General features: G+C 45.8%; 2 protein-coding genes and 1 long non-coding RNA gene across 3 annotated transcripts; all 3 read left to right on the forward strand.

The window, feature by feature from the left end:
* Positions 1-29317: 29317 nt before the first annotated feature.
* Positions 29318-34783, forward strand: LOC144097922 (uncharacterized). The gene is made up of 3 exons (XM_077630522.1): positions 29318-29444; positions 29929-29996; positions 34570-34783. The coding sequence occupies exons 1-3, from the start codon at positions 29364-29366 to the stop codon at positions 34781-34783; spliced, it is 363 nt and encodes a 120-aa protein (XP_077486648.1). The 5' UTR covers positions 29318-29363.
* A 919-nt stretch (positions 34784-35702) lies between these two features.
* On the forward strand, positions 35703-110878 carry LOC144097923 (multidrug resistance protein mrp-7-like). The gene is made up of 18 exons (XM_077630523.1): positions 35703-35845; positions 39017-39179; positions 40338-40595; positions 57407-57610; positions 60645-60791; positions 62918-63011; positions 66241-66446; positions 68156-68332; positions 73167-73334; positions 76290-76471; positions 80702-80777; positions 95118-95450; positions 96881-96985; positions 99129-99323; positions 101136-101294; positions 105932-106098; positions 108755-108949; positions 110694-110878. Exons 1-18 carry the CDS (start codon positions 35703-35705, stop codon positions 110857-110859), a joined length of 3138 nt encoding a protein of 1045 aa, XP_077486649.1. The 3' UTR covers positions 110860-110878.
* Positions 89586-94222, forward strand: LOC144097320 (uncharacterized). The gene is made up of 2 exons (XR_013306979.1): positions 89586-89783; positions 93917-94222. It is a non-coding gene; the product is annotated as an uncharacterized LOC144097320 (long non-coding RNA).
* Positions 110879-138543: the final 27665 nt, after the last annotated feature.

Raw genomic sequence — 138543 nt, forward strand, 5'->3', positions numbered from 1 at the left:
TCGAAAAAGGGAAATTTCTTCGAGCCACAACGCCAAAGGCAATCGCGTTTTCGACATTCCAAAAACTGATATGGCTGTTACTTACAACCGGCTACGAATTATTAATTGCAATTAAGTGCCTAACTATATTAGTTAAAAATTTAAGAATTAAAAATTTGTTAACCAGTTTAGTACTTAATACGATTCACCAGCTCACAGGTGTCCGCCAAAACTGGCAATACTACGCGGAAAATGCCACACTTTTCGCTCAAAACTATATTTGAGAATAACAAACTATTTCCTTAAACACCTGGTCTAGTAATGTCTTACGCATCACTGCAACGAAGAAAATATGCCACCAAAATGAGGTATCTATACTCCTCTAATGGTTACTTCAAATTTTTCCGACCGCCCTTATTTACTAGGATTTATGCGGGAATTTTATGTTTTGAGGCATTTTTTGACAGTCCGGTTTCCTACTTAGTACTTATATTCTGTTTCACGAATTCTCATGCGCAGAGAACTGATAACGATGCTCTTTTCGTTTTCACTGTATGGCTCTATTTGCTTTGTCATGAAGGGTTATGTTTAACCATGAAAGTGTAAAATACTGATCTCTTCTTGCACTTTAACATTTTTCTATAAATTACTCGGCGAAGCTCTTCCTGTTGAAACGGGGAAGTACTGTCGGCAGCAAAAGTTTATGGGACGCCAGCACGCGAGATAAAATTTGTTTTGGGGTGCTTACGTAATCTAGTTGTGTGAACTATGTCAACGTATTACAGGATGCTCATGCTCTATCCGCTGATAACAATACTTATTTTCCTCCCAAAGCACGCGTCCCGTAACCTTTTGCTGCTAATAGTTCGCGCCCATGGCCGGTATCCCAATTCTGTTCGTTTTCTAAGCTGTTGTTTTCGGCGCCACACGACTGAAAAACTCCGGAAGCGGCCGCGCTGCGACGTGGTGTAAAGCGATGCCACGCAGCTGGCGATTCTACCTCTGCATGGCTCTACGTAGCGGCCGCCGACGCTGTGTCGAAGCACCCCTTCTGATCCACGCGGTAACTTCGTGGAGGCAGTCGGCGCCCTACCGTGACGCGCTCCGCCTTAATTAAGGGTATGACGCGATAAGTAATGGGTTATTGATGCCCCCCCCCCCCTATATGCAGATATGGTGTTTCTCTACTCCACATTCGTATATCCCTGGGAGTCCTCATATCACTCCTGGCGCAGAGGAGCAGCGGTAAAGCGGTGCGCCAGTGCCCTGGGACGGCAGGCGCCACAACCGGTGGGCTTTGTGCGATCCTTGCTGCTATTCCCGGGCAACCTCGCGACCAATCATTTATTTAAGCGCCACCTCCCACGTACCGTGTCATCATCATCATCTTCTTCTTCAGCCTGACTACACCCACTGCAGGGCAAAGGCCTCTCCCGTGTCTCCCCAATTAACCCTGTCATTTGCCAGCTGCGCCCACCCTATGCCTGCAAACTTCCTAATCTCATCCGCCCACCAAACTTTATGCCGCCCCCTGCTACGCTTTCTTTCCCTTGAAATCCACTCCGTTACCCTTAAGAACCAACAGTTATCTTCCTTTCGCATTACGTGCCCTGCCCAAACCTATTTCTTCCTCTTGATTTCGACTATGGGTATCATTAACTCGTGTTTGTTCCCTCAACCACTGTGCCCGCTTCCGGTCTCTTAACATTACATCTATCATTTTTCGTTCCATAGCTCGCTGCGTTGTCCTTAACTTAAGCGGAACCCTTTTCTTTAGCCTCTACGTTTCTGCCCCGTAGGTAAGATACAGCTGTTCTATACTTTTCACTAGAGCGATATTGGTATCCTGCCATTCATAATCACAGAGAACCTGCCATATGCGCTCCATACAATTCTTATTCTTCTAGTTATTTCCCTCTCGCGATCCGAATCACTGGTCACTACCTAACCTAAGCAGACGTATTGCTTTACCACTTCCTGCACCTCGCTACCAACTGTGAACAGCTGTTCCCTTTCTAGGCTGTTGAACATTACTTTGGTTTTCTGCATGTTAATTTTTAGACCCACCGTTCTGTTCTGCCTGTCTAACACATTGATCATTCTTTTCAGTTCGTCTCCTGAGTGACTAAGCAAGGCAGTGTCAACAGCGAATCGCAGATTATTTAGGTATTCTCCGCTAACTCTTATCCCCCACTGTTCCCAGTTCAGGCCTCGGAATACCTCCTGTAAACCGGCGGTGAATAGCATTGGCGAGAATGTGTCTCCCTGTCTCAAACCCTTCCTCATTTGGAATTTATTGCTGTCTTTTTGGAGGACTATGGTAGCCGTGCAGTCGTTACAGATATCTGAGTATTTCAGATAAGACTCTTCTACTCCCTGATTCCGCAAATGCCTGCATGATTTCTGAGATTTCCACTCGGTCAAATGCTTTCTCGTAATCAATGAAGGCTATATATAGGGGTTGGTTATAATCCGCGCATTTCTCTCCCGCCTAGTTGATAGTGTGAATATGATCTATAGTGGAATATCCTTTAAAAAAGCCTGCGTGATCATTTGGTTGATTGAAGTCTATGGTTTCCCTGACTCTATTGGTGTTTACCTTAGTAAATGCCTTGTAGGCAACGGAAAGTAAGCTGATCGGTCTGTAATTTTTCAAGTCCTTGGCGTCTCTTCTTGTGAATTAAGTTAATGTTAGCTTTCTTCCAAGCTTCTGGTACTCTCGATTTCATAAGGCATTGCGTATACAGGGTGGTTAGTTTATCTAGCACATTCTTCCCTACGTCCTTCAAAGACCTGCTGCCACCTGACGTTCACCAACTTCTTTTCCCTTTTGCATTGCTCCTAAGGCTTTCTTTACATGCTCTTTCGTTTTTGGCTGGATCACACATTGCGGTTCGCTACTGTCTCTCTCATTAACGTTCTGTATACATTTCCTGCTGTATAGCTTTGTGTCTTCGTCTTCGTCTCGTGTCTCCTGCTTCTCTCTTATCCCATACATCTGGTTTTTACCTATACCTAGTTTCCGCTTCACCGCTTTTAGGCTACCTCCGTTCTTTAGAGCATGCTCGATTCTCTCCATATCAAAGTTCCTTATGTCGGACATGTTTTCCTTATTTATTAACTTCGATAGCTCTGCTAGATATATTCTTCTATTCTCTCTGTAGGGTTTGACGCCCTCATTGTTTGGCGTTTTTTAATCAGATCTTTCGTCTCCTGAGATAGCTTGCCGGTATTCTGTCGAACCATCCTAACACACACACACACACACACACACACACACACACACACACACACACACACACACACACACACACACACACACACACACACACACACACACACACACACACACACACACACACACACACACACACACACACACACACACACACACACACACACACACACACACACACACACACACACACACACACACACACACACACACACACACACACACACACACACACACACACACACACACACACACACACACACACACACACACACACACACACACACACACACACACACACACACACACACACACACACACACACACACACACACACACACACACACACACACACACACACACACACACACACACACACACACACACACACACACACACACACACACACACACACACACACACACACACACACACACACACACACACACACACACACACACACACACACACACACACACACACACACACACACACACACACACACACACACACACACACACACACACACACACACACACACACACGCACGCACGCACGCACGCACGCACGCACACACACACACACACACACACACACACACACACGCACGCACGCACGCACGCACACACACACACACACACACGCACGCACACACACACACACACACACACACACACACACACACACACACACACACACACACACACACACACACACACACACACACACACACACACACACACGCACGCACGCACGCACGCACGCACGCACACGCACACGCACACGCACACGCACACACACACACACACACACGGAAAACGTACACAAGTGCGCACGGCTTTGCTACTGAGTAACAAATGGCGGGCGGCCGCTGCAGCCGCCGATCAGCGATAGTAAATGACAGGCAGCTAGACTGTGGACTTAGCTTAGGTGAGGAGAGGAAGATTTATGGCGTAGTCTAACTCGCCACACAATACACGCTCGCTGCCGCGATGTACGAGTGAGTCCCCAGGAACCTGTCGTATGCTACATGGCTAAAGTGCAGTGGCTATGGCTAAAAATAATTTCTGCTGATGTCGGACCTCTGCGGCGAAGGTCATTACCTTCTGCATTGCTTTCAAACAGGCACTGCAAGAACTGCAAACTACCGCAGTTAGGCTTTCTATTTTTCCGGTTAAATACTATATAAAGGGAGGTGTCTGTAAAACTTGCCGTGTTTTGCTTCATGTATGTATTGAGAGAATTCGCGGAGGAAGTTTTCAGAGTTCCACTATGGTGGAAAGCGTACGCATACCCACTGACGCCGGTATTAAAATGCGCACAAGGTTCACCGCGCCACCTCACCTATAGGTGCGTAAACTGCGTTTTTTTTTGGTGATGGGAACCGTTTAGTTTTAGCGAGCCGGCGTTTCTGCTGCCGAGCGTGAGACACTCCTAGGCACCCAGATAAAATTGAATGTTCTATTGTACACTGTCTCTCGCAACGTGTATCCCGATGGCTCCCGAACTTAGGGCGATCAGCGTCACAATCACTCCTGAAGTTTTTCTAAGGAACTGGCCTTATGAAACAGTAGTAGAGACGCGATCATTTAAATTAGTCACTAGGGCACATCAATTGCCGATAGGCTACTGTGAGGCTAATGCTATTTGTACATCCACATCATCAGCAGAACCGAACTATACCAGAACTAGCGCACCGCAACAAGGGAGAACCGTAAGTTACACCTCAAAACCTCCTCGATCAAGGAAAACACGCCACTGGCGGTCGACTCATCCCCATGAGTGTGTTCATTCTGCAGTCAATGCACGCGATCATGATGCAGGATGCTCTGATAGCTAACAGAACGCTTATAATAAAGAATGTTTGCGTACAGTCAACAAAAGCATTTTACTGGAAATTGCGCTATCTGACACGTAGTTCAACGCTCGCAAACGCAACATGTAGTGATAGTGGCGCCACTTGTTTTTCTCTAGTGGCGCCATCTGACCATTTTTTGCGACAAACGATTGTTTCTTTTTAAGCCTACGGGTTGCCGAATCCAGGACCGAATCGCTTAACGAAATAAATGATAGAGAAAATGTATTGCCCACTCAATTTTTAATACGCAAGATAAAACGAAGCCAATGCCCTGCACCCAATTTACAGCCAGCTGAGGTGCTTAAAAATGCAGTAACAATGACTTGGCTGCTTCGAAACGAGAGGCTCTGTATCAGAGCGCACCGCGAGGTTGATGTTGGGTGTTTATCGCATGAAAGTGCTTGAACATCTGCTATGGAAGCGTACGCAACGTGTGCCACGTCAACTTCCGGTTTCTTCTGTTCTTTTCCATGCATCCGAGCCGCCGCAGCCGCTTCCGTCGTATCGGCGGATTGTGTATCGACGAAAACGACCGTTTCGAAACCGACCAAAGTTAGGGAACGGATGCAGTTATATTTCTTATATCTACCGCAATCTACGAACATAGGAAGAATGTGGAAGGGGTACTGGACTGCAATGCAGACTGACGCGCTGGGCGCTGCCATATGACGCGACAGAGGTAACACTTAAAATGACAGGACGATGAGAAAACAGCCCCTTTGCGCAGCTTCAATCCTCTGCAAGTTCTGCGGAGATTGGGCTAATGCGCAATGTGCCGTTGGAAAGAACGAAATGTCACACGCTCTGGTACTTTTCTGTTGGCTTTTCTACGATTGCAGCTTTAATTATCCATAAAAGTAAACATTTCAATGCTAGTCAGACGGGTCGTGTCTTCCATTCATCGTTTCGTCCTCTTCTTTTGCGCTACCTTCGATATCAATAAAATTCAACTCGCCCAGCTTTCCGCCTTAATGAAATAGAAGTGAAAGAGGCTTATAAAACCCGATCACTTTCCGAAAATATTTATAGTGGACTCTTTAAATAACGTTTTCTCAATTCTCAAAAGAAGTACTTCCAAGAGGCAAATCTTGTTATTTCTATTTGTATTAATGCAAAAGTTTTCACTTGAGCGAAGAATAATTATGTAATATTTTGCGTTTTTCCATGTTTGAAAGGGCGATATAATCTTTGAGCGGCACATTGTAATTATTCCAGATCACCTATAGCTCTGAGTTCGAGCTCTAAGCAATCGTTTCCCCCCCCCTCTCTCTCTGTCACACACACACACAATGTTTATACTGGCCTAAATTTATATGCATCGAGGGCATTGCAATCAAATAACCCAGGTGCTGACAATTGGATTCTCGGTCACTAAGCCCTATCGGCGCTACGGAATGTGCTTACTCATCTTGACGTTCTGACGCTTTACTGGATATCCCACTTCAGAATTCAAGCGCGGCATGTACCACAAGGGACGAAAAAGTGCTTACTACCTGCTTTCTTTAAACCATGACCTTTTGGAAAGCTTCACTTTTTTTTTTATTTGCGATGAATAATGCGACACTCATTTGCACGTGTGCGAATTCGAGTACGGGTTTCCAGAACTAGTTCAACAGAGGCCGTGCGCAGCAACGTCTATGACAGAAGGGCACGCCACAGCACCGGAAACAGATGTTCGCGGTGACAATTACATTGCAGGAGGAGGCGCATCTTCGCCAGCATGTTGGCCGCCCTGCTTACCTCAAACGTATGTGGCACACCTGGACGATGCTCGGCTGTTGTGCCTGTATTGCATAGCATTGGAGTGGAAGCCATGCATAGTCTCTAGAAAAGCAGAATCCTGCTCTGCCCAATGTGCACTTGATATACTAGGGGTGCGCCAAGCCGCTCAAGTTCCTCATCGTGGTGAGTTCATTCGTTTGTGTCATCGTCTATATCTGTATGCCGCAATAATCAACGCATTTTCACCCCGACTCTCTTGTTGATCGTTACCACCAGCATTAGGCCAGTTACGTCTGCTACGCGATAAAGACGCCTCCCACTTACTGACCTCCAGTTAACCTTATCGTGCACGAGCTGCGAACATCTTATCATTGCAAACTTGCTAAACTTATCCGCCTACCTCAATCTCTGCCGTACCCTGTTAGATTGGCCTTGCCTTTGAAACCACTTTATATGAAGGAAGCTAGCAGTCACCGAAAAAAAACGAAAGCATAAGAAAATTTTCATGTCTGTTGTTGTAGTTTCTGTGCTGATCAATGGAAAATTAGTAGTGTAATTATTTTATGGTAGAAAGATAACTGATAAAAGTTGAAAAAAATTCAATCGGATACCTTGCCTATGAAATGCATGGCCTGGCATTGCCCATTTCCTCTTTTTGATCACAACAAGAGCATCACTCACTCGTGTTTGTTTTATAAGCCACTCTGCTCTCTTTCTGCGCCCAAACAGAACCGCCATCGTTTTCTTTGTCATAGCTCGTAGCGCTGTTGTTTGAGCTGGTAACATGCGCCCGACCATCTGAATTAAACTACATGAAACAATAAGCTTCGAAGGAAGTTAGGTATAAAGGTCACACAAGCAAAAGCCAACCTGTAAGCATACTTGTAGAGGACATTTGCAACTCACAGAAAGACTTCGAAAAGTCTTGGACCAGGTTCAGTGTTCCTAGCACTTAATTCTGAGATTTACGTCTTGGAGTGGCGATAGAATGAGGCAGAGACTTAGAGAAACTTGCCCTACTTAAGTAGCTTGACTTTCTCCTTAGCATTATTGGGCTAATGTTTCGCAGTTAACTAGTGCCAGATAATTTCAGAATGTTTCATCACCGTCAATGTAAAGGTCGTTTACCTAGGCGTATTTGTGACTGTAAATTAGGCTTGTGCAGATGGTCATGGGTCCGAATAATTGCACCCATGGACACAATGACGGCGCTCTCAGATCGTATTGCAACAACCAATCATTACACTGATGATGCGAAAGTGGCGTTGTGGTACTTGAAGTGCTGATACAAGAAAAGGCTTGCGCTACGGCGCCATTTGGCACACGAGTTATGGCATCTATTGGCGTTCGGCACGTTATTTATACTCCGCGAACTAAAGAAGTTTTGCCTCTTTTACACGAGAAGTAAAAAAACTGAAGTAAACGGCTGCATATTATTTCATCCCTGTGCATAGCTATGCTTCCTCTCATCATGCTTTGACTACAGAACATTCCTTTAACGAAACCACGGCGAAATTGCTGCAGTATACTAATCAATTTTTGTCCGTTAAAGCAGACTGCCGATTTTAGCAGTGCTTGGAGCGAGGTACGAGTGGTAGTTGGTGTTTCAGGATTGCTGTCGCGCCTGAACAAGCAATATACGAGAACGAACGAGCTTCAAGTAGTACAATGTTTACATACCGTTTTTTCAGGATGGCAGAACGAGAAAAAGTAGCGCTGTTCTATATAAATGAAGGAACAATTTCCCAGTTATGCATATTATTCGTAGATAAGTCACATGACGTATCCGCGGGTTAGTGCATAGACCGCACCTGGACCGAAAAGTACCTAGTCAGGGTTCTTTCCCGTAATGATCCTATGCGCGCCTGCTGGAAGTGGCGTTCGGGCCCCTGGCAACAGCCGGCGGCGCATGTCGCATATACTTGTGGGTCGAATTGACGAGGAGATGAGTCTGGAGTCTTCGTTGTGGCTGTGCTATGAATTTAAAAGACGATGGCTGTAATTGGAAAGCAGGATGTAAACAAGGGTCTTTTGTGGGCGGCGTAAAGGCCCTGTTCATATCGAAGATCGGGTAATCAGTCATTGATACATAATATGTAGGCTAAGGTTAGCAAAAAGTGGCTTTTCTGCACTAAAGACTGTTTATGCTGCTCGTTGGTAAATGATTCGGCTGTTCTTTCAATTCTAATTGCCCTATGGATGCGTTGATAAATAGATTCTAACGACAATATCCTTGAAAAACAGTTGTAGAACGTGCCACCAGTACCGGCCTCTTCTTCCTCTCGGTATCATTATCATAAACGTCAACAATAAGAACTATAACTATGAAATTCACCCTTCTTCGAAGACAGGCTCCAGTCAGCATTAGGCCGTATCAAATTTTAATCCCAAACTGTCTTGCTCTCTATAGCTCGGAAGGGCCCTGTACTTCCCATGTATTTTGAAGCATATTCGGGGCCCGTCTTCAAGCGAACGCTACACACAGTTTCTTCTGTTTTATTCAATTTTATTTCGCACGTTGTGTATCTGTAACTATACTAGAATTGTCATCTTGCTCAGTGCATAACATTCCGCTAAGAAGAAAACGATTTCCTCTGAGTCTCGTTTAGTTTGTAGAAATTATTGAGTGTTTTATAGTTTTTCCTCGAGGCCATAACACTTTCGCTTCTTTATTAGAATAAAGCACTTCAAGAGAAACCTGTTTGGTAGATATGACTATTCTGGTGAAGTATCTGAACCTCGTTGTAGGCAGAGCTGCGAAAAATTCATCTCTTTTCCTTCATGTATTTATAATCGTGGTGTGTATGTTACCGTTTTGAGATATTTTAGGTAAATGAAGAAAGCGCACTTTTTTTTGGCCCTAAGAACAACATTAACTGAAAGATCCGTTTTGTAGCTATCAAAATTGTTGTCGGCGCCGAAGTTACCGCATGTCGCTGTAAGCAGGAGACTGTATGCTTTTTAACTATACCTTTTGTAAGCTCTGGTTTTTTTCTATAGTTCCGGCAATCAAATGGTCAGAAGGTATGGTCAAAGTGTTTTCTCATAATACGGTTTTAAGTCTTTTGTTTAGGTATTGTCCGTATGGATGTAAAGTAGGAACTCGGCAAGATGTATGTGATACACAGTGGCGTTTGCGAAAGCAGAAAAATTTATCATTTTAAATGCACATTCACTCTTCCCATTTTTGTATGAATTTCTCATTCTCACAGTCGCAAAAAGTTAGTTGGGTGCGGATAATGCGTCTGTTGTAAAATATACTGCCATCTTTTTCACCCCATGACAAGTGTCTGACATTTATAAAATTACAAAAACTTTCCTTGTCTATTCATCGCGCTTGTCAGATTTAGCACCACTCTGAAGTTGTTTCAAGCGCAGAGGGTTAAAACACAGCAGAGGTTTGTCACCCATTTGCTCATATGCCCGCTAGACGCAGCTTTGAAATATAGCGCTTATGGTACATAATAACTAGGACCAGGGTGTAGGCCCGCATATGCATCATACAGGGGTCGTCGAGACAAACTGGATCACCAGGATTGCAGGCACAATCATTTATTAGTTTCTTGTCAGATGACGTTTAGCGGCAGTTGAGGCAATATTTTGAATATATGAAGTACAAATACAGCTCTCGAAAAGTTCTCGAGCCGAGGCGGCTCAGTGGTTATGCCGCTCGGCTGCTGACTCGAAAGACGCGGGCTCGATCCCAGCCGCGACGGTCGAATTTCGATGGAGGCGAAGTTGCGGTGGCTCAGGGGTTAGGTTGCTCGGCTACTGATCCGGAGTTCTCTGGTTCGAACCCGACCGCGGCGGCCGCGTTTCGATGGAGGCGAATCACAAAGGCGCCCGTGTGCTGTGCGATGTCAGCGCACGTTAAAGATCCCCAGGTGGTCGAAATAATTCCAGAGCCCTCCACCGCGGCACCTCTTTTTTTCTTTCTTTCACTCCGTCCTTTATCCCTTCCCTTACGGCGCGGTTCAGGTGTCCGCCGATATGTGAGACAGATACTGCGTCATTCCCTTTACCCCAAAATCATTTTTTTTAATTGCAGAGGCCCGTGTACTGTGCGATGTGAGTGCACCTTAAAGAACCCCAGGTGGTGAAAATTTCCGGAGACCTTCACTACTGCGTACCTCATAGCCTGAGTCGCTTTGTTAAAGCTCCTTGAACCGAACCTCACTCTTACAAAAAAGTGGCCATCGCCTCATGCGATGTGTATGGAGGAAAGCGAAAGGCCGCGCGGGAGGTTTAAGGTTTCGAAGCATTCGTGCGCGTCACGTTTATGCGCCACCTGTTATTACCTGTGTATTGAAACATTCTCATCTTGACGCACTGCACTATATTCGGGGAAAATGCTTGCACCAGTGGGTACACTCCCTTTTCCGCGAGGTACCGAGAGCTTTTGTAAGTGACCGTTCCGCTTTGAAAATCATTCAGGCTAAAGAATGACAGTATAAAGAGGCCCAAGCCAACACTTCCTGTTGTCCTTTACGTAATGGTCTGAGAAATTCAGAATCGTACATTTCAAAAGAGCTTCTCCAGATGTATACCGCCCGAGATATTGGAAACACAATGCATGCAGATTCGTCCCACAGCATTGCAATCATAGCACCATCAAGAGTTTAACATTTATTTATTAAGCGAAGTTTATTGGCTTAGGCCTTAAAAAGATATGTAATGAAGGATGACGATGATGCTTAAATAAATGGAACAAGGTTCGCTGATCTAATGAAGTCGAGGAGTGAATGATGGTGTGGTCTCTGCGTCAAAGCGGCGTTAATTCTGGTAATTGTGCAAGCTGATATGCCTTCATTTCCAAATAGCGCAGTGACCAGGGCTGACCCAGAGCCAGTAACTATGGCGTCTTTCGTTGATCGCGCGCAGTTTGAGGACTATGAAGCCCACACAGTATACAATAGCAGGCAGGCCATGACACACCACTCAATACGAAACAACACAATACCAAACCACACCAGACCATATCACACAGAAATTACTTGGTGTCCCTTTCTTGTGTCACAAAGTTCGTGCTCAGACAACCCTACAGCGTGCGGGGTTAGTTTTTCTGGGTAATTATTCGATCTGTTCTCGATTTTACGTGAGAAGCTCCTCCGGAACAGCGCTACTAAGTGGCAAAGAAGGGGTGGCACTTTGGTGCCCAGCATTGGCTGGTCGCTGGAAAAAGTGAGTCGGAGTCAGTGGTTCGTAAAAGGGCAAATGATTACATTGGAGACAATGCAGGGCAATTACAGCCAACCGATAAGAGCGCACGCACACGAATTAAAAAGTAATGCGCAGAAATTTAGGAGAACAGAACAGTAATTTAAGACTGAAAGGCAAACAAAGATTATTCACAGGGTACAGCGACAGTTCGTCGACCCAATGACCCTGAAGTAGCCGTCCCAAAGAGGTTGACTTCAAGTGCGCAGCGCGTACGTCCGCTGCTCCGACTCTCTGAGCGTCCATGATGGCGAAAAGCGTGGTAGGGTTTCCTTCAAGACATCGAATAGGCGCTTCTACAACATGGACTGATTGCCAGCGATAAGCGCTCTTCTTTTTGTGTAACGCTGCGTCTGTTTGTTACCTAGCTTTAGCGCGGGGTGCCAGAAACACAATCATTCGCCAGTAAACACTCTCTCATCCTTCCTACGGCGCGTTCTTCTGGGTTGGTCAGGAGGTAGGGCTCTGTTGCTGCGGCCCGGAAGCGATGTGCAGAGGTCATCGCACTAACACAGACAAAGCTACGCACTCATCAGCGAATTCTCGAGGAAACCCGAGGAATCCTGGCGGTCACTGCAGCTCTTTCGACGTCTCGCGTGGACGCACTTCAGTTCGCGGCACGCCGACTGCGTTAATATGCGCTGATGTTTGTGACACCTTGGATTTCCCATTATTCACGTGAAGTCTCTAGTGGACCACTGAAGTTACCTTCGTGGATAAGCTTGGAAGGACTGAAAGATGTGTTTTCTTGAGAAGCCGAGCTTAATTAACGCAAACAATACCATGGAAATTCCCAGGCATACAAGCTTTTGTCCCAGAAAAACAAAAGAGCTTCTTAACACGTGTTTCAAAGCGGAGTGCATCCCCTGTATTCGACTGCGGGTGGAGAACGACGCTTCAGGATGTGCGCTAGTTTGCCAAAATGCTTAACGTCGCTTTGCGACTCGGCGACAACTGCTGCTTTGTCAATTTGTTTGAGATACTGCAAGCTCCTAGCGTCAGAGAATTTTTTGAGCTTACACTGCTTTTTTTTCCCATCTGTACATTCCCACTATTACCTCGCTTTCAAAATCGGGAACGCTAAGATGTACGTGGAAAAAGTTTTAACTGATCCCGGTTCGTTCACTGTCATGAAGTGGGACCCCAGCAGAAATACATGACAAGATAAGATAAAAAACAGCATTTTTTTTCCTGTTGCGTTCTGTTTCATATTTCAGCGGCTGCTTCCACCTAATGTCCCAAACAGTTCCCGGTTTCGCTGCTGTACATACAAATAGAGCAGGCTGCTCTGTCATTAGCATGTTCTGGCGTTGGCATCCTCTCCAAAATGTCAAAGATATACATTCATGTCACTCCAAATGTTCTGTCTTTTGTCGTTCAAAACCTGTTGGGACCTGTCTGAAATCAGAGAGAGGAGGTGCTCAGGACGGCTACCAGAAACTATGTCTAAGGTCAGGACTCGAGGTTAGACTACCTGGCAAGCAGATCTTTTGCTCTTCAAGCACTGGCAAGGGGCAGGCGCACTATAGAGGTAAATTCTTCTAGAGAGCTCCGGCATGGACTCGCTTCATGCTATATCAGTGTGGACGCAGAATCACTCAGCATCTTCCTCACATTCTTTTCAGTACAAGTTGACGTTGTACGGATATAAACTAGCCGGTTGTCACCAGACTTGAAAACTGTGCAAAATGCCGTCTTTTTTCTCATGCACCTGCTTGTCAAGCGGCCATGATTCTCGCAGTAAAAGAATACAAGTGGCTTCCGCGCTTGAAATGCATGAGTGCTATCAGCAGCTGTCTAAATTTTTCGCTGACTTAAATGCCCCGTCTCGTAAATATACGAGCAGAAAATCTCGCCTCTACAAATTTACCACAGTGAAATTCTACCCTGTACCTTTTCTGGCTACTAAAAGGCTAACTGCCAGATAGAGTTTCCGCTTTTATCGCCTCTTCAACCTCGATCAAACAGTCCTGCAGGCAGGGCCACTCTTTGAAGATGGCTTTGTTTGATGGAGTTTAAGGTCAATAAGCGACTCAGGCCATGACAGAGGCAGTAGTGAGGGCTCCGGATAATTTAGACCGCCTGTGGTTTTTTAACGTGCACTGACATGGTGGAGAGCTCCGAAAGAACTTCAGTCAGGTTGATTGGTGGTTGGAGTATCCACTGGTGTGTCTCTTTAGAAACTGGAACACGTTCTTGTCCTTTTCACTTCGTCACACAGGCCAAGTTATGACATGTGTTTTCTTGTATGAATTTTCTTTAAGGTAAAATCAAATGATACGATAATAATTTTCCATTGATGGACGCCACAAACTTAAATTAAGATCTAGAAACATTCCACTAGGCTTTCCCCAGCTTGCGTGACTGTTAGGTGTCTTCATACGGGCGTCAAAGTGAGCCCCTTTATTCCTATCCTTGTGTGCTAAACGCACTTAGCTCGCATAGACGACAATGATGAATAATGTCACAATGCTGGGGACTGCTTGCAACAATGCACGCAGGTAATCTGTAAAGGTTTGTGCTTTGCCCAATTCCGGATATGTAGAAGTGCAAGTTGGGGAGAGGGGGGAAGAAGAAAATTTATTTATTCCGATACCCTTAAGACGCTCTGGGAGAGGGTATTTCAAAGGAGGTGAGGGGGAGCACACCTAATACAATAATGACAATTCCTATGAAAAAATGCACCAAACTGAAAAACACCCCAAAATATAGCAATGCCAAAAAGATTGCGGAGATACGGGGAATCCAACACATGTGTTTCATATTCCGAGGCGACCACGCGCAGAACACGCTACGAGAGAGAGAGAAAAAAACTTTATTTGGTCCATTAAGTGTTTAGCGTTCGGTCTTCGTCTGCATTGCTGCAGACTCTTGATTTTCAGAGCAGGGTTGGGCCCCTAGTCCAGGGCTCCACTGAGTCGCGCTGCTTCGCTTGCGTGCTGCACCATTGCCCTTTGGGCGGCGAGCTCGCAGCTGGTCGGCCGGCCCTCCCACTGCTCCGCACCAGGGGTTTTGTGTTGGTGGAACGTGTAGTTTCGCTTACACTCCCAGGTTATATGGTAAATCATGGGGGTTGCCCCGCACCACGGGCATGTGTTCCTATACTGTGTAGGATACATCCTGCTAAGTATGTGTAGGTTAAAGAATGTTCCCGTTTGCAGCCTCCGCCAACTAGCTGCTTCTTGTTGTGTGAGGCCCTCAAGTGGCGGGGAGTATCTAATTCTCCTGCCTCTTTGATAGTTTAGGTATTCTGAAAATCCAATCGAAAATCCAATCTCCACGGTGAAGTGCTGCCCCAGGGCGTATGGCCGCTCGGCTTGGTACGTGATCTCTCGAGCCAAGCTGTCTGCCCTTTCGTTTCCTTCTATCCCAGTGTGTGCCGGAATCCAGATTAATTTGTGGGTTGCTGTTGCTGTTTTTCTGAGGTGTACTGCTTCATGGAGGATAGCTAAGGCAGCCCTGCAGATTCTACCTTTCGTATAGTTTCTGCATGTTTCTTTTGAGTCCGTTAGTATGACCAATGATTCGTCTTTTCGATAGCCCTCAGCCGCTGCCAGCGCAGCAGCGACCTCCTCCGCTTCCGCTATCCTGACGCTACGTGTAGTTGCGCAGGTGATTAGATTGCCTGCGTTATCAACTACCACCGAAGCTGTCTTGTAGTAGCTTTCGCGTCTATTCCATGGATACATGGTTGCATCCGTGAAGACTGTGTTTTCTAATTTGGCTAAGTACCTCTCCACATAATCTGCCCGCGCCTGTCTCCTGGCCGCGTGGAGATTTGGGTCCATGTTTTTCGGAATGGGATTGACCTGCAGTGTTTTACGGATCTCGTCAGGTATATCGGCGGATCGATCGAGATACCCCTTTGGGTCGCGACCCACCACGCTACGAAGACGTTTTGTTTTCCGCATGTATTTACTATACGAGGTTATGTATGTACAGGAAGGAGATATATATAGATTATTTACAAAGCACGCAGCTAGTGACAGCACTGTACTGGCTAGACAAAGAAGACCACAACTAAAAGGGGGGCAAAGATAGACACCGCACCAACAGCCGAAACCAGACAGGTAGAAAGTCCCGCTCATAATAAATATCCCAGAGTTGGAGCATCATTCGACTGTGGCTTCTGGCTGAACAACAGGTACAGCGTTGCAGTCCAACATGCGCGTTTTCCACAGGCTATGAATTAAAATGAGGAAAACATGTCATATGGTTCCTAATCAGGTTGAGTAGCCGCAAAGTAACGAACAATGTAGGAATTTAAAACAAAGTCTTTCTTGGTCGTCTTCTCCAAGGCATCCCAAAACAAAATCCCATACTTGCAGTTAATAAAACAGTGTTCAATGGTTTCAGGTACACTGCACAGACGGCAGTTAACAGAAGGCACAAAAATATTTTTCCTATGGAGCCACGTGTTAACCGGTAGAGCTCAGTTGTGTAATTCGTAGAAGAATGTTTTGGTGCAAGGTGCGATTGGCATATTGCACACTGGCGTTAACATATCATGACCCTTGACGCCAAAGTACACAGAACGATACAATGGCGGCGGAAAGAGCATCGTTACCAAATCCCTGCACAGACTCCTACACGAAACAGAAAATTACTACTCGTTAGAAAGTCGTACTCTCAGGAGCCCCACAGAAGGAAAAACTTCCTGAATAAAGCCCAGTAAAGAGGGGCGCTCAGCATGATTTGAAGAAACCACTAAGTTTGGAAACAGGGTCATGAAATTAGTCTGCAAGAATGATCTAATGATCGGATGTGAACAGTCACGGAAAAAGAAGAAATGGGAAACCAACTGCCTCACATACAGGTGAACTAAGCCCAATCCTCCTGCACAAACAGGCCTTAAAAGATTATCACGTCTGATCGGCTCGAAAGTGGATGCCCAAATAAATGCCGCAAATATTCGATGAAAACGCTGGATGCAATGTCTAGCGCAGTGCAAGACCTGGGGTACGTAATAAATTTTTGTTGTCAGAAAGGTGTTGCAGGCCTAAGCATGACCGAAAATTGAAAGTCGATGTGGGACAAAACACTGAGCACAACGCTCGATGACCGGAACCCTCTCCTTCCAGTAATGTGCACTAGACTTATATGCACGAAGTGGAACGCCAAGATATTTAGGCGGAGCCAGATCGCCCATCTATTCCGGCATAACGGAGCGGTGTTGAGCTCCACGAACCGAACCACAGGCCAGAACTTTTGGAGCGAATCATCTGAGCGCCAGAGACGGTGCCAAATTGATATATTGTGGATACAACTTTGTCAATGCTGTCCTTATAAATGCAAAAAAGCAAGATTACCCAACATAGGTAAGCCATGAATAATACTTTTACAAAGAACACTCAAACAAAACGGCTCTAGATAAAGGTCAAAAAGCAGAGGGAACATCGGACAGCCTTGTCTCGCAGAAGAACGGATTGGCACAGGGTTTGACAAGCGACCACTCACAATCAGGAGAGTCGAATAATTGTTGTACCAAATTTTCACCCCTTTAAGTGCAGTACACCCAACACTTGCTCGCTCTAAAAAGGAAAACAGGAATGAATGGGAAACACGGACAAACGCCTTCGCAAGATCGATCTGAAGCAAGGCAAGGTGATCATGAGAGCAGGACCAAGTTTCGAGAATTGTACGCACAATGTGCACATTACTGTGAACTGAGCGGCCTCTCAAACCGCATTTTTGGTGAGGGCCAATGAGCACCGACATTTTGAACTGTAGGCGATTTGACAAAATTTTAGCAAACATTTTGTAATCCGCATTTGCCAACGTAATGGGCCTATAGCCCTGCACTGAGCGCAGTTTTTCTCCATGAATACTTTTGTAATTAAGACTGTGTGACTTCTTGTAAAAGAGAGTGGACGAGCTGCTACCTCAAAACACATCGTGAATACCTGCAGAAAGATAGGCTTTAGGATGGATTTAAATGCCTTATAAAATTGCTCGAAATCCCGTCAGGACCAGGCGCTTTTGAGAGAGCTAAGTGATCGACTGGTAGTTATGCCTTATGATGTGTGAAGGAGCCGCTAATAACGGAATAGTCCTCTTCTGATAAAGGTGTCGCAAAAGATGTGAAACTCGAAATGATGTCAGAAGCTTGTGTTACACGAGCACCACTAAACAATGCCGTGTATTAATCCACGAATACGGACATTACTTCACTCGTACCTGTAACTAGAGTCCAATCGGACATCATTTCTGGAACCTACGCTACGAAGGCCGGGGATGGAAATGAGCGGTACTACCATTTCGCTCGATCAGAAGCGGAAAGAGCTACGAGAGGTGCATGCTCTTCTGCTTACATAAAAATGGCTGTTGCACAGGAGCCCCTTTGGCCTTTGGTTTTCGGTATTGTCGCAGAATGTGGGCGTGGATGAAAGTCCACAGGCCTGAACTAAGAGAGGCGACTAGAAGCTTGTTGAGTTGTTTTTGTTCCGAACTACACGATTAATCAGATAGATAACAAGAGTATAAAGGGTTCACGTCAAGTGCACTTGTCTACCCTTCACGTCCGTGTGTTGTGTTGGCACCATTACCTATGTGATAATGAGCGACCAACTGGCCCTACAGCGTGCTCTGTTAAGAATACGTATCATCCTTGGCGAAGGAGCATTTGGAGCCCCGGGAGCAGGCCATGGCGCTATTAGTCTGTAAGTCCACTCTCAAATCGCTGGGAAAGTGAACTTCGGCAGAGTCCTAATTCTGGTCGTCGGACAGAGTGAGCTCAAGGAAGCAGTTCGAAGGCACTCTCCAGTCTCCAGCGTTCGCCGTTGACGCCCCTCACTTTTCTGAGATCGCGTATTCAGCGATCAAACGTCGACTGGTAAAGCTGGAAATCGGTTAATAAGGGAGCGAAAGGAGCTTTTGATGTCCGCTACGTGGTAAGCTACGCTTGGGTAACTGTTCCGTTGAAATCGCTGCTAGAGCACAATTTCCCTGTCATATACTGCGGCCAGAAAATCGCATATATTTATTGGCGACTACCAAATGCTCGTTACCTCTGACTGCCGTAGTCTAAATATTCCTGCTTTTGTTTTCTGGACTGATAATGGTTCGATACAGTTGTGCGCTCCTTTATCATATGCAACCGCTTTCCTGCTAGAATGTTCTGACCGCCTCGCAACACCGCTATAGTGTACAGATTGTTCTTTAAAAAATATGCATGCACAACAAGGTTAAGCAAGCCATATAATGATCAACCTGTAGCGAACGATGTATTTCAGCGCGCGCATGGGTCTTCATTCAGTAGTCTAAAATATCTTTTTATTATGGTACCGAGTTTACTCGGAGGAAATGAGACATCTGTTCAGATTAATGCTATTTCTTTTGTACTTCCATCACGCTGTACTTTGTCTTTTCATCCCTGCGTCGTCCTTTCCTTTCGTTCAGTTTCATATCATAACGTTCACATTCTGCAATACATGCTACGTAACTATTTCATAATTCTCTATGCACTTTTCATGCACCAATTCTATTTTATGTGCGCAAAATTTATCTCCACAATAATGATTATTTTCTTCGTTCAAAATTCATAGTTTTTTCTCGCTGAGGAGTGAACCCTATATCTGCTACTAAATCGCGCTTATTATTCCTCCAAAGGCCCCCTTTTTTCCACCCATATGCGCTTCTTCTGCAATATGTGTACAGGTCGTTTGACGTAACTTGAACAAAGGATTAAAATAAGTGGTGCACCGTGGCTGAGTGAGAGAAACGACGTATTGTTTCCCGTCGTGTGGCGCTACTCAGAGTATCTTTTTAAATTCCTCTCAATTAGTCAATTAGCTAATATCAGTTGTGCAAAATGTTTATCATTGGCTGTAGTGTCACGAGCGTTTCATTAAGCTGTAGAGCGGGTTAAAAGACAACCGGTCCAGCTTTTCGTATAGGAATGTCTCTTCTACTTGGTCCAATTTTCCAGCGTTGAAACAAAGCCCGCGAAATATGAAACACAAAAGCTGTGTGATTGCGCAATTGCGCTGTACGGTATGATGAAGCGAGTACTGAATGAGCGAAGAGTGCGTCCTCATCGTTTCGAAGTGAGCGGCTGACGACGATCTCAGGATAGTCACATACATTAAAGCGACACTGGAGGATAGTCTGGAAAGTCCATCAGCAAATTCTTCCAGAACATGGAAAGCGTGCGACATGATCTGCGATGAGTGATAGGTAGGCCACCGACAGCCATTTCAGACGGGGATGTTATTGAGACATCGCGCAGACGAAACAAAAATAGAAGGGAAAGCAGGGAATTCGCGTATTTAGAGGATGGCTTTGGTATTTTTCATTTTTATCATTTTGCATCCCGTCGAACTGAGCGGCGGCCGCTCATGTGAGCATGGTCAACGCGCACGTTTCGTTCGTTCAAAACACGGTTGAGGGCGTTGGAATATGGTCGGACATGGGCACAGTCGCAAGTTTTTTTTCTTAATTTGCGGAATTTCTTTAAATGCGGGAAAAAAGGACCACGTAGGAGGTGCGTGGCTGCAAAAAACTGGTTCTTAACCCCCTCTGCAGCTTAACAAAATGCATGTGACCGTAATGTGAATATATGAAAATTTGCGTCATTTTCGTCTAACCGATTTATTGACCAATCTGATTTTAAAAAATACTCTGCGCGTAAAACAACAGGAAACAATATCTCTTTGTTTTTACCCAGATCCTGCGCGCCACTTTTTTAAAATCCTTGGCTCAAATTACGTGAATCACCGTGTATATATTATGACGCAATTCCGGGGCGGTGGATTAGTCAGGGACGTTCTAGTCTCCTTTTCCCACGCCTTGCAGGCATATTGTACCATGTATGTATGCCCGAATGAATGAATGAACGAACGAACGCTCTTTCAGAGGTTTGTCCCCGATACTCGCTTGACCGCGCACGCCTGAGCGGTCCTAAAAATAAACTGACGTAGCCATGGAATCGAGATGAATGGGGAACAGAGAAAATAAGGTAAATGACCTTGAGATTGTGGAAGACCCTTGCATTTCTAAAATTACCGCACTCGCGGCTTGTGAAGGATATCAGAGTGTCCAAATTTCGTGCGATTCGTTTCACTGAGTTCTTTTTTTTTTGTTCAGGCCAACCACAGAAAGAATGGAATTCTGGGACGTGGTGATGACCTTGAAGTTTGCAGCAGTCGGCTGCACACTGTTTGCAGGATTTGAGCTCTCGAACTGGCAGTCTTCTTCGAAGGGGAGAGGGGCGTACACGCTCATAGACGTCCTCTATCTGGTAAGAGGTTGTGTCATTGCGGCGAATAGTAGTATGCCTCCGCAATGCACGACGCGCTGCTTTAGACGCATTTGGCAAATACCTATCGTGCCATTGCGCCCATACTCTTGAACTCGCTTCCACTAATTCAAAATACAAACTACATCCTGCATCTCCGTATGTAGGCATTTCCTGCTTTAAATTCTAGTAATTCACTACTGACTGCTCCTTGAACATTACTAACAAAATTTTTCCCCTTGCACGGTTTTAGTCCATTTATCTGAGGAACGTTGCCTGTTATGATCAGTGGGCATCCATTTTGGGCGGTTGCTGCCTATCTTTAGCGACGGAATAGTGTGACAGAAAAGAATACGACGAATTGTGCGGTGGTGAAGGCAGGAGTGCACGCACCAGGCCGTCCGCCATTAAATCATCCTGTAACGCTCTAACATCTCATCTCGTTAATCGGCTTGCCGTCTCGTAACAATATTGAAGGTTGGAAAAAAAATTCGTGCAAGGAATTTATATTTGCAGAGTACATGAGCACACACAATTTGCACTTGCAGACTTTGTGCCACTGCAGCAAAACGCTCTCACCACTAACCGTGAAAGTAACTACACTCAGGACGCAAGCTTCCTTCAGCCATTTAAATGTAGTGATCTGTTTATGTTGTGATCCAAGTGATAATTTACCTTTGTGTAACAATTAGAAGCGTCATTACCTCCTGAATGTTTCTTTTAAGTTATTAAGTAATATTACACAAGCTAAAGAGTGTCAGCATCAACTTATGGTTTTAGTCTTTCATTCGGGGGATTGCGTTGATGAACAGCTCATGTTAAGCAAACTTTTGATGAACGATGACTGTGCATAACTTTACGTAATCCGGAGGGAAGTTGCATTAAAATTTATGTTCGGCAGCTCGCGCGGAATTACTGAAATTCTCTCAGCAACTTTGTTCATGGAAGAGTACTTCGGGAAGCAAAATAAAATTGTACTACCGAAATGCTTAGTTAAACACACAAAAGACATGTAAAGTATTGGGTCCCACATAGATTGCTTATCTGCTGCTAACATCACGCTGCAACGTACACTAACTGAGGAGAATCTAATCGCTATTTGTCCTTGGACACGTCACTGAAATACCTTAGGAAGCAAAAGGCGCTGCTTAGGTACAGCTGAGACCTGCCATAGATTGACTGCCCCTGCATTGCTAGTTTCTCTGAAAATCGATGAAATGATCAAATTAAAAGTTGATGACGTTCAACAGCAAAGCGCGTGTATAAATATTCATAGCAAATTTTACTAGCATGCTTTTGAACTCACTAAAAATATGTTTAGACATCAAGCACCGTCATGAAGGCATTCATTCTATATTTTAAACCCTGCAATCTATTTCTTTCCATTATATCATGTGACGCTTATCCCTCTGAAATCACTACACGAGCAGCCAGAGCTGCGGAAGTGTACTAGAGTCACTAATAAAAATATTTTAGTGGTAGCAGTACGAGACCTTAGAAGCCACCCGTGTGACAGACATTTTTTGTGCCATTTTCATGCCCCATCCCTAAAATGCTCACAAACTGACGAGTGCGGCATAACAGTATCTTGTCTGGTGCTGGCTTTTTTCTGCCCTTTTTTGTTGAAAAACTCAAGTACCATCATAATTCAAGCAGTAATAATTTCTCATTTGTTAATCTCAGACTGTACCTTTAGTAGTGTCTGCATCCCTAAACATACCTCTTAACACACTGCAGGTATCGTGTGCGGTGACCTGTGGTGCGTTCTTTGCGCAAAGTTACGAACTCTTTCGACTCCAGCTCTTCTATACCTCTCATCAGCTCTCCTGGGAAATCTTCTTTGTTGCGGCATTTTTCATTGCTACGGTGAGTGATTTTGCGAGCACGAATTTTCGCAGCGACAGCTGCAATGCGGGCACTCCCTTGGGTGAATGACTCCGCCTTGAGATTTGCCGTTGCAGTACTATTATTTTAGAAGTTGGGGGTTCGGCCTTTCCGTAAACGAGAATTTAATCCAGGTTATTAGAGAGTCGGCCCCCGCAGGTCTACCCCTCACCCACATCTAACAAGTAGTGTTCAATTTTGCCTTATAAAACATTTCATTAAATAAATTACTTAGCATAATAAAGTTAAGTAATTAATTAGTAATTACTTTAAATTTAAGTTCTATTCAGTTGGCTATATATAAGCGGGTGATAATCAATTGCCATGGTATTGAGTTTTTTTGTAGAGATACCATAACGAATTGGCCACCGGAAGCAGTAGAACTTGGCATGAACATGCCACAGCAGTACGTTAAACCCTAAAATCTCCGTGCTCATGCTTATACACTAACTATTAAGGGTGGTGAGTTGTGGTGAGGTGTTAGTAGCCGCAGGATTCTAATTTTCAGCGCTATTAGCGCAATTTGTGGGCAGTGCATCTCAAAAGACTGATCTGAAAGTTGTTCTTTCAAGTGAGTCCTTAGTGAACGAACAGCGAAAAACAAGTAGTATTCAGTTCTTGAAACTAATGTCTGACATAAATTTTTACTTGTCTGCAACATTTTTTCCCCTTCGCAGCAATATTTTGTTGCTTCGAGCCAATATTTCACAAATTCTTCAGAAACGTTCTACTTCTAACATTCTTGATCAGCATTTTATTCAGTGTTCCATGAAAAGTTGATCTATAGGCCAATTATTGCGAAATGAAATTAACTGAGATTCAATTGAGCGGAGGGAAATTGTGTTCCTGTTGACGCACATTCCAATGAGACTGAGTTTACCAGTGCAGAGTTGGCTTCCTGTTGACTCGTATCAATAGAGAAACGTTTGGTTTGGTTTGGTTTGGTGTATGGGGGTTTAACGTCCCAAAAGGACTCGGGCAATGATGTGCGCCGTAGTGAAGGGCTCTGAAAATTTCGGCCGCCTGGTCTTCTTTAACGTGCACTGATATTACACATTACAAGGGCCTCTAGAAATTCGCTTACATTGAAATTCGACCGCAGCGGCCGGGATTAAACCCGCGTCTTTCGGGTCAGCAGCCTAGCGCCATGACCATTGAGCCATCATGGCGGCTTCCAATAGAGAACGGTTCGAGAACTTAACGAGGAAGTTCAATATATTTGAGGTTTTATTGAAATGCTGTAGACCCTAGAAGAACCCAAAATATGGTTAATTGGAACTCGGTGTGGATTTTTTAAGGGCAGAATAAAATAATGCATGCTAGAACTTATTTCGTACAGAGAGAAAGACATTCCCATCAACAAGCGTAATTTAATATTAACCAATATATCTTAAATAACGTAGGTATTTTAACTATATGTAAGTAAGAATATGCCGCTGGGTTCCTAGCTCAGGTACAATGTACTAACGTGGTTCGAACGTAAGCCGCAGTAAGCGGTCTCTATGATTTATATGCTACATTGAGAATAGTTGGTTCGAAGTTTCCGCGTAAGTTGTTTTATTTCTAACTCTGCATTGCCTTTATCTCCAAAGTTTCACAATGCTAATATTTTCAATTTTCCTTGAAAGTGGAAGTTTTGTAGCTAAATGATCACACGTATGGGCAATACTAGACTTTCCAGAACCGTCCTTGATAACAGACGTTTCTTTTGCAAAGTTCTTCAAAAATGCAGTGCAAGAAAGTGACCCAACCATCTGGGCAAGTTGTCCTAACTAAGGCACTCTCTCCGGAGATCCATCTGCGCGTATTTACTAATCAAGCGGAGCTGTGATCATCTGAAAAAGATAGGAAGGTTACTCAGGGCTTTTATTAACAAATGCACCCGCTTCCATTTTAGGTGTTTACGTGCATTCTGCTTTTCGAGCGGAGGCAGAGAGGGGCCTTTGCTCCAGGAATAAGCTGCACTGTTCATGCGATCATGTGTACCGCTCTGGTCAGCGACGTGCTTCGTGCAGTTGAAGTGGTGAACTGCGACCAGGTATGGCGTTGTGTTTTTTTTTTACTTCCAAGTAGCTTGCCTTGCTTGTATGTTGATGTTCTTAAGAGCTGTGATGAACTGACGTTAAATAAGAACCATAAGAGCTTGAAAGCGGACATGTGAATTCATTTTTAACAAGGTTGTTTGGAATTAAAATTAATAAACGAAAGTGTGTAGCACAGCATCTGAGCATGATACGTTATTGTGCCCCACAGACTTGCTGGCGCTGAAGGAGCACAGAAGATGGTATCGTTAAATTATGAATCCAATTTTTAGGCCTCCTGGCAAGCAAGAAAATTTGAAGACTGGGTCGGGACAGTGACCTAAGAAACTTTTATAACCCAGTCTTTAATAGCCTAAGGACCCGCTGATTAGCTAGTTTTCTTGTGGGCGAACCATCAAAGAGCCAAAACTTATTATCGCCCCATCAGAATGGCTTTTGATGTGGTTTATCAACCGTTACACAACTAACAGAGAACGTGCACGACCTCGCTCTTGGTATTAAGGCCTCCAGTCATACAGACATCATGCTACTCGTTTTCTCTAAAGCTTTCGATAGTGTCAGCCTTACAAGAAACTAACATCAAAGCTACGCTGCGTAATCGGAGATGGCGCAGTGCTACTTTGGATCACGGATTTTATAACCAGCCCATCACAATTTGCAACTTTCGAACACATTCAGGCAATGACAGTTCCCAGTACGTCAGGAGTCCCCCATAGATCTGTTCTAGGACTACTATTGTTTTAGTCTTCATCAGTGGTATTACAAACAATACTGACTGTAACATAAAGCTTTTCGCCGATGATTGCTTTTTGTACAGCACAATACAGAACCCTAAAAACCACCTTATGCTGAGGTACGCTCTTAACAAACTGGGTAAATGGTGCGCCGCAAGGCAGATGACATTTGATTTCATTTACTCTCAGGGCCGATCGGCGTTAAAGAGAGGAGTGGGTAACTAACAAAAATACATGTGTAATAGGCAGAATAATTAACATTATTATACACAGCAGACTTGAAGGCGTCGGGTGTAGTCATGGACACGACGGAGGCTGGAAGGTGGTTCCCATCTGTGCTAGTGGTAGGAACAAATGAACCGGAATAAAGATTAGTCCTGCAGCTTGGAGCGCCAACTTTGAAACGGTGGTGCACGGTGAACGAAAGGTACGCGGGGATAATGCGGTGTAAGGAAAGATCAGGAAGATGCCGTGTGTACTTCATAAGCGTTACACTGGCTGAACGCGAGTAATTAGAAAGTATAAAACGAGCAGAATGATTTTGGACGGATTCGATGGCTTGTGTGAGTTATATGGCGTGGGGATCCAAGATAGAACAGGCATACTCTAGTTTCGGGCAAACAAGAAACTTATACAACACAGGAGCGAGGAAAAAATTACGGCGAATAAAACCAAGTGTTCGGTTAACATTATTAGTAATATGGTCAGTGTGCGTTTTCCATGATTGGCGGGTGAAAATATGTACGCCAGGATACTTATCATCAGAGACAGAAGTTAAAAGAGAGTTATTAGGAAAGACGTGTATGATGATGATACATTTTTATGGCGCAAGGACATCTCGGGCCAAAGAGCGCCATGGAACAAGGTTTATTCTTTTACTCAAGGTGGGGTCAAATGCCCATTTCCCGAGCATTTCCCTCTAAAGAAGAGCCGCGCACCAGGCAGGGGAAAGCTTGTACCCACTGAATCACCGGTGGGTACCCGGTGGCACAGGGGATCGAACCCAGCACCTCCCGCATGTGAAGGGGGTGCCCATATGACTAGGCCACCGGTGAGGTGTGGAAATACGTTTATGAAGATTGGTTAAGCGTACACGTGCATGAAGGTCACCAGGAAAAATGGCCTGGCTTAGCTAAGGTTAAGCCTAGGATGCGAAGCATAATAGATTTGTGAAAGGGATTCGGTATCGCCTGCCCGAAAGTCAGGCTAGTCTCTTCGTTGTTTAGCAATCTCCTGGAGGAGCGGGAGTTAGCCTTGGTGGTCGCGGCCGCGCGGCGACCGCGCGAGTTGAGCCCCGTCTCTCCTCAGCTGGCGTGACGTCAGACCACGTGCTCGGCTGCAGCGGCCCTAACGGGAGGAGCGGAGCCGCGCCTCCAGGAGCCATCGCAACGAGTGTATATCGGAGGCAAGCGCAGCCTCCCTTATATACCGTCGCCGTAGCGTCACGTGGTACCACGTGGTCACCCGGCGCGCAACCGTCACGACGGCGCAAGATGCGGCTCTGCCTCTCCTCGGTCGTGACGTCATGGTGTCACGTGGTCGCCCGGCGCGCAACCGTCGCGATGGCGCAAGATGCGGCCTGCCTCTCCTCGGTCGTGACGTCATGGTGTCACGTGGTCGCCCGGCGCGCAACCGTCGCGACGGCACAAGATGCGGCCTGCCTCTCCTCGGTCGTGACGTCATGGTGTCACGTGGTATAGCTCAAGGTCGAAGCCGGCGTGTAACCGTCGCGAGCGCCGAAGTGAAACGCTCATAATATGCTTCGCATAAAACAGCCCTATAACTTTACCTTATAAACGGATCACCGACTTCGAGGGTTTGTGAACATAAATACTTCGGATTAACTCTAACATCTGACCCTAGATGGGTCGTACTCATAGCCAATGTCACTTGCGTCGCCATGCTAAAGATTTTATTCCTTACAAGATGCTTGCGTCTAGGCCCAAAAGTGGCAAGCCTTTTGCCTACACTGCCTCTGTAAGACCCGTTTTAGAATATGCAAGCAATGTTTGGTTCCAGAAATCAATCACTTACACCTCTCAGCTTGAGAGAGTGCAGCAAAAAGCAGCAAGGTTAAGTCATAACAAATACAAACCTGCTTATTCCCTTACCCATCTTAAAGCAACACCTGGCCTGCCGTCACTATCATCTGGGGCGAAGGAATCTCGCTTTAAGTTTCGTACCGATTACTACTCAAATTTCATATAAAGGTACTAAAAAACCAGTCTAAGTCACGGCAATCGCGTGGTATAAGCATGCGCATACGCTGACTGGATACGCAATGTCGAACCGACACCCTCAAGCACTCATTTTTCCTTTATCTATTAGAAAACGGAAGCAACTCGATCCATCAATAACCAGATGGATTAATTACCTTCAGTCACCTTGAGGTTAGAATCTAAAAAAAATCAGGAATTTACTCACAGTCCGACATTCTTCCAGATTATTATGCTATCTTCATTTGTTATAATTTCCTGATAACTTTTTTTGGACGGAAGAATGCAGTAACATTCTTTTGTCTCTTACCGTCTTGCTGACTTGCTCCTAGTTTCTTTTTTGTGTTATCTTAAAATACTACGACTACTACCATGTTTGCTATAATGAACTTCTACTATGCTTGCTTGTTGATTTCTTTCCTCGAAGTTTTGAATCATGAAGTTATTCTGTCTAATCCGTCTACTAGTAGTTATGAAATATTTATTGTCGTGTTCTCTTTGTGTTGATCTTTTTATAATTTGCCTTTTATTATTTTGTACTTTCTGTTGTAGTGATTGCCAACCTGCTGCGGTCACATATTGAGACATGCCGTATTGTAGATAAATGAATATTGCCATCAGGTCTACTTTTCAGCAAATAAGTTGTTTTGTTTTACACTTGCCGCTTTAACTCTGACGAAACCTTCATATGCGCTCATAGTGAACTACACCATGAAAGAAAAGTTGACTCAGGTTCCGACGGCAGGGGAATACCTAAAGTGTAGCTCCATGAATTTATTATTCAGCCCACCCCTTCGTTTCAGTTAAGGAATCCTCGCTCCCCACACTGTTCCTTACTTCTATCACTGCCCTCTTTAAAAACAAACTTTTTATCGCAGATTTGGATGGTGCAATCAATGAACTATTCTTTGCAATCATCCGCAGTTAGCTGACAAATAATAGATACTTCACCTTGAAGCTGTTCGCCATCACTTCACTTTGTCAATAGGCTAGTTTAGTTAAGCATCGCGCGTGTTTTTTATTGTCACTCGATTTTAAGGTATCATCTATATTTAGCAACACGTCACACTTCCATCGGTAACACACAAACCTCAGCTCTGTCTCCGTTCTTTATTTCACTTAATGTCGCTTCTAGCGCACGTCATGTAAAGTTTGTCAGCAAGATATTTACATATTTCTATGCCTTACAGGAATGTGACCCTCCTTGGCGATACCATTCGCTGAAAAAAGTGCAGGTGTTGATGGTTTGTGCAATTCTTGCCTTTGGAAATTTTGTTATATCTGGCCTAGCCTACCGGCCAAGTGAAACGCCAGGAAAGAAGGTATGTATTGAACTTTCTTCTCACATTTTATTCGGGAAAGGTTCTCGTTTCTTTGCTCTGCCATAAGCGCTTGTGTTCAGAAAAAAAACGAGGTGTTCAGGCTAGTCACCAAGGGAAAGCGGAAATTGGTGAACCGGAAACGCGGTTGCCTTGAGTCTCGCTCATTCCTATGCTTGAGAATATCTAGAGATAATTTTTCTCGGTTTGTTCACAAGCCGCCTTGAACATCCACGCCTTTTTTCTGTTGACAAACCATACATTTTAGAATCACACAAAAAAGGTCCATTCCGATGCAAGTTAAAAATTTCTTAGTGAGTATTGTTGAGTGAGTATTCCAGCCCACAAGTTTGTATGATTTCGCTCGCATAAATAGAAAAGAACACTGCTGCCTGACAGTGTAACACTGCAACCGTGCTAAAACAGTGATTAATAGCTGTGAAAGTTCTTACCGCATTGTTTCTAATGGTTGTTTTCAAAATTGCAGCCCGGAAAGTGCCTTGAAACAGATGATTGCTCCTTTTTTGGAAGAGTTTCGGGGACAGTTCTCATCAGGTAAGCAATCTAAGAAAATTAATTATAGAGCACAATTTTTTCTGTTCTTGCCACAGTATAACGCCCAAAAGATATCCGTTACGTTATCTGTACTTCGGTGAAAATATTCTGATGCCTATGAACGTTTTGTGCCGTATACACTCCTCTAAAGAGCACGCTTGTTTTCCCAGATTTAGATAGGACGTAGCCCTAAGTGGAATTTTTTTACGAATGTTTTCCACCGTAGAGAGAGAGAGAGAGAGAAACAACTTTATTGATTCGAGCTCGACGTCTGCTTAGACGCCGTCGATGGGAGTGGTAAAAACTCAAAGCGCACCACGCTCGTGTCCCAGTTCGTGTTTTAAGAAGAGTTGCCACTGGCATGATCGACCCTTTGTAGCGAAAATGCTGTGAAAGTGGATGCTATGACGACCAACGGGAACCATTCGCAATAGAAAAAGAAAAGCGATTGGCTATATTATTGGTAGACGTTACGTCACCGTAAGTTATTCATAAAAATAACTACACCGAGGGCATGCGATATGCGACGTGTTTAGAAATTCGACCATAACGGTTGTTTGGCCAAAGTATTGAAGCGTAGTTTCGCGCGTGGGAACCACGGTGCCCAGCTAACACCGGGACGACATGGCTCTCGCCTGTCTTACTGTTCCTGTCGCTTAGCTGCCAAAGGGATTACGGAAATCAACCGAACCTTCATTCTAATGCGACGTATTTGTAATATTGGGAAACTGGTAACATAGTATGGTCATTTCTGATTACTGGTGGCTAGCTTCAACGCACCTTCTGCTGTGTGTTCGATGCGACGGACTATAGGCTGAGCGACACCGCGCTAGTGGCGTGCTTCCAGTCGTTCGTCGCCCGGCGCGCTTGCTGGTGGCGCGCGGCTTCATGTAAGCGTGTCGCTTGCGAATGAACGCCTGATTTCAGCCTTTGTGCAAAGCAAACCCATGCGCCTATGAGGCTAAACACATGCTTTCGCCCGTATACTCGGTTTAAGTTCGTTTAAACCTTACAATTGTTTTTCATATTACCGTCTGCCAACGTGGATGAAGCGGCCTTTGCACGAACCCGCTCCTTCCGCCAGTGAATACGGTATGTTCTGTTAACGCGGAAGTCTCCTCCATTAATAACTGCAAGTGGAATGATATTTTGCTAGTCTGAAGAATAAGATGGGCATTGGCCTACCCGCACTGCCATCGCTCAAAGCGAGAGCCTGCTCAGCCTGAACAATCACGGATTGCGTTTCGCCACTGCTACCATTGACCTAAGTGCTGACTTAACCCCTACTACATTTGGTGGGGGTCAGCTTCGACATCCTCGTACCGCCCTGGAACCCCGCAGCTGTACGCTACCGACCCCCAGTAAGCCCGAAGGCTCATCCACCGAGCCGTGCAAGTGGGCCCGGCAGTCCTGCGTACCGATTTCCTCTGCCAGCGGGACTGACGACCATGATAATGAAGACTGGCTCACATCGTACGAGCGGTTGAGCACCTGTAACAAGTGGGACGGTGCTATGAAGTTCAAAAACGTCGTCTCCCATTTGCCAACCTCTGGCACCGGAACAATGATAGGGACACCTCTCCACGTGGGCCACTTTCAAGGCGAACCTCTCCGAAGTGTTCGGGAATCCTGCTGTGCGAAAGCTACGCGTCAAACACTTCTTGAGCGAAGGTTCGCAGTTCGGAGCAGTTGGGTGACACTTTCGCGAGTTCCACTGAAGATGTGGTCAACGTGTGCTCACTCGTCAACGCCCAAATGTCCAATGCTGACAAGACCAAGCATATTTTGAAAGGAATTGAGGATAACGCATTTCATATGCTGCTGCCACGAGATCTGCGCACCGTTTCCGAATTTGTCAGTCTCTGCCAGAGCTACGACGAGCTGCGCAAAGCAGAGGATTCTCACTCGCCAGCACGCCGCCCCTGTAGAGTCGCTTGCCGGCCTGTCGACCGCATCCGACCACTCCATACTGTTGGCACAGATTGAAGACTTCGCGCGTGAGGAAGGTGCTTGCCAACTTTCGCTTCTGTCATTCCATTCCTTCAGCGGTTCCCGTCTGCGGTTCTCGCCTGCGGTTCCAGAATCCCGCGCCTTTCACGGTGAAGCTTTACATTTTGCAGTTCGCGATAATCTCCTTTATCGACGTAACTATAAATGATAGAAGGAGATGGCTTCACGTCATTCCTGAACGTTTGCGGTCCTAAATCTTCACCTGTTTCCACGCTGATCTGCAATGCGATCTAAGGCACTACTGGCGTGACACGTTCAGCTTCATCTTGAAATACGCTCGCTCGTTCCTGGCCTGCCAACGCCTTCAGAAACTGCATCATCGTACCGCTGGCAAGTTGCGGCCAGTACCTTGTCCGCCTCACCCCTTCGACCCCGTTGAAATCCATCTATAAGAGTTTCTTTCGTACACCCACTGATGGCAATCGCTGGATCATTGTCACCGATAATCACTTGACGAGGTACGCTTAAACAGCTGCGCTCCCGGCTGGTACGGCTCGCGATGTGGCGTCCTTCATTTTGCAGCGCTTCATTCTTCAACACGGTGCTCCTGGTGAATACCTCAGTTACAGAGGACGCGTCTGCTTGTCTGACATCATTAAAGCTTTGCCCGCCGAACTCTGTTTATAATTCATGAGACTTCTAACGCACACCATTGGGAAAAATTAGACCCAGCGATTTAACCGCATCCTGAGTATGCTGGCCTTGTACATTGCTGCCAAGCACACGAACTGGGACCTCATTCTACCCTCTATTACGCACGCCTAGATCACTGCTACCCAATCCACCACAGGTTTCCCCCCGTTTTTTTTCTGCTTTACGGCCGGCATACATCCGTCCCCATCGGCACAGTTCTCTCCTACCGCCCTGCCCTGCCTCATCTCAGAGTACAACTGTTTCTGAAGCTGCCCAGCGTGCCATTGTAGCACATTATTGAGCCACTCAGGCCTTCTGCCGATCTCCGCTGACGAGGACGCGAGACTGCGTGTTAAACACCTCAAGCCGTATTACGATCCGGTTGTGTTGTCGGCAACTTGAGTCGCTAGGATGGTTCCTTATCTCCCCGGGCTCATTGTGAAGACGCAGATGGGAATTCCACTATCCGTACTCCCATCGCTCAGAGCGGGAGTCTGCTCAGCCTCACCGACAACGGGCTGTGTCTTGCCGCCGCTACCATTGACCTAAGCGCGGACCTAAACCCCTGATATAGTAGCAGTTACTGCAAAACACGCCCGTTTTTGCATCTAACGTCTTGTCCAAGGGCCGATCAAAAAACAGAACGCTTTAGGTGGACATTTTGCTGCATTCATTCACCGAATACAGCAGGTATATCAAGAACGTCACTAAATTTTTAAAATATGTTTTTGAAATTTGTAATGCCTGAATTATTTGAAGGCTTCTAAACGCAGTTGAATATTGATTAGCTTTGCATATTTATTTATCTCCTAATGAGCAAGCACTAACACTCCCAGTTTCAGATTTCGCTGATATCTGTCCCAAGCCTCTGGCAGGTGGCCCACGTGCCACGGTCGCCAGGCGGCGGTGTTGCTCGCCGGGTTGTGCACAACGTGCCAGCAGGCTTTATCACCAACTGTGCAAATACCGTAATGGCAAATTGCTGTTTGAAACAACGGCTTGCTCTGGAAAGACATCTGCGTTGCGTTTAGTTATCGACATGTTTAACCGGCACTTTAACAGCAGTCAAGTCTCGTACGGAACAGATCGTTTTGTGAATGCTTACATTGCGTATGCCTTGCCATAATCAACAAAACAATGGCTAAAACATACTAACGCACCTCATTAGCGTTTAGCGTAGCCATGGTAAATCTTCTACGGTTTTATATTTATTTATTTTAGCTCGAAGGTCTCTATCTAGGACAATAAATGAGGGTTTGGCATAACACGGCTAAGGTTTTGCTAGATAAGAATGCTTGGATGATTGGCTTCGATTTCAGATTCAATAATGGCAATATATTCGGCAGGTAATTTCAGTCACGGGCAGGGCAGGCAAAAAGTGAATTTTGATATTTTACTCAGCGTGCTGGTGCGGGTTACACAGTGTTGAGGTGTTTCGGGAATAGCGGTAGTGCAGTCTGATATTCGCGTTACATTGATGGTGTAGCATGCCGGGCCGATAACCAGGCAGGCCTTTCCCGTTTCATTAAAGTTCTTCTCCTCCTCCTCATTATACTGTGCAATGAAGAATGAAATTAACAAAAGAGCGAGTTGGGATATTTTACCACAGGATGCGAGGGGGTTGACCAAGCTGTGTTGTTAATGCTACAGTACTGTTACTATAACAGTAATGAGGTAGAATAAACCTAGTAACATGGTTGTGATTAGATTGGGAGGTTGTGGTCTAAGTTAGCATAACCAGGTCAAAAATAGCGCTGCAATATTGTAGTTTCCAGCGGGTTAAAGTCCTGCAGGGAACAAATTTAACGGAATGTGGTGCAAGCGCCAGGTTGCGACGCAGATAGCTCAGTAACCGGTTAGCCGAATTGGTGATGCTGTTTACATAACGTGTCCTGTGATAACTGATAGCAATGGCATGTTTCTGCGACAGGTATTTCAGGAACTCAATTTGCAAATCCAAGTTTCTTGTGGAGGACTTACCGCGACTGATTCCCCGCCTTCGTTGCTGCTTGCGGTCTGAAACCGATTCCGAAAACTTCATTAAAAGGACGCAAGTATTCTTCCATGATCACAATACTTATGACTCGTCTATAAACTCCAGTGCGCATGCAGGCTGCAAGTCGAGCGCTTCTGTAATCTTATGAGACAGAACAGAAACCTCTGCTACTCTCAGGAATCCGTTATGCTCAATGCAGAACATATGAGTGCCCGATGGAATTCTGTTTTGCACTTGTGACCTGAGATTCTTTCTCTGCGCCTTCCAAAATTGTTCCTAAAAATGAGGTTTCATAGTAATCCTTTCTTTAGGTTAACTCCTTAAAATATTCGAGTTCTACAACGTCACTTTTACGCTTTATTAGAGGAGAGGCTTCTGAACACGACACGAATGCCCTGGCAATAAACAACAAGCTTCGGATTCTCATTACCTTGTGCTCTGACATCTGCGAATGGCGTAATGAGTCGCTGAAACTTTGTCGTCGTCCAGTAAGGCTCGGAGCCGGCAAGTTAACATATGGCCTGCTCTGCTGCGCTACAAGTGCGTCGAAAATTTCTTAACCAAAGTTCAAAAAAGAAAAGTGCTTTGTTTGCAAGGTGTTTGACAAACGCAAAATAACCAACGACCTTAAAAAAAAATAACCGGCAAGAATTTTACATCGGCAGTAGGATTGTTCGCGGCTGTTAAGAAAGACAACACACACGAGAGATATAGGATAAGATTAAGTACACTAAAATACAGTCATGCTCACTCATCGATGGCAATCGCCAATTGATTCAAATGTCAATGCGAGAGGAATGGAAGTGCAGGCGACACACGGGTAAAAATCCCCTCTCGATACTGAACTCCCGTTCTGCGTATATAGATGAGCATCACTGTTTATTTAAATTTCCGATGAAGCCCCAGATCAATTTGCGCTGCTGTGCGTTGGCGCACATATCGCAGCACTGAACACAGGAATTTAAGCTTAACCTTTGAAAGCAATAACATCTGTCTTCCACTATGTTTAAGAGCGATTTGACCCATGAAAAACATGGAGTTTACGTTTCTACTAAGTTGTGAAAGCCATGTTTTTCTTCAGCGCAAACTATCGCAGTGGGGGCCGATTTTACATCTCCTTGATACGCGACGCCTGGTGGGAGCAGTTCTGGTCGGGCACCGTGACGTTGTTCTACAACTGCACGCTGCTACTTCGCATCCCGCTTTTCGGGTGAGCTTATGCCGTCAGGTTTGGCGGATGCATTTTTCTTCCGAAACTATTCTTATTTACAAGTGCCCACATGGTGTATCACACAATCAACCGCACTGTACAGTCTTTTTCAAAAGTATACAGCCAAAGGAGTCTCCTTCTGAGCCCAAGAGCGCGGCTCCTGTTGCATATTCAGGGACCCTAATCTCACCAAGACGGGAGGAACTTAAATCCTCCACCCTCCCACGCTTAGGAGTGTCAGGCGTGCTCAAGCGCACCGCTACACGGCTTAGAAGCAAATCTCTTGGGCTGTATATTTTTTACAAAAACTGTACTTATTCTGGGCCAGGCTGAAAGTTGCACATTACAGAAAACAATGTACTATTGAGCTAGACACCCAAACAGCTTTCACCATCATTAGCCTAATGGCGCTATACAGCATCGCTGGCGCAGATGTTTATCTCACAGCACATCCGATATCGAGTTGTGAACATAGGTCGGCTATTACCTGAGCGGTGTTGCCACTAGGGCTTTTAGGAAGGGATTAATTGTTGTCAAGAACCGCTCTTTTCGTTAGGTTGAGAGGGACGGAGCATGGAAACCTCTGAGCTTTGTAGTTATTGCGCTCACCGAGCATTCGCCGAAGCCATAATCAGCGAATCCAAGCGACATGCCCGCAAACCGGGTGAAGCGCTTACGAACGTAGAAAAAGGTAGCGTTGCCCTTTTTCTCAGTGCTCCTCTATTTTGTCGTGATGGCTGCCGAACTTGGTGGAGGACGGTCAACGCACGGTGTAGCCTGAAGCGCTGTGAACAGTAGTGCGAGCCTTGTCCCGTCAAGCAGCTGCACCTGCAGGGGCCAAGGCAAGCAGTGCTCCCCTAGACGCAGGTGGAACGAAAACGGAGGGTTTAACCTGAACTGAGAAATAAAATGTTGCAGGAGCCACAACGCTGGTCTTGTACGAAGTGAGATAGCAAAAGTCATGATACTCACGAATCACTCCGTAGAAATAACACAACGCAATTAGTTTATTTTGAGTAAACTTAATCCATGAATACTGCCGACGTTCTTAGTTTTGTCTTGTTGTTTGAATCCTAGTATTGAAAAAAACCGTGTGTGTAAACTAAAGTAGGGTACGTATTTGGAAGCCTTTAAGTCGACTCCCTTAGTGAAAACGTGGTCAATGACGCTTCTCTCAGGATTTCCTCGAACTAAGTCGGTTGTGTTTAGTGGCACATGAAAGGCGTGCTTCGTGTGTTTTGGGAGCCACTGCTTTGCTGCATTTGAAATGTCCACATTCAATTTCTTCGTTCTGATGTCTGGCGTCTTTGTCCTTTCACCACCAATAGTGGACGTAATGAAGTTGATGGAGAGGAATACTTGTGTCTGCTTCTGTGTTGCACCACCACTTATGTTCAGTGTCATGAGAACCACATCGATGCCATCACACTCGATCTCTGCGGCTTCCCGCATCATTTGTAGGCGCTGCCAGTTCGCATCATCGGTTTCCCAGGCGCGCAGCTGTCGAGCGGCTTCCCGCTAAGTTGTAGGCTCCGCCGGTGGCATATACGCGGCTCTTCGATTAGTCCATCGCAGCGGCCAGCGACGGCCGTTGCGATGGGAAATGGATATAATACGTCGAGAACTTTTGGTGAGGTAGCTAAAAAATTCTTCGCACTAAAATGGTGAAAACTGCTTAATGCTTTCAGTTATAATACAGATCGTTGAGAATTCACCTAAACACTGCATAAAATCTTCTTTTTATTGTGCGCAGTTCAGAGCCAGTCACCTAGTGCAATATAGCAATGACTCGCCCTATCTTAACACTAAACGCATTGAAATGACACTCTTAAGTGGCACCTACAGATAAATTAATACCTTCAAAATTACAGCTGCTGCTGTGTAGCTCAGGTTCTGAGAGCGTATGATTTTGTTGCACGGAGAAAAGCCAACGCACCGTATTTCAAAGAGTTTTGAACATACATACGGCCCTCCTATATCACCCCCTTCGTATAGTTTCCTGCTGTGTGATGTATCTCCGATAGCGTTTAGGCGTCCCTCACGAAGTGATAAAGAAATCGTGAGACTGAAGCAAATAATATTACTCGAGCATCGAGCCGGCAAAGAGAAGTAAGACGAGCAAGCGAGGGTAGTGAGCTGCATAGCAGGCAAAAGATTCTGACTTCGGGAAAGGGAAGCGTTTCGGGCGAGGAGGAAAATAATGCAGAGTTCCACGCATTGCTGTCGGGGGAAGCGCGCGCACGGTGCCAAGGCGTGGCAGGTGTGAACTACTTTCCGTGCATTCTTATGATCCACTCTGCATTTTTTTTTGTAGGCGCATTTACCAGAGACACAACAAACTCACGCTTAAAATAGCTTCGGGCGATAGTGAACACAAGCCCCCTTTTACTGTTCACTTCAAGTTTTTTTAGGTCACCTCAGATTCAAAGCCGGTACAGCTATTGGACAAGCAACTGAGTGACCTTCGAGCTCTTGGGGGATGAATGACAGCGTTTTAAAAAAATTATCTCTTATGTTCAGTATAAACAGTGGCGCACTGTTTCCACATCCTTAGCCTGCACAAAATTACTAGCTATCAGGTCTACAGATTGCGTCGAATTTTTCAGGCTAAAACACTGCTTTTCAACAAAATATTCTTGCACTCATGATCTCTCTGAGGCTAGTAATGCTATGAAAAGTGAGAATAATATTTCTTCTACCCTCTATAAATATTTTCAGGTTCAGGAGTGTAGCAAAATGCCCCACTACACTGTTAAAAAGCAACCCTCTCGCCTAAGAACTTCTGACGCACCCTATCGTCGCCGCTTCACTGCATGATGTGCTCGCTGCAAACGGTTTTCAGTAGTGTACATGGCATGTGAAATATTGCGGTCCGTACCAAGTGACCACGCAAAAACTAAAGGAAACAACTGAGTTCATTCAACCAAATTAGAACAAAGCACGAAGTAAAAATGTGTGAAAAGGATAAACGATAAGAGGCTATTTTTCGTACAAAAGACGCTCTGAAGATTCGTGCTGCCGGTGCTATTTTGAAAAAGACAATAACCGAAGTAGGACCAACAAATACATCTGCACACGCCAAAACGTATAAGAGCAAAAAAAAATTCTAAACTATCGGAGGCGTGCATGATCAGTGTCCGCGTTTGGCTGTAAAGAATCTTTCCTACGCAGTGGTCTACTGGCCGGAAGCAGCACCTCGTCCTTCATTCAGTCAGTTCTGCTTCTCTCTGCGTCCTGCCTGGCAGAGTGGCTTGTGTCCTCAGTCCAGTCCTACTTTTTGATCCGCACGCAGTTGAGGGCGCAGCTCATTCTTCAGACTGCGGTGTTCAAGAAGGTACGCAACGTATGTTTGCCATTGTCCTTCGGGCTACTTCCTCCAATCACGCTTTCGCTGCTTTGGGGCTTATATAATTGAGATTAAGTTTGTTTAGCCGGCATGACGACGCCTGTGTCCGCATTCATGCTTTCAGTAATATGAATGTGCACATCTCTAGCTAGCACTAAAGTGTAATATAATGTTCCTCATAAATAATTCGCGTTCAAACTTGAATTTGCACCAAGCTCTCACGCTGCAGTTTAAGTAGTTTCAACTTAGTTATTAGTTGCCTGCTGTAAATTTCAATCTTAAATCTTTAGCGCTCGTACGTCGTATTTTCGCCCTACTTCACAGAGGTAACTATTCGAGGGGCTTCTGCCAATAAGTTCGGACTACATTAACAAAGGCAAGAGAATACTGGAAGGAAAAAAGGGCTTATCTTCATGTATATAAATGCAGCTCAGTGGTTCACGACATTTGAAACTAAAAATGAAGGTGGCTTGAAGAGCTAGACATGTGGAGCTTCCGTTTCAAAATACCTCATTTTTATTTATGCTTCACACACTCTGATCGAGCGTAGGATTTAGACTTACTGCCCCCATGAAGACGTTTCAAATGTTTGACTTCACTATAATAAAATGTGTATTAGTGCAGTTACTGTCCGCACTATTAGACACAACGACAGTTTTTTTTTATTTCGTACTTGCTGCGATAGTTTCTCTCAGGCAGAAAGATCATCTGCAAGTAGATTAATTCAGTGAAATGCAGGCTGCGTAGGTAATACTGAGGGCCAAGGTTAATGCCAGATGTTGAGAATAACGCCTATTCTGGCAGTAAATGCTTATTGACGAGCAACGGCTACAAATGAGCGTGACCGAAAACTTGATAGGCTTGATCTAAATTTTTGAAAGACGACGATTACATAATTGAAAAAGCGCGTGGTACCTAATGAAGACATTCAAAATTATTTACGCACGTCGACAGCGGCCATACCTCATCTACTATCATAGGAAAGGCACTGATATTTTTATGCAAACTGCCCTCACACTCTACAGGCAGGCTTACTGACTGGACCGAGTTAAGTCTAGCACTGATCAATGCCTTGGCTTCAAATTCATTAGTAGGTTGGCCCTTATAATGGAATTGAAGCAGCTAACACTGCACTGACGCTCCCAGGTGACCCGCCTTTCTTCAGCTGCGATCGCCGAAAACCCCAGCGGCCACGTCTGCACCCTGCTCGCCGCAGACGCCTGGCTTGTGGGCCTGTCCACGTGCTACTTGGGTACCTCATTCGTGGGGATCGCATGCATACCCATCATTCTGGCTGTGCTGGCTCGCAAGATGGGGCACGCATCTGCGTGGGCTTGTCTAGTGTGGCTGGCTTTCGCCGCAGCTGCCTCGTATGCCATCCTTTTGCTGCTTGAGAAGTGCTACGTAAGTATGTTGTGCTACATTTTATCCCAACTCAATGTTCATACTGCTAATATGACGAATTTAGGCCGAGCAAAATGTCCAATGCTTTACTGGTACTACTGGCATAGTGACGTCTATTAGAGCAGAGACATTTTTAGGATACAAATGGGCAGCAAGGTTATGGAAAAAACACCGACTGTCTGTAGCTTATAGACCGCCGAACATGTGTCATAAAAAGTTTTCGACTAAATATACCGGCAGGGTCGATGCATGCCCTAAATAGACAATTCTTGAATATATTAATACGTGCCACTATAGAAGAAGCAGAAGCGCCTGCATTCGTAGAGAAAGAAGATGCTTGTCTCTCGCTCACGCGCTCGGACCACTTAGGGACCGTCGCAGTTTTGCGTCTCTTCTCCGGAGGTTCTCCTTGCTCGTAACATTTGGTGGAGGTGTTGGGTGCGCTTCCCGACCACCGCACTCCGCGCAGCATCACCCAGCCACCGTATCCGCGGAGAGTCGCCTGAATTTGGACGCCTTCTCCCGCCCACAAGAACGACGCATCCTCGGCCACCGAGTCTAACTGACATGGCCGCTGACACCAGGTCCCCGGCGCCGACCCAGCCTAGCCCGTTGAGTCCAAATGCAATGGCCACTGACACCCGGCCCCTGGCGCGACTCTTAGCCACCCACCGCGAACACCGCCATCTTTTCATTGACGTGTTCGAAGACGCTGAGGATTGGCTGGAGACCTTCGAGCGGGTCGCCCGCTACAACGGCTGGAGCAACGAGTGCAAGCTCCACAATGTATATTTTGCTGCGGAAAAGTCTGTCCGGACGTGGTTTGAAAACCACGAGACTACCCTTCCCACCTGGGACACGTTTTGCCGGAATCTCCTGGCTACATTTCCCAACACCGGCCACCGGGAGAAAACTAAAGCTGCGCTGCACTCCCGAAATCAGCGCACGAATTAAAGTGTGCGAATGTACATCGAGGACATGGCCCGTCTATTCAAGCGTGCCGACCCCAACATGACGGAGGAGAAGAACCTTCGCCATCTCAAGCGAGGTGTTAAGCAGGAGCTCTTCGCAGGCCTCGTACGCAGCCCACCCCGCACTGTAGCGGAATTTCTCACCGAGGCGACCACCATGAAGGCGACGCTCCAACAACGGGCCCGCCAGTTCAATCGGGACATCAACAACATTGTGCCCGAAACCTTTTCGTCGTGCCTCGGTGGCAGTGCAGACACCTTGCGCGAACTGATTCGGTCAGTTGTCCGGGAGGAACTCCAACGGTTCCGTCTGCTCCAGGTTGCGCCTGTGCCGTTGCAGCGCTGACAGAAGTCGTCAGGGACGAAGCGCGGCAGGTTGCGCAGACACCTCCTGTTCCCGAAGCGCCGCTTCAGTTCGATGCCAGACTCACCTACGCATCCGTTGCACGCCGCACGGCTGGCTACGGTCCCGCTACTCCGAGGCCTGCCATGAGCAGCATCGGCACATGTCACGCAACCGCACCTGCCTACGGTATCACCTCTACGTCCCCCGTCAGTAGCACCGACCCATATTATGCAACTGCACCTGCTGCAGCTGAACCACGTCCTCGGAAGTCGGATTTGTGGCGTGCACCGGACCCTAGGCCTCTGTGCTACAACTGTGGGGAGCCCGGGCATCTCTACCGAGCCTATCCGTACCGTCAAGTGGGTCTTCGCGGTTTTCGTCCCGACGCACCTTGTGCTCAGAACGGTGAACGACCGCATGAGATTGCGGAGTATCTCTGGGCGCGCCAGAGCCGTGTTTACTCTGGAAGGCGCGAGTCCCGTTCGCCTTCGCTTCTCCGCTATCGTGCTTCCAGCCCCGGCCGCCAGAGCAGCTCTTCTGGCCGTCGCTCGCCCAGTCCGCGTCGGGAAAACTAACACCAGCGATCTCTGCAGGCAAGGACGCTGACGTCGAGACGTGTCAAGATCCTGCATCGCGAATCTATCGAGCCGACGATACCTGGACAGAGAGCGGCAGCGACAGTACCCAATACGCTGCATCCGATTTGTGGGTCATCAGTTATACCAGCCGAACACTTACGCGCTCCGAGTCCAATTATTCTACGACAGAGAAAGAGTGCCTTGCAGTGATATGGGCCATCAGCAAGTTCCGACCGTACTTCTACGAGTGACCCTTCCGTGTGGTAAGTGAACACCGCTCGTTATGCTGGCTGGCGAGTCTCACAGACCCCTCAGGACGCTTGGCTAGATAGAGCTTACGCTTGCAAGAATACGACTTAACAGTCGTCTACAAGTCGGACCGTAAATATCAGGAGGCGGACTGTTTGTAGCGCGCGCCTATCACAATCGGTCCCGAAGAACCCGCTGATGATTTTCCTTTCCTGTGCGATGTTAGTATTACCCAAATGGGGCAGCTTTTGCGGGCGGACTTGGAGTTCGCACCGCTCATCGATTACCGCAAAGGCGTCGACGCTCGCATCCCGCGTGTTTTTCGTCGTGGGCTCCACACCTTCACAGTACTATCTGTAGTTCTCCTACAGGCGCAACTTAGCCAGCAACAAAGAAGCGTTCCTGCTTGTCGTACCATCGCAGTTGCGACCAAAGATTTTAAGTGCCTGTCATGATGCACCCTCCGCCGGCCATCTCGGAGTAAGTCGTACACTCGCGCGCATTAAGCAGAAGTATTATTGGCCCAGGTTACTCCCATCAGTGCGGGCCTACGTAAAACATGCCGTGACTGCCAACGTCGGAAGTCTTCTCCGTTGAAAGCAGCCGGATTTCTTCCCCCCGTCGACCCACCGAAGACCCATTTTCACCAAGTGGCATGGACCTCCTTGGCCCTTTTCCAAAGTCTTCATCTGGAAAGCGTTGGATAGTCGTTGCCACCGACTACCAACACGGTATGCTGAGACCACGTCCCTTGTCAAAGGCACTGCTGCTGAAGTGGTGCAGTTCTTCGTCCACAACATTGTCCTGCGTCATGGAGCCCCCGCCGTTATTGTTACTGACCGGGGAAATGCTTTCACCGCCCGCTTAACCGAGTCCGTGATGACTCTGACGCACACCAGCCATCGACGTGCCATGCCCTATCACCCACAGACGAATGGGTTGGTAGAACGACTCAAGCGCACACTAGCCAACATGATTTCTATGTATATTGACGGCGAGCATCGAACTTGGGACACCATTCTGCCGTACGTAACGTTTACTTACAACACCGCCCTGCAGGAGACAACCCGACTGACCCCCTTTCAGCTTGTCTTCGGCCGGCAAGGGACCACTCCGTTGGATGCTATGCTGCCCGTTGAACCCTGCTGCGACTCTGACGCTGACCTCGACGCTGACACCTTAGTTCAGCGTGCTGAGGAAGCGCGGCAATTGGCACGCCTGCGAATTAACCGCCATCAGGAGACTGACGCCGCTAGGTACAATCTCGGACTCCGCTTCGTTAGTTACGCGCCTTGCGACTTGGTGTGGGTGTGGACACCTGTTCGTCGCCGCGGCCTTTCTGAAAAGTTGCTGCGCAGATACTTCGGCCCTTACGAAGTAGTGCGCCGCATCAGTGATGCGACGTATGCAGTTGCTCCAGCCCAAGCAGCTTGCTCATCGCACCGGTCGCACCGTACAGAAGTCGTGCACATTGTTCTCATGAAGCCTTACCACGACAGACTCCCTGACTGAACAGCGGTTCACTGCAGCTGTGTTTTCGCTGACATTTCCCTCCTAGCCGCATCGTGGCGATGCTGCAGAAGAGGGGGCAGTGATACGTGCCACTGTGGAAGAAGAAGAAAAAGCGCCTGCATCCGTGGAGAAAGAAGATGTTGCTGTCCCGCTCGCGCGCTCGGACCACTTAGAGAACGCCGCAGTTTTACGCCTCTTCTCCGGAGGTTCTCCTTCAAATTGCTCGTAACAATATCAGAGAATTGCCGATTTCCTAAGAAGGAAGTGCTCAGTGTGACGTCTGCATAATTTTCATTTCTTTACGCGGTGGGTATGAACAATGAGGCAGAGGAGAGATGCGTCAACACAAATCGCGTCGGCGGTAAACAAAATCAAATCCACTAATCTAAGAACTCTGCTTTCTTGTGCATATAAGGCTTGGAGGAGTGGCACTGCTGCGCGCATATTTAGCGTTGAAGCATTGGAGCACTGCTGCAATATGACAGCTAAATGCCCTAAGATGGTGTTACATATCAAACTAATAGAATAACCAGCATTTTATTTAGCTCTCACATCATATCTACACGTGAAAATGCGCCTATTTATCGAAAGTTTACTTTAACAGAAGCATCTCTAAACACGCATCGGAAAAGCAAGATTCTACATTGCGCCTTAAAACAAAAATCATGCTCTCTTAACTTCCGATCGTTTAGAAATATTTTTCACGGGGTGATCAAGAGTAAACAAGAGAAGGGACGATGACAAGACCTCTTGTCGAAACGTTGGCATGCACCCTGAGGCTTTCTCTGATTGTCAATAACCCTCTGCCTATCGTCTCGTTAACATTGCCTCGGGGTGGTCTGCATGTTTATCTTCACAGGACGTGAGCCAAAAGAAAAAAAAAACATTTTCAGGCTAGATTAAGCAGAGATACTTTCAATATAACTAATGTAAATGCACGATTAGGCAGACTCGTGTATATTGTTGAGATCAATGTGCTGACAATAATCACAAGGCTAAAAAGCACATATACTTGCAGTTTATAACAAGTGATGGTATTAAAGGTACGGATTCAAAAACGCAACTTTTTCTTCTCTCTGCCTAAAGAACTCTACACTCCCTGCCGTCAGTCATTCTACCATCAGACAAAACATATATGCATTGCCTAAAAATTCGCAGGTATCATCCCGCTCTCATGTAGCTACCCAGTTCTGGTATCAAAAGCAGCGGATTCTGTGCAAGTCGCTTTTTTTTTTCGCAAATTCGTCCTAGAGCATACATTCTCCCCAACTTGCCAAATAAAGATTCTTTGAACTTCAATTTTTCCGTGCTGCACAGTTTTCTTTCAGCAGCTAATCTTTCGAGGAGATTTAACTCTAGTTAGTCATTTTTTTCTTCAACCGTATGTTTTGTACCTTCTCGTGGGGGACACGAAAGAACAGCACACGTCAAAACAACATGTGTCAAAACAGCGTGCAAAAAACAGCACAGCACAAAACAACAAAGGCAAAAAACGACACAGCGACAAACCGGCGCAGGGAAAAAACAGCATAGCGACAAAACAACGCAGGGAAAAGACAGCACGCGTCAGAACAGCACACCAGACAAAACGGCGCAGAGACAAAACAGCAAACCGAAAAACTGCATGACGACAGATGAGCGCGAGGAAAAACAGCACGACGACCAAACAGCGCATCGGAGTGCGGTGCAGCTGCTGGAGGGGTGAACTATCACAGCTATAACCGCGAACGGTAAATAACAAAACATGCGGCAGCAACCTTTGGAATTAGCGAGTATTCGTTTCGCTGGTTCTTAAAGAAACAGGGCAATCCTGCTTTATTTAAAAATAAGCATTGCGTGCTGAATAATTTGAATGTACGAAGGCCCTGTAGCCCGCTCCAAGCACAATTGCAGGATTCAATTGACGACAGTAAAAGTTTTGAAGAATGAGTACTTCTGGTACACCCAGAGCCCTGCTTCGGGCGTATTTTCCATAATTCAGCACCAAGATGGTGAACCCACAGAATCGATGCTTCCAGAACTTCTTCAGCGTTATTCATTCCATTACACGCCATAAAAAAGCTAATATTTGAGATCGCGATTATTACCCTACCGTGTTCATTATCGATTCTGTGAAACGAGCACTCGCTAACTTCGGAGGCCGCTGCTGCATGTGTTCTTATTCACCGTTTGCGGTTACGACTATGACAGTTCACCTCTCCAGCAGATATGCACCGTACTCCGACGTGCTGTTTTGTCGTCGTACTGTTTTTTTCTCGTGCACTTCTGCTGTTGTGCTGTTTTTTCGCTGCCCTGTTTTGTCGCTTTGCCGTTTTGTCCGGTGTGCTATTTTGACGCGTGCTGTTTTTTCGCTGTGCTGTTATGTCGCCATGCTGTTATTTCCCTGTGCCGCTCTGTCGCTATGCCGTTTTTCCCCTGTGCCGTTTTGTCGCTGTGCTGTTTTGTGTGCGCTGTTTTGACGCATGCTCTTTTATCGCGTGCTATTCTTTCATGGCGCCCTTCTCACGATCTTCCGAATTCGCCTCCTTCATGCTATGTCGATACGATTGTGGAGTAAATGCACGAAAACACCAGCCACTCGTCGCTTCTTCCGCATCAAAAGGTGCCTTATCACTAATTTCTTTTTACCTCCTGTGCATTAAATGCTCACGACGCTACAACATCACAATGTGCTTCATTAGTAATGCTATGATATTCCCGTAATGCAAGCCTGTTGGCAGTGATTCGTTCCATTTCATGCAACGAGCAACTGCTTGGCCGCGAGTATAAAAAGTGTGTTCAAAACAAGAATGACTTCCCAAACCATAAGGTTAACGGAGTATAAATAACATGAACAAAAACAGCATGACACCGGATCGTATTCACTGGCATTTCTTATATCTCAAGAAGTAGTCATTGATAACTTGATAACTTAGGCTCCCTGAGGATCCCCAAAGAGTGCCCTAGGGCACTTCATGCTGTACGAAGAAGAGCTCTTCATGCTGTATGCGCTGCTCTGGTGTAAATATTTGAAAGTTGCTGTCGTATATTTTTTATTTTCTGCTATGTGAGGGGGAAGAGCCGTGGGGGAGGGGAGGTTGGCGGCACTTAACCTGGTCAGAAGAAAACGTCATGGAGGGTATTTTCGAGAACCGCGAAACAAAATGGCAGCGCTTCCTTCCGTTCTTGACCGGAAGTCGGAAGGCTATGTGAGGAGTAAGAGCCGTGGGGGAGGGGAGGTTGGCGGTGCTTAACCTGGCCTGAAGAAAATGTCATGGAGGGGTTTTACGAGAACCGAGAAACAAAATGGCAGCGCTTCCTCCCGTTCTAGAGCGGAAGTCGGAAGGCTGTGTGAGGAGGAAGAACCGTGGGGGAGGGGAGTTTGGCGGTACTTAACCTGGTCGGAAGGAAACGTCATGGAGGGGCTTTACGAGAACCGACAAACAAAATGGCAGCGCTTCATTCCGTTCTAGAGCGGAAGTCGGAAGGCTATGTGAGGAGGAAGAGCCGTAGGGGAGGGGAGGTTGCCGGTACTTAACCTGGTCGAAAGAAAATGTCATGAAGGGGCTTTGCGAGAACCGAGAAACAAAATAGCAGCGCTTCCTTCCGTTCTTGACCAGAAGTCGGAAGGCTATGGGAGGAGTAAGAGCCGTGGGGGAGGGGGAGGTTGGCGGTATTTGAGCTGGTCAGAAGAAAACGTCATGGATTGGCTTTAAGAGAACCGTGAAACAAAATGGCAGCGCTTCCTTCCGTTCTTGACCGGAAGTCGGAAGGCTATGTGAGGAGTAAGAGCCGTGGGGGAGGGGAGGTTGGCGGTATTTGAGCTGGTCAGAAGAAAACGTCATGGATTGGCTTTAAGAGAACCGTGAAACAAAACGGCAGCGCTTCCTTCCGTTCTTGACCGGAAGTCGGAAGGCTATGTGAGGAGTAAGAGCCGTGGGGGAGGGGAGGTTGGCGGTGCTTAACCTGGCCTGAAGAAAATGTCATGGAGGGGTTTTACGAGAACCGAGAAACAAAATGGCAGCGCTTCCTCCCGTTCTAGAGCGGAAGTCGGAAGGCTGTGTGAGGAGGAAGAGCCGTGGGGGAGGGGAGTTTGGCGGTACTTAACCTGGTCGGAAGGAAACGTCATGGAGGGGCTTTACGAGAACCGACAAACAAAATGGCAGCGCTTCATTCCGTTCTAGAGCGGAAGTCGGAAGGCTATGTGAGGAGGAAGAGCCGTAGGGGAGGGGAGGTTGGCGGTACTTAACCTGGTCGAAAGAAAATGCCATGAAGGGGCTTTGCGAGAACCGAGAAACAAAATAGCAGCGCTTCCTTCCGTTCTTGACCAGAAGTCGGAAGGCTATGGGAGGAGTAAGAGCCGTGGGGGAGGGGGAGGTTGGCGGTATTTGAGCTGGTCAGAAGAAAACGTCATGGATTGGCTTTAAGAGAACCGTGAAACAAAATGGCAGCGCTGCCTTCCGTTCTTGACCGGAAGTCGGAAGGCTATGTGAGGAGTAAGAGCCGTGGGGGAGGGGAGGTTGGCGGTGCTTAACCTGGCCTGAAGAAAATGTCATGGAGGGGTTTTACGAGAACCGAGAAACAAAATGGCAGCGCTTCCTCCCGTTCTAGAGCGGAAGTCGGAAGGCTGTGTGAGGAGGAAGAGCCGTGGGGGAGGGGAGTTTGGCGGTACTTAACCTGGTCGGAAGGAAACGTCATGGAGGGGCTTTACGACAACCGACAAACAAAATGGCAGCGCTTCATTCCGTTCTAGAGCGGAAGTCGGAAGGCTATGTGAGGAGGAAGAGCCGTAGGGGAGGGGAGGTTGGCGGTACTTAACCTGGTCGAAAGAAAATGTCATGAAGGGGCTTTGCGAGAACCGAGAAACAAAATAGGAGCGCTTCCTTCCGTTCTTGACCAGAAGTCGGAAGGCTATGGGAGGAGTAAGAGCCGTGGGGGAGGGGGAGGTTGGCGGTATTTAAGCTGGTCAGAAGAAAACGTCATGGATTGGCTTTACGAGAACCGTGAAACAAAATGGCAGCGCTTCCTTCCGTTGTTGACCGGAAGTCGGAAGGCTATGTGAGGAGTAAGAGCCGTTGGGGTGGGGAGGTTGGCGGTGCTTAACCTGGCCTGAAGAAAATGTCATGGAGGGGTTTTACGAGAACCGAGAAACAAAATGGCAGCGCTTCCTCCCGTTCTAGAGCGGAAGTCGGAAGGCTGTGTGAGGAGGAAGAGCCGTGGGGGAGGGGAGTTTGGCGGTACTTAACCTGGTCGGAAGGAAACGTCATGGAGGGGCTTTACGAGAACCGACAAACAAAATGGCAGCGCTTCATTCCGTTCTAGAGCGGAAGTCGGAAGGCTATGTGAGGAGGAAGAGCCGTAGGGGAGGGGAGGTTGGCGGTACTTAACCTGGTCGAAAGAAAATGTCATGAAGGGGCTTTGCGAGAACCGAGAAACAAAATAGCAGCGCTTCCTTCCGTTCTAGAGCGGAAGGCGGAAGGCTATGTGAGGAGGAAGAGCCGTGGGGAAGGAGAGGCTGGCGGTGCTTAACCTGGTCGAAGAAAATGTCATGGATTGGCTTTACGAGAACCGAGAAACAAAGTGGCAGCGCTTCCTTCCATTCTAGAGCGGAAGTCGGAAGGATATGTGAGGAGGAAGAGCCGTGGGGGAGGGGCGGTTGGCGGTACTTAACCTGGTCGTAAGGAAATGTCATGGAGGGGCTTTACGAGAACCGAGAAACATAATGGCAGCACTTCCTTCCGATCTAGATCGGAAGTCGGAAGGCTATGTGTGGAGGAAGAGCCGTAGGGGAGGGGAGGTTGGCGGTACTTAACCTGGTCGGAAGAAAACGTCATGGAGGGGCTTTACGAGAACCGAGAAACAAAATGGCAGCGCTACCTTCCATTCTAGAGCGGAAGTCGGAAGGCTATGTGAGGAGGAAAAGCCGTGTGGAGGGGAGGTTGGCGGTACTTAACCTGGTGGGAAGAAAACGTCATGGAGGGGCTTTACGAAAACCGAGAAACAAAATGGCAGCGCTTCCTTCCGTTCTAGAGCCGAAGTCGGAAGGCTATGTGAGGAGGAAGAGCCGTAGGGGAGGGGAGGTTGGCGGTGCTTAACCTGGTCGGAAGAAAACGTCATGGAGGGGCTTTACGAAAACCGAGAAACAAAATGGCAGCGCTTCCTTCCGTTCTAGAGCCGAAGTCGGAAGGCTATGTGAGGAGGAAGAGCCGTAGGGGAGGGGAGGTTGGCGGTACTTAACCTGGTCGGAAGAAAACGTCATGGAGGGGCTTTACGAAAACCGAGAAACAAAATGGCAGCGCTTCCTTCCGTTCTAGAGCCGAAGTCGGAAGGCTATGTGAGGAGGAAGAGCCGTGTGGAGGGGAGGTTGGCGGTACTTAACCTGGTCGGAAGAAAATGTCATGGAGGGGCTTTACGAAAACCGAGAAGCAAAATGGCAGCGCTTCCTTCCGTTCTAGAGCCGAAGTCGGAAGGCTATGTGAGGAGGAAGAGCCGTGTGGAGGGGAGGTTGGCGGTACTTAACCTGGTCGGAAGAAAACGTCATGGAGGGGCTTTAGGAGAACCTAGAAACAAAATGACAGCGCTTCCTTCTCTTCTAGAGCGGAAGTCGGAAGGCTATTTGAGGAGGAAGAGCCGTAGGGGAGGGGAGGTTGGCGGTACTTAACCTGGTCGAAAGAAAATGTCATGAAGGGGCTTTGCGAGAACCGAGAAACAAAATAGCAGCGCTTCCTTCCGTTCAAGAGCGGAAGTCGGAAGGCTATGTGAGGAGGAAGAGCCGTGGGGAAGGAGAGGTTGGCGGTGCTTAACCTGGTCGAAGAAAATGTCATGGATTGGCTTTACGAGAACCGAGAAACAAAATGGCAGCGCTTCCTTCCATTCTAGAGCGGAAGTCGGAAGGATATGTGAGGAGGAAGAGCCGTGGGAGAGGGGCGGTTGGCGGTACTTAACCTGGTCGTAAGGAAATGTCATGGAGGGGCTTTACGAGAACCGAGAAACATAATGGCAGCGCTTCCTTCCGATCTAGATCGGAAGTCGGAAGGCTATGTGTGGAGGAAGAGCCGTGGGGGAGGGGGAGGTTGGCGGTATTTAAGCTGGTCAGAAGAAAACGTCATGGATTGGCTTTACGAGAACCGTGAAACAAAATGGCAGCGCTTCCTTCCGTTCTTGACCGGAAGTCGGAAGGCTATGTGAGGAGTAAGAGCCGTGGGGGAGGGGAGGTTGGCGGTGCTTAACCTGGCCTGAAGAAAATGTCATGGAGGGGTTTTACGAGAACCGAGAAACAAAATGGCAGCGCTTCCTCCCGTTCTAGAGCGGAAGTCGGAAGGCTGTGTGAGGAGGAAGAGACGTGGGGGAGGGGAGTTTGGCGGTACTTAACCTGGTCGGAAGGAAACGTCATGGAGGGGCTTTACGAGAACCGACAAACAAAATGGCAGCGCTTCATTCGGTTCTAGAGCGGAAGTCGGAAGGCTATGTGAGGAGGAAGAGCCGTAGGGGAGGGGAGGTTGGCGGTACTTAACCTGGTCGAAAGAAAATGTCATGAAGGGGCTTTGCGAGAACCGAGAAACAAAATAGCAGCGCTTCCTTCCGTTCTAGAGCGGAAGGCGGAAGGCTATGTGAGGAGGAAGAGCCGTGGGGAAGGAGAGGTTGGCGGTGCTTAACCTGGTCGAAGAAAATGTCATGGATTGGCTTTACGAGAACCGAGAAACAAAGTGGCAGCGCTTCCTTTCATTCTAGAGCGGAAGTCGGAAGGATATGTGAGGAGGAAGAGCCGTGGGGGAGGGGCGGTTGGCGGTACTTAACCTGGTCGTAAGGAAATGTCATGGAGGGGCTTTACGAGAACCGAGAAACATAATGGCAGCACTTCCTTCCGATCTAGATCGGAAGTCGGAAGGCTATGTGTGGAGGAAGAGCCGTAGGGGAGGGGAGGTTGGCGGTACTTAACCTGGCCGGAAGAAAACGCCATGGAGGGGCTTTACGAGAACCGAGAAACAAAATGGCAGCGCTACCTTCCATTCTAGAGCGGAAGTCGGAAGGCTATGTGAGGAGGAAAAGCCGTGTGGAGGGGAGGTTGGCGGTACTTAACCTGGTCGGAAGAAACCGTCATGGAGGGGCTTTAGGAGAACCTAGAAACAAAATGACAGCGCTTCCTTCTCTTCTAGAGCGGAAGTCGGAAGGCTATTTGAGGAGGAAGAGCCGTAGGGGAGGGGAGGTTGGCGGTACTTAACCTTGTCGGAAGAAAACGTCATGGAGGGGCTTTCCGAAAACCGAGAAACAAAATGGCAGCACTTCCTTCCGTTCTAGAGCGGAAGTCGGAAGGCTATGTGAGGAGGAAGAGCCGTAGGGGAGGGGAGGTTGGCGGTACTTAACCTGGTCGGAAGAAAACGTCATGGAGGGGCTTTACGAAAACCGAAAAACAAAATGGCAGCGCTTCCTTCCGTTCTAGAGCCGAAGTCGGAAGGCTATGTGAGGAGGAAGAGCCGTAGGGGAGGGGAGGTTGGCGGTACTTAACCTTGTCGGAAGAAAACGTCATGGAGGGGCTTTACGAAAACCGAGAAACAAAATGGCAGCGCTTCCTTCCGTTCTAGAGCCGAAGTCGGAAGGCTATGTGTGGAGGAAGAGCCGTAGGGGAGGGGAGGTTGGCGGTGCTTAACCTGGTCGGAAGAAAACGTCATGGAGGGGCTTTACGAAAACCGAGAAACAAAATGGCAGCGCTTCCTTCCGTTCTAGAGCCGAAGTCGGAAGGCTATGTGAGGAGGAAGAGCCGTAGGGGAGGGGAGGTTGGCGGTACTTAACCTGGTCGGAAGAAAACGTCATGGAGGGGCTTTACGAAAACCGAGAAGCAAAATGGCAGCGCTTCCTTCCGTTCTAGAGCCGAAGTCGGAAGGCTATGTGAGGAGGAAGAGCCGTGTGGAGGGGAGGTTGGCGGTACTTAACCTGGTCGGAAGAAAACGTCATGGAGGGGCTTTAGGAGAACCTAGAAACAAAATGACAGCGCTTCCTTCTCTTCTAGAGCGGAAGTCGGAAGGCTATTTGAGGAGGAAGAGCCGTAGGGGAGGGGAGGTTGGCGGTACTTAACCTTGTCGGAAGAAAACGTCATGGAGGGGCTTTATGAAAACCGAGAAACAAAATGGCAGCGCTTCCTTCTGTTCTAGAGCGGAAGTCGGAAGGCTATGTGAGGAGGAAGAGCCGTAGGGGAGGGGAGGTTGGCGGTACTTAACCTGGTCGGAAGAAAACGTCATGGAGGGGTTTTACGAAAACCGAGAAACAAAATGGCAGCGCTTCCTTCCGTTCTAGAGCCGAAGTCGGAAGGCTATGTGAGGAGGAAGAGCCGTAGGGGAGGGGAGGTTGGCGGTACTTAACCTTGTCGGAAGAAAACGTCATGGAGGGGCTTTACGAAAACCGAGAAACAAAATGGCAGCGCTTCCTTCCGTTCTAGAGCCGAAGTCGGAAGGCTATGTGAGGAGGAAGAGCCGTAGGGGAGGGGAGGTTGGCGGCACTTAACCTGGTCGGAAGAAAACGTCATGGAGGGGCTTTACGAAAACCGAGAAACAAAATGGCAGCGCTTCCTTCCGTTCTAGAGCCGAAGTCGGAAGGCTATGTGAGGAGGAAGAGCCGTACGAGAGGAGATGTTGGCGGTACTTAACCTGGTCGGAAGAAAACGTCATGGAGGGGCTTTAGCCGGCCCCATCGTGCTTCCGGTGAGCGCTCCGACCACGCGGCAGGGAGGAGGAAGTCATATCCAGCGAGGTATTACCTATCGCTCATTTTAAATCCTCCCGTTGTTAAGCAAAGCAGTTCAAATTCCCATAAATAAACTGCGAAAGGACTACTAGTAGAAATAACGTGCTTTCGAGACGTCATTCTGGTTTCCGATCAGAGGGTTTGCCTCAACGGGCGGCAATAAATTGAATGAAAAAGTAACTCAAACCTCTGATTAAGGATTTTTTGCTTGCGGTTAGATTTGCCACCATTCGGCATCTTTACCAATCGTATTTTCTCGTACATTTCAAGGATATTTTAGCGATTCCTGAATATCAATGATTCAGGTGACGAATTTATTACAAATAGCTTCAAATATATGACGGGATACTGAGTAACAAAGCGCAGCCCCATCTGCTCAGAATGCAAGTTTTCTTTTCACATACTGTAACATTTAGGTTTATTTAAAGATGGTCCAGTACATCAGCAGCATAGGTGGTCACCGTGCATCATGACAGGCTCAACGCAGCCATTTTTTATTGAAAGACTGTGGCTATCGTTTAATAAACGCCAAAGGTCTACACGGTGTGAAGAAAAAATATTCCCCATCGGTCCACTAAATTAAGTTCGCAATAAGAAATTTCATCTTATCGTTAAAGTAAAGGATAGATTATACCGCAGACTTCCAAGTAAAGATGCTATTGCGTAAAGATACTACGAAAAAATTTGTAGCAAAAGTACGAAGCACTTAGCTGCGACGTAGAAATATCGTGCGGTGAAGCTTGCTTAGCGTTGTCCGCGAGGAAGAAAAAATTGCTTTCAATACATTTCTGAATGAAACAATTTGCCTGAATGATATGTGGATTTCCGATGGCTCGAAACGCGGAGGAGACAATTTTTAATACAAAATATTCAAGGCATACTATTCGATTCGTATTCAATTATTCGCATTGTCCTTTTATTATAAAAACCGCAGCAAATTCTTTAGTTTATCCAGAGCAACTTAACTACCACATACAGATAAAAAACACCCCTCGTCAGCAAGCCTTGTTGGCAACTGAATACTCCTATTTTTATTTTGTTATTGTTTTTCTATATTTCCAATTACCCAATAGGCCTATTTTTGTGCTATCTATGGTGATACACCACAATTATGATCTCTATGACAGGTCTTGCACTTTAACCAACTTTTAACACACTGGCGTTAAAATAGCAGGAAGTGTTTTCAATATGAATATTAGTTTAAGTAGTATCCATATCAGGTTTTAGACTCTCGACCACTCGTTACCCTCAGCGCTGTGGCACAACAAATTTTGGCTATTTCGACAAGTTTAGAGCACTAGAGGGTTTGCTTTCCCTGCAAGCTTCACAAAACACGTGTTTTGGCGTTACGTAGCTAAAATTTGTAAGGCTACAGTGCCGAGAGTTTATTTTCGAAATTCTAAAAAAGTTATATGAATATTACTTGCAGTAGGCTACACGCCACTCACTAAATATGGAGACTAACCGACATAGTTAAAAATTTACCTCCTCGATATCAGTTAATCAGCCAACTGGTTAGTACGTCGTAACTCTATTCTGATACGCTACACAACTGACACTTTTATGCCAAAAATACGCGCTCTTCTATCTCAAAAAGCTTATCCTTAAAAATTGCAGAACATTTTAAGTGAAAAAGTCGTTATTTTTCGCCCTGTTGTTTGCCGTTACACTTTCTTTGCAGGCGTACGCATATAGAAACGTTCTTGCTGGTCGACGTTTCGCTACTTTTAAATTAATGTGTTTGTCAGCAAGTTCTTTTTTGTTGCTATAGCTGCATTACTGTAGCATTTCGAGCCTTCAGCGTGGCGGCGCGCCACCCTGTGGGTGCGCCTCCACGCTGTCACGTGGTTGATCACGTGGATCGTGACGTGGTAGGTCACATGACCAAGTTCCACTCAGCCAGCTGTTGCTATCGCGTCACTCCAGATTTAACAAGAGCTATACCACTGCCAATTTTTTCCTTAAAGAAAAAAATTCCAAAAATTCCAAAATTTGGCGAAATATATTCCAGAGTCATCTACAGCCAATTATAAGAGTAGCGCTTACTTCCACCAGTAAAATGCCCAAGCAGTTTCAGGGCAAATAAAATTCTGCGAAATAAAAAACGCCACCTCAGTAGCGCCATCTAGTTAAGGCAGCACTAAGTACGAACCACTCGAGCTAGAAAGTTTTCAGTCATATGAAGTCAAGTCATGTCAAGTTTTTATTTTCCTTTTATGGAAGGTGGGGGGGACAAAAAGCAGTATCTGAGGAACTTGACAAGGGTCCCTTCAGCCTATAGGTTGGCTACACAGCAGTTTCAGTACCGAAATTATTACATGAAAGAAAGAAATGTCTTATAAACATAACTAATTTACAAGTAGAGTAGGATTGTGTGCAAACAGATGAATGTAATTACAGTATACAAATACCCTGGCATGCACGCTTATACATAATTACAAGATGACCGACGAGAAGTTCTATTACTAAAAAAACGGTGTTGATCTTAATACCAACGTAGCAACATCGACATGCCAGCAATAATGGGAGATGAGCATAATGACGAATAGGTGGAAAAGTAAAACATATACACTTAATATAGTTAGGCGTGCAATGCTCAAAAAAATTTTGTAAATTTAATATACATTCCCGTGTTAAATTACTTAAATACCTCGAAACCTATTTCTGTTGCATTCTGGGCGGTTCTGTTCCGTCCCGAGCAGTTGCAGACGGCTGCAGCGCAGCTTGAGGCCCCCTTGTGCCCAGAAGCATCATAATCAAAAGTGTACGTATCACAGAACGGGCTGAATTACTGTTTACACTTTGTTGTCGAAGCGAATTGAGTCATAGCGAAAGGCAACGACGATAGACGTAAGTGGCAATCCTGCCGAGCAGAACAGAAACGACTGCTTATTTCCTTTGAGCGAACGGCTCTCGCTTGAATAGAGGCCTGCATGATTTGACGCCAAGTGCGCAAAATCTGCAATGCTGAAAACTGCGTGCTTACGATAATGCTATTTTTTTCCGTTAGCTTCTGTGCATGCGCATTCGGGACACGTTATTCCGCTAAGCGCGCAATAACGCATCAACTTTATGTTAATGCTTGTCTCTCGGGGCACGTAGAGCTTTTATTAGGGAGTAGGAGGCGGTTCTCATGAAAGGCTAAATTTCATCTAAACATTACCACTGTTTGGTTGGAGCTTGCGGAAGACTTTCTGCTGGGGTGCAAGATCTTGTCCAGTGTATGGCTACCTTGCAGCCATGCCTGTGCTGTGACGCGAAAGTCCTGCCGTAAGTTCATACTTGAATGAATCTTACTTCCTTATTATTGCGAGGAATTAAGAATTACTCGAGTTCAATTTTTCTCCTAGAGCCTCTGCTAAAACTCAAAGTAGCTCCAAGGAATGTTCATTGTGAGGATTTGTCGTGTTTACATAATCTTTGCCTGCCGCTTTTCAGGCTATATTTTATAAACATCGAGAGTCGAGGATCAGGAAATTCACCGACTTCCTCGTTTCGGTACGTTTTATCAAGATGTCAGCCCTGGAAGACATTTTTGAAAAGAGCCTTCTGCGACTGAGGATGAAAGAAGTCACAGCGGCTTTCCACATAAATATTTTGGAAAGTGTTCTCGACACTATTTGGAGTGCATCCAGCTCCATGGTAACTATCAGACGCCATCACTTTGCGAGCGTTATTTTTTGTGCGTGACATTTTCCAACATGCCACAGACATGCCCAGCCGCCAAAATTTTGTCATATTTTCTTAACCAAAAGACAAATTATGGACATTTATTGAACCTTGCAGTACAAAAGAAAACAATAGGCGCAACTCTAAGAGACAAGACGTGAACAGAACTGTCATCATTATCATCATCGTGACTGTGCCAACTGCAGGATAAACGTCTCTCCCATAAGAGAGGCCTAGCTGAAATCGAAGACTGAAAATTTACATTGCCAGCGCAGGTAATGCAGGTAAAAAATAGCCGATAATCTTTTCGCGCAACGGAACAGGGTCAAAGAGAAAGTAAACGCAGCAGGGGTCGCAGAAATTGAAGTGTCTAGATGAGATTAGGATGTTTGCAGGGATAGGGTTGCCGGAGTTGGCCTTGCACACGGTTCAAGTGAGGTCAGTGGGAGAGGCTTTTCTTATGCAGTGAACGTAAGTGAAATAACAATGCTGATACTGTTCCTGCTGATGATAATCATAGAACACAGGCTCTCTGGCTAAGCATGGAGAGTTGGGCTAGTTGGTCGTTTGTAACACTATGACTCGTCTTTCGAGTGCACATAAAAAAAAAACGGACAGTGGAAGAGCATACACCACGGACGCTCTGACCTCTGTGAGACATTGTTTTACCTAGGGCGGAAAGCCATAATGTTACGAAAGTCATAATAATGAGACGAGATGACTGATGGCAATGAGATCATTTAATGGCCACTTGTCTAGCGTGAGCGCTAGGCCAGTGGCCATAGAATCATCTCATTGTCATAAGTCATCTCATCCTTCGGCTGGCCGCCACGTAACAATATGTATAGTTTTCTTGAGGTATTAGACTGGGGATTACGACCAATTAATACCAGTATAAGGAAACATCGTAAATGAAGATAGTCGTGATAACTAGTAATCTATAACGGAAATTTTTTAACTTTATCTTTTAACTGCTGCAGTTATGCACCTGGTTGTAATTAGAGATTTGTAGCTGGCCGCCGCTAATATCCGTATAAGGTTTTCGAATTTCGAAATCCCAATATAGTCGCTGTAGGGGCGTAACAATTTCTGGCTGCCCTGGAGCTTGATTACCGAATTGGCGCTGCTGTATAATGGTAGCAGGAATGCCCGTCAGCAGAAGTTACTCGGTGGCCACGTGTCCAGTCGTCGACAATAGGGGTGGTCTTCGTTTGGGGCACTGGGATGATACTTGTCAGGGATTATATGTTCCTACCGCTGCAAGGGAACTGAAACCATGGAAGGGGGAGGGTGGGGGGTGGGAGGCAGGATTGAAAGTACTGAACAGCTCCAAATTCTTTCTGGACTGCTCGAAAAAAAGTTTATTTATCGCATTTTTCTTTCTTTGCTTCCTTCGGCTGCTGGGCTCTCTCCCCTTCACTTCAAGTTACCCGTCATTTTGCCCTAAGTAGACGTATTCCATAAAACACTTCCACCGCCATGCTTCTTGTTGTAAACTGCTGCTCTTTTCAGAGACTGTTGAACATTACTTTGGTTTTCTCTATACTAATTTTCTCAAAAAAAAACCCAAAGTATCCAGGTAATTTCTGCCTTCTTTAAAAATTGTAATAAGTGACATGGTACTAATATATCTGAGATCTATTACTCTGCTTCTAAACCACGCCCCTGAACAAGTTATTAAAATTATCAAAGTTCTCTGAAGTCTGCATTGCAGGCATAAAGACAAGCCGTGTTGACTGGTGTCTTTAGTGTGCCTGTACTCGCAGTACATTGCATTTATAATCTCTGAGACTTAGGGACAGTTCACATGCGCATCCTCCTCATCAATCCTCTACTGGACCTACCTTGCATTGACGGTTCAGTTGGTCGACCTGTTATATTTTGTGTCCAGCATTTTGTTTTACCTCGGGTCATGTGGAGCTGACAGCTGTGGTTATTAAATGGGGCAAGTGAAATTTATGATATATGAAATAGTCCTCAGCGTCACCAGGAAAAAAAGGAGCATATATAAAACTTTTGCATAGCAACCCATAGCTCACACTTTCTAAGCCAAGAAAAATTAACTTCGCATGAAACCTAAGAGCTTCGGCAGTTTCTTCGTTAGTGAATCTTAAATTGCAGAAATGTAAATAACTATATAACTTTATAACTACATTCGCTACATAGAGTATTATAAAATTAGGACAATTTCTGGACGTCGGAGGACGCTGAAACTGCGTTCACATTCTATGGCAGCATGCCCAGCATTCTTGGACAATTATTTTGGATATTGGAATATGTAAAGCACTGTTATGAAAGTTTTGACGGTAATTGTCTTCTTCTGGTGCATAGCAAAATCTTTCTTTTAAAATTTTTCCGTCGCTCGCACTGAGCAGTTAAGTCTGCCATAGCAAATCAATAAGAAACATTTTTGACAATAGCACAAATGTTAGTAGCCAAAAAATGCAACCTGCCGACGAGAGATCTGCTGATATATCTATTGTTATAGTGAAATCTTACAATATACGAAAAAATTGCTTTAATAAATGGTTTGCCGTTGAAAAATGCTTTTGTCCAGAATTGCTCGGTATGACTAAAATCCGCAGCAAATTTTAAAAAATATCCATGATGTACGAATCCTATTGTGCGCCCCTTAAAATTTTAGGTCGAGTTTTCGTGAGGGTTAGCTTTTGTAGCGAGTGACCTTCAAGAAAGCTTTCTATCCTCCTGCAGCGCATAGTTTGGCCTTGTTTTTGTAAAGAAATGAGAAAAAAAGGTGCCCATGGCATACAGGGACGAATCGATGTAGTTTTGCATGCAGAAAAAACTTTTGACAATTTTGCAGCCTCTTTATCAGGTTATCAGCTGGGCGCTGGAACTCAGCTGACAAACATGCTGTAGTAATTGCTAAGTGATTCGCCTTGAGTAGCGCTGCGAAAGCTAAATTTCATGCGCGCTCAGAGTGCGTGCAAGCCTGCCGCCAGTGATGCAAGTTCTGCTGATAACCTGTCTTCAACTTGTTCTACAGATGATATTGGGAGCCTTTTGGGCTATCTCGTTTACGCATACCGACGCAGTCTTCACCCCTGGTACCATGTACTCTTGTGTATACGCCATCACACTTGTGGACGTGTTCATGAACTTCACGCCGCAAATGATCCGGCTGCTGAGACCTGTGAGTATCGTGAGTTGAAAACGCCCAGGCGATGACAATGCACTCTTTGTAAAACACCCTTTAGATGGGCAGAATATAAATGCCATTCCTCTTTAGAAGAGGGCTTTGTGTAAAAACAAAAAAAAAATACATTTGGAAATGACGATAGAATTGTTAATAAATCAGCAGTACTGAGTGCATGAACGATTTAAATTAATGACAAATAGAAATAAATACTAATCTTAGTGAGCACGGTGCAATTAATCCTTTTTGTAAAATAACAAAAAATGTTTAATTAATCGACTGCTCACGCATGTTAAAGAAAAAAACCCACTGTGAAACAGGACTAAGCTTGTAAAACCAGGATTTTTTGTAAAGGCAAGGCAAGCGCAAGACAGCAAACATGAAAATAGTTTCCCGGAAACAGAAACCAGCTCCTTGTTTGTTTGTCGTCTCGTGCTGGCCTTGTCGTTTGAAAGAACGGATAAACTAGTCCAGAATAACGCATTTCGAATCTCCTTTGCTGCTCTTCTGCTTAGCCTTGAAAGTTCCGCATGACACTGCGGGAAAGTTTTGTTCGCTGCCTTGTTTGACTAAGCCGCGGCGCCGTGGCTATTGGAGGGTGTAGCATTCTCAAATAAAGGGATCGGAACGATTGTAAAAATCGTGTGGCACATGGCCTTGGGCTTCAGTCGGCCGCTTTCTAAAAAGGTCGCTGTAGGCTGCTGTTCGAATGCTGAATGAACTAGTTCTCTGCACTGCACACACGTCACCACCACGCACTGACTCTTCTCCCTCTTGCTTTCTCTCCTTTCCTGTTGATTCTTGTTTCTATTTACTTGATTTAGTCGTCGAAATGCCGATTCAAGGTTCGGCTGGAGGGGCAGCTGTTCACCGGGTTATTTTCATATACTGTGTGCGGCGCCATTGCTACGTTTATACAAGAAGCGGTAAAGTTTAAAAGAATGGTGTGATATGGTTTATCGGGTTTAACGTCCAAACGCGATTCAGGCTATGAGGGACGCCGTAGTAGAGGGCTCTGGATAATCTCGACCACCTGAGGTTCTTCAGTGTGCACTGACATCGAACAGCCAACGGGCCTCTAGCATTTCACCTCCATCAAAATGCGACTTCCGCGGTCGGGATCGAACCTACGCCTCCGAGTCAGCAGCCGAGCGCCGTAACCACTGAGCCACCTAAGTAGCTAGTTCAAAACTATGATAGCCAATGCTATGAGGGACTATGAGGGCCAAGGCTATGAGGGACGATGAAGGACTATGAAGGCTATGAGAGACTATGAGGGACTATGAAGGCTCTGAGGGCCAAGAAAGAGCTGAAAACAGACACCTAGCTCGGTTTAAATTTAGGCTAGGAAGTAGGAAGCCGCCGCGGTGGCGTAGTGGTTATGGCGCTCGGCTGCTGGCCCGAAAGACGCGGGTGCGATCCCGGCCGCGGCGGTCGAATTTCGATGGAGGCGAAATTCTAGAGGCCCGTGTGCTGTGCGATGTCAGTGCACGTTAAAGAACCCCGGGTGGTCGAAATTTCCGGAACCCTTCACTACGGCGTCCCTCATAGCCTGAGTCGCTTTGGGACGTTAAACACCCATAAATCAAATCAAATTTAGGCTAGCAGGTATCACGCACTTGTCAACAGTATATATTAAGCTGCTACGTGCCCCTTAAAATGTATTTTGGAGTTGTGTGTGGTGTTTTACATCCGCAAACTACACGTTAGCTTTGAGGGAAGCCGTAATGAAAGGCACCGAGTTTCTTTAGGCCACCTGGGGTTCTTTAACCTACGCTGGCATCACACAGCGCAGCAGAATTTCTTTCTTTTTTCATTCCAGCTTTACAGAAATGCGACCACTCTGGGTGAGATTTGATTCGACGGCTTTGGGATCAGCAGCAGAACGACTTTGCCAGTAAGCCGCAACGGCAGAGAGTAACAAAATGGAGCCAACAAATTTTCGTTACCTTCTAACAAAAGCTGTGAAATTAATTATGCGGTAGGCATGTGGAAGCATACACAACATATAGCCAACGGGCAAGTAGCTGCTCGCTATCAGAACCTTGGTCTTGTTCAGCAAATAAGGGGTTCCGACTTCTCAGTATTAAAGGTGTGTCGCTTTTTGTTTTGTATCGTTAAAGGCGCTTCGCAGCTGCAGAAGGCTGATGGCGTTCTTTGCTTCTGAAGAGTTCTCTTCAAACGTGGATGACACTAGGCTGAGCCGACAGCAAGCCGGTATGCCCATCGTAGTTTCTTACCTTTTTTTCATGCTCCGTATTTTCGATACGTTTTGTTAAACCCTTTGTTTGGTCTGTACCGCCCGGAATTAAAATGAAATTTCATATCGAAATTTCATTTTAATTCTGGCGTAGTATTTCGCCGAAATTGTGTCGTTCATGTGCCACATTTCAAATCCAGCCTGTAGTCAAGCCGACCTATGGCTTAATTGGTGGGTACCATATAACTGCAGACAAATCCCTGCAACTTCGACTACTGGCTTCGGTGGTTACATCATAAAGATTACTGCACAATATTTCACTTGGTGCACCCTAATACTCCCGATACTGCTATAACTAAGCCAACAGCGGCATCCTGCATCCATGCAGCGACCAAAATTCATGTCATTTTATTATTAAGCAATAGGTAAAGCGAATTTCTGAAGGGCTTGGGAACTGTTCAATTGGCAATAAGAAGCAAAATTCCCCGATCTCTTGGATTCCGCTGGTATGAAGGAGCAGCAGTGATAGCAGAGCCCTTCGGTGCCATTTTTCTGCTCATGAATATTCCCCGCAAATTTGGTACGGGGACAGCAGCTGCCGCTAGGGGCACCCCCGACCGACTAAGGGAATCAAGGTTACGCCGTGGCTGGCACTCAACGACTCACGTCGCAGCTGATAAATTTCCTTATATATAACTGCGACTGATGGCAGTGTCTTTCAAGTGAGGTTACGTGCAAGACAGTGGTGTGGAACAGATAATTTAATACTAATTGGCGGCGAAATCAAAACTTGAAGAGAAAAGGGTGGCGACAGCAAACGGATGCATTTTATTCTGTGCTTTACAGACACTTTAAAAGGACGCTCCTTCCGGGCTTCACTACTGCACATTGTTAGGATTTCGCCAGGTCACTCTCATACAAACGAATTCAACTCGAAGCGGAAGCGGCCGCGCTGAAATACTCCGTCCGACAGCTGAATCGATGCTCTTCCCCAAAGCGCCCTTTGTAGAACGAGAAAGGGAAACGTTATGAGAAAATACTGTTGGAGTGAAGCTGCTATCCGAAAGCCGCGGGTGAAAATTTCACTCAATCCTTACTATATACGGAAAGAGTTCGGACGGAGCGAGTATGCAAACTTATGGATAACTCTATGCGGCGCGGAAGTTCAGCGCCGGCCACTGGTTTAACTCGCGTGCAGTGTTCCGTTTCAAAACGGAGGCATTTTTAAAGGCATATGTTGCGCATTACATGAGGGACTGGTGCCCGATCCGCCTCGCGTAACGGAAGCCTTTGTGACACTTAATGCTCTATTGCCCACATGGTCAATAATGCTTGCATGCGCCAATTAGCGGGCGCTTAAAAAACAGCGCTTGCTTCTAAGCTCAGTCGTTTGATATTTTATGCAACGACTTGCTGTGTTTTTTATGGGGATAATGGTATGACCATAATTATGCACTTCGAGCAAATAATTTTCGTCGCATATACATGTTTTTCGCGGCATATATGCTAGCTGTAATACGAAGTACCATGCCTGTCAAATCCCAAGAAGTTAGCTTTATTTTCAGCGTACCAGGATAAGTAGACGTATGAAAGTTACAAAGCCAACAGTTAGGGCCTACCTTTTCTGCCTTTCGCCTAGGGCACGATGTGACAATAAGTGTACTGCACCATCCTGGCACACTTCATGCAGTACGTTTCTGGGACTCCCGCTTTTGTTCCATGCTTCCAAATTGTCAGCTTCGCTGACTTCATACTTTGTGGCGGTGGCAGCTGGATGGTGAGCAGTTTTTATGGGTCACGTGTAAAGTAAGAGTTAATCATTTTTATGAAGGAAAGACGTACACCCTGTCAAAGAATTTGCACCTGTCCATGATTTCTCTCCATGCGAAGGAATGTGCTAAGCCGTGCCATTCGCCTGCCATAAGCCATAAAACCAGAAAAAAAGGGCATGTGGCCTCCGGCCTTGAAAAGGGCACCACTGTTCGGAGGCCATTGCTGAGGGAATCTGCTTCTTCGTCGGCGGTCGCCTTTTAGTCAAGCCCGCGGGGATCCGGTATCCACTGAAACACAATACGACGGCCTTTTTCTTCGCCACTTCAGCGATGTCCAGTACCAAAAATAGGTACCAGTTTTGTTGATAAGAAGCATTAGAAAATTTGGAACGCAGGCTTAGAGTCAGAAAACGCACACGTGGCTTGAGGTGACTCTTCAAAGATGTGTCGAATCGCTTAATGCACTAAAGAAAAATCTTCGCAACGGTTTATATCGTATTGATATTGAAAATGCATGAACCAATCGTCTGCTTAAAGGGTGCATGATGCAGGATGTCTCCCTGTCTTCAATTAATGTTTTCGGTAGAGGTGTTTGGCACCGATCCCAGTACCTCTCTCATGTGCTTTGATCGTAAGGGACTGTGGTCAGTTGACTGAAATCGAGAAAATTACAAGATGAACGCTAGACATGAACTCCATTTTCACAAAGAAACGCACACGTATAGGAGCTAAAAACACGTGGCTATGTGCTAAAAATGCATCCACATCAGCTCCGCTTCAAAATTATCACGATTCCTTCCAAGAAAGAGATAGTGAGGGAGGGCTCACAGCAAGTTATCTCTTGGGAGTCAGCAAGGAACACTTCCAGAGTTTCGCGCTCATTCCGAATATCAGTCAACGGGACGACATGTGTTTGCTCGAAGACTATAGCAAGCTTATCCCCACATCTTTATGTGCTGTGAAGTGCTCTGCACCTGGTAGTGCTTCGACAGCCACACTGTGCTCCTTTACTTGATTACGCGACACGAGAAATGCAGGACTAATGTGATAAACTGACCAATGAAGCATTTGACACATGTCAGTGGAGTTCTGTTAAACACATTGGAGCTGGATTTTACATCTGGCGCAACATACCTTCCTATGCGAACAAGCCCAGCTTTCTGCTTCGACTACGACTTATATTCTCTCTGAAGTCCAGAGCAGGAAATGGGAATAGGCAGGGCATGGGATCCAGAGTGTAGACTACTGAAGGATCCTTGGATAACTCAGTGGGCGAGGACTGGCAAACGTCGCGAAGCGCGACAGAAAACCAGCTGCGTAGGTGAGATTAGGAAGTTTGACAGGACAGGGTAACCACACCTGGCCCGGGACAGGGTTCCTCAAAGATCAACGAGAGAGGCATTTCTCATGCAGTGTACACTGTTAAGATGATGATGACGATTGAATCAACCTGCAACGCTCTTCTATTATGCAGGTGGGGAAATTATATTGAAAGACTGTTCATTTGCTTGGGCAAAGAAAGACAGTGACATGCGCACCCCTACTCTCACTGGCATCAACCTGCGCCTCAAGGGTGGTTCCGTGACCGGCGTAGTCGGCGCAATAGGCAGCGGGAAGTCTTCACTTCTGTCTGCAGTTGCTGGTGACATGAGGTGTTTGAAAGGTGACATCGCGTTGAACGTGAGTACTAGGAAAAAAGTGTGTTATGCACGAGCAATACTCCTGCCGGATTTGAGAAATCTGAGCCAGTATCAAAGCTTAGCGCGCCTGCGACATTGAAAAAGAGCTATTGTGTGAGAATTCTATGGCTTGCTATTTCACTAACAAAAAGTGAAAGCAACAGTGTCTTTAAACTAAGCAGCTCGGCTTATCAATCTAGGCATTTTTAGGCAGGGTAACCGGCAGGCCACAAAGCCCTAGTTCGTGTCAAATACTTCTCCTTTGGGATACACAGATATATAAGCATGTGCGAGGATCAAGGACCGAGGGTGAACGTTCTGCAAGCAGAAAGGTGAGTTCTGTGGAAGTTTACTGAAAAAAAAAATAAATAAAAATTGATCAAAATATGAAACGGAGTTGTACAACACAAAGCAATAACACACTGTATTTTTATATTTAAAAAAATTAATCCATATTGACCATAAAATGTAAAGGTATCGTACAAATAAAAAAACAAATATCGTGCATTATTAGAAGGAGAAGATTAAAAAAGGAAGGCATCTAAAAAGGTTGCGTTTAATACTGGCAGTGCTTTCTGAAATAGTGGGGGTAAAAAATAAGCTCAAAAATTTTCAGGTTTGGCGTGACACTTTAGCAGACTCATTTTTTAACGCAATGAACAGATACAGCTGGCTATTGTAATTAGTGTCGGCGGCAACTTATCTCCAAGAAATCTGTACACAAGAATAAATATATAATGAACGACAATTTTTGAATCGCTCACCATGGAATAAGACGCTGTGGTTATGTAACGGCTTTCGTGCACTGGGGAAAAATGACGGAAAGCTGTAATTTGAAGGGTGACGTTTGTACGCTTTGCGGATACAGTGAGTGAGTCAGGCTCGGAAAGAGCACGTCACAGGCGCGCTAATGTGTGACGCGCATTCGAAGGCGTGGCTAATACTCTTTATGCTCGCGCGGTTACGGTTTCGGTTGTCTGCGGCCCCAAAATTGCTTGTGCTGATCCGACGAAGAGAATAACATTTCGGAAAATCTAAAACTTGATGTGGATAGCATTTACGACAAGCTACATGCCTGTACATAGATAAACAGTTAAACATAAGGCAGTTCGAGGAACATAAATGATTGAGAAAAAGAAAGAACGTTCGGTAACAGTTATGAGTAAACCATTATTTCATTCATTTTTAGTTAACCACTAATTATTAGTTAACCAGCCTGCTAGCAAGCATATCAGCTGTTTTATAATGCACAGCACCGCTAACTATTCTATGCGCACAAAAAAGGCGCTCTTCTAATTTAAAATGCCTATATTTTAAAGATTCCTGACAGTCTTATTTAAAACACCTGTATATCAGCTATTAAAATAAAGTTAAACGATCAAAACAGATTTTGGAGGCTCCAACTGCTCCTTAGTAAGCAGCCTGCGCAGGGGTACCTTTCTAAAGGTGATATCCCAGGGCCTGCTTCAAAGCTCAGTGATGCATTGCCGAAAATGTAGTACTTGGACGGGTCACAACATCAACAGCAGTGATAACTGTTTACGTATTTTTCTCTTCACTTCTGCCGGTTCGCTTGCAAGCCGCCAGTGATCAACAGCAATAAATATTACCTTGCCATCTACTGCAGGTTGGCACCATGTCAGCGAATATCCATTGCACATAGTTATCCCTCTCTGGCGACATCATACTAGCAGAGTTCGCTTTTCCCAGGGCTCGACTGCTGTTCTGCCTCAGCTGCCTCGAGTGTTAAACATGACCATCAGAGACAACATAACCTTCGGAAGGAAGTTTGACAGCGCGTGGTACAGAACTGTCGTGGAAGCTTGCCAGCTCGTCCCAGACATTGAAAGTTTGCCAGGAGGCGATCTGACGCAAGCTGGTGATCAGGTAATTATCCCCGTTTAACGATTCACTGCGAATAATCGAGTCTTTTGCAAAGGAAAACAACAGAGCGTCTTGTAAAGCAACTTTTACCATCATTTAGACATTGGTACTGCTGAAGCACTTTATTTCAAACTGTTACGCAGACTAAAACAAAGCGTAGTGTCCAGAGCAACAAGCTGCCATTTGTACAGACACTGTATCAACAGGACAAGGACAGAATTTTAGTGAAAGAAGTGCGAATTCAATGTGCATATTTTTTGTGAAACCAAGTGATACTAGCAACAATGGCAATAATCTGTGAAAAAGGAAACAGTAAAGCTGAAAGTGTGCACCGATGGTACGGACGGACTGGCAGGGTCAATCGTTATGTGCGCGTGTATGCCAGGTGCAGAAAGCGTGTGAAGTGGAATCAAAAACATGGAGGGTGCCGGACAAGGACTGCCTTAGAACCGAAACTACTACACACGGCCGGTTTGATCGATTTCAGAAGTCTGACTACCAGTCTTGAGGTGTGCCGGGCTGGTCCATTCGGTAACGTGGCATTAGTGGCCTGCGCGGTCGGCTCTCCATTTTGTTCTCTTGCAGGCAACCAGCACACAGCAGACTGTTCTGTGCTAACTTGCGCTGCGCTAGCTGAATGGCTGCATCCCGCCTAGTAACATTTGTCGCGGAAGCTTCATTCGTAATATCGCGTCCCTAAAGCAGCTCGTCGGCAACAAGCGTCTCAAAGAGGAGCACATGACCGTGATTCAGAGCTTTGAAGATGCCGTGCTAAGGTCTGCAAGCAGACGTGCATAACAAACTTACGCCGTTTTTGTCTGTAATTTTTTAGGCTGCAGTATGTGAAGTCCACATACGACGAGCTTGGGATAGAAGAGGGCAGTATGCGCGCCCATCAGGCTCTTTATAAGTGGGCTCTTAATAGGACTGAATATTGATGATTTGAAATTTTCGCCCAGCCGTGGTGGCTCAGTTGTTGCAGTGTTTGGCTGCGGAATACTAGCGGCACGGGGATCCCGGCCACGACGGCTGCATTTCTGTGAATGCAAATTGCGAGAGATGTCCCTGTGCTGTGCGATGCCAGCGCACGTTGAAGAACTCTATGTGACGATATCAATCCGGAGCCCTCTAATATTCCTTCCTTCCTTCCTTCCTTCCTTCCTTCCTTCCTTCCTTCCTTCCTTCCTTCCTTCCTTCCTTCCTTCCTTCCTTCCTTCCTTCCTTCCTTCCTTCCTTCCTTCCTTCCTTCCTTTCTTCTTTCTTTCCTTCTTACTTCCTTTACTCCCTTCCTTCCTTCCTTCCTTCCTTCCTTATTTCCTAGCTGTCTTCTTTCGTTCTTACCTTCATTCTTTCTTCCCTTTTTCTTTCCTTTCCTTTTATCTTCCTTTGATCCTTTCTTTCATTCTTTCCTGCTTCATTCCTTTTTTTCTTTCCTTCTTTCTTCTTTCCTTTCCTTCCTGCCTTCATACTTTCCTTCTTTTTAGAATCTTTTCCCCCGCCGCGGTGGCTCAGCGGTTAGGGCGCTCGACTACTGATCCGGAGTTCCCGGTTTCGAACCCGACCGCGGCGGCTGCGTTTTTATGGAGGAAAAACGCTAAGGCGCCCGTGTGCTGTGCGATGTCAGTGCATGTTAAAGATCCCCAGGTGGTCGAAATTATTCCGGAGCCCTCCACTACGGCACCTCTCTCTTCCTTTCTTCTCTCACTCCCTCCTTTATCCTTTCCCTTATGGCGCGGTTCAGGTGTCCAAAGAAATATGAGACAGATACTGCGCCATTTCCTTTCCCCCAAAACCAATTATTATTATTATTCCGGAGCCCTCCACTACGGCACCTCTCTCTTCCTTTCTTCTTTCACTCCCTCCTTTATCCCTTCCCTTACGGCGCGGTTCAGGTGTCCAAAGATATATGAGGCAGATACTGCGCCATTTCTTTTCCCCAAAAACCAATTAATTCTTCTCCTTCTCGTCATTCCCTCCTTTCATTCCCTCCTTTTAATTTCCTCCTTCATCCCTTCCCTCAAGCCACGGTTGAGGTTCCAGCCTTAATGAGGCAGGTACGGCGCCTTTCCTTGACCAGTTATTGTTAATATTAATAAATTTATTACTATTTGTAATTGGTGCAGGGGGTACTTCCGCCTTGTTTCTTTCAATTCGTGGTGTTGGAATCTATTAGGCTTGGTGTGAACCATAAAAAATAAATATAAGCCAGTTGAACATGCTCTCACGGTTTCACTACTTTTTAAGTAATGGTCTGAACTAAACTGGCGTCTTTTGTAACCTCTCTGGTTTTTTTCAGTAAACGAATTATACGACTGGAAAGTTTATCACTATATCTTCATCAAGATATTCTGAATAAAAACGTAACTGATTTTAAGACCCATCCCCCAAAAAAAGGTTGTCAATAATTTACAACAAAAGAGACAAGGGTACAGAAAAGACAGGTTTTTGCTCATTGTCGGAACATTAGTATACTTGCTTTGACGAAGAGAAGACCGGAGACTGTTCACGATGGAGACTGAAGACTTTTATACTCGTATTTACAAGGTGTATAAACAGGTATCGATACAACTTCCACAATGTGCGGATAGCCTAGCCGACCACCTAAAGTTGATTGCCGGCAGCCACCCTGCAGCTGCAGCTACCTCAACGTATTAATTGATTGATTGAGAGTCCTTCATTTTGAGACGAAGACACAAGGGCACTGTGGGGGGAAATGGGAAAAGAACGTTAGTGACACTCGAACTCTGAGTCACTGTATCGTCCATTTTGCTATTGCTGGACCTGCTCAGAAGAGATTTGGCCGGCACACTTACACCGCCCTGATCAGGCCACTTTGGCTCCCATATTCAGCAAATAAGAGCTGTGTGTCGGTATACGCTAGCAGCCCAGTACGATAATCTATGTGGTGAAGTGACTGCGCGGCCGTTCTCCTGGTTTCAAATGCAGTGCATTGCGAGGGTAAATAGGTAAGGTCCGTGTGGCAGTGGAGCCCGCACTGAGAGCACGTTACGCGGTGATGTCGGGCAGTCACCATTTTGCCAGAGTATATGCGGTATATGCGGAGTCAGCATAAGCCTTATTGACGAAGACCTCCGAGCAACGTGTAAGGTCGGTCTTGCATGAAAAGAGGAGCGGCGTAGTAAGTTCTCTGATGCGGGAACGACTTGAAGTACGGAGAGACGCACGGACAAAGTGCATGGTAGCTAATGAAGAGATCGCGTTGCTTAGGAGATTGTACGGCTTTCCCCTGAGGGGTGGGGGTAACGAAAAATTGATCGTCCCAACTGCGGTAGCAGCAGCTGCATGTGCCGCCATATGGCCCCTGGGCACACCAGCATGCCCCGGTATTCAAATTATTTCAATCTGATTACCAACCTGTGCATGCCTGAAGAGAATGTGTTGGACGGCCGTGGCCATGGCATCCTCCGAGGCAGAGTGGATGACTTCTGAGTAAGCAGCTTGTGAATCAGTTAAGACTGACTGGTTTGATCCCAGCGTTTGAGAAGGATGCAATGGCTCCTTAGATTGCGAGCAGCTCAGCGTGCATGGGGCTACTGGAAGGAAGGTGGCACATGTAAGCCCCAGAGTACACGGAGGTATGCGTACAAAACCATGCCATTCGAGCTACGTCGCCAGAGAGAGTTACATCAGTGTAGATGTCGAGGGTACCTGAGGGCGCATCCGCGAGCTGACGCGTTGCAAGTAGCTTAAGGAGGGGTACATTGTCGAGAGCTATGGGTTGACGAAATCCCCAAGAGCGATCGGTGTATTCCATAGGGGTAGAGACTGAGTGGGGAGGCATCGTGATGTCGCTGGAATTCGCAAGCCAGACGGGGCCGGCCTTGTAGGCTATTTTCCAGGCGAATGTGATGTCGGATGTTGCCCTCGCGGATGGTATCCTGCACTGGTGGCAAGGCAGCGCGTTCAATTGCAGGTACCTTGGTGTGATTAGGGAGCCAAGTGGTGATTTGTTGTTTAGACCTGTGAAGGCTTTCGAGATTTTTGATGTCGGTGAGAGAGAAGGAATATATCGGGGGGGGGGGGATTATAAGATATTTCCCACGGCAACAGCCATATCTAGGGTGCAACAAGCATGTTGTCTTGCTCCTCCCATCTTGCTAGACAGGCGACCTACTGTGTGCAGCATGGCCGGCCATGTCTCTTGTAATTTGGGCACCCACTTTTGGGGGCTTGCACAGCTCGCGATAGGCAAACCGAGTACCCTGTATGTACTGTTTTTTTTAATTTTGCAATACAAAGATTGAGGTCCCAGTACTGGAATATCACAAAAATGCAAAAGGCCCCTTTGGAATAGGGTTTCATTTCGAAAGAACTATACTAACAAAACAACACTACCTTTTTCTTCGCGTGCTACAAGAAATTCCTAACGTTATGTCTGACACAGTGATATGCACTGAAGGACTTAAGTACTGTGGACCCCGACAATATAGATATTCTGGCCTTGCCTAAACCTTACACATTTGCGGTTTTGCTGCAGCGATTTCTCATGGCCGTTGCAATTACGCGAGATGTATCTATACCTGATACCACTAAAAAATGCAGCGGCAGATGCAATTGCGTATCCTAGGAGGCGCTGCGTTCACTAGCGCCGGCCTCTTGTCATTACTTCACGGTTAACCACCATGTACCTGCTCGTGTGCAATCGTCTAAGTGGTTGACGAGTGCAAGGCAGTTAACCACGATGTCACGGCAATAGGTCGACGCCGCTTTCTTTAGGGGCATTTAAAGCTGCTTACTTGAATTGCATGCAGCTTTAACGATTTTTACGGCATTTCGAAAAATTTACTGAAAAGCTGTGAAAATGGAACTGCTGCAGGGGGAAATGCTCAGCGGCGGACAGAAGCAACGCGTCGCCCTCGCGCGAGCTTTGTACTCTCGAAGCGACATCTACCTCTTGGACGACCCCACAAGTTCTCAAGACATTGGAGTCAGGCAAAGGATTCTGAGTCGCATTCTTGGGCCAGGTGGGATTTTATCTGGCAAGGTGAGGTGTTTCAGCAACATTCAGTAGAAGCACTAAGCTTTAAGAAGCATTCCAATGTACAAAGTGCATTAGCTAACTGCGTGTAAGGAGGCTCGTGCAAGAAAGTTGTCATAGAAAGAACGGCGCAGATGTGGCAGCTTGCGAGTGTGCTATAATCAACAGTGGAAGCCGGTTCATCGGTTGCAGGACGTCACGGCCACCTACAGGAGTGGAGGCGGTTGTTTGAGCTAGAGTTGTCTTTGTTGCAGCCTCTATTTTAATATAAAACCTCAGAGTTTTCGCTATTTCAACTAGCGTAATGCAAACTTACTTGGTTATAGATTCGTACTTGTGGACCAATCTCATTTATTCCTGCCTTAAGCTGAAGGTTGTATTGTTTTCTACATAATTCTTTTCATGAGGAGACCGCAGAAATGGAAGCGCGCCGAAGTTTCGCTTTAGCTCTTGGCTTGACAACTTACAGAATGTTCAATTCATTTGGTACATATCACAACGGCAACAAATGACTTAGACTCCGTAGATTGTTACAGTGAGTAGATTCTTACGGCGAGATCCGTTTTACAAAACCACCCCTGAGCCAAGCTTCAGAGTAGCTGGGCGACAAAGCTGGCACGATGCAGAAGGCATTGCTCAGTGTTGTGCTTAGGCTCCTAATTTATAGAAGTACAAATAAGGAATTCGAACTAATTATGTAGTTACCTTAACAGAAAGTGTTCTGCTGTTGCTGTGAACAAATTTGGCTGAATATTTAAGCGTAAGTAACGCACAGTGCTTGTGCACCTTTTGCGCGTTTTTTTTAAAAACATCGAGGTAAACTCGCGCCTTTCTTCACTGGTTTTCTGCATTGCTTGCCTTTCTAGGGCGTTTCAAAGGTGTCTGCTCGGGTTGGCGTACTCTCCCCGTATTCAAACTGAACTAAGCCGTCATATTACATTAGCAGTTCTTTTTTCTACTTTCAATTATGACAACCCTGTACTGTAGGGTTCAATGCTGCGCGAAAATGATTTTAATCGCCTGGTCTTCCTACTCGCTACGAAATCTGAGGTAAAGAAAGGTGACACCAATCATTAACGCGACAGTGCTGCAGGCTCGATGTACTCGTTTGAGAACCATGCACGGGAGTTTTTAAAGCGACAGTTTTACTAAGGCATGCTGCGCGAGTTTCGCCAACCGCGTCGCTTTCACCTTCAACGACCTTTAGCGCGTGGCATGTGAAGCGGCGGCGAAACCGACGAAGAGCGGGAGCTTCGAAAGCAAAGGAAAGGCGCGTAACTGGTCCCCTGGGACAGTGGACACCTCAGTCGCGCTTTAACCTGTACGTGGCGGTAGTGACAGGTGTGCGCTGCATGCGTTGGCATCGACAACGTTCTGGCAGAAACGCGGCACTGAAGCTATAGGCCATCGGCGTTCGTTAATATCGTGTTCATTGGCGTTGACGTACCTCAATCGCTCTTTGAAGTACGTGACGATGGTGAGAGAGATGTAGGCTGCATGCATTAGCGCTGTTGTGGCAGACACGCGGCACTGCAGCGATATGCCGCTGCGTTCATTGGGTGACTAACTTCTCGCGATCAACCATTTAACTGCCAGGGTGGCAGGGTGAACGCACTGCCTATCCAGTGTGCGGAACGCACTCAGCGTTACAGACGCCAAGCCACGTCCATTGCCTGATACACTACAGCTTTCGCTCTCTAACCAGGTTTAGCGACGATTCAGCCGCAGCTGATTTTTTTTTCTTGAATTTACAGAACATAATAAGGCTTGATTTTTCAGAGATTATGCCGCTTACAGCGAATGCCTTTATTTGAAATTCTATGCCATCTTATTACAAAACTCTCCAAACAAAGAAAAATCAGGGAAAGGAAGCCAAATGTTGGCTGTTCAGTCGAAGGTGATAGTTCGCATGTCATATCGTTGGTGCAAGAAATATCAGCCATGCTAATGTGGGAAGTTTAAAAGGATACGCCATATCTTTAGCAAAAAATGACGCTTTTTACAAAATATCAAAAATGACATAAGAAAGTTTTGATTTTTAGTTTTTTTCCCCGTGCGAAGGCATCAAACTGTAATAACGGACGGGAAACCTTTGCGCCTTAACAAAGGAAAACTTTCCCATAAAAACACTGAAAACTGATGCTTTGCTATGCGCCTCCTGATGAATTCAGAAACATGTTTCATGTTTTCTGGAAACAATTTATGTTAAATATTGTGCTGTGCAAGCTACCACTGCTGTGCACCAACGTAAGCGTCGTTTTTTTAGCAGCCACCACGGGCTTTCTCCTCAAGCCTCAGGCTCACTGAGAAGCCAGAAATGATACGAAAAAAGAGATGCCGCCACCGTCTGGAAGGCGTTGAAGTAGCGAGCATTATCTGTTTGGTTTACTAGAATTGATATGAATAAGATTAAAGTGAGGTACCCCAATGGAAATACGAATTTGACGTCTTGGATTTCTAAGGGACGTCACCAATCAATCAGCAATTGGATTGCTATATTGATTTATTGTGGCGGTTGCCATCTTGAATTCCTCGGACTTAAAGAAATTCACGCCGAGAGGAGGTGAAAGCAGACCCCAAGAAATCGAGAAACGTGATTAATAAGAGCTAACGCTCTTAAAAGCTTATGCCGTACCTGTGTTTACATTCCGCGTCCGCCTTTGTCCGCATGTGTACAACATGCCATGTGTACAACACTAGTACGCATGTGTACAACACTGGTAACAAGTGCCATTGGCGCGGCACAGCGGCCCTCGTGTTTACCTCGTGTGACGACCATTGTCGCTAAACGTTAATATCTGGATATGCGGCACTGTTGGAGAGAACACCCGTAGCAATAACAAGTGTTAAAACCCACTTTACATGATTACGATTGATGTGAGACGCAGGACGTGTGCTTTCTACTCGTAGTTGGTGCTAATGAAAGCACCCCACTAACAAGTTTATCGCTAATATTTTCAGACATGCTTGCTAGTGACCAATTGTGCTCGACTTCCATTCCCACTGAAACGATGGATTCTGATGCACAACAAGACAGCACTGTATTTTAATGACTTGAAGAAGCTGAGAGGTCACACTACGCTACCCTTGGAATTATTGAAGGAAACAAAATCGGAGCCTAATTTTGCCGAACCGGTTGCAAGGTACAGTAAAGTTTCGTTCCTAGATGAATAAACATTTCTACAGTAGGCGGATAGGTCTGTGCGCGCAAAGATAAACAGATCTATACGCGATAGACAAGTTGAGCACTAAGTGCTCAGCAGTTTGTGTACTTTTTTGAAGCGTTCATATTCCATGCATATTTAAGTGATGACTTCAAGTAGTGTAATATTGGAAATGCTGAAAGGCTTTCGAAATATCTCAATAACAGGCATGATAAGCGTTTTCTCCTGCAGGCGGGCTACAATTTTCTTTTCGAGGTACCAACCTCAATATGTTGTGTATTAATAAGTTGAAATCGAACAAATTCCTAACTGCATCTCGCAGTATTACGCCTGTACAAATCCCCCTTCGTGCGCTAGAAGCCTTAGCAGGACAGAGAGCTGGGCAGGCTAGTTGCAATCAAGAGCATAACAGCGCGGAAGACAAGGACAAACGAAAAACCAGATAGCACGAGCACTGACTGCCAAGTAAACTTTATTCCACACTTGCATATATTTATACCTGCCCTACAAAGACTAAGCTAACAAACAAAACTTAACAACACTGACCGAGACCTACAACTCCGCAAGAGCACCCTCCGAAAATCTGACTTCGCGGTTGTCATGTGTTAATGACGGTTTGCTGAGACACAAAGAACCACACTTACCATCGGCAACCTGCGTCCCATCTCGCTTACATCCTGCGTGGGCAAGGTGCTGGAGCACGTGGTGGCCAACCGGTGGCAGGAATACCTGGAGAAGGAAGGCCTCTATCCGGACACGATGATCGGCTTCCGACACGGACTCAGCACACAAGACGCCATGCTACAACTAAATCAAGAAATCATCGACAACAAGACACAAGACAGCGAAGTAATTCTGGGGCTCGATCTACAAAGCGCATTCGACAAAGTCAAACACTCAGCCATATTAGCACAAGTATCACGACTCAACATGGGGGTAACGAGCTACAATTACATCCAAGACTTCTTGACCAACCGCACGGTGGAACTGCACGCCGGAGACCTCAGACTCCCCGAACGCAAGCTCGGTAGCACGGGTACCCCGCAGGGTTCGGTCATCTCGCCGTTGCTCTTCAACCTCGTTATGATCGGGGTAGCGAGGGCAGTAGCGGGGACCGGCGTCCGGCATACGATCTACTCCGACGACATTACCCTGTGGGCGGCCGGCGGCACCGACGCCAGCATCGAGCAACAGCTACAAGCCGCGGTTACCGCCATCGAGCAGCACCTTGACGGCACCGGCCTAGTGTGCTCGCCCGCCAAATCCGAGCTGTTCGTCCTCACACCATTACGACCGGGACGGAAACGCGCTCCCCCTCGGGAGTGCGATCACATCAAGATCATGACCGCATCGGGGCAACGCATCCCCGAAGTTCCCAAGATCAGGGTTCTGGGCCTGCTGCTAAACAAGAGCGGCCGCAACGACGAGACCATCAACAAACTTACCACCAAGGCAATGGACGCCATCCGGCTCATACACCGAGTCTCGACACGACGGGCGGGCATGCGTGAAGACAGTCTCGTGCGCCTCGTCCAGTCGTTCGTGATCAGTCACATCGCCTACGTTGCGGCCTACCTCAACTGGCAGGTCACTGACAGGAACAAGATCAACACGCTGATCAGACGGGCTTACAAGACGGCGCTGGGCTTAACGGAGACCACGAGTACGGCTCGGCTCCTGCAGCTCGGCGTCCATAACACCCTAGAAGAAATAGCCGAGGCGCAGCTCACCGCGCAAATGGAGCGCCTCTCTACCACCAAGACGGGGCGCAGTATACTGACATCCCTGGGTTACAACCCCCGAACCCCCAGCCGGCAACCATGCGAGATCAGCGAGGAGGCGCGGGCTCACATCCATGTGGACCCCATCCCGAAGAACGTGCACCCCGAATACAACCAAGAACGGCGGCAGGCACGGGCCCAGGCCCTCATCGAGAAACACGCCCAAGACCCGCACGCCCGGTACGTGGACGCAGCGGAATACAAACGAGAAGGCTTCGCGGCAGTGGTCGTTGCGGCGGCTACCGGCACCACGACAACGGCAGCGAGCGTGCGGTGCACGGACGCCACAGACGCCGAGGAGGTTGCCATCGCTCTGGCGATCTCCGAGGCCGAGTGTCACACCGTGCTCAGTGACTCGAGGAACGCCGTGCGCAACTTTGCCAAGGGGCGAGTGAGCGCGCCGGCGGCCGCCATCATCGGCAAGCTCCAGCCCCAAGACCGCCCATCCGTATCAAGTGGTTCCCGGCGCACGCGGGCGAGTGTGCATCCTCGCCGAACCACAACGAGACGGCCCATTCGGCGGCGCGAGCGCTTACCCTCCGCGCCCCCGAGAGTGACCGTTCCGTGTGGTGGTTCGAAACCAAGGACCGCGTAACCAGTTATGGCGAAGTTACCATGTGTTACCGCCTAGCTCGACGGACAATGCCGCCTCCCCACCCGGCACTCAGTCGGGAGGAGGCCGTCATCCTAAGACAGATACAGACCGGGTCACTCCTCGCCCCGGCAGTGCTACACGTACTTCACCCAGAACTCTATCCGAGCGATGTGTGCAATGTTTGTGCAGCTGGTACGGCGGACCAATGGCACATCATGTGGGACTGTGCCAGGTTCCCGACCGAGGCTACCTCCAGGATATACCCGCCCGAACTTCAAAGTGCAGTGCAGTCTGCAGACAAGGACATTCAACTATGGGCCGTCCAGCAGGCCCGGGGTGCGCTCGAAAAGCACAAGCCTCACGACCCACCACAAACGGGCCGAACGGGGGTGGTGCAGAGGAGGGCATAACCCCGGGTCGACGATTGGCCAACGTCACGACGCGTCAAACCGTCGGTTGCCGGCATTTTCAATAAAGTTTTTCCTACCTACCTACCACACTTACCAATATGGTAAGCATCTCCCTTACCGTCTGATCGGTATGTGTGAAAATGACTTAAGTTTTATGAAACAAAGGGTTACATGCGTGTTGTCATTGGCTAAAATGAAAAAGCTTAGCCTGAAAAAGCATTAGCCTTTGTCCTTGCAGCAGGCTTAGTATATCCCCGCTGCTTAAATAAAATAATCTACGGCCCTGCGTGAACCAGACCATCCTCTATATTGCACTGGGAGAGCGAGGATTCCAAAACTAATACCCCTGTCACACGGGCACTCTAAAGGCACTTTGAACTAATGCTCCTTTACGCTCCCAAAGGAGCACTACTTCAAGGGAGTTCGTCCGTGCTACACGGTCGGGGAATAACCTTCGCAAGAACTTTTTAGCGCCCTCATCGGCGAAAAGCGTTATTTAAATTGCAAGCCTCACTGCACATGTAAATACATAAATGTCACATTTTTTTAGTAAATTAGTTTTATAACCGTATTATGTTAAAGCAACGCAATTTTAACTGCAATAATGACATGATTTTCCAAGTACAGAGCATAACATCACAGTGCTGGCCACACTGCGCCCAAATCGCTCGTATATCTGGAACGAGAGTATGGCGTGGTGAGACTGCCACAAAACAAATGATCTTATATTTTAAAACACCACTAATCTTATGAAGTGAATTTATAAAATAAAAATTGAACGTTTCTTTTCTCAATTTATTTATGCTGTTAACTCGCTGGGAGAGAGAGTACTCCCTTGAAGCCTCAAAGGACGAACTCGAGCTGCCTTGTTTCGAAGCTCCTTTGAGCTAGGTGTCCTTTGGCGCGTCCGTGTGGCAGCGCGCGTTCGTCCTTAGAGTAATGGAGCATTAGTTCAAAGTACCTTTACAGTGTCCGTGTGACAGGGGTATAAGACACATTTCTGGGCTGTTCCCGAGAACTTGTGTGATTTATCACAATCTGGTCCCGACGCCAACGTGCCAGTGGCTTGGCTTTGCAACGCCAAATGCCAGTTGTGGCCTGATGTCAAGAAATGGATATAAAATAGTGGCTGCATGCTCATCGGTTCCTTTTTGAAGTGTTATTAGCGGCTCAGTTTGGTGGGCTGATATGCGTCAAGGTTAATTTCTAGATGCTTTTTCTCTTGGAGTTAGATAGCGTAAAATTGTGGTCTTAAAACTCTTCTGCGGTGCATGCATCTTTCATATTTCCTGCTAAAATTGAGTACCCCAGGTACTGAAAATACAAAAGAGAATGCGCAAAAGGCGTTTAATAAGTTGTAGACTGCAGCATTGGTCGAAATCCATTTGATATAGAACTTCGTCGCTCATTTCCTCCTTACCAGGAAATTCCAGCCGCTTTCCTTGGAGGAAGAACCGACATTCGATGTGGTGAAGGAAGAAGGAATGTCGTTGCAGAAGGTGACCTTTTATTTGACTTTCACCGCACTTCAGTACTCTCTCCTTTTGTTAGCATAGACACTGTTTAAAGGCCTGCTGAACGCTTAATGGTTGGTTACTAAAGCTAATCGGAGAAAATCATTTCACTCACTGGTATGCCCTCTGTCTTTTTCCTGTCATAACTTGTAAAAAATAAGAACACCATATTATTTAAAAGTGAGCATTCTTATTAAATTCAGCAACAGCAAAATCACAAAATAAAAGTTTACTGAGTGAGTAAGAAAACAATAAAACGGGTTATGACAACCTACCTTCGCATATTGGAACGCTTACAGCTCGATACGCGCGGAAAAAGTGCAAAATTACTCCTCCCTATGGGCAAACTTTAAACACTGTCTCTTCCCCCGCCTCGTCTCTGTTGAATTCCACCTTTCTTCACCTCTCTCTCATCTTCCTGGCGTCAGACAAACTGGACGATCAGCTGGTGCTAATACGACAAGCCACTGACTTGCTCAGCGTTTAATAATGATCAAAAATATCAAGTGTTTTCTCTTATCGGGTATAACAACGTTGCGCAGACGTTCGAGGAGTAGATAGTTGCGGTGCACCAATCCAATAAAAATTAATTCAAACCGTGGTCTCATCCTGATGGCCCTAGAAATCATGGCTCCTTGAAACCCCTCAGTCGACATTAGTCGCGACGTTTCTTCCCTCCTCCTCCTGCTATGCTGGTGTTCGTCCTCGTCGGTTCTTCCCGGGTGGATGGATGGAAGGTAGGAGCATCCCCTTTGAAACGGGGCAGTGGTTGTTGCCACTATGCTCCGTTTTTTTTCCTTTATTTTTGTTTACCCTGCTGTAAGTTGTTAATACAATTCGCCATTTCCTTTAAAAAAACGTATTCCTACACTTAAAAACATATGTAACCTCTCTGCTTTTGTACCACCAATCCTCCAATCGCTTTTTGCTAATTTTCACCGCATATTTATTTACATGACTAATGTTATCTCTAAACCCTAAAGCCTCAGGAAAGTAGCTGTGCCTGCATCGACATCGGGATGGATACCATCGCATTTTAGGATGAGGTGTTCTATTGTTTCTACAGATTTATTACACAGAGCACATGTGTCATCTTCTTCGTTAAATTTTTTTCTGTAGCTGTGCGTTCTAATGGTGAATTCCAATCGCAGGCCCGGAGCGGTCTGCACGCTCTGTGACAGAGCGCCTGAATCCGGCGCAGAGCGCGCGACCTGAAATTGCGATTGGAGTACACTTGCTCTGGCCAGAGCATGTAGGGCGCCGCTGGAAAAGAACGTCACGCAAACTTCCGGTCGGCTCCGCCGATTTCGGCGGAGCAGTCCCGACTGCTCCACGGAGCAATCTCGGCTCGGCAACCGCTCCCTGTCTACGATTGGAAGACGCGATCCGTGCCTCAGATCTGCGTTTGGAATACAGCTGCTCCGAAAAGAGCAGAAATCGTTGCTCCCGAAGTGCTCCAACTCTGCGATTGGAAGTCACCATTAGACATCCTGACCTAGCTTCAAAGAGTAGGGCACTGCCTCTTGAGTTATCATAAAATGTTTCCTTCCTGATCTGCCTTTTCCAGCATTGATATAGTTCTACACTATGCTTCTTTTCCATTGAATCTATCCAAATTTACCTTCGACGTTTTTAACCTGTCGTTTAACGATCTTTCTTTCTCCTTCCTCGTCTCTGGCAAACTTACTGACTAGCTTTTTAGTTCGTTTCCGCCACTGTGTGTCAACGCTCTTTCTGTACAGGTATTTAAATACCTTAGCTGTCCACCGGTTATCATTTAATTTCCTCAGGCGTTCTTCGTATAGTACTTTACTCTGAGCTTCTCGTGCTTCGAACGTTGCCCAGCCCATATCCCTCTGTACTGCCTCGTTTGTGGTTTTACCGTGGGCACCTAGTGCTAATCTTCCGACAGTTCTTTGATTTACTTCTAATCGCGACTGAACTTCAGCCCTTAAGCATAGAACCGCATTCCCGAAAGTAAGCCCCGGTACCATTATTCCTTTCCAAATACCTCTGAGGACTTCATATTTGTTGTACCCCCCCCCCCCCAATGCCCTATGTTTCATTACCCCGGCACCTCTTCGCCCTTTTGCTATGAGAGACTGTTCGTGCTTTTCCGTGTACATATGCCCGTTGTTTACCCATACCACGAGATATTTGTATTCGGCCACTCGGGGTATTTCATGGCCTTGTATTGTAAGCTCCTGATCAGTTGTGCCGTTGAACACCATCACACCGGACTTAGTTGCGCTAAAACTGACACCTAGACTGTCTCCTTCGTCTCCACAGCAATTCACCAAAGTTTGCAAATCTTCCTGGCTATCTGCTAACAGTACAATATCGTCCGCATACATTAAACCCGGTAGTCGTTGCTCAACAATCTTTCCGCCTAATGTGTATGACAGATCATAACCTAGATTGCTTCCTTGTCGCCTTCTTTCCATACTTATCATATAAAACATGAACAGCAGCGGTGATAGAGGACAACCTTTCCTTAATCGTTTGTGTATCTGGACAGTCGTTGTACTCTTAATTCCTTCCCATGTTATTTGAACTTCATTTTCTCGATATATTTCCTGTAGAAAATTAATTACCTTATGACTGACACCTTCACCTTTTAATATGTTCCACAGGAGTTCCCTGTTCACGTTGTCGTAAGCACCGCTTATGTCCACGAAGGCTAAATACAGAGGTCTGTTTTCCACCTTAGCTATTTCTATGCACTGGGTAAGCACGAACAGGCAATCATCTAAGCGCCTACCACTTCTGAGCCCGTTCTGAAGTTCTCCGAGTATTCTATTACTTTCTACCAATGACTGCAATTTTATTTTCACCGCCTGCATCGCTAGCCTGTATGTAACTGATGTTATCGTAATCGGTCGGAAGGATTTTATGTTCGTCTTATTGCCTTTTCCTTTATGAATCAAATTCATTTTACTCTGTTTCCAGCTGTGCGAAATTTGCTGATTCGTTATGACTGCCCCAATACTTTTATCAGCGTTTCCTTTCCTCCTGGGCCAAGTTCATTAATTAGCTTGATTGGAATTTCGTCCATCCCTGCTGACGTACATCTTGGAATATTTGCTTCCGCCTTTTTCCAGTTAAGATTCGTCAGTTCCACGCTGTTTTCTATTGTGCGTTTCTGTGTTGCTCCCTCATTTGAGGTGATTACTCTATCGTCTTTCTTAAATGACACAGCTATAAATGATGAAATCTAGTTCACAGCGTCATCTCCCTCTAAACATTTTCCTTCGGCATCGTGAATCTGTTCCTGCTTTCTGTGATTTGCTTTGCCCAGCCAGCTTATATGGTTCCAGAATTTTCTTGGCCCCCCTTTAGTTGCATCGCGAATTTCAGCCAGCCAGCGATCAGAGGACTGCTTTATTTTAGCCTGGACGAGGACCTGCACTTGCTGTTTCTTTTGTCGATAAGATTCCCATTTTCGGCCTATTTCCTCTTCAGATAACTGCGCCCTCTTTGCTTCTCTGTGTTCCCGTGATGCCAACCGTCGTTGTTCGATGGCCTCCCTAATTTCCTTATTCCACCAACTTCGTGGCTTCCTCTTTCCTCTCCAGCGGTTTACTCCTTTTACTTGTTTTATTTTTGTACTAATGAGGAGTTCTAACTTATTATAATCCCACTTTTACACGGGATGTGTCTCTATTGCTTCCTCTATGTACGCCGCTATATTTGCGCAATTTGTTCTGCATTTAATTTTCCGCACTCTTTTTGACTCCCCTTCATTTCTCTTTTGAGCAGGGCTCCAAACTGTAGACTAATACGCTTATGATCACTACCGAGGCTGTACTTCCCCTCTTCGTCTATTTCCATCATTGCGAGCTTGCTATACATCGCCTGCGAGATTAAGCAGTAGTCAATGGTCGTTTGCCTGTTACGGGATTCCCACGTGATTTGTCCCTCACACTTAGTTTCTCTATTTACAATAACTAGGTTGTGTCGCTCACAGAAGTCTAGCATCAACTTCCCGTTATAATCTGCGTATCCATCCAGATCCTCGATGTGGCCATTCATGTCCCCCAACAGAATAACATTGGCGCCTTCTCCAAACTGCTTTATATCGTCATTGAGACACTTAACTAGATCCGTGTTGTCTTGCCTGCATTTGTATCTAAATAAACTACTCCTAGCCATGTCCTTTTACCGGCAATTGTACCCGATACCCAGACATGTTCTTTGCAAGTTAACTTTATTCTTTGCCAGTTTGTTCCTTGCTGTATCAGCATACCTACTCCTCCTCCCTTCCTCTCTGTTGTTGTTCTGTTGCTCCCTTCCCAGACGTAGCCATCAATATATGGTGGGTCTTCTAGATCCCTGAGATGTGTCTCGCATAGCGCGTATACACCTACCTCTTCGCCCTTCAAATGCTGTTCTATCTCTAACCACTTCGCTCTCTTTCTACCGCCTTGCATGTTTATGTACCTGATCCTAGTGTTAAATTTCTTTTTTGTAGCTTTCTTCCTGGACCTCTTAGTGGCCATTTTATTGGCGTCAGCCTTCATTGCTACACTTTCTACTTTGCTTCTACCTACCCCTATGCCCTGAGCCGCAGTGGACTCCCTAAAAAAGCTACTGCCAGGCCTGCCAGGCGCCACCCGAACTCGGCTCCTAGCCTTCTATTAAAGTGGGTGCCATCTCGTGTAAAGCCTCCGCCAAAGCCGGCTCTATGCACTTCCCTGTTTATGTCTGCCACTTCAAAGCCTTTCTCCTGGCTTAACTTCCATATCTCCCGATTAACAGCCACAACGTCCTTGGCAATTTCTCCATTCCGTCCCTGCACTTCCGGCACTGTGCACACCACGATCTGGACTTGCTGTGCTATCGCCCTTAAATCGTCAACTCCCTCCGCTAATCTTTCCGCTACTTTTGCGGCTTCACCATTCAAGACATCATTTAGTCCCGCCGCTATCACTACCAAATTGCGCTCTTCAACATTCTTAGAAAGCTCGTTTTTTGTTTCTGTCAGTACTGCGGCCATTTTCCTTCCTGGGAATGCCCCGACTGCTACCCGCTTATCACCCTTTACACGCTCCATTATAGTTCTTTTGCACCTACTCATATTTGAGTCACCACCGATAAGTACTTCGGTACTCGCTTCCTCCATCCTAACTTCCAGTTTATTATGCCGCCCCTTATCTGTGGCTGAGACCTCATTCCTGGAAGTTATCTTGTTCCCCTTCTCTTCATCTCCAACAGGCTTCCTAGCTGCCACATGTGCGTAGCTGTTCCTGTCTGAACCCGCCAGACCAAACTCCTTATCGCTGTCCATGCCAGCACAGGACCCATCCACGTGGCTGGCGCTGGAATGTCCGCCAATGTCACTTCGCTTGGCGGTGTCAGCCATTTTTGCGTTCAACAATTCACTAAGCTGCTCTTGGAGTTTGCGCTTCTCTGCCCTCTCTACCTGCAGCTCTTTTTCTAGGGCCTCCATACGTAGCGCTAGGCTGGTGTTTGCTTCGTCAGCCCTGTCCAGGCGTGCACCTAATACGCAGCATTTGCACATAAAATCCGCGCCTTCGGCTTCCTCTACAGATTCGAACCGCGTTTCTTTCAGATTAACCAACGTCTCACACTCCTTGCATTTAACCTTCAGTTGCTTGACCATCCTAGCAGCAATCTATTATTCCTACCACAAAATGCTAGAGAAGAAAAAAAAAACCACTTGCAACCACGTGCTCAAATAATATTCTGCCTACCGCTAAAACTAATCACCTATAAAGTAATACTAACTACCTGTCTTCTACTAACTTAAGGAATACTAACTACCTGCCTCACAAGTGAGCCCTGCAGATCTATAGCTGTCAGCCGGAAAATGCCCGGCCGTTATTGCACTGACTTGCCCTTTCGCGAGCACTTCACCTAAACAGCATAGATCTAAAACTAGCCTAAATCTAAGCTCTCAAAATATTAAAGGAAGTAACTCATCGATTTGTCGTAGTCACGCGCTCTCGCAGTCGTCCGTCCGTCAGGTCCCGGTCACCACGCGTAATCCGAAGAGCACCGAGACAAGCGTCCCCACCGCACGGCTGTCAACTGCCAACTGTCCCATGCGCCGACGGCGGCGCCATCTAGCGCGGTTTTGGCTAGCAGGCGCTCCTTGTTGTCGGGTGTAGGTGGCAGGGCATCTAAATACATTGCTGATTGCATTTTACCCTTCCGCTTGCTTGTGTGTGTGCTAGTGCTACGTGCGTGTTTCCGTGGTTAGAGGAGTATAGACACCAAATTTTTGCTTGTGTGTTTTCTTCTTTCAATTGGCATGTTAGGAAAAGGTATACATGCATCACCCGTGATATCCCCCTACGACGGCTAAACATTACTTTTGTGAATTTTGACTATGCTTTGGTTTCAACCACTGATTTTATGTCCATATGCGTCTGTGTCCGTATGTTAGTTTGTGTGTGCGCCAGTGTCAGAACGTGAATGCGACTTCGCGAACTGCTAACAGGCCGGCAATGTAGGGCGTTTAGTAACTCACTCGTATTCAGGGCTGTTCGTGGTTCACTAGCTTGCGCACACAAAGAGGTCGTTTAAGGGGGATCAGTTTAGCAGACTAAAATGCGGGGATAGTTGGTTCATAATGGGGGAGATAGAACCAGCGAGACAGACGCAGGACAAGAACACGGAGGCACACAACAAGGAGGAAATATGCACCTAGGCCTAAAGAGGTGCTTCTGCCGTTCGAATCAGCACATTCGAAGTTGGTAAAGTGAAGCATCGCGAACTTGTGCTTTTTAAATGGTTTGAGGAAAAGCTGCCCGCATGTGATGCAACAAAGTCTGCCGTAGCAGGTTGACCGCTTGAAGACCTCGGGGTGTCCCCCATCGGTTTTTCTGGCGGTGTGTGAAACCTTGGTAAAAAAAAACAACGAAAAAGCCTCCCGAAAAGCCCGCATGCCAAGTGGAAGATGATAGAAAGAAGATTGAAGTGCTCCCCTACTTATACAAGACGTCACTTGGACTGAAAAAAGTGGCTCAAAAATTTGCCTTCACTTTGGTGTGTTCTGCCCTGCGAAAGCTCTCCGGTTTGTACGCCCAAATCTTTGGTGGCCAGCAGCAGACTGGCGCTCGCATTACTAAGCACCAGATCGAGTTCACCACGTGCGCAGGGGGGGGGGGGGGGGGGGGGTTGCGTCATCCCATTGTCCTAAGGCAAAATATATATTGGGCAAACTCGAGCGTGCCTAAATGAACGTTTAAGGCTGCACCGAACAGCTTTGGGCTCGGGAACGGGAAGCAATTTAGCCTTGCATGTCAAGGACTGCCAGTGTTACTTTCGGTTTCACCTGGTTAATATTATCGGTCGGGGGAAATCAAGACGTCAGCGCAAGCTGCTGGAAGCGTAATAATGATAAAAAATAAGCAGTTATGCGTAAGCGACCCTTCAATCATAATCACTGAAAAAGGAGTTTCAGTTCTGATCTTCGTAAAGTTTCTCTCACCGTCTCGAAAGTGTGCGCTTGCGCACGAAGTATGTGTAAATGTGGCCGAATTCCTCGCAATAAAACAGTTGCAAGTCCAGCGGTGTTCTTCGTGTGCCTCCTTGTTCTTGTCCTGCGTCTATTTAACTGGTTCCACCTTTGCGCAAGGGGGATCAGCAAAGTTTCTTTTTTTAAATGACGATAATTTCTGCTAAAAGAATCCACCGTGCTCTCGCTAACCAGTGGGAAATGAATTATTGAAATCGAAGAATAAAAATGCAAAGTATTCCACTCAGACAATTCTATACAAAAGAACGAGATTAAAACAGACTCTACCCATACATTTTACTGGCCCAGTGCCGAGATTGGGCGCTACTGATCGGTAGCAACGAAGCGGAAGTCTGCATGCAATTGTTGTCTGGAGAGTGCAGCCCACAGCGCATTTTGACGGCGTCATCCTTCCGTGTATGCGTCGCAGATAATGCAGGAGCGACATACAAAACAGGAAGAGCTTCCTGATGCTTCCTTGCAATCCCTTTAGCGTTGGTATTATTGGAAAGATTGAAAACACGTTACGCGATGCTTCGGGAAATGCGAGGATCGACTCTCTCGCGTTGCGACAGGGGAGGCAGAAAGCGGCAAAGATTGAAAGATGCCACTACTTTAGTTGTTTAAGATTGACACAATACCCTCACCAGTTAATATAGCCCCGTGTTTTGCACTGCATGATTTTAATGCAGGGTAAAAGAATCAATGAAACGTTCTGTGTACCATGGCACTGTAAAAATCCAAAAAGCTAGTGCGCATCCCATTATAAATGCAGCACAAGCGGCATGGGTCAAAATGAGTTGCTATTGAGTAATTTTAGCCTACAAGGAGACGTCCGAGACGAAAGCGTATGCCAGGCAGCAAAGTGATTGTGCATTGTTTGACTTGTACCAGCTGGTTCCCTAATTCACATCTTGCATTGATTCTTCCATTGGTTTTGACTCTGTTTTGGCTAGAATAATGTAAATCTTGTATACCCATGAATCCCAGCAGCACAGCTGATTGGCCCAATATTGGAGATATATTGGCAAAGACCGGTCCTACAAAAGACCAGAGTGATACTATCCCTTTTCAATATTGGGTCGATTACCAGTGCTGCTTGGGAAAGATTAAACTTTTATTGCCCTTATGTAACATCTTAACATGGGGCCCTTGAAGAATCAAATTAGCAAACAAAAATCGCATATCCCGGTTCCCATTCCAGTCATGTGCGTGCTGCGGTGACTGTGCTCGCGAGTGGAGGTAATTCCATCTTGCCCAAATGCGTTTACTCTAGTAACCACAGCCATTCTATTCAGGGTCTCATCGACGTCACCGTGGCGTATTTCAAGTACTCGGGCGTCTTCGCGGTTCTCGCCGTTGTATGTTTCGCTGCCAGTGCCGGCTTCTTGCCTGCCAGTTGATCTGCATCAAAACATGGGCAGCACTCAGGATGAACGACGCGGAGGACGCACACCATACGAGTGGGGTCATGGTTCGCTGGTTGGCGGCTTTCTGCCTCGGAGATGGTGAGCGTTGCAAGAATATATTATTCCAATATCGGGTGACGTCAAGACATTGGGATCCTAGATAATGGTGCTCTATTTGTTTTCCCCAGCGATAGCTGTATTAGTTCCGCTCCCATGGTTCGATATACACATAAGTGCGTCCATACACATGTCATCCTCTTCACCTTCCCTCTCCCGGATGGGGAGAGAGAAGAGAAGGCAGCAATTGGCGTCGCTTGCTTACCTTCGGTGAAAAATACAAACAGCCAGACTAAAACAAAAAGTAAAAGAAAGTTGGAAATAATAAAACAGCCGCTTTCACTCACTAGGAGAGGTGGCGTTCGCCAGCGTCCCGATCCACCGACTCAAAGGAATACCAATAGGTCTGTCTGTCTGTCTGTCTGTCTGTCGTCTGTCTGTCTGTCTGTCTGTCTGTCTGTCTGTCTGTCTGTCTGTCTGTCTGTCTGTCTGTCTGTCTGTCTGTCTGTCTGTCTGTCTGTCTGTCTGTCTGTCTGTCTGTCTGTCTGTCTGTCTGTCTGTCTCTGTCTGCCTGTCTCTGTCTGTCTCTGTCTGTCTGTCTGTCTGTCTGTCTGTCTGTCTGTCTGTCTGTCTGTCGTCTGTCTGTCTGTCTGTCTGTCTGTCTGTCTGTCTGTCTGTCTGTCTGTCTGTCTGTCTGTCTGTCTGTCTGTCTGTCTGTCTGTCTGTCTGTCTGTCTGTCTGTCTGTCTGTCTGTCTGTCTGTCTGTCTGTCTGTCTGTCTGTCTGTCTGTCTGTCTGTCTGTCTGTCTGTCTTGTCTGTCTGTCTGTCTTTCTGTCTGTCTGTCTGTCTGTCTGTCTGTCTGTCTGTCCTGTCTGTCTCGGAACGGTGCACGTATGCGAGTTACCTCATCCCTTAACGTGCGGTGGGTGGAAGAATGGAGCTACGCTTTCGGGAAAGTTCCCGCAAATGCGCTGGCCAAAAGATCCGCAAGCCCATGCTCACACATTTCTCACACCATGAAGCACTTATTGTAGCCGCCCTAAAAGTTATAAATCCTGTAATTAAACACAACATGATATACGCGGATAGATTATGCACGAATATTGAAAACAAACAGAATTGGATATTTTGTGGATATACAAGGCGTCATTATTTAGGTAATCACTCGCGAGCCGGCTATCCTTCATGACTAGTACCACTGGGGGTAAGCACTGAAATCTCCTCTTTGAAAAGTTATTTGCCTGACTCTTCTGCGTAGCGTACACTCACATAGTATCCTGCTAGAGAGCACGCGTGGAAGATAAGTTTTCCAACAAAAATCCCTATTATGCCTAGATCACAAGCAGGGCTTTGGATTTCGGGTAGGATTATGTGTGGAGTGTTTTATTTAAAGAAGCGTACCATTGCTCCCAGTGTGTGAATACATGTTCACTTCTAATTTTTTGACATGGTAGGGATAGGAGTGCAAGGAAACGAAAAAAAAACACGTAATCAGCACTGACAAACCGCAATTGCCCTTCGTGGCCATGCATATGGGGTCATTGTCATAAAATATGCAGTCCAAGAGGTTTGCTTCTAAGCCTTGTGACGGGGCTCGCTCGCACATCGGCAGGCCTAAACTTGCGGTGGTCGAGGATGAGAGTTCCTTCAGTCTTCGAGAGTTTACTGTGGCTGAGGATGCAGAAGCATGCTGCAGGGCTCAGGAAGAATCCCATTTGGCTGTATATTTGGACAAAGGCTGTATGTCAGAGTGTATAGTGTTGTGTAGTGCTGCTAGATTCTGAGTTCTTTTTAGTCGCTAGAGCGTCCACTCAGCCGCTTAACCATTGTCTGTGCGGTCCCTCTTTGTCCCCCTTCGGGGGCAGGCTGTGATGACGTCACATCTGTGATGAGGTCACGTGATCTAGCTGGCCCACCTGCCCCGTAGGTTGTTTCTGTCAGCACACTGGAGCACCCGCTCTGCGACCTTGAAGAGCAGGGTGTCTGGGTGGAGGCGAGCCATCTAGGTGACGGGACCTTGTGACATCATCACTACATGCCCACCGTGGCAGGTGGCAGTTAAATTAATGATTGTTCGCGAGAGGTTGCTCGGGAGGAGGAAACTGGGTCTCACAAGACGCACCCGTAGCATCACCTGCCATCGCAGGGCAGACGCGAGTCGCTTAACCGCTGCCCCACTGCGCCTGGGAGTGGAATGAGGACTCCCAGGGAGATATGAATGTAAGGTAGAGAATGACCCATAGAAGAATGAAAACCGCAATGCTAGCACACCTAACATTCATCTGGCCTAACCACGCTTTATCATCCATCATTTTTGTATACGTTTTTCTTTGTTTAGGTATACTTCAGATCCCCAATTAAGCTTCTAGAGATCATACAGGTATTAAAAACTTTGTCGCGATTTTTGTATTGAAAATTGAATATTAAATTTTTGGGGAACGGAAATGGCGCAGTATCTGTCTCGCATATCGGCGGACACCTGAACCGCGCCGTAAGGGAAGGGACAAAGGAGGGAGTGAAAGAAGAAAGGAAGAAAGAGGCGCCGTAGTGGAGGGCTCCGGAATAATTTCGACCACCGGTCGTATTTCTTTTTTTTTCAGTATTGTCACGTTTCAAGTACCCCACATCGCGTTGCTCTCCACTCCACTCCGGCGACAAAAAATGAAAATATATTTAGTAACGTAGTTTTTGGAGTGACAGGGCCTCTGTTCTTTCCTGTATATAGGATGGCATAACATCCCATCATATAATTTCGCTTCTTACATGAAGTTCTCTGACTTCAGAACAAGCTTGGGGTTATTTTCGCGCACAGTGCGTTAATAAAAGAGGAAGCCTAATGACTTTTAGCGGGGAGACCAAAGCGCCAGGTATACATAGCAGAAAATGAGGACAACGCAATGAGTTCACTCAGATGTAAAAAAATTTTCAGCGGATACAATCAAAGATTCTTAATTTCATCGTTGTCTGTGTAGCAGCACGAAGTGACAGGTCAACGTCTTTGTTTTCTTTTCGAACATAATGCTAGCCTCTTTCAAGGCTGTTGCATGATTGGACTAGAGACGTCAAAAAGGAAAAGAAAAATGCATAAGCAAAAAGTAAGTTCACGCAACAGAAATGAAAAGATGAGAAATAGGCACCTGCGAAAAAAATACGTGGTGTAATACTGTATAATACAATAAGAGTATGAAAACTAAGATTTCTTAAGAAGTGGTACATCTAATGCCAGTGCGTAATGGTTCAAATAAACAATTAGGAGAGGTTAGAAAGAAACATTTATGTTGACCTAAAGTGCGGTGATGTTTGAAATGTGATGCTTTAAATTGACATTCTGCTTAAAAGACGCGGAAACACTTTTAAGCTCACAAGATGCTACAGCTTTCTTCCGTTCGCGGATACTTTGGTGATAAGTTGGCAAATTGTCGAAAGAGCTGTACCAGTGAAACAATTCAGGGGGGCACTTTGTTGACCTAAAGTGCAGTGAGGCGAAAGCATTTAGCGCGGCGTTGCTACTTGTGTCACTGACGCGTGGTTAGGATGTTAGTTAAGTACACAACTGTTTGTGAATCTTAAATGCTGGAGACACTGGAGGGCGTTTGGGAGGCATCCGTCTGGTTCGGCGCCTTTCCGCAAACACTCTGCAGCGTCCTAGACAAGGAGAACTACATACGCGTTGGCAGGAAGTAGCGTAGTCGTTAGCACGCTCCGCTGCGGAACGGAAGGATGGCGGTTCGAATCCCGTCGTGCCCAAAGATTTTTTCTTACCGAGTTGAAGAGCGTAACAGACGGACGGACGGACACGAGCATGAGCTATTAAGGGCTTTCGCCTTCAAACTGCTCAATGATTTAGATTCAACATCGTTATCGGGTAACCATTCCCTGGTCGCTTGCGAGAAAAATGAATAACGAAATGTGTCAGTGTGAAAAGTAATGTGAAATGAGCTAGCCAAGCAGCACGTGTCTTAGTTACTTCGCCCAGTTCATGCTTCCATCGTTCCCCTCTCTCTCACTAAGAGGTGCTTCAATCCACCCCCCCCCCCCCCTTTCTTAAAAGAAATTTGAAATTATACACCAGAAAAAAAAAGACGAGGTGAACAATTTTCCGCATTCTCTCGTAGTCACTAAAGAAACTCTGCAATAGATATGAGAGCCGTCTATAAATCTCTTGCCACCTGCAGCACTCTCCAGGCTGGCCGCCCGGTGTCCTACTGGCCAGAGGTTCGAAGCGCAGCTCTCTGCGCCTCCACGAAGATATGCTGGAGAGACTTTCCGGCAGTCCGCTCACGTTCTTCGACGCGACGCCACGTGGGAGGATCCAGAATCGCTTCTCGGTCGACTTGGAAGTAAACGATGTTCGCATTTTTGTCGCTCAGAAGCAGCTTTTGCAGAACATCTTCGCTGTCATTGCGAGACTGGCTGTGGTTGGATCTCAGTCACCTCTTGTGTTTGGCCTCACATGCGTTGCTGGGGCGGTCCTGGTTTTATGCATGGTAAGCTTTAGTGTTACTATCTCTATTTTGAACACGAGCGTTTGGTGCGATGAGGCCATTGCCTGCAGCTGACAACGGCAGAAACTATGATCTATGGAGAAAAAAAAATTATTGTAATGGCATTGACGTTTCGGAGCCAGTACGCTTTCCTTGTTGCAAGCAAAGGACACATTTGAGCTCTGAAAAGTCGTTTTCATCTTCTTTCACTCGGCCAGCGATTGCACCTTTCGTCAGCATTGCATTGGATCGGGAGAGTGGAGCCGGGGTGCCCGTCACAAAGTTATTGGTGGACTGGATAACGCCCCCGCTCGCATGGTCTGAATAGGCGGAGCAGCCGCTACCACTAATGCTAATGCTAGCGCACTAATGCTAACGCATACTGTGACGCATAAGTTGCATAGATCGCCTGTAAATTACTTATATGAACGATATAAATGTTTTGCATATATTGATGGCACTGCTAAAGCCACTCGTGAAGGGTATCACACGAAGAGAGGAGAACAATCTCTGAAATATACAAACACATGGTAAGAAAATAGAAAGAAGACAAGTAAGATAAAATTGACTACCGATAGGGGTGGCACCATTCTAAAATAATGACATAGCACCAAGTTAAGATTCTACACTAGGAAACAATGCTAAAAGAAAGATATCAACTATGAGGAAAGAACTGAAAACTCCAAATGATCAGATATTGTAAAACACTGATAAACCATCTTTGGAAAGAATCCTGCAATCAGTGTTTGTTCTTGCAAAATCCTATTTAATATTTTATATTACCACCGGTGAAGATTCCATCTAAAAAAATCCATATAAAATGTATAACCGTGTTCTCGCTGCTATGTCTGCCGATTACGCCATTTCTACGTGCCGTTTTCTTTTTTTTCAGAGCTACCTTGTGCGTGCCACAGTTCTGGGACGTCTCTACGAAAGCACGAGGCTGTCGAGGCTTCTACAGCACTTGAATGAAACCCTCGGATGCGTGGGCTTGATCCGCAGCTACGGCGTCGCGGAAAGCTTCTGTGCACTGTTCCGGCGACTTATGAACGCATACCTACGCGGATTTCAATTATTCGTTCTGTCCTACTCCTTGAGCCGCCTCCTGATTGCATTCTGTGGCATTCTCGTTATCCTGCTCACTGTTGCCATTGTCGTGGCTCCTTCACATGGCGACCCGGCGTCCACAGCACAAGTTGGCTTATCTTTGCTTTCATCGTTGACGGTAAGCAACTGAAGTAATAATCTGGATGCTTTTACTGGAAAGAAAAAAATTGCAGAGGGTCAATGACGCTGAGCTGCTGACGGGGGTTCCCAAGTGCTCCGAACCACTGTTACTTGCAATCACGCGAAAAGAAAACAAAAAAAAAACGCATTTTTCCTTCCAGTTAGAATGAGAAGAGAGAATTCGCGTGGACCTTGTGATATATTATAACGAAAAGTGCAAGGTTACGTTGCCCAGCTGAAAAATGTGTGCGAGATAAACCTGACCAGAGACAGGGTTTTGGACTATAGAACAATGCCATTGAAAATATTTTCCATCTATTTATAATATTGTCACGTAGCGGTGACGGTTGTTGAAGCAGCTATGAAGACGGACAAAAGGTCTTCTAAAAGAAAACTGTTTATTGGGGATGACTTGCACCCAGAATGGACTGAATCACTTGGCGGCGGCGAAGCGACAAGCGTGCTCGGCGGTCGTCGAACAGAATGCCCGCCGCTGTCGGCCGTGCTCAATTTAAAGCTGATAGCGAACTTTCGAGATAAAGCGTGCAAAGTTACTAGAACATTCCGGAACAACGTAGAATCAGCACTGCCAGGCTGGGATCAATCGAGATAAATCTAGCCGCGTCTTGCGTCGCAAACAAAGCGATAAAGTTGCGTTGCGGCAGATTTGAAGAATGAACAAACACTGCGAATGTTCGCGGCAATATACATTGTCATATCAATTTAGGATGCATAAGTATCAGGTGGACGAATAAGTATCAGGTCTCAGACTTAATTTGTGGTACCGCACGGCTCGGTGCCAACTAGTTAAGCAGTTATGCAAATAATGCTTTACTCTCTTGTAACGTGCTTCATTTGCAAGCTATATTCCGATAAATTTGCTAAGAAACATTTAGGACTAAGACTGAAAACTTCTATTAGTCCCTATGTACTTCATAGCGACTCTGCGCTGTTTACGATGATTGACAGTTCTTTTCCCGTGAGCTTAATGTAAGGGGGTTTTACATTTTGTTGCATAGACTCCCATGTTTTCCTTTTATGAATCACATAACTTCCTCAGCTGCAACGTATCGCAGGCAGCAGCGGCACCATTCGCCAACTTTTTATAGATGTTTTCAATTGCATCGCACCCGCTTGTGGTTGTTACGTTGCCTGTTAGGCGGTGCCATTTCAGCCCCGTATGGCTTCTACTAGCGTTCGATGTTTCGCTGTTTATATCTCTTATTAACCTGCTCACAGTAACTTAGATGGGCTTTTGATAAAAATTGTAAGGTACGAACATTACGCGTAAAGATTAATTGTCCAAGTATTGACATGTCTTTGATCTTGTCTGCGCATAACAATGATTTCTTTTCAAGCTACAATAATTTTCTGGGTAGCACACTTATCGTTGCTGTTTTTACAAGTCACTTTTATGCGACTTTTCAGGTGCCCTTTGCTCTTACTGGGATTTTTATTGTTATATACTGGAATGCGCAAGGCGACGTTGCTTTCAAACGTGCTCTGGAATACACGGAACTGCCTGCCGAAAACGTAAGGCAGTAACAATTTTTCATCCCCTTCGGTGAGCGTGCCATAAGCGTGCGCAACGAAAGTAGAGCTTTTTTGCTGTTCTAGAAGAAGGTTTCGTGTTGTTAAGCAACATGCGTACTTTAACAAGCCTCTATGCAGTGGGGGTTTAAGTCGCCCAAGATTGGTTGAAGATTTTTTTGCGAAACTTAAAATGCTTTCGTGATCTGTATTGAGTCCATTGAAAGCTATGTGAGAGGTCTGCATTCTGGACAGGTTAAGAAAACACATAGGCACGAATGGGCGCTGCTTGAACTGGGCACGTTCTCGTTCTAAAAAATACAGCAAAAACCATCGCCGCCGTCTGGGGTCATGTTGGTTGCCTAGAAGCTCCCACTGTGTTCTAGGCAAAGGCAGTCGCTTGTAGTTGGTTTCGGAAGTATAGCAACTATTCACAGAACGCGTATGGCGATATTCACTTTTTTACTGCAATTGCCGACGCATGGCTAGTGGAGTTTCAGCTCAGATGCAGTAACAGCAGTGATCGGTCAGCTGCCGCCATGCAGTTGTCACCTTCGCAGCTGCGGGGCCCAGAAATTGGCGTGCACCAAAGTTCACTGAGTAGGCACTTCCAAATACGGGTCGTACACAAAGGGACCTGCGAGGATTGAAGATAAAAATATAAGGATGTCAGTAGCACGGACCGCAGTTATGACAACCGCGCAAAATTATGTCGCGGTGATAGACGCGAACGAGAACAACGTCTATTGACAGCAAATGAAGTAAATAAAGTTACGCTTTAAAGGAATCACCTTACGCAACTACAGGTACTCATGTTCCACATCAAAGTCATACTTTAATGCCACACGAGTCAGCATAGAGCGTCTTTGGTGCCACCCACTGGGAAAAATAAAAAACAAGGTCTGGAAAAGACGAGTCACCCACATAGAAATAGCTTGCTACCTGAAAACGTACGTATTTACGTAGTCGTAGTGAATGCTAATACAAAATTTATTACACGCCTGAAAGCAGCAGTTGTGTTCTGGAGAGGTTGGAGGGAAGTTTGCGGGTAATTATCGACTACCTGTGTATTTTTAGTGCGCAATGGAATATTGTTATTGAACCTTTTTTGTATTGCTTGTACGGCCGACGACGCTACCATACCTGAGCCCCTGACCTGATGTTGAGTATAGGAGATTCAACAACGGGTTAAATAACTGAGGAAAAAAAAAGTCCGCCGTAGTGGCTCAGTTGTTAAGGTGCTCGTCTGCTGACCTAAAGACGCCGTTTCGATCTCGGCCTTGTCTGTCGTATTTTGATGGAGGCGAAAAGCTATAGTCCCATTTACTGTGCGATATCAGTGAGCGTTAAACAATTAAAGAGCCCCAGGTGGTTGATATTTTTCCTAGCCTTCCACTATGGCGTCCCTCATAATAGACTAAATCGCTTTGAGACGTTCAACCCCATAAATCAATATGAAGAACGTATTCATTCCGTCAGATGACAAGATACTCGCCAACTGATTTAGTTATTCTCTCTCGCCGTTCACTTTTTTTTCCTTCTTTCGTTATGACGTTCGATTTTTTTAATGATGTATTTTTACTCCATACGCCTCCCTCCTGACCCATTCTTTTTTTAGAACTGGCATGGTGTTGTTTTCAGAGAAGACACTGCCTGGTACCACATGAATTCTACAACTGAGTCATAGACGGAGAATAACCTTCGAGAAATCAATGCTTAGGCAATCGATGGCATCTGGTTTCGTCTCGGTGTAAAATCTGGGAGCATTGCGCGTAGTGCAGGTGTCTTCTCGCACAGCAAGTTATGACAGGAGCGCGTTTGATGGCGTTCGCTTTTAAGGAAAGTTAAAAGTTTCCGTTACAAACTACCGCAAGTGTCATCATCAACCAGCATCCGCAGTGACAGCACATTATGCGTTGAATATGAAAAAAAAGAAAATTGTGGACGGATTTGCTGACGATATATCATTCTAATAATATCGTGCTAGCTTTGCATTGCTATAGAAATACAAATTGGCTGTGGGTCAACTCGGCTGAGACAGGTTACCCAAGCAAAAGCTTGATTAAGCATGGGGCTACAGAAGTATACTGAATCTCAGAGTTAAAGCTCATAAAAATTAACTACTCTTGTTCTTGCTTTCTTACAGCCAGAGCAGTCTCGGCATGGTAGTCCTGTTAAAGGCGCAACCTCGGAAGCTAGTAGCCACTTCGTCGAACCGTACGACGATATCTGGCCGAAATACGGTGTTGTCAGGTTTGAACACTTTAGCGCTTCCTACAACATGGAAATCATGAACAATGCCCTCAAGGATATCTCATTCGAAGCACACGCTGGAGAAAAGGTAACCGCTTGCCTTCTGAATTTTGCATATCGAATGTATGGCTCCGGTTGCTTTGAATTTTTCAAGTCTACTTCTCACGACCTTGCTTGTGACGGTTATGGTGTTGGGCTCCTGACCCGGAAGCGGGTTCGATCCCGGCCGCGGCGGTCGAATTTCGATGGAGGCGAAATTCTAGGCGCCCGTGTACTTTGCGATGTGGGTGCACGCTAAAGAACCCCAGGTGGTCGAAGTTTCCGGAGCCTTGCCCTACGGCGCCCCTCATAACCTGAGTCACTTCGGGAAGTTAAACCCTATAAACCTTAATAGTAGTAGCGGCAATGGAAAGAACTGTGAAGAACATTGTAAATAATTTTTCCTGAATGTTGCCTTTGTGCCAAATTCTGGTACTTGCGCTCACTGTCATCGTAGGTCGATGTTTTGCCAAGTTCGAAGGAAGAAAATTCATAATGAACGAGAAGCGATCGATAGCCAGAAAAAGATAGATAACCAAAAAGAAAAGACGCAGCAAAACAGCGAAATAAAAAGAATCACTTACATCCAAAAACAATGTTCAATGCGCAAAAGACTCATGAAGGAAACAGAGAAAATTATTATCAAAATAGTTTAACTGCATTCCGCGAGCAAATCGTTTTGGTCTTCGCGCAATGATTGTACTTTTTCGAATAACGCAATAAAGCCAAAATTCGGCCCCCTGTGCTATGTACATATTACCAGAGAAAACAAAAAAAAAAGAAATAGGTCACACGAACAAGCTCAATAAAATAATGCCCCGCGCATTTATTTCGAACTAACACGCTAAAGTACGCAAACATTACCGGTTTTACCTAACCAGGCGTGTATTTCAAGTTCATGCAAGAGGTTCCCTAACAAGTTCATGATATTTAGCTGCACGCTTTCAATTCAGTCCTAAAGAAGGACTTTCAAACATTATGAGTTATTTATCGCACTATATTTCTTGAACGTCTATGTCCACAATTCCAGAATTGATTTTGGAAACCAAACAAGATAAAAATTATAAATACTGAAAACAAGAAAACTGAGACTCTGTCCTGGCCAACGTTTGACGGCACAAAATACCAACAAATGACGTCACGGATTTTCTTACAAACGCTCTAGCATGGCATCGAATTGTTAAACTGGGTACTGACAGTGATAGCATAAATCATTAATTTTTTGAAATCACCAGAAATGAGCTAGAGTTTTTTTCAAGCAAACGCACAGCGAATGACGACCGGCGTACAACTCGTGACGTTACAATCCCAACGTTCTCCGTAGTTATCGCCCCGCTTGAGGCCATGAAACTTGAAACTAAATTCGGCACAAAGGATCAGACCACTCCAAGGAACCAATCATGAAACGTTCTGTGAGATGTGTGGACGCCAAACAAAAAAGAACCCTTACGCAGCTTTTTAAAAATTATGTTGAAAAATAGTGGTCTGTCTTCTCCACTATATGTGGTTAAAATATGTATTAACATTAGCTCTCTGTTGATCTACCGAATGTTAGACACAAGTAAATCCTATCAGTTAGAAATAGCCACAGCCCATTGCCGTCGCTCGGTGTTTATCGCTTTGTGTCACTGAGGCCAGTGCCACAGGCTCCATGTATACTAACATAGTTAATTCGATTAAGAGAAACGTTAATTAAAGCTGTGATTTCAGCGAGTTGGTAATGATTCTTGGTGAAACAGCGCGAGAAGACAGAAAACACGAAGAAAAGATGCGCCTAAATATTAGATTACAATCATGCTGCGCGCATAGGTATGGCATTGCAATTCCTCGCGAACCTTACTTGTCCTTCTCTGAACTTCAGGTGGCCATCGTAGGCAGAACGGGAGCTGGAAAATCCTCACTAGTGCTCGCTCTTTTGGGCATGATTCAGCGAACATCCGGGAGGATCACCATTGATGGATTAGACATCCATGATGTGCCGTCGAAAAGACTTCGCTCGGCAATTAGCGTCATACATCAGGTAACGAACAGTGCACTTGCCTAAACAAAAACATTTTCAACTTTATAAAATACTGAAATTTTCCTCTGCGGCACAAATGCTTGCATCGTTCATTTCCTATTTCTGTTGGTCATTGACTAATAAGGACTCGCAGCCTAAGATATATTAGTAATAACGGGATATTTGAAAGAAGAGCGAACCATCATAACCCGTAAAAAGAAACAAAAATGTATACTGCCTCCCATTTTGAAACATAAGGCCGGCAGTTATTTGAAAAAGCATGAATATAATAACAACAAAACCAATGGGATGAATATTAAGAAGTCTTTTTAAATAAAGAAAAGCACTGGCCTCCTCTACAAATAGAAAAGTGGTGTCCATGAAAGCACTAAATAACGCTTGGATAATAAATGAAGCTTTTCGACCAATCGATTAACATTTAAAATGAACAATTCTAGCCGAAAACTCCAACTGGCTCGAAAGGAGAGCAAAGTCGCATCGCAGCTTCCGGGTGAAAGGCATGAAGTGGGAGAAAGGAAGTAATAAAGTAAGAGAAGTAAACGTGAAAAGCATCAGCATGTGCGGAAAATAAACTTTACGGTCTATGGTGCACGTTGTTCACTAAAGAAAAATTGGATGAGTGTGTAAGGTAAGACGGTAGATCAGGGGCACATGCAATGTTTTCTACAATCAAGGGCTGATATATTGATTCTGAAATCGATCCAAACTCCGCCCTTACTTTATTTTTCGCCCATTGTTGTTGGCTGATGCGACACCATGCATGCTCTCTTCTTTACTGGCTCAAGCTCTGCGATAGATGGGCGTGACACTGCTGTAGAGAAAAACCAAAGGCGGGATATATATATTAAATAAAAATAAGTTCACTTTACAGGACCACAAATTGGTCCCATTTAAAAGATCAGCAAGGATAAATTACTCAACAAGTAGAAGAAAATGTAACATAACGTAGTTACGTCACATCACTTTCTCTTCAACATATGCACCCGCTATGAGACGACAAATCATTGCCTTGAGCTAATAACTGACGCGATGGACTTGCAATGCTCGTCGGCGTGCCGAACTAATTAAAATAACAAATGCTGAGAGTGTTGCACAAAGACTTGAGTCTTACCCGCATTGCCTCCTGCTTTGCATTTGCTAGTGCTTGCAGTGAGTGCTACCGAGGAGCTTATGAACGCTGCACAGCCATTAACGGGGAAGCGAGGAACTATAGACATAGGCTATTTTTAATAGAGACGCATTCATTATTACCTTGTTGTGCGCACTACCTTTCTAGAAAAAAATGCTAGCAAAGCTATTGCACTTCGTTATAAAAGCGTAACTTGCGGAACTGACAGACCTTTTAGTATTGTCAAAACTGCTCCTAAAACCGCAGCGTGGCTCACGGCCGCAGTAGATCTACGGAGACATGCGAGCTGCTAAAAGGATGGTGCGCACATGTGTATAGGTAACCGATAGCTCAGTTCAAGGTAAGCTTCCATTGAACTAGTGGCTTAGGAACCTTGCACTACACAACCTGCGAGCCGCAAGGTGATTGCCCGCAGTTAGCCTCTTAGACATAGCGTGCCGCTCAAGGAGTGCGGCGACTGCGATAAATAAGAGAGAGACCTGCTCCAGCTGGTCATGCAAAGTTCATTTGGAGAACTCACCGAATAAAAGAGTGCCGGTTAGGTTCTCCGCCTCTGAAGCGCGCGAACAGGCAGAGTCATCTTCGATCGCCTTGGGTACCGGGTACCCGGCACCATACCCCCCTTCACCACACGCCCACGCTGTGTGCGAAAGTACAGGGGATACGAATTCTACCGAAACATGCATGCCGATTATCAGAGTGAGAAAAGATGTTCCCGAGTACATGAACTCACGCGCTCCATAGTAAACAAACCGTACACACCCTATACTGACTCAGCCAGGTACTCCGACAAGCCGACCATGTGCGTGGTGGTCACAAACGAGGACTGGCACACACAGGCTGCCGCATCGGTCGCCTTAACTTCGAGTCGTTCGGCGGAAGCAGCCATTGCTGTCACCGTACTACAAGCTGCATCATGCTCACGTAATGAAGCGAGCACAATAAACGTCGATCGTCACAGACTCCCATACCGCCTGCCGGGTCTATGCATAGGAATGACCACTCCCCATGCGCTACAGATATTGAAGAATCCCTTTAACCTCAGCCCACTTCCAAGGTACGCTTGATATGGACATCAAGCCAGGCGTCCTTTCATGAAAACCAGCGCGCACACGCGCTGGCTCAAGTGATTACATGCCGGGAGCCAGGCGACGGGTGGTCACACGTAACGATGCTCAACCGGCAGAGCCATTCTCATACTCGCACATTCTCGAATAATGCAGAGTGCAATGAAAAACACTCCCACCACTCCACCCGATCCTATCCGGCGCGAACGCCAAGGAGTGGTGCCAGCTCCAGACGAACTCCTTCCGAACATCTACCACATGCATGCCTTCTTCCCCTCACAATGGTCGTCGCAGTGCCTGTCATGCAAAAGTGCACAACCTACCCTACACGACTTCATTGGGGAGCTAGCGCTAATGTTCCCACTGAGCGATTTCGCCCTAGTCTGAAGTTTCGTTGAGCTCAAAAACCGAGCCTGGAACCGAAACTGAAACCGAGGTGAAAAGCGAGGTAGTGTACCTAATTTGCATTTGGCCTAGGCACGTTTAATCATCCGTCGCTTTTTTTGCTCACCGTTTGAACTTAGTGAGTTGTCCCACGGCTTCATCGATTGACTCAGCATTAGTGACCGCAGAGGTTGCATTAAGAACGTGACCCACCGGGAATCCCCGACAGGGTGAACTTATTTTTTGGCGCTGAAAGGAAACCTACTTCTGGCGCCAGCAGAACAGTCACAATAATATAGAAGCCATCATGTTAGAACGGACTGTGATTTGTTGGAATCGTCACTATCGTACGCTGGGGTAACCACGACCGCCGAAGCGGCGGATGCGAGCCGGTCCATTGCTGCTGAATTGTGGGAAATTCCTAATAATGGGGGAAAATTTCACCTGCAAAAGAGAAAATACAAATTACTGTTTAGTCTGTGTAAAGTCTGAGAACTGTTTGCGATCCCGGTAAAACTATCGTTTTGAATTCCGTTCTCTGCCATATCAAGATAGTGAAAGCTTTGATCGCCGAAAAGGTGCGGTCTGTCATTGTACTTAGTCCATAGCATTACATCTGGTATAGTGACTAGAATAGCTGTGGAATGTAGATATATGCCGATGTACTTTTGTCAGCTGAGAGCTCGCGCTTGCTTTCTATCTGCCTCGATGAGATGCAGTTTCACCTTACTAGTTTCAGACCTCACGAAGCAAGAAATTCGAAGTCATTACGATGTTCCCTGACGTAACCAGACTGAAAGAGTACTTTTTAGCTAGCTCACTCAAACGCCAAATCTAAACAATTTATTGCTCTAAATATTAATTAGAAAGTCCTGAAGAACAACCGGACGTGCGCGTCATTATTGGGATATCTTGTCTGCGCATGCCATTCCCGAGCCGGGGCTGCTTGCTGTGCTAACTTCGTTGTAACATGAAAGCATAAGCAGTTTTCAATAAATTATGCTACTAATTAGAAAAGGTTTTTACCTACGTAACTCGCATTGCAATAAAATTAGTGTGAGAAATCATGTTTGTTTTGCTACTGCTTCATTAAAAACTTTTCCCAGTCTTTGTCTAAGTATAGTAAAAACCCAGGTTCTGCCTCACATGAAATCGCCAAGAGCGGTGCCGTCGTAATAATTTCGCTCATGCTTCTATTATGAACAGTTACAATGAAATCAAAGCCCCCGAAGCGTTTTTATGGATCACCTTAATAAAGACCAGTTGAAAAACTCTGAAATGAAATTTTGGTTCAAATAACTATGGCTCCTTCACTTTAAATTTGAGTATGTGGGCTCAAGGAGACTCCTAATTGTTTACCTTCTCGGCATTCATTTATTTTTATGTATTCTTTGTGGCTACTGACTAAATTTATTATTTGGTCAAAAAATGTTGTGCAGTAAAAAGCGGTAAATTCTGCGTCGAATATCAGGAAAAGCCGAATGGGGAATATGGCAGCGCACAGCCAGCAACGAGCCGTTTTTCTGACGTGCGAGATACCCCTGTCATTCGTCCCTCTATGCGCTGAAGGCTCCGCTTACCTTCCCGCAAATGGTAAGGCAATATTACGTGCACCGCACGCCTCTTTAGTTTTCTGGCCGAGGTTGCTTAGACTGTTTGAAAACCTCTAGCTACGGACCAGAGCAACGCCTAAGATATCTTTGAGAAGAACAACGAAAGCGCGGTCAGAAGCTCGCGCCACGCTCTCCCCATTTCCGCTTAAAAAAGTGCTCTGTCGTTGTAAGCACGCTTTAGATAACACCTTATGTGCAGCTGCCTGATGACTCAGCTTGAAATAATTGAATTTCACTGCATAAATTACCGAAACGAGGACGTGTGCGGATTTCTTTCTTAGCATATTTATTCGCTCTGGAAGGATTGGTGGCTGCGGAAATAAAACGGCCTGCTTAATATGGCGCTTTGATATAAAAATGAAGCGTATATACTTGCTGACATACAATTGCAAAGAAGACATGCTTCCCGAAGGTAAATTTTGACAATTTTTCACTTTCTTGTAGGATCCTTCGCTGTGGGGAGAGACTCTTCGCGAAAATTTGGACCCTCGGGAGACAAGCACGGACGCCGAGTTGTGGACAGTTCTGCGCAGAGTACACTTGAGTGACTACGTGGAAAATAACCCTAAAGGACTCTCTATGACGATAGGTGAAAAAGGGGGAAATTTGAGGTAAGCTCTCTCTATTTTCTGCCTCTATTCCTTGCTTCTTTAATACACGTAATGACCCTAGCTATGACTGAAATATTTGCCAGTAGAACAGCCAGAATAGCCTCGCTCGAAGTAACGCCTCTTCTTTCTAAGATATGTTGCATTGTTGCGTCTCCTATAATTTAATTAAGAACAACAGCCTTTAACGATTTTTTTTCACAAAATAGCAAACTTGATATTTGAGAGTCTGGGAACGTTTTTACCATAAAAACGTTAAATGGGAACCTGTGCGATTGGGTACTATAAGCTTTAGAAATAATTGAATGGCAGTAGTTCGCAGGCATAGCGAGAATTGTAAAGCTGCATGCGTCTGTTGGCTCTGCACTGGTGCAGCATTACATTGTGGCTCTATTCACTACTTGCTGACAACACGCTAATAAAAAAAAAGGTTTATGCAAAAACTTTACTGCCCATATCCACTTTCCATATGGCGGCTTAAATACCTTTGCCGCCTTTTTGGAACTTTACATTTTTTTTATTTTTTTTATTTGTTGTTGTTTGGTGAACAGATGATACTCTCCGTGAGAAAGTACAAAAGCTGGTAACTAGTCTCCTGACTAGGCCTTGGCCTCACTGGGCGCAACAGCATCGGTTTTAAGTGCAAAATGCATGTACACAGCAAGAATGCGCGTACACAGCTCTAGCAAACAACACCGCGTAAAAAATTACACACAAAGCACGATTATGAACTTTAACGCACAATTACAAATCATGTTATCGTTGAAATTTTGTACACATGGACACGTTGTGTACAATATAAAAATCATAACACAATACCATTGCAACTACTTATCTGGGTCTGTCATATGTATTTGACTGTGTACTTGAGGTAATGACGGATCGAATTCGGCTTTTTAAAGTTTGCAGACTTCTACGTGTTCTTCTTATTTTGAGGACTGGATACTTATCGCATAAATTTATGATTTTGTGATCTATCGACTGTTTACCGTAGTTTGGTCGTGGTTTCTCGGAAACAGTGAAAATCTTACGCAAATTATGTCCAGCATCTGTATTCAGGTAATTACTGACAATTATTCTGTGATCAATAATACTTCAAAAAATGCGTGCTCATAATTACTGACAAATATTCTGTGATCACTTAATACTTCAGAAAATGCGTACACAAAGAGTTTTCTTGTGTAAATGTCCTGCAAATGTGGAATATTGTACGTTGTCGTGAACGCTACCAGGTATAAATCTTTTTATATAGAGTTCACTGCCTTTCCCTGTAATGCTGATTGTCTATCGTTGTTAGTCTTATTGCTAGTGTTGTATTCAGCACTGGTTTGTAATAAGAAATGGAAGTTGTCGAATTTGCTGTAGACGGCTGATTTATATGTTATCAATCAGTTATACTTAACGATACTTTTTCTTGGCGAAACAAAAAGAAAATTCAGCGATGCTTAATAGAAAGTAATACATGGGAGCGTGAATGAAACTTCAGCCGGAACTATGGCACAATAAGACAATTCAGATGAAAAGAAACTTATTTCGCGATATATACCTGCGGGAGCATGTAGAAAGCACGCTCGTCCGCAGTCCAGTTTCTTGTACAGTGTTGCGAGGCCCATACCTACTCAGCCGTGGCAGCTGAATGACTATAGGGCGTTTGCGACTCAGCGTGAAGTAACACTAATGATACCTGGTTGGCGCAGTTCAGAGTAAGTGTATTGTGGTAGTTAGAATGTTGGCGCCTGTTTTAGTTCTTTGCCCTTTGGTATGCCTATGGCATTAGCACATAAATACGCATGGTTCGTAATGCAAAAAGATTTAGCTTAAGGCATACCTGAATTAGCTATAAAGTCACGCGAACATCACGCAAGGAAGTAAATTGTGCCAGTGAGAGAAATATTAAACAGGAAAGCACATTGGCCTTCATTCTTTTTCTCAGAAAAACTTTATAAAATGTACTTAATCGAACGCCTTTTCTTGAACTCAACATGTTCAGTACAAAGTAACTTGCGAAGTGGTAGGAAGCGCATAGCTTGAATAAACTGGAGTGTTGTGCTTCCACGAGTGGAAAAAAAACACGCAGAATACCTTCATGAGTAAGTTTCACGTCAGCGAAGTATCATCGCAAAACTATGCCTTGATACTTCGTGTAATCTTAGCTAGGACTAATTAGTACAAAGACCATAGCACCAAATACGCCCAAAACAATGCCTTTCCTCAAAGTTACTCCGCCAAGTGTGGACAGGTAGTAATAAATACCAACTCTTTCCATGCACTCATGTCTATTCTTTGTTTTTACGTCTTGCTTATAGGAAAAAGTGATGCCGCCAAACTTGACGAATGATTAATGATTTAAGCCTCATAACTGAAAAGTTTATGTATTGCAGGAAAGTCTGCTGTTAGTTCAGCGTTCCAAATGGGTATAGTAAAAACTTGCGCTGCTTGAGAGCACAGAAAGACTAACCACATGAAAGTTGTGAAAAACGATGCAGACAAGAAGAAAGTTCTTCCCACTTTCCTTAGTACTAGCTGAGACCCTAAGCAGCGCAGTTTTTCACTACCAACCAATAATAGATAGAACACAATCTTTGCGTTGTTAATCGAATGCGCTTCACGAAGGTGCCAGTACGGATTCATATTTTTCTGCCGACACTGGCTTACCCAGCTGTGGTCAGCGCCAGCTGGTGTCGTTAGCTCGCGCCCTCCTGCGAGCCACGAAGATTCTGGTGCTGGACGAAGCCACGTCGCAGATGGACCCGGACACGGACCGCAAGGTGCAGCAAACCTTGCGGGAAAACTTCTCGCACTGCACACTCATCACCATAGCTCACAGACTGGACACCATACTGGATTACGACAGGTTAGTGACCTGTCGAAACCTGTACAGATATAGAGCATAATATTTCATTGCTTGACAATGCCAATAAATAATAATAATAATTGGTTTTTAGGGGGGAAAGGAAATGGCGCAGTATCTGTCTCATATATCGTTGGGCACCTGAACCGCGCCGTAAAGGAAGGGATAAAGGAGGGAGTGAAAGAAGAAAGGAAGAGAGAGGTGCCGTTGTGGAGGGCTCCGGAAGAATTTCGACCACCTGGGGATCTTTAACGTGCACTGACATCGCACAGCACACGGGCGCCTTAGCGTTTTTCCTCCATAAAAACGCAGCCGCCGCGGTCGGGCTCGAACCCGGGACAATGGCAAACTCCGCAAGCAAATTAAGAGCCAACTTCTTTCCTTTAAAAACCTGCTACGAGGCACTATAAGGACCCAATTTTCGATTTTCTTTGAAGCTCACTTATTCATCAACATCAGCAGCAGCAGCTCAGTTACGCACACTGCAGGACAAAGGACTCCCCTCTATTCCTCAAATTAACCCTCGCATGTGCCTGCTGCGGCCAGGTTATGCCCGCAAACCTCCTAACCTCGACGGTACACGTGACTACCTCCGAATGTTAGGGTGCCTTCTCTTGAAAACCAGTCCGTTACCCTTAATGACCATCGGCTATCTTGCCATCGCACTACAAGCTTTGCCCATGCCCATTTCTTCTCAATTTCTACTAGATATCGTTCACTTCAGAAATAATTAGCTTAGCCTACTTATGTGTCAATATGTACACAGCCTTCGTCGCATGGTGTTGTGCTGCTCTGTGTGCAAGGAGGTTAGAGCTCCTGAAGCTGTTTTTACAGCTTTTTACCTGGCCTCCCCGCAACATTCTTTTGCCGCGGAATAAGATTTCAATTTCAAATACAACTCGCCTTTGCTGCCTGACCCACTCCCCTCTCGTCCTTTCTCTTAACTTTACACTTATTATTTTTCTTTCCACAGCTCGCGAGTTTTAAGCTCAGCCCTTTTAGTTAGCCTCCACACTTCTACCCCATAGATCAGTACCGATAAGATGAAGCTGATATATACTTTCAACGTGGCGGCTTACATGGAGGGAAGCTTACTTATGACCGCTGAAAATGGAAAAAAAATTGTGAGAACACACACTTGAAAGTTAAGCTTCCTTTTGTTTGGAACTGCGCACTATTTCACTCTCTCATGGTGCCAATTCTGTCGCTCCTTCTGATGACCGCATGGATTGCGGGCACGACGATTATGGCACAGATAAGTTTATACAGTTCATTTTCCAGTATTCGCCTTACTCACAGAAGAAATTTCACCACGCAAAATTAGAGCTTCATTTTGTATGTCATAAACTCTCCTTAGTAATGGGTGGTCTTGCTGTGCTTTCATAAGTATACTTGCACTTGCGAAAAGAGTTTTTGCTCTCGGAGAGAATGTGTCTGATGTGCACGAAACATTATTATATCGACTTCTGGACTTATCGAGCCCATATTATTTATCAGTGTTATTGATATTTTTATGTCCTGGATTATTCTATTTGTATTATGGTTCAAAACATTTATTTAGTAAAGCGTGCATTGTGCTCAATTTTTCAAGGACGTCGACAGATTTTGCATCTGGGCACATCTGGTCCATCTAGAAAGGAAGTCGGAAATATCAGTTAATAATCTGCTGTGGCCCATACGCTGGGGCGTAACAATGAAAATGCGCGTATTTGTAAGATTGGGTGTGTTCTCTTTCACTTTTTTGCAGGGTGGTCGTAATGGGCAATGGTCGAGTTCTGGAATCAGGGCCTGTTCATCAGCTTCTTGCCGACGAAAGTTCAACTTTCCTCAGCATGGTGCTCGCTGCCGGCATGTACGCCGAATTCAAATGTCAGCGAATAAACAGGTCATCAAATGACTTTAGTCGGCTATAAGCTATTTTGTGCAATAAAGGTATACATATCGATCTGCTCATTCCCTTTACGGGTATGCACTTATAACATTTGCCATAACGAAGGACATGCTTTGAAAACGTCACAGCGCCGGACTACATAAAGCCAACCACAGAACGTGACAGGGGCCATGCACGCGTCGCTGCAAGAGCGCGACCACGTCTTTGCATGAGCTGTGCAACCCCCCCCCCCCCCCTCTTTGGCTTTTTAATGGCGCTGACACCGCAGTTTACGTATTTATGCTGTAGGGCGCAATACCACTTCTAAGAAATAATGCGTATGTCCTTATTCATCGCAGACGAAACCCTGCGGTCAGGGTGGAGGGCGGGACTGCTTTATTAGCCTTGGAACGTACTTTCCACTTCATTTCTCTAAGCATTATCAGCCAGAGCAGGAAGTTGTCTAGTGAAATTTTGTCAAGGAAAAGTTCACGCCGATATGGAAGTCAATAGCAATCATGGAATTTTAAGACAGCTCAACTATATTTTACGAAAGCAAGCTTCTTACGATGTCTGTCCAGTAAGTTTTGTTCTCTGGATTGCACTTTCGCCAGCAAAAGTTTACGGAATGCGGATGTGCGGAAAAATTTTTTTCCGGCGCAGTACCGCAAGCCAGTTGCCTGAAATGTATGAAGGTACTGGTGGACTGCATGCTCCTTCCTCTGGTAACAATATCTTACGACTCACCAGCAAGCTGGAGCCACAATAAGCATTTTTTCCTAGAACTCTCATCGCGAAAACTCTTGCTGCAGATAATATCTTTTAATTGTGTGGTGGAATTACCAGATGCTAATTTAGTTTAGGTAAGCTGAGCTGCTTACGTAGGTAAGTGTAGGTAAGCTAACTTGCTTGTCTTGATCGCTCCATTTTCGTGACCAACTTCAAACTAGACCAACTAGACAATATGCATATCTTGTGACTTCATGCCTCTCTCAACCATTGCTCTTTCCTGTGATATCAACTAGAATGTAGCTTCGCATCGTGTCCTTTTTTTTTTGCACCGCACCCTTTTCGCACCTGTGCACTCCGCATGATTCTGCGCATTGTAAATTCGACATGTGTCTATGTTCTCTTGGTATTTCAGATGACCCCTCATTACATAACTTCAGCGCTTTTGCGATTGCATGGTTTCGCCAATTTTAGCATTTATATATTAATCGTCATTGCTGCAGACAGTGATAACGTCAACATATAAATTTAAGAAACTGCCCGCAGCTCAGATTCTTCAGACGAAGGCCGGTCCTCGGCCGAAATGTCAAGAAAAGTACCTTATATATATGCGTGTGTGTCTGCCTTCAATATATATATATATATATATATATATATATATATATATATATATATATATATATATATATATATATATATATATATATATATGACGGTTGTAATGACGTCACAAAGACATGTGACCTAGGTGGCAGGCGGAATACAAACAATGCAAAACAACGGTCACACAGCCTTAGCGCACCGAAGTAGGATACGCAAATCGACCATGATTGTTTCTGTTAGGCATTACTGCAGTTTACCCTACGCTACACCACTTCCCGCTACTTCCTGCTTTCGTGAGCGCTGCTCACATCCAATGCATGCTGACGTGCACTGTTAGTTATTCCTTTGGCCGACAACAATTCAGCGCCATAATAGCAACAAAGTTGGAGGCCGCTGCGGAGAAAAAGGACGGATAATGTGACGTCGAAGGTTGTCGTAAAAGCCATGCCGAGACATATTGCGGGTAAAAATGAAATGGCGTGAGCAAACGGGGACAACACACGCAAGACAGTGCTGGCGCCAGTCCTTTCTTGTATGTTCTGTGCTCGTTTTATGCACAATAAGTCTCGATACTAGCAACTAGCTAAAACATAAGTCTTGCTGCAGCCGTTCCGAGTCACAGCAAGGCAGCAGCATGGCCCGTCGTGAGGTGTATCATAGACTGCCGCCAAATGAGCCACAGCGAACCACTTGGTTGAACGCTATGCCACTATGAAAAGCAAAAGGCAGGGTATCACTGTATGCACAGGTGTGCTCTCTGCATTTTCGTCCTGAAGGCTACTTGCTCAATACAATCGTGAGCGGCTCTTTCGGAATTCCCTAGAAGGTGTGCAAGCAATACCGGTAGGTAGTTTCTTCCATACTACTGGCATCCAGTGCACAGCAGCTCTCACTGGAGAGGGACGACAACAGCTTTGTGAGTTTTCTACCTCTTTCGGGAGCGCAATGATGCCTTCAAGTAAAATAACAGGCACGAAAATGCCAACGCTTCGATGATGCGTATATCGGCTAGATTTTCCCTGCTATGTATTCGTCTCAATCTAAAGGTTTTCACAATGGCAATGGATTCTTTGATATAAATGCGCCTAAAATAAGATTCCTCTCTATAGTCCCGAAGGTACACAGCTAGAATTTCGAGTACTCGAAAGATTAATACGTTTCTGGCCGCCATTGATGGAGAGCCTGCGCTATCAGCAAAATTGGACGATGGCAGAAGTTCGCGTCCAGCCGGTAAATGCGTACGTGGATTCACTATCACTGCTACTAATTAAGACAGCCCCTAGCAAAGGGAAGAGATAGACTAGCTGCTGAAAGGTTTTAAACATTGCTCTCGCGCACTTTGCCGTCACGCTTCCGAGAAGGCAGGCGAAAACACCTGTAGCTAGTTGATGTTGTCCGGGTTTTCACGCCAGCAATAAAACTGTTGGGCGTGCTCGCTTCCCGAACGCACCAATACTCTGGTGTCCTTAACCATTTCAGCGAGGACTATCATTAAAGGATTTAGAACGCCTGTACGTGGCAGTCTTTGTTCGCCATATGTGACAATGTCTCTGCGATGACAGCTGCCGCAGCAGAATCTTTTGCTGCCAACAGCGCCACTCGTCGGCGTTCGGATATTCTTGATATCAAGCTAGTCGAGCTACCTTTGCCCTTAAAAGCTCCCCGTGTCCTGTGGGGCTGAGGGCGCTGAAGTGCAGGCCGAAGGTACTCAATGGCCTTCCTTGGGAAGATCGGGAACGGGTCCATAGCAAGGGTGGTACAAAAGAAGCGAGGGCTGATAAAATGTGCATGCTAAGTCTGGCCGGATTTATTCCGAGACAGCATGATTCAATAACATCAAATATTAAAAAGGCTTCACAAAAGGAGACGCATCTTTTTCAACATCAAATCACAACAACAAATCAAGATCAATCACAGATTAATGTTGAAACAGATTCCCACATGTGTTTAATGATCTTCTAGGAGATGAGAGTGACTTGGCGTGTGTTGGGATCATCGCATTGCCAACAGATGTCGAAGTTTCAAAGCTGCATTGAACTACAGAAGAACTCATTTGCTCATTTTTTTCAATCGTATTCTTCTTACCAATAGCTTCCTCGTAGTCCTCATAGCCTTTAGTGAAAAATTATATATATATATATATATATATATATATATATATATATATATATATATATATATATATATATATATATATATATATATATATATATATATATATATATATATATATATATATATATATATATATATATATAATTAATGAAAGAGCTACTTTTTTGTGAACTTTAAAGCGCTAAACACAATAGAAGCAAATTAGTACGAAACAAATGTCTCCTAATACTTGATGCAATTTTCTAGTCCTGAAATCATCGTCTCGTGCAGTGCAGAAGAATATGCGACGAGGGTCAACAAAAATTAGAGAGTAATGCTATTTTGGCTCGAAAAATCGTTTGCTAAAACTCCTATAAGATATCACTGAAGTATGTCCGTTCAGAAAGTATATCAAGTTATCAAGTGTGAATAGCGCTAGTAAATAAACCCATGAGCAAAGCGTTCCGTGGCTGCCAGTGTAGTGTTTTCTGCACTCTTTCAAAATTCATAAAAATGCTCAGTATTGGTGCCAGATGCATCCAAGAATATATAAATGAAAAACATTAACATTATTACTTTATTGGCTGTTTATGTCTACGAATATATGAAGAAAGACATTATTTTCGACGATTTGTTTTATTCCTACTGTCGCGGCATCTTGGATTAACTCCTTTCCGGATAGCAGCTTCACGGGAATTACAGAATTACAGTATAAAACAATAAAAACCACGGTAAAGGCATTAACATTCCGATTACAATACTCCGTAATGCAAATTTTCAGCCTAACTTTTCTTTCGATATATAAGGCAAATAATTTGACAAAATATCTATGTAACACCAGTTTCGACCAGTGGCGGTGTTTATGTACACTTCTTCTGCTACCAGCACTCCTGACGTAAGCGCGCGGCGCAGCCGCGATAGGGTGGGCGTTTGAAACTCCTCCCCACTCATAACTTCTTAGTAAACGTGGTAGCCACTCTCCCCTGTAGCACCCTCCAACGCTCTCACTGCCAATTTCGTCGACGACCTAAGCCAATAGATCGGCGCTGAAGAGAGGAAACGGGCACATAACGACTGCGGCTTATCGAATTCATTTTATAGGTACAAATTCCATAAATAATTTACCATTACCCTTTTAGCCTTGCTACATAGTAAGAATGACAGCCGAATTATGCTAGTGCTCTATCTTCCCGCGTAACACGTAACACAAGCCAATAGTGCTGAACAAACCTTGGTAAACAAATTAAATAAAGCAAAATAAAGGTCCTGAATTCAGTCGACAGCGATGACTCAATAGCACTCAAATAATAAGGGCTTTCGGTGCAAGAGAGATTACGCATTCAGGCAGCTACCAAGAGGTGGATGCAGCTTATCGATATAAAACGAAAAGGCATGCGCTCGACTACTACGGTCCCCTCCAACGCGCGGGAGTTCCTTCTTTTTCCCGGAAAAAAAGAACCATACCTCTATATTTTTGTTAGTAAATTTTTGTTCAGCAGGCGACTGCCTTAAGAATACGAAAGCTGACTTCTCAGCGTCAGCTTGGAAGCCTCGCCATGAAATTTAAACGAGACGCGGCGATGTCGGCGCCACGTTTCTTCGATCACGAGGGCTCTGGCTATGAATAAGGCATATGCTAGGCTTTCTAAAACGGTATAGCGACACCTCTGCGTACACTTGAGTACTTATTTTATTTTTAGGCACTTCAGCGCTAAGCTCAAATACAACCCTGAGCTTCCTCGCTCTCTGACGTCACCGCTTGCTAGGCTGAAAGGAGCGCTAGCGCAAACTTCTTTCTTTTTCAGTGTGCTCCAGATCAAAGTTCTCAATCGTTTCGGGTTTTGTCACGCCACACCACTGTTCAGGCTTGAGGAGAGGTATGGTCGCCTCGCAAGCAATAATCGTTGCACGTGGACAGGAAAGCGTGACATTACCCAATCAGGATTTCCCCATTGGTTGAGTAACTGGTTCAGCAAGATGTGTGATGTCTCACGCGATTCTTTAATCAGGCAAAAAAAATCAGTGCAAGGTTGAAATTAGGCTCCATCAAAAGGAGGTAGCAACGGGAAACGTCGCCACGAGTCTACAATTTCCTCAAAGCGAGGCGTTAAGTTGCTCGGGATAGAATGGCTTGTACAGTCATTCAACCATCGCAGCTCCAGTTGAACATGTGGAGCGAAGAAAAACAAGGCTTGGGACACGGCCGTGTCATTATGACAACAGTTGCTGGTAAGGGCATCCAGCAGATGAGTGAAGGGTGCTATATTTCTTTTTTGCTATGCATTTCTGTACTTCGGCGGTCGAGCGTTTGCTTTTTGATATTAAGCAGAGACAAAACAGGAGTGTCCTTTTACAGCGAAAACGCTACCCACTCCACAGTAGCCCTTCATGAACCTCTCAAAAGATCATGGGAATGTACCGCCTTTTGCAAGCCTTTTGCAATATAATGCTAGCTGAAGATGGCATGATAACTTTTATCAAACGGAAACCTTAACATATGTTGTGACTACTGTTTCAGGACGAGAAATTAGATTCAGTTGCGTGCTTATAGTGTGCAACAATGAAATATTCTCCGGCAAAAACTCAAGATCATACCATGATACTGAGATCAAATGACCTATAGTTAAAGGAATTATTGTTTTGGGCAGAGGTTGTATTTGGGCTAGCTGGCTGACTATATCAGGAGCAAGAGTGCACAGCGAAATAGAGAGGAAACAAGACACACGTCGCTAGTGTTTTTTGTCTTTTTGTATATCCCATCTTCTTGCGAAACGTATTCTCTACTCTCGATGTTGCCTTGGATACTTGAAGAAAACTACGATAAGGATGCCATTTTTGTTTGCAGGGGCTCGCCTTACTCCCCTGCGCAATCGTAAGATACTGAGATCCCAAAAAAGGAGGACGACATGTTATATGGTGAAGAATTTTGATCTCTGCCGCCGGCTTTGCCGGTTCTTCGGATGCTTCTTCATCTATAACCTCACCGAAAACCGTTTGGACCAGGCCAAGGCAAAGTTGATGACACCTTATGCCTTCTGTTCTCTTACATGGCTCTCCGTAATTCTTTATTTTCATGGTGGAAAAATCGTCCAAAGGGCCATGAGAATGGACCTCGCTCACAATTTTTCCGATGCTGTCACGACAATTCTTAACTTGACTTTGATGGTCAAGGCACTAATCAATTTTGCGTCCATGGCGTTTGGTTCCAGCTACCTACTGGAGTTCTTCCGTATGTGCGCCAGATATGAAATGTCCTCGGAATTTAGGCCTCCCATTAAACGGAATGCAAGAAAAAAACAACAGGTTATCATCATCTGCAGATTTTTCGTCATGACCGGAGCCGCAGCAATGTCCAGCATTATGGTCTCCATGTGCATTCAGTTTATCTCCAAGCCAGATACTCCATGGCGGACTGTAGCCGCCACTGTAGCAGAACTTGTATGCACTGCTGGTTACTTCTTTTACGACTCTCTAATGTACCTCGTCATGAGGTCCACCTGCGAAGTGCTTGTCTGGTATGTACGGGCTCAAAAGAAGGCTCTGGACGAATGTGTGCCTGCTGTCGCCGGAGAGACGGCTGTTGCAACGTTGCGATGCGAATCACGGACATGTTTCAAGGTCGATTCAGTACGGCAGAACATGGCGACGATCAGAGATATAAAACAGTCCATCAACAGCATCTGGAATCCTGCCTTGAGCCTCTCTTCCGGTCTTCTGGTTTGGATGGGCTGTATGACCTTTTACACCGCCGTTCAGAGGGGCTTCATGCGTTTGGACGTTTGCTCGAGTGTCTTGTATGTCGAATACGTATCAATCAGCTTCTTGGAACTGGCATGCATCAGCCAATCTTTGTCGGATGAGGTAAGTGCAGTGAAAACCGATGTGGCTGTAAGAAAGTTCTCCTTTGTGAGGCGAGCATAGAGATACAAAACATGCTGCATGCCTAGTTCAACATTTTTATTAGTAATGTCTTAGAAATAAGAACAACCTGCTTTAAAATACCAGAAAGTATCAAATGCAAATGTAAGAACCACGGTTGGAGCACGGCGAAAAATTTGCAATTGGTCAGAACACAAGGTAGAGCTTATTCTTCTTTTAAAAGAAGTTTCTGTGTTCTGTTCCTGTTTAGTTGTTAAGACTAGCTTTCTCACATGTACAGAAGTTTGCTGATAATAAAAGAAGGTACGGCGGAAAAATTACAAAGCTAGCGGGGTGATTTTAAGACGTACAGTAGTGAAAGAAGCGCTGAAAACTAAGCGCAAATGAAAGAATTAGCTTAATATCATAACTTGGAAACAAAAGGGTGTAACTTTCTGTGCTCACTCTGCCAGGCACAAAAGCTGAGAGAGAGAGTTCGAGCTTCCATCACCGTCAAGGCAACGGACACGTACTTCAAGGAGGTGAGTGTTTGTTTTCGTTCCCTCACTTTGTGGGCTGCGGTCAACATCGGAGCATTTTCTGCGTGCAGGTTCAGTATTTGCATGACACCATCGATCCTCAAGGAATGTGCCTCAGTGGCGCTGGTTTCTTCCGTTTGAGCAAGCCACTGATTGCAACGGTAAGGCCCGAGAAGAAGTGAATTTCAAGCGTGTGCACCTCGTAGGCAACTATTGCTTTTACTTCGTTATTTTTTCAGACATTTAGGTTTTCAATCTAGCTGTTCGAGCGCACTCTGTTTGCTTTGTTCTGGTGTTATCGCGCCCCTCTAGTGCAGTGCTACTTTTGCTTTGCCGCCCTCGGCACTTCCGTCACGTGGTTCAGACATGCATCAAATGTGAGTAAGATGCTGCAGCTTTCCCTTCCTCATAAAAGCAAATCCAGGATTTTGAACATCAACCTTAATTTTGAGGCACCTAAGGAATATTTTAACGTACTTTTACATAAATATTAAAGGTAATGGTTTATTCTTTGGATATGTACAAAAATTTTTTTTTTAAAGTTCGCTCATCGCTCGAGTGCTTAAGGCTGCCAAAGAAAACCTAACATTTTTGCCTTACGAAAAGCGTTGATATAAGAAAAATTCAGTGCTCTGAGGGCAACATCTGCCGGTGTTTGATTGTTATAGTGAGATCTTGACATATATAAAAATTTCTGTTCATAAACAACTTCCCGGTGAAAAATGTTCTCCAGAATTTTTGGGCGTGAACAGAATGTTTGCGTTTTGTAGACATTTCTTCTCTGACGCAACAGGTGTAGCATAACGTGTTAGCCCGCCCACTGTTCACCAAGAATACATGGTGTCCCAAAACTGAATTTTTAAAAATATTTTAAAAATATCGGTGTACAGTACAAGAACAAATAAAAGCAAGCCCAACAATACACAACGTGACAATATACTCGTAGTGAATGTTCTAAATAACTTAGCACAATTTTTAGCCACCGCAGTTATCCTGCGCCTTTAAATCGGAAGCTTGGAGGCGGTCGTACTCCTACACATTCTTAATCTTGTTTCGAAATAATTCTGATAATAATGGGAACCTAAGCAGATCTTTTTACTTAATGTCGAATTGTGCTCCAGATAAAAATCAATAAAATATGGGAATCAGCTTTACAGTTCATTTTCAACAAGTTTTATTTGCAGAAGTGTTAAACATATGCGTACCTGTAACATCGTTGCGGCTACTATGAAGACTGTTATGTGGAACCGCGTTCGCGGAAGTATGCTCTGATTGTCTACTTTAATCACTGTTATCGGCTACAGCAGCGGTAGGGTGTCCTATATTTGTAAACTTCTTGGTGTAACACTTATTACGCGTTATATTAGTAGAAAGCGAGCGTCCAGATGATTGATGTCCTCAAGTAAAATAAATTACAAACAATCAAAGCAGAGGTGTTGGCGGTAAACGTCGCTTTAAAACCCGCTTCACACTAGGCAATCATATTTCGAAGGCTGCACAAAAGAAACTTGGATTAATTAAATGGCGCTTAGTGACACCAAAATAATGTCTATAAAAAGGTCAAAGGGGCCAAAATATATCAATAAATATAGGGCCAGTACAACTATACAAATTCCAGAAATAAATTTTAAGTATAACATGTAAGAACTTATTTAGCTGGAAAGTAGAAAGTCCCATGTGCAAGCACAAAATCATTAAGAAGGGTGGTATACTAAGCAAGGCAAGAATCAAAACCACAGCGGTGGCCCAATTTTTCTGTTCATAGTCAAAGCGACCTTTATGCACAAAGCAGCGCAAAGAAGATTTTGGTCTCTACAGTATTTGCCGGAGGCATCTTTGTCTAAGAGGCCGCCGCGGTGGCTGGGTGGTTATGGCGCTCGGCTGCTGGCCCGAAAGACGCGGGTTCGATCCCGGCCGCGGCGGTCGAATTTTGATGGAGGTGAAATCCGTGTACTGTGCGATGTCAGTGCACGTTAAAGAACCACAGGTGGTCGAAATTTCCGGAGCCCTTCACTACGGCGTCCCTCATAGCCTTAGTCGCTTTGGGAAGTTAAACACCTATAAATCAAATCAAATCTTTGTCTAAGTCTTCCTTCGAAGGAAATTTCTGTGCGAGGAGTATGTCTTGTTTCACCACAGCATCGGCGTCAGCAGTTTCAAATATTTTACTGTGCGCTCTAACACTACCAGCCTTCCACAGCCGTCACTTTTCTGACACACGATTCTGAATAGGCAGAAAAAACATTATTTACATGGAGAATTTGTGTGAGAAACACTGCCGCGTACATTCACCTTAATACATCGCCACTGCTGAGGAGGCATTTTTAAATTCTCGCCGCTTGAGATCATGGGTTTCCAGATGTAAGGGGGAGAATGGCTAAAGAAGAAAGGATATCCCTGCTCTATCTCGCGTGTTTTCACTCTCGCGAGCAATGACATTTATCCGGAGCACTTTATGCAGTAACTGGAACATGGTTTCGTATAATCGTAACGGAGAAAATGTGACGTGAGGCACTGTTTTAAGTAAAATTAACCCTTTACGCATAAGTTACCCATAAAGAGGCGAAAACGATGGTGCAGAAGTTTGTCTGTGGCATAAAATGACTTCACAGGTGTGTAGTTCTGCGCATATGTGCAACAGAAAGTTTGGCTAGCTTTTATTTCGAAGTAGCTTCATTTGATGAATTTTCTCAGAAGCATTTGCCATCTCCAAGTTTTCAAGTCAATCAGATAACACAGGTGAGGTGCTTGACGATGGGGACAAACCTGCTCACAACAGCGCGGACGGTAGAGTATGGGGGGCTACTCACTGTACCTTTGTTATTTTCGGCGTGCAAAATCCTAATAACTCCCAAAATGGCAACTTCGTCACAGAAGGGAAAAGTTGCGCGCCCCTTGTCACCGTGTTGCGTAATTGCGAGGATTTAGTTCGCAAATTTAGGGTAATAGTGCAGAACACGGGCGCGTTAAGAGATTTCGGCTAATTTTAATGTGAATGAAAACGGGCTTTTACTTCCCATAAAAACATGCACGCTGGCCCTTACATGTAAAATGTTTATCAAATAACTATTTTTAACTAAGAAATTAATGAATACAGATATCCTCGTCCGTTGTGTTCGTCTGGTCGCACAACCTACTTGTATAAACAATTTTCGTGTACTTGTATCTTCTTGTTTTTTTTAAGTCAATTTTTACAGCCTTGATATATGGCCAAGATTTAGAGCCGATATGGTGCTTTGCCGCCTTAGTGCTCCGCTGAAAAATCTGAGGGTCGGCTAGGCCTTTATTTTCGAGCATTTATCGAGTCTGTCGAGAATTCTCGAGTCTCTGGGGAAGCTTTCACTTAGCCCTGCGGGAATAAATAATGGTTTTTTCGTTGGAAGTTAATTAGCACCGTACAGCTCTTTCGTTCAAGTAATTTCGGCTCGAATATTTCGAATACTTCTTGCCAAAAAAAAAGGATGAAGAGCAGAATAGGCATTTTCAAAATCATATATATAACTAACACACGCAAGGTCATTACATAAACAAATAAAGGCTGCAGTGCGGTTTTTTCACACTCATTAAGGCTGTGTCGACTTTCTGCAAAAATGGCCATCGAATATTGGAGGAGCCGACCTACATGCGGAGAAGACTTTGCCCTGCAGTGGGGCTAGTCAGGCTGAATATGATGTGGGACATATATATCGGACCTCCATCTGCTGGCCTCAATCGCGATTGCGTTATTACGCCGCTGTTGATTTTAACCGTGACAGTGTGGACACCGGACAGGAATACGAACCGGGAACCTCCGCGCCCAACGCTATCCCGCATCAGGCGTTGGAAAGGGGAACCCCTCGCCGTGTGCAGCGTGCTGTGACGCCCCCAATTAGGATCACGCTTTTGAAACGAAATGCATCACTACGCCAGCTTTTCGAGCTGTCAGCAGGGCCGCAAGTTTGGCCTTGAATGTAGCTAGAGTAATAATAATAATAATAATTGGTTTTGGGTGAAAGGAAATGGCGCAGTATCTGTCTCATATATCGTTGGACACCTGAACCGCGCCGTAAGGGATGGGATAAAGGAGGGAGTCAAAGAAGAAACGAAGAGAGAGGTGCCGTAGTGGAGGGCTCCGGAATAATTTCGACCACCTGGGGATCTTTAACGTGCACTGACATCGCACAGCACACGGGCGCCTTAGCGTTTTTCCTCCATAAAAACGCAGCCGCCGCGGTCGGGTTCGAACCCGGGAACTCCGGATCAGTAGTCGAGCGCCCTAACCACTGAGCCACCGCGGCGGGTTGTAGCTAGAGGTCAAACAAGGAAACGACGCCTGTCTCTCATATTTCGGTGGACACCCGAACCGCGCACGTAAGAGAAGGAAAATGAAATGAATATTGGTTTTAAGGAAAGCAAATTACACCTTTCTCACATATATCGGTGGACACCAAATAAGCGCCGTAAGGGGAAAAAAAGGTAAAGTTGGCTTTAAGGGAAGGAAATGACGCCTGTCTTACATATTTGGTGGACACCCGAACCGAGCCCTAAGGGCAGGAAAATGAAAGCTGGTTTCAAGAAAAGGAAATGACGCCTGTCCCACCATTGCGCCATTTCCATTCCCCCAAAACCCAATTTCTTTTCCAATTTCGCTTCCTGAAATTATCTGCAGGGTTTGCGCGTCGTTTGGAACCTGATCTGGTTCCATATCTCCACATACAACGAGCAATAATACATTTGTAAATATACCAAACCTATATGAAGTATATGCTGCCCTGTGTGAGCGCCATTAATGCCGTTTCGAAGAACGCAAGATGTTTAAGAAATAAAGAAATGCCTACTACTCTGTGTGCGTCAGTATGGCTATCTATGTAAACCGTCAGTCGCTTGACCACAAACGGAGCCAGGGAGATGCGGCTTTTCGCTTTCGACCAGGGTTAAGCAGAGCTAAATCACTGGCATTTTTTTTTCATGTGCAAAGATCCACACAGGGCACGAGGAAGAGACACTGGGGACGATAACGAGGAAGAAATCTTAACGCGAAAGGGGTGAAGGCCTCGTTACGCGTAAAATCTGGCGTCGGCGTTGTGGGCGATAAATAGGGTGGCCCAGGCAGGCACTCACGGAGAAGGAACCTAGGTGGGCAATCTACGTGACGTGACCTTGTGGGATCATCACTACCCACCCACCGCATTGTGAGAAAACTAACCACAATGACAGATGGTGGTTAGATTATTGGTTGTCCGCAACAGGTTGCTCGGGAAGAGCAACTTAGGTCGCGCACGACTCACTGCTGGCAGCAAATACCATCGAAGGGAAGTGGCACATTAATTAACCGCTGCACCATTGCCCAAGGAGTGGTATGAAGACTTCTAGGGATCTATTAATGTGCAGTTGTGTGAGTGACCAATTCCTCATATACGGGCATTATTTCATTTACGCTACCGCGTCGTATTCTTAAGGCGGAACTTAAGTGTCCCTTCCGGGTTTAAATAATAAAATAACTAGTCGGTTACTGTTGCCTGTGCGGCTCACCCAAGAGTGTTGGGGGTTCCCCTGGCAACTCTCTCGTAGTCGGCGCACTCACGTAGCAATGGTTTCCGCGACGAAGGCTGATGTATTCTGATGGAGTAGTGGCACTTGCGGGGTCGCGAAGCACTTCATCGGCGGAACGGGCAGGTGGGCTGGAGTTCGTCCCCGTCTCGTTCTTGGCTACGTGGCGGAAGGCGTCAAACCGTTCTCGGAGTCGACGAACACCTCGTCGCTTTCGAATAGCAGCTCTTGCGTGACGTACAGTCATGGACAAATGTTTGCGGGATGCGGATTTGCGGAAAAAAAATTATTTCTGCATTGTCGCACTAGATAAGCAGATTTTATTTTTGTAGCAGTTGGAGTGGGCACGTCTCTTTATATATATATATATATATATATATATATATATATATATATATATATATATATATATATATATATATATATATATATATATATATATATATATATATATATATATATATATACGCGCGCGCGCGCGCGTGTGTGTGTGTGTGTGTGTGTGTGTGTGTGTGTGTGTGTGTGTGTGTGTGTGTGTGTGTGTGTGTGACAATAAATTTTTTTCCGCGAATCCGCATCCCGCAATCTTTTGTCCATGACTGTATGTGGCAACCTCACACGTTGGCTCAGCTACGTGGCGGTTTCTCGCTCTCACTGGCAGGCGTGGAACTTTAAACGTGGCGATTTCTCTGTAAAGGCGCGCTCACACTAGCGGGCCCGCAGCGGCATAGCGTCAAAGTCGACGCTGCGTTGCAACTCCTCGGAATGACGCTCACACTCCGCGCGTTTTCTCGCTGGGGTTGTCTTGGAATGTAGATAGAGGAGGCGTTGAGGGAGGACCCGAACGAGCAGAAAGAGAAGGGGATCGTCACGTGACACCAGGAGATACTGGAAAGCGCGCTCATTTCCCACGTCGTCATCTTGATCGTCTGCTAGCTCTCCTCCCGTCGCTTTTTTTGTCACGAGAATGGCTACGGTAAAGGTACTTATACTTGTTTGTTCGCTGCTTCTGCACCGTCGCTTCTGCACCGTCTCAAGTCGCATGTTCGTGCTGGCAAAGCAACCGCCGAGTGCCCGGCAGGACGCGCGCAGCCTCCGCCTCCGCCGACGGGGTCACTGAACTGGGACCGACGTCACGGTTCACGGTCGGCGCCCATTGGCTGTTCTAGTCAGCGGCACGGCAAAAATAGCTACCGGACCCATCTCACTGCGGGACGGCACAGCAGGCTGTCTGCGGGAGAAAAACCGGCTTTTGCGGGAAGCGGCGCGCGGAAAACGTTCTGCGTTTTGTGGAAAACGTTCTGTGAGCGCGCCTTTACATGGCACCCTCTGACGCAGCAGTTTCCCACGTCGGCCCTGGAGTGCGGAGGGCTGCGTTGAAGGGCTGGCCGCACATACGCGCTGCTGGCCTGGATGCCGTCCCATATACGCCGTACAAGCGAAGTCGGTTACGCTCGTCACAATGCAACTCCCCTCTCGTGCTCGTGCCGCCGCTCTTGATTCGAAAATTTCATGCGCGGAAGATAGGCTGCAGCAGCTGCAGTGAGCTCCGGTTTGTCCTTCAAAAGTGAAGGCTCAGTCACTTAGCATGTACAGATCTGGGCGCCTCGCTTGCCCCCGCTCGCGTGGGCTGCCGCGCGCAAAGGAATATCGGCTCCGGCATACGAGCGGGTGCGAAGGTACGCTGCCCGTACGCTTAGCAGGTGTCCATGGTGTCGCAGCTTTGCTGTGCAAGCGGCGCGGTGCAATTACGGAGGATGTACCGTTTTTGCCAAAAGTAACCGAGCAGCCACGACGGCCGCGGGAGAGGCGGCGCTGCTGTCTTCTGCGCTCGCGGCAGCTCCCAGGCTGCGAGTGCAAACTGGGTGACGTAAGCCGTCGTTTTCGCCCTGCTTCCTTGGATGATGAGAACTGTAAGCAGGTAGTATGTGCGCCGACTAATTTTGTGCCTTTGGGGCTGTTTTACTGAAAGAGGGCGCAGGCTTACGTCAGCCAGTTTACACCTGCAGCCGGGGAACAGCGGACAGCGCCGAAAATAGCAGCGCCGTCACTCGGCTGCAAGCCCACACCGGCCGCCGGCGCGCCTGTTCGGTTACTTTTGGCAGAGACGGTATGCCGGAAAGAAACAAACGAAGCAAGCCCTCTAAAGCGTTATCTGGTTGAGACGAATACTTCTACCTTTCGAATTAAGAATATTCGAATCGAATTGCATACCGAACACTTTACTATTCGACCGAATATTCAAAATTATCGAATATTCGCACATACCAACATTCATTTCCTCAAGCCTGAATATGAAATCTTTCCATAATTTTGTTCCTGACATGTAGTAGGGCGCAGACATGGCCCCTGATTTCGCTCCGATTGAGCAACTAAATGTGTTCTTGAGTCTGCTTACAAAATGATGTACCACAGCTTGGCTGTTGGCTCTGTCGTCTTCCCGATGCTTTTTAAGAGCAATGGAGCAGTTCGAATTGCTATGACCAAAGCTTTAGCTTAGAGATATCATCCTACACGGAGATCCAAATTGGCACATGTAGTACTGCTCCCGGCCATTTTCGGACGAACACCGACATATTAAATAGACGTAACGAAGCAGCATCCGCCACATTGCTACTCTCTTCAAAGTCCTCAGCGTTTTGTTGCATGGGAAAGTGGTCAACTATTACAGAACACCAGTAAACAATAGATACTCCTGTTTACCTAACATAACCTGAACAGGAGTTCAGTAGTGACCTTTAATAATAACTCGTGCACACTGAACGTTCTTACTGCGTCAGCCACCAGCTACAAAATATGGCAATCCCGGTGTCACGTAAAAAAAATGCTGATTGAGAGGACGCCGCAAACTGGTTGCACCATTCTTAGCTAAGCTTTAGTAAATGCACAGCATCATGCTCATTCTACCCGTAAGGAAAATGTTCTGAAAAGGAATCGACCGAAGTCCCATTACTCCACGTACCACTATACCGTCATATCCAGATGCCCAAATTTTGCATTGCGATTCACGGCCAACTTGATTTGTTTGTTCATACGACCCTGAAAAAATTTATTAGTCTCCGTATTCATCACTGCTATCATGGAAATTAGTCTGTACTGCTGCACAAGCAGCAATATCTTAACGTGCGCAAAGCATGAAATGGCATACTTCAGTCCGGCATACATGAATGACCTCTGCACGTATTTTGCTGGATATAAAAATAATTTAAGAAATAAAATGAACAAAACTGAAGTAACACTTATCAGTCCGGAGAAATAACAACAGTTTGTAATTGGAAGCGACGTACCTAAAATACCTCCGACAAGTGATAATGGCAGATTTAGACCTTTGAACAAAACAGCTAGGAGAAGAAAAATGGGGCGGAGTGCATTTGGGACGCACTCACAGGTGACTAATAGCAGCTTTCCAACATTTCTCAAGAGGAAACAATGTAAAGCTTCATCTTGCCAGTATCGCCTTTTGGGATGAAACTTTCAGAGCAACGAAATGGGTTTAAACAAAGTTCGGCACAGTGCCGTGCATTATGGGAAAGAAAGTGATAGCCGTTATTTTAAGACAGGAAGAGAGCAGAGTGTGTTGGAGAACGAATGCGGGTTAGTTATACCCTGACTAAGGTCGACAAATGAAAATGGGCCGGGGAAGGGCGTGTAACGTAGATAGCCGACAACTGAGGGTGCTTTAGGGGAACGGACTGGATTTGAAGGCGAAGCAAACGTAGCAGCTGGAAACACAGAGTAAAGTTCGCGCTTAATATGAGAAAAATCCAAGTAAGGAGGTGTCGCTCCTGGCAAAGGACAGGGTTTACAGCCAGTCAATAGGAGAGGCCTTCGTCCTGCGGTGGACATAGTTGTGTAATGACGACGATGACAATGGCGATTCTTTTCTTTATTTTTCAGATTACCGGCGCACTCATAACGTACACCGTCATCCTTGCGCAAACCAGCGATGAATTCATTCATCTCACGGTTGCTAACGCAACATCTGTGCACATCGTAAACCACACAAGCAGCGTCACAAGTCAATAACTGGACTTTTGGAGTGTGTGTCCCGCCCTCCCGTTGTCAGATGCCAGCGAACGAAGAAGCTGGTCGGCCACAATGTGCGGTTTTTCGTGGCACCTGTACCCTATCCACTGGCGCTACCTTACTCTCGAGGACTGGGAGGCGGCCCTGCTTGGCTTCTCGGACCTCCAGGCCCAGTGAGCCCGGACGGCGACTTACACCAGTGGTGTCCCGGACTAGGGACTCCACTGCAAGCAGGCTTCCCAATAGGGGATGCCCCCTAACACATCTCTCTATATACCTATATGGAATAAATGTTTTTCACCACCACCACCACCGTTGCTTCCAATGGCGACAAGACAAACTACTGGCTTCCGCCTATCGGTTTGGCAATGGATGGGAAAGTATGTATTACTGCACAAAGTGCACACTTGCTTTATCCTCGCACCGGATCTGACCGCAGAGTAACAAAGAAAAGTAAACGAATTTCCTGCGCACAGAACCAGAAATCATATACCAGCAACTAACCTCCACCTTTCATGTGACTCGTCAAGTCAAGACCCTAGCCCAGAAGTACCAAGTTGCGGTACCAAGATTTCGAGAATTTCCCACCTTTTCGGGCACAATTACTGACCATCTACGTGATTTCAGAAGAACTGGCACCATTTTACTGGATGTGCTTCCTGCTTCATATGTCCCACAAGTTTCGTTGTATGGGCGCAGAGACTCCATCGTCGGTCCACTGTGAACGTTATACGTTCTTAAAACTTCCTTCCGCATATATGCTACATTAATGAGAGAGCAATTACTCACTGGCATCTACCCGAGCGCAGGCATACGGCTACAAAGGAAAGGTACGCAGCTTTTTCAGAAACTTCGTTGTTAAAGAAAAATTCGTCCTGGTCCGGGGCTCGAACCCGAGACCACCGCTTCACCGGAGCAGTCGCTCTACCAACTGATCTTACCGGAACGGCAAGCTTATGGTAGGGCGAGAGCGAACTGATCAATAACTCGATAGAAGTGGGAACAGTGTTAATCCGGGACCACCCGGTGAAGCGGAGGTCCCGGGTTCGAGCCCCGGACCAGGACGAATTTTTCTTTAACTACGAAGTTTCTGAGAAAGCTGTGTAGCTTTCCTTTGTAGCCGTATGGCTGCGCTCATATCGATGTCAATGAGCAATTACTCCCTCATTACAAATCTACTCTACCCTGGGGTCCTGGGGTTTTCCCCTAAACATTTGACCAACAATGCTACACCTTCGTTTATTCTGAGGGCTTCATGAGCGTATTAAAAAGGAGCGAAGAATTGCCGTTAAATTTCAACAGGATATTAGGCCTTAATACGTAATATCGAGGTCAAAGTTCCTCAGGGCACACGAACAGCAACCAAAGCGCATATCTTCTTATCGGCCATAGTTTCACGCTATACTTGTGAAAGTGAAAGTGTGACTTGAGCTCTCTCATGAGGGCTATAGGAACGAAGCGATTGTTGGTTTATATTGGATTTATAGCCTAAAATCGCCCTACGCGCGTCCTGGAGACTTTTGTCCCCGATAGTACATTAACTTAAAAGAAAGTCTTGCTGTGCAAGTTGGTAACTGTACATCTTTGGTTACAGGCGCGAAAACAGACACAACACAAGGCAGGAAGACGAAACGGAGCGCCACTCACAACTTATTTATTTGAAGGCAACACGGACAAATATATACCATCTTACACGCAAGGAATACTATCATCTTCAAAACTGATATGATAGCGAACGAGTGAAAAAGTTGTTTTCAGCCTTATACAAGCATATGACCGTGTCGCTGACCCACATGCTTCCTTTCTTTGCAATGTAAAAAGCTTCTATTAATTCCCTTGTTCACACGTTCGCTATCATATCAGTTTTGATGATGATAGCATTCCTTGCGTGTACGATGGTATATATTTGTCTGTGTTTCCTTCAAATAAATCAATTGTCAGTGGCGCTCCGTCCCGTCTTTCTGCCTTGTGTTGTGTCTGTTTTCGCGCCTGTAACTAAGGATGTACATTAACTGTGCTTTATGCAACACAGAGTACGTCTGAGATCCAACACCGGCAACAACCGCGCCATGACTGTGGGTTTTTGCTCTTGTCTCAATTTCGGCAATGGATGCACGGGAAAAATGCACATAAAGCGGTATTCACACAGGCGATGGAATCCCCGCCTAAGTGACGGCAGCTGCGAACACGTCACGCCTTCGAGAGTGCTCGCGGCGACGCAGGTTCAGGTTTTGATCCGGCGACCGCCGCCGACAGAGGAGGGGACCGTTTGTTCGGCCGGTATGTTCAGTCCCTGTCTCTCCAGGAGATATGGCCTTGGGTGGTAAGCGTGCGGTGCAGCTCGCTGCTCTCTTTCTTTCATTTTCTTTTCCCCCTCTGGGTTTCTTATCTCTCTTATCTCGCTTCATTTCGTGCATCTATTCTGTAGTTATTGATGCCTTAGATTCCCTCCACGTGTTTCTTTTTTCACCTCCACTGTCCGGAAACCTACGCAACTCCGCAAGAGGGTATTGTTTTCGCCCCTTTATTCCTTTTAGTTCCTTCCCCCTCTTCCTTTGCAGCCCGGCCGCTACGCATATCCCTCTCGGCGGCTCCTTGAGGGAAGCGCACCTAAAGTTTGCCTCCACTGTACCAGCACCGCCTCTTCCCTGGCGGTCATTTCCGAACTTCTGTCCGGGCACCTCGCCGGCGGCGCGCATTGAGTCAGCAACGTCTCGACGGGTGCGCGTGCTGGTCGCACCGTTGGCACTTTCTCTTTCATTGTGTGAACGTTCCGTGCTGCTCACAGATGCAAAAAAAGAGCTGTTGCCACTAATTGGGAGTCATGGCTGGAATTCCGCGGCGTTCAAAAAGTGGGAAAACTTCTTGTTGCGTCCGGGGTTATCACAATAGCTCCTTGAACACCAAGGACCAAGAGCTTCCCGTGAAATTCTGCCAATTTCCTGGACTTGTCCTGCATTCCTAGGAAAAAAATTTTGAGTATTGAATAATTGTAACGTACTCCTTTAGAAATATTGAAAAATTGCGACACATCCTTTCGATGTGTAGCAAAATCTTTTAAAAATTTTCCAACGCTTGCCAGTTCAAGGAGTATAGACACCTAATTTTGGTGGCATGTTTTCTTCACTACAAAGACGCGGGTTGCACTACTACGTGTCAATTATCATGGGGTATTCACCTACGACTGCTAAATAATTTATTATCGAATTTTTTCTTTCACGCTGTTTCGGTTTCAACCGCCGAACGATGGCTGTGACGTTAGAGTGAGTTTGTGTCCCGTGAGACAGAAAAAAGTCCTATTCATCGCTGCTTCACCGTTTTAATTTACTGCAGTGCTGAAGGCAGCCTTCCTCAAGAGCAAAATGAGAAGAATCTGGAAGCAGCGATTATCCTGCAATTTTTTCATGTCTCAAGTGACTTGAAGCACACGCTGACTTCACGGTTCTCATTCGGCTCTTGAAACCCAAACCGAAACAGCACAAGAAAGAAACGTGATTATAAATTATTTAGCTGCCGTTGGGAAGTACCAGGTGGCAATCCTTGTATAATAATGCCTTACGCATCAATACCAACAAGAAAACAAGCACCCAAAAGTTAGGTGTCTCTACTTCTCCAAGACTGCTACAGAAAACAATTGGGAACGTTTTTATTTTCTCTTTCCCGTTCAGAAATGGTATCAAATGACTGAGAACGAGCGACTGCAAGCCTGGATAAGAGCTGCGTGCAGGGACAAGAAAGCTTTTTTTTTTCTAAGCATTTTCAGTACGTTGCACGTGTAATATATTATTTCTAGGCTGTTTTCGTTGCAGTTCACTGAGCATGCGGTGTTTGGTAGTAGAGCTCGCGCTAAATATTCTCTCTTTTTTTCAGTAAAGCCCTTCTCTAATCAGGCAATGCAAAGTATTATTTGAGAGACTGACATCAACATCTGTGTTATGCACACTTGCGTGAGGCAATAATAATAATAATAATAATAATTGGTTTTTGGCGAAAGGAAATGGCGCAGTACCTGTCTCATATATCGTTGGACACTTGATCCGCGCCGTAAGGGAAGGGATAAAGGAGGGAGTGAAAGAAGAAAATAAGAGAGAGGTGCCGTAGTGGAGGGCTCCGGAATAATTTCGACCACCTGGGGATCTTTAACGTGCAATGACATAGGACAGCACACGGGCGCCTTAGCGTTTTTCCTCCATAAAGAAGGCAAGGCCAGAGATCGCCTGCGTGAAGCCCGGCTCACTTTCCGAAGTTACTTTACTGCATGTGAAAAATGTAATTAATAAAGGTGCCGCCACCGTCTGGAAGACGTTGAAGTGACGAGCGCTAGGTGTATGGTAGCGCCATCTATCGTCCATGCGATGTATTACCACGTAATTAGACTACTTTTCCATGCCTCACGTCGAGCGGGCCGCTACCGCTTTGAGGTCGGATGTTTTTGACCAATTTGTGCCGAAAAATTTTTTCGACTCTTTGGAGGGCCATTTTTCCTAACCTCAAGGCGGTAGGTGCCGGTCGCCATGAGGCATGACATTGTGAGCTGCCGAGTGCTGACGTCATCACCGCCATGTTAAGACTAACAATAACTAAACATTAATCTAATTGCGTGACATCGGTTGGTGTCTAACATGCTGTGCTCATCGAGCCTGTTACGATAATGTCATTAGTTAGATCATGACGCCATCAGATAATTAATTATAGGCAATTGAATTGAAGCCTAGTTGTAACAAAATATTAAGTTGATTAATGAATGTCGGTGTCTAACGTATTCTACTCAGCTAGAGGATTCCAAATATCTAATTTGTTTTATGATGACCTAATTAATTATTGAGTTATAAGTGATTAAACATAGTCCCGTGACAACTCTGGTAGCACCGATACATTACGATAATGTTACATTCTTGTTATGGTAAAACGTTTGATCATAGAAGGTTGTGGCGAAGTGCTACACCAGGGTGGCCAAATCCTGCTCTGGTGAGAGAGTGCGTTGTCGGTTCTGGTCACCGAGATCAGGCCGCACTCCAGGCCTGGTTATGCAATTCCATCGACACGCGGATTTTTTTTTTTAAACCCGGTGGAGAATTGCGCGGCACCAGGATTTGAACCCCGGTCCTCCTGCACGCGAGGCGCATGTTCTACCTCTACGCCATCGCTGCTTGTATGATCAAACCAATTAACCCTCGGCCCTCAGTCCCCAGCGGCTGCAGAGCAACTGACCATGGCGGCGGTCAGACCTGTGACGCAGCGGAGGGTGCTAAGAACCTCTGGCTCCGGACAGGCCGCCATTGGAATGTGAACCTGGCAACGTTTAACGCTAGAACTTTAGCTAGTGAGGCTAGCCTAGCAGTGCTGTTTGAGGAACTAGCGGGAATTAAATGGGATGTGATAGGGCTTAGTGAAGTTAGGAGGAGAGGTGAGGCATATACAGTACTAAATGACGGACACATACTGTGCTATCGCGGGTTTGAGGATAGAAGAGAACTAGGTGTGGGATTCCTCATTAATAAAGATATAGCTGTCAACGTAGAGGAGTTCTACAGTATTAACGGGAGGGTAGCAGCTATAGTAATTAGGCTAAAAAGGAGGTACAAGCTGAAAGTGGTGCAGGCCTACGCGCCCACATCCAGCCATGATGACCAGACCGTTGAAAGTTTCTATGAGGACGTAGAATCGGCAATGAATAAAGTAAAATCGCAGTACACTGTACTGATGGGCGACTTCAATGCGAAGATGGGCAAGAAGCAGGCTGATGACCACGCGGTAGGTGACTATGGGATAGGCTCTAGAAATAGCAGGGGAGAGTTATTAGTCGAATTCGCGGATAGAAATAATTTACGGATCATGAATACCTTCTTCTGCAAACGAGAAAACAGGAAGTGGACATGGAAGAGCCCCAATGGTGAGATTAAAAATGAAATCGACTTCATACTATGCGCTAAACCTGGCATCATTCAGGATGTGGCCGTCATCGGATAGGTGCGTTGTAGCGACCACAGAATGGTAAGGTCTAGAATTAGCTTAGACTTGAAGAGGGAACGGAAGAAGCTAGTGAAGAAGAAGACCATTAATGAGTTAGCCGTAAGAGGACAAGAAGAAGAAGAAGAAGAAAGCACAGGAGTTTAGGATAGCGCTGCAAAACAGATATTCGGCTTTAACTGAGGAAGATGATCTTGATGTTCGTTCAATGCACGATAATCAGACATCAATATTTACGGAGTGCGCAGTAGAAGTAGGCGGTAGGACAGTTCGAAAAGATATCGGGAAGCTATCTCAGGTGACGAAAGATCTGATTAAGAAGCGCCAAAACATGAGGGCATCTAACCCTACCGATAGAATAGAACTAACGGAGCTATCAAAGTTAATAAATAAGCGCAAGGTAGCCGACATAAGGAAGTTTATTATGGAGAGAATCGAGCATGCCATAAAGAACGGAGGTAGCCTAAAAACAGTGAATAGGAAACTAGGCATAGGTAAAAACCAGATGTATGCATTAAGAGACAAGCAGGGCAATGTCATTAGATGTCATTAGCAATATGGATAAGATAGTTAACGTAGCCGAAGAGTTCTACACAGACCTGTACAGTAGCCAATGTTATCAGAGCGTTAATGAGAAAGACAGCAGTGCACAGCAATGCGTCATCCCGCCAGTAACGAAAGATGAAGTAAAGAAAGCCTTAGAAGCAATGAAAAGGGGAAAAGCAGCTGGGGAGTACCAGGTAACAGCAGATCTGTTGAAGGATGGAGGGGACATCGTGCTAGAAAAACTAGCCACCCTGTATACGCAATGCCTTATGACCTCGACTGTACCAGAAGCTTGGAAGAATGCAAACATTATCTTAATATCATAAGAAGGAAGACGCCAAGGACTTGAAAAATTACAGGCCGATCAGCTTACTATCCGTTGCCTACAAAGTATTTACTAAGGTCATCGCTAATAGAGTCAGAACAACGTTAGACTTTAATCAACCAAATGATCAGGCAGGCTTTCATAAAGGATATTCCACAATAGATCATATTCACACTATCAATCAGGTGATAGAAAAATGCGCAGAATATAACCAACCTCTATATATAGCTTTCATTGATTACGAGAAAGCATTCGACTCAGTGGAAACCTCAGCAGTCATACAGGCATTGCGTAATCAGGTGGTAGAAGAGCCTTATGTCAAAATACTGAAAGATATATATAGCAACTGCACAGCTACTATAGTCCTCCATAAAGTCAGCAATAAAAAAATTCCAATAAGGAAGGGGGTCAGGCAAGGAGACACGATCTCGCCAATGCTGTTCACCGCATGTTTACTGGAGGTATTTCGAGGCCTGAATTGGGAACAGTTGGGAATAAGAATAAATGGAGAATACCTAAATAATCTGCGATTTGCTGATGACATTGCCTTGCTGAGTCACTCAAGAGGTGAACTGCAAATTATGATCAATGAGTTAGACAGGCAGAGCAGATCGATGGGTCTAAAAATTAACATGCAGAAAACCAAGGTAATGTTCAACAGCCCAGCAAGGAAACAACAGTTCACAATTGGCAGCGCGAGCCTTGAAATTGTGACGGACAACGTCTACTTAGGGCAGGTAGTGACAGCTGATCCGGATCATGAGAGGGAGATAACTAGAAGGATAAGAATGGGGTGGAGCGCATATGGCAAATTCTCGCAGATCATGAGTGGCAGTTTACCGATTTCCCTCAAGAGGAAAGTGTACAACAACATGATCTTACTGGTATTCACCTACGGGGCAGAAACGTGGAGGCTAACGAAACGAGTTCAGCTTAAGGACAACGCAGCGAGCCATGGAAAGAAAAATGATAGGTGTAACGTTAAGAGATCGGAAGCGGGCAGAGTGGTTGAGGGAACAAACACGGGTTAATGACAACCTAGTCGAAATCAAGAGAAAGAAATGGGCTTGGGCAGGGCATGTAATGCGAAGGCAAGATAACCGCTGGTCCTTAAGGGTAACGTAGTGGATTCCAAGAGAAAGTAAGCGAAGCAGGGGGCGGCAGAAGGTTAGGTGGGCGGATGAGATTAAGAAGTTTGCAGGCAAAGGGTGGATGCAGCTGGCAAAGGATAGGGTTATTTGGAGAGACTTGGGAGAGGCCTTTGCCCTGCAGTGGGTGTAGTAAGGCTGATGATGATGATGGTGATGGTAAAATGTTATTTCAAGGTGCTTAATATTGTTTTTTCTAACTTTACTTAATTTTACATATAAACATTAAGACTCCTACACCGAACATTCATAAAACATCTACAGAACATATATGTAACATAAATGCCACATTTTCAAAAATGGTGAGGCCACACTGCAAAAGCATACAGACCCGCCGGTTGTGCTCGCACACAACTTACAACGCTTTGCAAGAACCAGCAATGAGGGCGACACTTCAGTTCCACTATACGGCACAACATACAACTCGTATTCACTCACCTACGAACGGATATCATGGAGTCAAGCTTATATACACATTACTGAGGGATGTCCCATGAGTGATAGTGACGAATGGGTAATAACCAAAGATTTCTGACAAAATAATGGGGCTGTGCACGCAATCTATGGTTAGTACTATCTAAGGAATTTGATTGCAAAGTACTGCTAGTTGAAAAACATCTTTACTGTAAAATCAACAGAAAAGGTTCTGGAAATCAGCGCTCCAAATATATTTGCAGTGTTGTTTTATAGTTATGACTCTAACATTAAATTGATGTTTCGAATACTATATTAAAACAATGTTTCTTTAGAGCTTTAAAATAGTTTTTTCTATATAACACACAAAGTTATATGTTAATTTTTAACCTTAATGTAACATTACAATGGAACGTGTAACATTATTGCAACTTACATAACATTTTATAACACTATTCCAATCTTCGGTGCTACCTGGGTATATTCGTAGCGATAGCTACATTACGGCAGCATTTCGAGCCTTCAGCGGAGCGCGCCGTGGCGGTGGTGGCATCGCCACCTTGCGGCGGCGCTGCCACCCTGTGGCTGCGCCGCTACGCCGTGGCTGCGCCGCCACGCTGCCACGTGGTTGGTCACATGGTGAGGAGCAGCTGCCGCCGGCGTGGCGCCGTGGCTGATAACGGGGTTTGTCACGTGGTTGGTGACGTGACCAAGTTCCACTCGGCCAGCTGCAGCTATCGCGTCACTCCAGATTTAACCAGAGCCAAACCACCGCCAATTTTTTGACGTCACAGACTGATCATTAAGCTTAATGAAGTCTCCTAATCACCCCCATAAAGAATACACTGGTTTGCTATATTGACTTACTATAGGGGTCGTCATCTTGAATTCCTAGAACTTTGAAAATTTCACGCCGATGGGAGGTGGCAGAAGACCCCTAGAAATGGAGAAACGTGATGAATAAGATCTAACGCTCTTAAAAGTAGTCAAAACGTTTGCTTGCACATGAATTAGAATTTGCATATGAGCGATGGATCTGCAAATAAATTGCTTTGGGGGATGCGCATGCGCTGTTAACGGCATTAAAGTAAATATACCAACCGCTTATCTCAATGGTAGTGATTAACAAAACTAGAGCATTTTTTTTGTGTTAGCCATAAAGAGAGCAACTGCTAGGCGCATTTCGTGCATGTTTTCGTTTTTCTCTTCAGCCTCGCGTATCGCCTTAAGGACACTTTATTTTTGTTTATATAGATATTATTTTCATTATTACTCAGCTAAAAACGTAACGATAACCAAACTGCTTGGCCAAAGAAACTGCGTGCACCATTCTGCTCTGCCAGCCAGCAAAATTAAGTATGTTGCGAAAGTGACAATACCAAACAAAAAAAAAGGTTATTTGCTTGCGACACACATTTGGCCGTTACGGTAACGGCGTTTTCATCAACAATCTGCTCCACAAAGTGAACATTGCAGTTATCCTTTTTTCAACTTTGCGCTACAAAAAAAATATAAAAAAATTCACTGACTACTACACACAACCGAGGAGTGCCACATTAGGCGGCTCCCATACCGTGTATTTCTTAAATCCCGCAATACTAAAACACATGGACCCTACATTCACGGGCAGGTGAAAATTCTGCGGGCAGTATGCTGACCTATAATAACATAAGGTGTGGGCCTCCGAGTACAATACACATAGAACCGTTATAAGTCAGTCAACTAGGGAGGGCTGGGAGGCGGCCCTGTCCAGCTTGAACCTGGAGGCCCAGTGGGCCCCGGTCCCGAGAGCACGGGCAGCAGTGGCGGCCAGTGGCGTGCCATAATAGGTACTGCCACCCAGCGGAACAACCATCCCAACCTCCAATTCCCAATACAGTACTGTGCGGCAATAAGTGTTTTCTCCTACTCCACTGTCCACTATTTCTTTGTACCCAAATCTCAGA

Source organism: Amblyomma americanum, chromosome 7, assembly GCF_052857255.1.
Source record: "Amblyomma americanum isolate KBUSLIRL-KWMA chromosome 7, ASM5285725v1, whole genome shotgun sequence".
Lineage (NCBI taxonomy): Eukaryota > Metazoa > Arthropoda > Arachnida > Ixodida > Ixodidae > Amblyomma > Amblyomma americanum.

Excerpts from the sequence above, each read along its gene's own strand:
- LOC144097923 (XM_077630523.1), top strand. The coding sequence starts at position 35,703 with ATGTTTTTCTTCAGCGCAAACTATCGCAGTGGGGGCCGATTTTACATC. Across the intron at positions 39,180-40,337 it reads AGACTGCGGTGTTCAAGAAG|GTGACCCGCCTTTCTTCAGC; the intron begins GTACGCAACGTA and ends TGACGCTCCCAG. Across the intron at positions 99,324-101,135 it reads AAGCACACGCTGGAGAAAAG|GTGGCCATCGTAGGCAGAAC; the intron begins GTAACCGCTTGC and ends TCTGAACTTCAG.
- LOC144097922 (XM_077630522.1), top strand. The coding sequence starts at position 29,364 with ATGGTTTGTGCAATTCTTGCCTTTGGAAATTTTGTTATATCTGGCCTA. Across the intron at positions 29,445-29,928 it reads GTGAAACGCCAGGAAAGAAG|CCCGGAAAGTGCCTTGAAAC; the intron begins GTATGTATTGAA and ends TCAAAATTGCAG. Across the intron at positions 29,997-34,569 it reads TCGGGGACAGTTCTCATCAG|GTATTTCAGGAACTCAATTT; the intron begins GTAAGCAATCTA and ends TTTCTGCGACAG.